This window comes from Mytilus californianus, unplaced genomic scaffold (assembly GCF_021869535.1).
Source record: "Mytilus californianus isolate M0D057914Y unplaced genomic scaffold, xbMytCali1.0.p SCAF_3, whole genome shotgun sequence".
Lineage (NCBI taxonomy): Eukaryota > Metazoa > Mollusca > Bivalvia > Mytilida > Mytilidae > Mytilus > Mytilus californianus.
This window is the reverse complement of record NW_026262679.1, coordinates 69,064,246-69,208,424: the sequence shown is the minus strand read 5'-3', so window position 1 is coordinate 69,208,424 and position 144,179 is coordinate 69,064,246. Positions and strand designations below refer to the sequence as shown.

The following is a 144,179-nucleotide window of genomic DNA, read 5'->3' as shown; positions in this document are numbered from 1 at the left end:
TCCTTCACCTGCCTTGGGTACACAAAAGACCAACCTAATGCTGGGAAAATGTAATAGTACCGTTTTCCCTATACTGTGACATAAAGATATAAAGAATTCTTTTGACACCATTAATGCAATACTGGGTTATTGTGAAAACCTTGGCTATAATAAATACTTGTATGTTCCCATTACTTAAAGAAACATGGATCATTTAATGTCCCCACCCCTACATGCTGGTTTACCTCTTTCTCTACTTCTTTCAGATAAGGCTTAATAAACAACCTGTATCCAATCATATCTTATCTTATTTAAAAAGAATAATAAACAGTTCCATTTAAACAGATAAAAATAACAGTTCCATTCAATTTGTATTCATTTCATCTAAAATTTACAACATAAGCACAAACTCAAGATTTTTCATACTAATCTCCATTCCATGCTTTAGTATATGCCATACTGTGGTTCAAAATTTCAGAGCTTGTTATAAAATCCATTATTCTGTCTTGAGATGATGAGAACAAAGATATTAGACACTTTCAACATTAAATATGCAAAATACTCAGCTGTAAAGTTGCCTTTGTTGCCTGTATTAATCTATGAAAAAGCTGAATTATGTCCCTTTGGAGTATTAATTTCCAACAAAAGTCCTTTCAAACAGTAGAAAATGAAAAATTATATATGCCTGATATAATAAAAGATAGAAACTACAAAATGAAGCACTATTGAAATATTTGCTGCATGAATTGCCAAGAATATGACCAATTCTTTACACAGGAGAGTATAAATTCTATCTAAATTTAGCCTCAAGTGGGCCTCTTTTTTTCTTAAATGGACAATTTTAACACTGAAAATGCTTCTAGTATGACCAAATGTTGCCTTACTCCATAAACAGTACAAACTTAACCAGACAATTTCCCATTTGAATAGATTATGTCTACAGAAATACCCAAGTGATACATTTAGGGAATTACACAGCAAAAAAGGCAAATATTTCAGTTAAAAATATTTGTCGCGACTTGAATTCTGGTGTTTCCAATTGAATTAATCATTGCAATAGGTGAAAACAAATACAAAAGAACTATAGTTTGGTGCATTTTATACAATATAGTTAATATTGAAATCCTAGAATAAAGTTTTATATCAGTACCCATCAATTTGACTTATTATGATGACTCAGCACTTCTCTCAACACAATATTGTTCTCAGTGAAAAAATTCTATTCTTTGTGATAAAAATCAAATATACTAACCAAAAGCTTCAAAATAGTTTACTTTAACTGAAGTCTGATTGATTTTGATTTCCCTTGCTATCTTCAGTATAGGGAAAACGGTACTATTTATTCTGCCATAGGCGACAATACTAACATTTTCTAAATTTACCACTTTTTATAATAAAAACCCCGATAAAACAGTTATGTGTGGTGTTAGTACTTTATTATTCTGTTTTGAAAATTGAAGCCAAATAGTATCATGACCAACTTCCAATGGAGCTTGTTAATGTTATCCATGCCCACCGTCATTTTACACCAAATTTATGAAATTTTTGAAGTCTTTTCGAATAATTCTCTAGAAAATATTTCAATAGGTTTCAAAATTTATATTGTAAATATACACACTGCAGTTATTCATAGATAAATAAAAAAATATATTGTACCCTAACATCCAATCACAGCGCTCCTAAGTTGACTTCCTTCACCTGCCTTGGGTACACAAAAGACCAACCTAATGCTGGGAAAATGTAATAGTACCGTTTTCCCTATACTGTGACATAAAGATATAAAGAATTCTTTTGACACCATTAATGCAATACTGGGTTATTGTGAAAACCTTGGCTATAATAAATACTTGTATGTTCCCATTACTTAAAGAAACATGGATCATTTAATGTCCCCACCCCTACATGCTGGTTTACCTCTTTCTCTACTTCTTTCAGATAAGGCTTAATAAACAACCTGTATCCAATCATATCTTATCTTATTTAAAAAGAATAATAAACAGTTCCATTTAAACAGATAAAAATAACAGTTCCATTCAATTTGTATTCATTTCATCTAAAATTTACAACATAAGCACAAACTCAAGATTTTTCATACTAATCTCCATTCCATGCTTTAGTATATGCCATACTGTGGTTCAAAATTTCAGAGCTTGTTATAAAATCCATTATTCTGTCTTGAGATGATGAGAACAAAGATATTAGACACTTTCAACATTAAATATGCAAAATACTCAGCTGTAAAGTTGCCTTTGTTGCCTGTATTAATCTATGAAAAAGCTGAATTATGTCCCTTTGGAGTATTAATTTCCAACAAAAGTCCTTTCAAACAGTAGAAAATGAAAAATTATATATGCCTGATATAATAAAAGATAGAAACTACAAAATGAAGCACTATTGAAATATTTGCTGCATGAATTGCCAAGAATATGACCAATTCTTTACACAGGAGAGTATAAATTCTATCTAAATTTAGCCTCAAGTGGGCCTCTTTTTTTCTTAAATGGACAATTTTAACACTGAAAATGCTTCTAGTATGACCAAATGTTGCCTTACTCCATAAACAGTACAAACTTAACCAGACAATTTCCCATTTGAATAGATTATGTCTACAGAAATACCCAAGTGATACATTTAGGGAATTACACAGCAAAAAAGGCAAATATTTCAGTTAAAAATATTTGTCGCGACTTGAATTCTGGTGTTTCCAATTGAATTAATCATTGCAATAGGTGAAAACAAATACAAAAGAACTATAGTTTGGTGCATTTTATACAATATAGTTAATATTGAAATCCTAGAATAAAGTTTTATATCAGTACCCATCAATTTGACTTATTATGATGACTCAGCACTTCTCTCAACACAATATTGTTCTCAGTGAAAAAATTCTATTCTTTGTGATAAAAATCAAATATACTAACCAAAAGCTTCAAAATAGTTTACTTTAACTGAAGTCTGATTGATTTTGATTTCCCTTGCTATCTTCAGTATAGGGAAAACGGTACTATTTATTCTGCCATAGGCGACAATACTAACATTTTCTAAATTTACCACTTTTTATAATAAAAACCCCGATAAAACAGTTATGTGTGGTGTTAGTACTTTATTATTCTGTTTTGAAAATTGAAGCCAAATAGTATCATGACCAACTTCCAATGGAGCTTGTTAATGTTATCCATGCCCACCGTCATTTTACACCAAATTTATGAAATTTTTGAAGTCTTTTCGAATAATTCTCTAGAAAATATTTCAATAGGTTTCAAAATTTATATTGTAAATATACACACTGCAGTTATTCATAGATAAATAAAAAAATATATTGTACCCTAACATCCAATCACAGCGCTCCTAAGTTGACTTCCTTCACCTGCCTTGGGTACACAAAAGACCAACCTAATGCTGGGAAAATGTAATAGTACCGTTTTCCCTATACTGTGACATAAAGATATAAAGAATTCTTTTGACACCATTAATGCAATACTGGGTTATTGTGAAAACCTTGGCTATAATAAATACTTGTATGTTCCCATTACTTAAAGAAACATGGATCATTTAATGTCCCCACCCCTACATGCTGGTTTACCTCTTTCTCTACTTCTTTCAGATAAGGCTTAATAAACAACCTGTATCCAATCATATCTTATCTTATTTAAAAAGAATAATAAACAGTTCCATTTAAACAGATAAAAATAACAGTTCCATTCAATTTGTATTCATTTCATCTAAAATTTACAACATAAGCACAAACTCAAGATTTTTCATACTAATCTCCATTCCATGCTTTAGTATATGCCATACTGTGGTTCAAAATTTCAGAGCTTGTTATAAAATCCATTATTCTGTCTTGAGATGATGAGAACAAAGATATTAGACACTTTCAACATTAAATATGCAAAATACTCAGCTGTAAAGTTGCCTTTGTTGCCTGTATTAATCTATGAAAAAGCTGAATTATGTCCCTTTGGAGTATTAATTTCCAACAAAAGTCCTTTCAAACAGTAGAAAATGAAAAATTATATATGCCTGATATAATAAAAGATAGAAACTACAAAATGAAGCACTATTGAAATATTTGCTGCATGAATTGCCAAGAATATGACCAATTCTTTACACAGGAGAGTATAAATTCTATCTAAATTTAGCCTCAAGTGGGCCTCTTTTTTTCTTAAATGGACAATTTTAACACTGAAAATGCTTCTAGTATGACCAAATGTTGCCTTACTCCATAAACAGTACAAACTTAACCAGACAATTTCCCATTTGAATAGATTATGTCTACAGAAATACCCAAGTGATACATTTAGGGAATTACACAGCAAAAAAGGCAAATATTTCAGTTAAAAATATTTGTCGCGACTTGAATTCTGGTGTTTCCAATTGAATTAATCATTGCAATAGGTGAAAACAAATACAAAAGAACTATAGTTTGGTGCATTTTATACAATATAGTTAATATTGAAATCCTAGAATAAAGTTTTATATCAGTACCCATCAATTTGACTTATTATGATGACTCAGCACTTCTCTCAACACAATATTGTTCTCAGTGAAAAAATTCTATTCTTTGTGATAAAAATCAAATATACTAACCAAAAGCTTCAAAATAGTTTACTTTAACTGAAGTCTGATTGATTTTGATTTCCCTTGCTATCTTCAGTATAGGGAAAACGGTACTATTTATTCTGCCATAGGCGACAATACTAACATTTTCTAAATTTACCACTTTTTATAATAAAAACCCCGATAAAACAGTTATGTGTGGTGTTAGTACTTTATTATTCTGTTTTGAAAATTGAAGCCAAATAGTATCATGACCAACTTCCAATGGAGCTTGTTAATGTTATCCATGCCCACCGTCATTTTACACCAAATTTATGAAATTTTTGAAGTCTTTTCGAATAATTCTCTAGAAAATATTTCAATAGGTTTCAAAATTTATATTGTAAATATACACACTGCAGTTATTCATAGATAAATAAAAAAATATATTGTACCCTAACATCCAATCACAGCGCTCCTAAGTTGACTTCCTTCACCTGCCTTGGGTACACAAAAGACCAACCTAATGCTGGGAAAATGTAATAGTACCGTTTTCCCTATACATGGTGTAGTTCTTGAGAAATTTAAACGACCACGTGCACAATTCCGAGGTATAAAAGAGGGACGAAAGATACCAGAGGGACAGTCAAACTCACAGATCGAAAACAAACTAATAACTGTAGATAATTATGGACATATATTAGTAGCGGACTCTCAGAATGACGATATCGATATTTTATCTGAGAGCGGTAGTTTTAAGAAATAATGGGGAAATGATAAAAAAATACTTACCATATCACTATTGACGAATGCGGCCTTTTGTGGGTGTCAAATGACGAAGAAAACATGAAAATATTTTCTTACCAATAAAATGATTTTATTCTTTTTAATGTCAATATATTTTTATAACTTAACGAGTACACAAACAACAGGAAAAGTGGAACACATTAAAACTCGAGGACATGAAATGATGAAGCAAAAAAAAAAATGCATTTGTGGTACAGTTTTAACTATAATGAAAGAGAGGCGAGAGTACCAAAGGGACATTCAAAACTCATAAGTCGAAAATAAGCTGACAACGCCATGAGAAATGAAAAAGACCAACAGACAAACAACAGTACACAAAACACAACAAAGAAAAAAAAATAAAGACTGAGCAACACGAGCCCACCAAAAACTGGGATAATGTCAGGTGTTCCGGAAGGGTAAGCAGATCCTGTTCAACGTGTGGCACCCGTCGTGTTGCTCGTGTTAGTACACACTCGGCGATAAGTCTAAATCGGTTGGTCACATTCGGGGAAAAGGGGATGGGATTGTAGTTACGACAATTGGAACATATCCGATGTCATCTGTGAAACAGATATTCCATAACGGTCAACCAACTCGTGATGGCGTCCATAAAATTTACGAAGTGGTGATTTCAACATCATCACTTGGAACTCTTGGTTTTAAAGCTTCCTTGTGAGCAGCAACTCTCGAGGAAATCATGAAATACTAGCCCTGGAACAACGAATCAACTTGGAGATATCTATTCCGTATGTAGGCTCTGCTGGAATGTTGCTTTACATAGAAATGGAAAGTTTAAAATTGGGAAGTTGAAATCATCTCAAGTTCGATGGAATTGATGCGTTCAACATAGTCACCAAAATTTGAATTATTTAGTGAGAGCACATCATCAATATACTAGTTATATAATCATGTGATAGTTCTCAAGTAAAATTAAAACTTGCTTGGGCAAAATTTGTACGGTTTAAGCTATCATGTTTAGGTTCATCCGCGTCATTGAATTCAGAATTGGTATATTTGTATTTAGACAAAAGGAGTTCATTCCTTAAATATTAACTGCTAAAAAGAAGTCCTGTATTAGGATCTTACAAGTTCAAAGTTTTATAACGGCACTAAGTCCATGGGTGTTTCTGTTGAAATCTTTATGTATATTTGTACAAACTTGAAAGCTTAATATTTATCAACACTTTCACAGTTAACTTATGTGAGAAGAGATAGACACTTACTGTGTCTTAAGGTCAGAAAGTGCATTTCAGCCGTCGGTGAAGGGTCCAGGTCAGAACTTCACATTAATTGATATCATGTACCCACTTATAGTCTTCTTCATATCACGAACAGAATAGCATTTGTGTGATTTTTCAATTTCAAATTCAATTTCAAATTCCTTTTGATGAACCTGAAAAGGGCAATAGTTGTCAAATTCGTGTTCGCCGGTTTGACTCAAATTCTCATATTTGATTTATAACCTACTAAAACGTATATCCAATTTACAAAAAGTCTAAAATGAACCATTAACAATGTATGGACTCGATAATATGTATCAACATTTCGTATGTATTTTAGTCTAGATGCCATCTAATTAACCATCGAGGTGACCTCCGAAGACTACCGACGGTTATATAACCCGATATAGACATAAATATAGATATAAATAGATAGAGAACACGTGCAGCTGGATTTTTCTAGGTCTGTTTGATTTCATATTATAGGTTAAACAAATATGTTAGTCATCGTTTTTACCTATATAAGACTAAGTTTTTGTGGATCGAATCAGTCAACCAAATGATTGACCCTTGTTTCACTTTCAATGCTGACATCCTTTTCCTTTTGATAGCTGAATACGCCTAGTTCATGCGTAACCCATCTCTAGCTAAGGGGCTAAAAAGAAGTTCACATGAATACGGATTCAATGAGGTCGAATTATTCACTTGAAGGTGAATAATTCATCAGCGATGTTTCTTAGCTTATTTTGACAAAATTGAACCAAACTGGCTGCTTTCGCGAAAAAGTAAAATAACAAAAATACCGAACTCCAAGGAAAATTCAAAACGTAAGTCCCTTATCAAATGGCAAAATCAAAAGCTAAAAAGCGAATAATTATTTCACTTTCATTAATGATTGAACAAAAAAATCATATTTTATTTTTTGTCTCGCCTGCGACGAGTCGCAGTATGCGAGACATAGGTATTACTATCCGGCGGTGGCGGCGGCGTAAACTATTTGTATAAAGCTTTATATTTCAGAAGGTACTAAATGTTTCATACCTTGTATGCAGATACCTTATGTTACGAAGTTTCCGTCTGTCATATGCCCATAGTCCTTGACCTCATTTTCATGGCTCAAAGACTGCTTGAAAAAAAATTACAGTTTTTTTGTCATGTGCATTTCTCACTTATTATGAGTAATAGGATAACTACAATTGGTATATGGGTTCCTTGCAACGTCTACATGTCTGTCAGACATGGTTAACCTGACCGCGACCTCAATTCATGGATCAGTGATCAAGGTTAAAGTTACTTGATTAGGTCCATTTATCAGATACTACAAGCATCAGGTCAACTATATGTGGTGTATGAAATGATTGTAAGGGGTACATGTCAGACAGGCAGCTAGGTTTCATCTGACCTTGACCTCATTTTCATGGTTCATTGGTCATTGTTAATTTTTTGTTTTTTGGTCTGTTTTTCAAGTACTATAAGCGATAGGTCAATAATATTTGGTGTATTGAATGATTGTAAGGTGTACATGTCTGTCTAGCTTGTGTCACCTGACCTTGACCTCATGATGATACCCACGGGGACTGTTTGTCTACAAGCAGAAGTATCGCACTCTCACCGTGTTGATTCACCTGTAACCTTCATAGATTTTAAGAAAAGGGACAATAAGTACATTAAATCATAAGTTGGAAATACGTATTTTATCAGTATCTATTGAATTAGGTTAAGACGAAACGTTTTTTTTTAACTTAAATGTAATTAACCTTGCTAATATCAACAGTAAACAGCCCATACTGGTAAATATTCTAGATAACTTGAAACATCTTCATCACGCCTGGTAAATCATTAAGTCTCAACCAAATGGTTAAGCGAGAAAAAACTTTACTGGCACTTCCTGTTGAGCTTTTCTGGTATAAAATATCAAAAGTATGTCAGATTGAGATTGTCTGGTATCGGTTGTGGTATTCTGGAACAATGTTGAGATCTTCTGTCGAATAACACTTTCAACTAGCTAAGTATCAATCAGATGCGACATTTAAAATCCATGAACCTTCTGTATAGTCTAATAGAGCTACTTAAGAGCTGTTGCATTCTAATTTTTAGAGAACGAGATGCAGAGTCTAGCGCTGAAGATTTAAAGTCTACCGCTGACGATGTGGTGTATATGTCATTGGGACAACAACCCAACAACAAAAATATTCTTAACACATCTATGTATGTTTAAGAATTCTTGTGAGGTTCAGAAGCACATTATGTATATTTATAAATCAGTGACTTGATACATGTATGTACCTATTGAAGTTGGATCGACATGATCGTAATCGAAATAACTTAAGCGTCTTGAATTGCTGCGCTAAAAACAAAGTTTCCTTGATTTCTTTCACCATGAATTCCCAAGAGTCGGAGAAACCCAAGTTAGTATACGGATTGATAGTTTTTCACAATGACACCTTTTTCAGTAAACAAATTCAAACTGTAAATCATGTTTCAGATCCAGTTCTTTCTCTCCATATTTTATGGTCACAACTTATGGTCAAGGGGCGACAAGTCATATCTATATATATATATTATAGATTGCCTAACAATGTAATTTTAACACACTATTTAGTATGTAAATATAAGAATGTTTAAAATATTTACAAAATGATGAAAATAAACGCAATATTTCGCTAGTCTAACTAGCTTTATCAAGCGTGCATCTATCCAGGTGAAATCGGATGTAGATGATAAGAAACTTTTGCAGCTCAATGTATATGTTGCACTTGAATTTAGCTGCCTTGAAAATGATACATAATTTTGATGAAGTTCAAGATTTTTACAAAATTGGTAGTTGAAGTTAGCAACGTCCATTGGCCAATATTACAGGATAAAAAGGACGATGCTGTGTACTAAATTATTCTTTATCTTTCCTGTATCTTTTCTCATCTTTTTCGTTAAGACCATCAGGTTCTAAAGTGTGGAGTTGGTGGATCCAAAACTTTTCTCTTCTCCTTCTCGCCGTGGTGTCCCACTCGGTGTTGACTTCTATGATTTGGAAAGTAACATTATCAAAAGAATGTTTCTTTGAACGAAGATGTCTTGTGAGAGGACAGTTTTTGTTGGTTTTGTACCATGAACGATGGTTATTGAGCCGAATATTAAATTTGTCCATTGTTTCTCCCACATACTGAATGCCACAAGTGTCACATGTTAATATAGAAATTGAGTTCTCCGTTTTACAGTTGGAATTTGAGTAGATGGTATAATTTTGTTAAGTAACGGAGCTGATGAAAGAACTGCTTGTATTGGCAGCTTTACAACACAAGCAGTTCCTTCGACCACATTGTTTGTAGCAACCGGGAGATGGAGTAGGCTGCTTTGCTAATACAGATGTCACTAATTTGTCACGGATGTTTTTATGTCTTCTGAAGGCCATGACTGGTGGTGAGGAAAATACTTTTTTAAGATTTGAATCATTTTTTATAATTTTCCAATGCTTCTGAACAATGGAAGACACATTTTTAAAATCAGGATGGTAAGTGAGTACAAGGGGTGTTCTGTTAGCTGCTTTTTTTTTGGGACACCACGGCGAGAAGGAGAAGAGAAAATTTTTGGATCCACCAACTCCACACTTTAGAACCTGATGGTCTTAACGAAAAAGATGAGAAAAGATACAGGAAAGATAAAGAATAATTTAGTACACAGCATCGTCCTTTTTATCCTGTAATATTGGCCAATGGACGTTGCTAACTTCAACTACCAATTTTGTAAAAATCTTGAACTTCATCCAAATTATGTATTATTTTCAAGGCAGCTAAATTCAAGTACAACATCATCTACATCCGATTTCACCTGGATAGATGCACGCTTGATAAAGCTAGTTAGTCTAGCGAAATATTGCGTTTATTTTCATCATTTTGTAAATATTTTAAACATTCTTATATTTACATACTAAATAGTGTGTTAAAATTACATTGTTAGGCAATCTATAATTTTATTTGTGTATATATATATATATATATATACAAGTCTAAATTGAAAACAACGTTCAAACCTATGATTGCGTTGGATAAAAATCGCAATTTTTATACGTGTGCATGTAAAACAAATTTCTTGGTAGAGGGGTCTAAATACAGCACAAACAACATTTTCCAAAAGACCAAAATAGTGAAAAGTATATTTTAACAAAACGCATTTGACTAACAGGTCGAAAATGGATGTTCTTAAACCCTGCTGACTGCCATTGGCGATTGCCAAAAAAATTGATCACCAGTACAAAATGGATCTTAATATTAGTTTAATACCAAACAGAAAACTATCCGGATTTCGACAATTAATGTCTCTTCAGTGATGTTAGGGATATATATATATATATATATATATATATATATATATATATATATATATATAATTCAATATGACTGATAGCTAAAAACAAAAACTGCTTGTTTGGAAGCATTGGAAATACATGAGGGAAAAGTGGCATACAAATTTAAAGATTACAGAAATGAATCCTAATATCTGAACCAATTTTCATGTGGTTGTGTAAACTTAACTCAACTTTTCGAGATTACCTATTTGAATATCAATAAATATAAAACATGAATTACCGGAGAAATTCGTTTATGCCAAACAAAATGCACCCTTTTACGCCTCAACTCATTTGCTCCAGAATGCGTTTGCGCCACTAGTTTGTAAAATACCTAGTATCATTTGGGCCAAAAAAAAAATAGTATAGCTTAGCTAAAATATTATTATAGTAATTTTACACATACAATTGAATGCTGTTTTTGAAGAAAAAGTTGATACCAATAATCGAAATGAAAGAAGTGACGAAAGCACTTGGATGTATCATCAGCAAATACATCTTATGTATCCCAAACAGTGTACTAGTAGTTTCAAATAAGCTTCAAAATCTATATTACAATCATTCTTTCAATATCAGTAATTCTAATATGACGATTTTCAAACGGTTTGTTTACACACCCGAATATTAAATTGCATATCAGCTGATCGGCAACCGTTCATGATTTGTTTTGGCTGTTTCAATCATACTTCCACGTCGTATGTTTTTTATAAATGAGGTTACCCAAGGTCAATCGGCTACCGGGCTGGTGACACCCTATGAGAGTGACATGAAAATACGGGGTTGGCTATATATCTATAGTTTGGACTTTTTGTTTTATTAGCTCTTCAAAGTTTGTAATTAGGTTTGGATTTTTAAATATTTTAGCTGCGAATTCGAGCATCATTGAATAGACCATGTCGAAATGCGCATTGGGTGCATTACAATTGGTACCGTTAAATTTATCACTATACCACTGGGTCGATACATCTGCCGGTGGGCTTTTGATCCCCGAGGGTATCACCAGCCCAATATCCAGTCCGTAGGTACTGACATGAACATACGGATTTTGTTTTACTGAAATTTGCGGTTATAAAATTTAGGAAATAATTTGATTGAAATTATTGCCACACTTTTGTATTTTGTTTTTTGTATTATCAGCTCTTTCAACGTTTGTATAAGGTTTTAGATTTTAAAACAAATTGGCTTAGAACATCACTGAAGAGACATTAATTGTCGAAATGCGCATCTGATGCAGTAATATTGGTACCGTTCATATTATATAAAAAGATAAGTACACGTATAAGCAAGTTATAACCCTAAATTCAACTTTTTTCAGCAGCCAGGGACTATAAAAGGCAAGAAAAGAGGGACGAAAGATACCAGAGGGACAGTCAAACTCATAGATCGAAAACAAACTGACAACAACATGGCCAAAAATACAAAGACAAACAGACAAATAATAGTACAGATGACACAACATAGAAAACTAAAGACTAAGCAACACGAACCCCACCAAAAACTGGGGATGATCTCAGGTGCTCCGGAAGGGTAAGCAGATCCTGCTCCACATGTGGCACCCGTCGTGTTGCTTATGTTATTACAAATCCGGTAAATAGTCTAATTCGGTAGGTCACATTCGTGAAAAGGGAAGGGTATTGTAGTTACGACATAAGGAACATATCCGATATCATCTGTGAAACGGTTATTCCATAACGGTCAACCAACTCGCGATGGCGTCCGTAAAATTCACGAAGGGATGATTTCAACTTCACCATTTGGAACTCTTGGTTTAATAGCTTCCTTGTGAGCAGCAATCCTCTATCAAGAAAATCATGATAGGAAATACAAGCCCGGGAATATCGTATCAATTGGGAGATATATACTCCGTATGTAGGCGCTACTGGAATGTTGCTACATCGAAATGGAAAGTTCACAATTGGGAAGCGAATCTTTATGAATTGCCCCGGAAAATAAGGGCCACTGTGACAGTATATCATGTTTAATGTTTTTTTTTTAATTCTTCATTCTGTGTTAAAAATCATAATTGGTAAGCAAATGAATCTAATACCGATTACTAGTAGGCCGATTTGTACTTTTATGTAATTTTCATCAAATTTTAGATTTTTCTGTATACATGTACAATAATGTTTTTGAATTTTGTATTTTGCCTTAAGGATCCAATAGGCCTAGCACATAGGTCTGTGGATATCATGTGGATAACATGTTATCTGTTAGGGAGATTATCAAAGAAGGTTATTTGCGATTTAGAATTCTCATGAATGGTAATACGTTATTGGTGATAAATAAATGTGTCTGAATCATCGTCACCTGTATTTCATTTCATATTCACATCATCTATTATACCAGGAATGCGGTTGATGAATCAAAGAGGTTTTTTCCCCAATTTGCCCATTACAATTTTAGCATAATCAAGATGAACCTTGTTGGTACCCGTGGCAGTTCCATTAATTTGTAAGTAGTGGTCACTATTTAAGACAGATGTTGTTCGTCAGTACCATCGTGAGCATATATAACATATCCAGTGATCAGTTGCACAAAAAATATTACGATCGACCGGAAGTCATGAACAATTTAATATACTTACAATCAATTTAAGTCGTAAGATTTTTGGTGGAAATTTTACTGGTCGAGAATCCAATACTTTTCTACCTGGATCAATGTCATCTGCATTTTTTTTATTTACGTATTTTTATAACTACATGTTTCACACTGTCATTAAAATAACCTGATAGAAAAAAAAGCTTGCAAAAGCTGTAGTGGTAAATTTATAGTTTAATATACTGGTAAAATTTGTATTTAATTTTTCTCGGCAACCTTTCTATAGTGGAAAGACATTAGACTGACGCATTGTAATGGTTGGTATACATTTTTAATCAATTTAAATGTAAAACTGATTCTTTTATTTCATTATCAAGTCTGACGAAAGAAAATCTTTTCCAGACATTTACACATCTGACATGAGATATTGTTTTTAGACTTAAATTGTATATTTATGGTACCATGTTTCTTTTTCGCAGTTCCAATGGAATAAAACCATTAATTTCTTCAAATAACGTAATTATCAACCACTGCACTTTTGCAGTTTTTTCTAGTCATTTGAAAGAAGACATGTACTATCTAATATTAACAGTATGATAGTGTAAGCTGTTTATTACATTCAATGCATATGTATCAGTATGTTGATGGTTATGTGATTGTAGAAGTTTACCGTGACAAAATTTAGAAAATGTATTTGTAGATTATAACGCATTTCGATCTTTAAGTGTCATGCACATCTCTGATTCCTTGTTCTACTTTTCTGTTCTCTCAGCGCATGCAACGTTAATTTTGAGTTTCGGATTGCCATACTATTTTGTGCTCGATCATGACTGAGGGAACATTATAAAGAATAGAGGGCACTACGAATAAAGTACTGTTATTGTAGAGCTAAACACATTAAGAAAATATTAAAGAAATTGCATTAAAAAAAAACAACATCAGAGAAAAAGAAAACAAGGGAGGAGTCTATTCCCCCAAGCGACTGTGGTCTAAATGCGCCTTTGGTGCATCCAAGTTGACATAATTACGTGTACTGAGTCGCAGTTTGTTACAGAAGCCTACGATTGCAAACTAAATGTAAATGAAAGTTAACTGATTAGTTCACACAATTTATATGCCTGTGTCATATATATAGTTCACTAAAATGCCTTATTTTAAAGAAATGTAAACTAAGTTGAAATTAGACGATTATCCGTACATGTTGCCATTTTTATCTATTATTTGTTTACTGCCAATTTAGAATGGGTAATCAACAGTTTTCTATTGACAGTTACGACCTGAGGGCAGTTAAGTTTGGCCCGACAGTTTTTGAGAGAAAGATTTTATTCCAGAACATTTTTGCATATACACAAAAAAATTAACCTTTTATTTAATTCAAACAATATCATTCCTTAACAGGCTTCCAAATAAAAGATTAATCATAGATAGGCATTCTTGCATAAATATATATGTTACTGTATAGTTAGCTAACTTCGCTGAAAGTATGACAAACTATAGTTTATGAGAAAAGAGTTCCTCCTAATAATTAAAGTGTATTGATACGTAATCTGTACATTTCACACTGAGTGTACAATTAAATGTTCTGATGTACAATTTGTAACAGAAACTGTACAAAGGGATGAAAAAATATCCCAATTCGAAGAATTATAGATCGCACACTAAGTAAGTGTACAGTTCTAAGGCACAATCTGTTGTAGAAACAGAAGATTACATAATAAGTGTACAATAAACATACACAATCTGGTATTAAGCATAATTTGTAGATTGTATTAACCTAAATGTACAATAAAACCGTACTGAAATACAATGTTTCAGAAGCTGCAGATTGCACCATTATATGCAAAGAATACATTGAAACACAATCTGTTACGGAATCTGCAGATTTCACACTATGTAAATACAATATGTATTGGAGAAAATTAAAATTTTGTAGTGTCTCACGTCTTGTTTGTAAACACCAAAGCCTTTTTCGTATTTATTTTTCCTCAGTCAACTTAATTTACCAGCGACAACAGAATAGTTTGATGTAAAGGATTTTCTTGGAATCGAACGTGACTGTGATTCACGCTACATTTATTCACCATCTTTTAAAAGTTTTTAGAGAACACTCCTATAGATCTATAAATGGTATTTTTATACCCCCGCTTTAAAAAAGTGGGGGTATACTGTTTTACTTCTGTCTGTCCTTCCGTCAGTCCATCCATCAATCCATCCATCCGTCAGTCCATCCGTCAGTCCGTCCGTCCCATGAATATTTTCGTCGCATTTTTCTCAGGAACTACTTGACAAGGATTTCTTAAATTTGGTTTCAGGGTTTATATAAGTAAGTTACACCGTGTGATGCGTTTTCAGATTCATCACTCAACAACTTCCTGTTTACCGAACACTTGTATTATTTTACACATGATAGCCAAGTTGAAAATTTTCGTCACGGTTTCAGGGTTTATATAAGTAAGCTACACCGTGTGATGCGTTTTCAGATTCATCACTCAACAACTTCCTGTTTACCGAACACTTGTATTATTTTACACATGATAGCCAAGTTGAAAATTTTCGTCACATTTTTCTCAGGAACTACTTGACAAGGATTTCTGAAATTTGGTTTCAGGGTTTATATAAGTAAGTTACACCGTGTGATGCGTTTTCAGATTCATCACTCAACAACTTCCTGTTTACCGAACACTTGTATTATTTTACACATGATAGCCAAGTTGAAAATTTTCGTCACATTTTTCTCAGGAACTACTTGACAAGGATTTCTTAAATTTATTTCAGGGTTTATATAAGTAAGTTACACCATGTGATGCGTTTTCAGATTCATCACTCAACAACTTCCTGTTTACCGAACACTTGTATTATTTTACACATGATAGCCAAGTTGAAAATTTTCGTCAAATTTTTCTCAGGAACTACTTGACAAGGATTTCTGAAATTTGGTTTCAGGGTTTATATAAGTAAGTTACACCGTGTGATGCGTTTTCAGATTCATCACTCAACAACTTCCTGTTTACCGAAATATTTCGGCGGGGGTATCACCAGTGAGCAGTAGCTCACAGTTTTACTTGTTTGTTTAGTTTTAAGTTGTTTTTAGTTTATTTTGTTTCGCATGTTTTTTTTTTTCTAACGAGAGTTATATATTATATTTTTTGTATATGTTATATTTCAAAGCCGACATCAATTTAGCAATGATACACAGAACGAATCCCCTATCCTCCTTATAAATAATATAAATAGTTCTGCATTAGATGACATGAACGTAAGCATAATCATATTAAACTGCATTTTTGGAATTTAATGAACATTCAAAAGAAGCAACATTTCCGATACAAATTTGTTAATTTTGCCCCAAACATCTAAATACATATTGATCGATCAGGAAATTTGTTTATCACCATAAAAATGATGGTAAACGGGTGTTCTATAATGTTCTAAAATGCACAGGACGTGAATTCTTTAATTTAGTTAGATGAATACTTAATGCGAGTTAACACAGTTTTTTTTGCTGTTGAAATTGATTATGTTATATGAACCCCATGTGCATAGATTTTTTTTAGAATAGCATATTGTTGCAGTCGCACCAGAAGAAAAAATATTACTTGTATATTGCAATTTATGGGCTTTTACAGACGTTCAATACACAATATGAAATCATTGCTTTTTTGCATGCATTATGAGCTTTGGCTTGCTTTAATAACAATTCGCTTTCTAATATGACATTTATACATATTTATATTATGATATATTATGATAGATCACTTTGAAGGTATATGTTGGTTTAACTAGGTCAGTTAATGGTCAACGAATGACCATGATTTTTTCCAACAAGTACAGTTACTCCAACGCTGATGATATGGATTACCAGCTTAAAAACATGTAACGTTACAATAATTTGTTTTCAAGTTGTTTTTTTTTTCAAATTTTTACGTTATCAGAACACAGTGAACGAATTAAGGATAATATATGGAGGTGAAAAAAATGCCATGTTTCTGCTTGAAAAGTGGATGTCCGAGATAATGAACGGGAACACTCAGAGCTAAAACTTGGTGAAGCTATCGTGGGAGATTATTCCATGGGGAGCTGTATAGTCAAATTGACTTCAATACAAGAATGGTTAAATTCACCTAGGCATGCTTTGCTTTAAGTACAAAACACATGTAGTTGTTTTGGAAAGAATCGAAATGATAAAAGAATTTACAATATGTTTACAAATAAAATTAATTTGAAATTAATAACAAAAAAAATTGTTATTCAACACAAAACAAAATATTATGTTAAAGATAGGTTTACAGATTTGCAAATGTAATTTGATTATGTAAAACAGTGGCTTGAAGAGAACATAATGGTAAACGTCCCAACGACAAAACAAACCAAAATATATCTAGACAATGCTAGAAGTCTTAAACAATAGACAGGTGCCTTTACAATATTTCAAGACCTTAATCATCGCTCCAAGTAAAAACAGTTGTATGACTTGATTTAACATAAACTATCTACCATTAACATCAAATTAAAAAATAAATAAAAACAAACAAAAACAAACAAACCAAAAAATCAACAATTACACAAGAGGTAACACAAACGTTATATATACTGGCTTGTAGCACTGTGTGGATGCCTTACAGTCCTTCTGTAGGGATTGTTGTCTTAGCGTGAACACCAGGACAACTACGATTATGATTTTATCTAAAAGCAAAAACAGATCTCTTATAGACAGAAATTGTTTTTATTTTGGTCCACAGCCATTAGAATCTGCTACAGAAAACAAGTACCTAGGTATTGTCTTCAACAATAAGGGTAAACTAAATATAGCAGCTGAAAATCTTGCTGATAAAGCACGCATTTAGCATATTTTGCCTTAAAATCAAAATTACCATTTTCTAATTGTATTGCAGTGGAAAAATAGGTGAGACTTTTCAACTCATTAATTTCACCTATAATGACTATAATGACTTATGGATCTGAAATTTGGATCTCATATTTTGATATAAACCTAGACACTGCAGATAAACTTTCAAAAGGTTCAGAATATGATTATGAAAAATATTCTTGGTGTCCATGGTAAGGCTTCCAAACTAATTTTACGCACAGAACTGGAGTTTTATCCATTATATTTTATATCATATAAATTAATGTTTGAAGTTGGTAACGACAAAAAAATTAATCTATTAAGATCTGCATTCATAGAAGATAAAAATTTGTATTCGCAGAAGAGCTCTTGCTGGCTGCAAATCATTATATGAACTAAAAAGGTTACTTAATTTGGATTCACTTCAAGTATTATATACTGCGTTTGAGGATTCATTAAAAAACTTTTATAAATGCAAGATATTAAATCTACTTGAGCATATTAAATCTAATAACACAGGTAAACTCAGATTTTATAGTAAAATTTGCTCATCATTTGACTTAAAAGCTTGCCTAAGCTTTGATATACCAAAATATGAGAGATTACTTCTCACAAAAGTTAGAATAAGTGCACATTCACTTGCCATTGAAACTTGGAGATACAGTAAACCAAAAACTTTAGCAACGGAAAGATTCTGCAAATCCGGCGGAGATAAAATAGAAGATGAAGTGCACGTCCTTCTATATTGTCCCCTATATAAAAACCTTTGAGAGAAGTTTAATATTTTCCAAAATTTGATTAAAGATGATGATATCAAATCAGTAATCTATTTGCTTAATAATTTGGCTTATGCCAAACAAATATGTAATTATTTGAGACAAGCTTTTGGAGTTCACAATAACGCTTAGTGTCAGTTGGTCTACCATAAGTTATGGAAGTACTATACAAAATAAAAAAAATAGACTTTTAGTTATATATGACATATCATTCATTGTCTTTAATTTTCTCATGCTATACATTATGCATTATGTTTTATTTACATTAATTGGCATGTTGTATATCATGTATATATCATGTATGTTGTACACTTGGATTACGCAATATCATATCTATGATATGTGCTTTATCCAATAAAATATTAGAATTTGAATAAAAGAGCATACAAAAATCAGTCCAGGAAAAATACCAGTACACCCAAACAGATATAGCTATACCTTGAGAATAAATGCTCGCATACTGGATCAAGCTTAAGTACTGAATCTGCTGAAAAGATAAGCCATGCCGTCGTATAAAAAGAAGATGTGGTATGATTGCCAAAGCGACAACTCTCCACAAGAGACCAATGACACAGAAATTAACAACTATAGGTCATCGTACGGCCTTCAAAAATTAGCAAAGTCCATACCGCATAGTCGGCTATTAAAGGCCCCGAAATGACAAATGTAAAACAATTCAAACGAGAAAACTAACGGCCTAATTTATGTAAAATATAATGAACGAAAAACAAATATGTTACACAGCAACAAACGACAACCACTGAATTACAGGCTCCTGACTTGGGACAGGCACATACATAATGTGGCGGGGTTAAACTCGTTTGAAGGCGCCAACCCTCCCCCTTCATATTGCTTATCTAGCTTGAGGGGTAAAATGCCCGAAGTTTTCTCTTATCGTTGTTGTAAAATATTTATTTCATTTAAAGAAATTTAAACAATTGAGTGCCGTGTGGTGGTCTATATGGTTACTTGAATCTACTTCATTTGGTCTCTATTTGGTATATAGTTGTTTCATTGACAATCAAACCACATCAGTCTTCTCTTAATTTTATATTATCCTGAATTAAATTGAACGAAACTTTCTCCGTTCTGCTTCAAATTTAATTCAAAAGTAGTTGGTTCCCTCCGAACATCATAAATTGTACATATGGTCACATCCATTTAATAAAAAAATGACCCCTTCCTATGCCTGAAATATCACCTTTTTTCAATACAGTGAAATTTATGGTCTAATTTACAACACATTACATTTTTATGTGCCATTTGTACATGAAATTGGAAGTAACCTTGTGGCGTCTGGTGACGGAACTATGAAATAACCCACAATCTTTAATATCCTTAAAGATTGCATTTGCTTTATATTCAAATGTTTAAGATAACAAAGTTTTGCTGAACGCTTTCAGATAAAAAACAAGTTGCTTTCTTTAAAAAAAGAAAAGCAATACGTGATCCCAAGACCGCTGACTGGTCACCAAAAATTTGTTGCTGAATTTTTGTTTGCTTTAGAATTGAAATAATTGACTGTGAATAAAATAAGATAATGATGATATTAAAACACCTTTATTTAAAGTATGTAATTGTATGTAGATTCTTGCACAAGTCAATTGAAAGCAATGTTGGATAGTTGTGAATAGAAAAGTGTATATATATACAGCTACTATTTGAATATACATTTTAAGGCTCGACTTTTTTATTTATTACTTTGGAGTGTACATCATTTTTTTCATAACCTTTTTGCAAATCCCAGTTTCTACAAACCGGATGTCTAATGCAAATTGCACAAACCAATCGCAATATAAATTTAAGCACTTAGTTTGCTTTAGATTCGGATGCATTTATTTTATCTATCATATCTTCATATTTTGTTTCCTGGATACCTTCAATTATTCTCAACTCGTTATTGAAGCTGTCTGTGCTCATGGTAGATATTGTATAGATATTTCCATGTGAAGTGAAACTCTGTGGCATGCAACTTATAAGAAGGTTTCGTATATTTTTCTTGAGAGTAACACACTAGCTTCATTGGGACCTCTTATATAGAGACTTATTTTAGTTTCATAAAACATCTCAAATGTTAAGGATTTCCTGATTTTACCTAAATCAATCCAAATATTCTACAGAAAAACTTGGTTTTGATATCTTATTTTCAGAAGTTTTATGAATACCTTAACATACTCTCAAAAGAACCAATTTATATAGAAAAAATATGTAGATATAAAAAGATATACCAGGATTAAAATGTTGTACGCCAGACGCGAGTTAAGTCTACAAAGAATCATCAGTGACGATCGAATAAAAAAGTTAAAAAGGCCAAATAAAGTACGAAGTTAAATAATCTATTGGGTAGAAAATCCTAAATATTTTTAAAAAGTCAAAGTTTATAATAGGACAGTGACTCAAAAAAGAAAACAAAAGAGAAACAGCTAGAGGTCAGAATACCGTAAGTTATGATGACCGTGCTTGAAAGTCACAAGCTCTTACTGCCGTGTCCTGAATTTAGATAAAAAAATCGAAAATTCGCATTCACGAGTGAAATTAATATTTATGCATGCGCATGGTATTTTTGCACAAGAAATAGTAAATAGAAAGCATACGCACTGATACTCTGGATAAGAATACGCATTTGCGTCATCACATATATTAATCTAATAGTTGAATTCGGCTGTCAAATTACCTACCTCAAGTGTTTTGACTCCGGATTCATTGACATTTCATCCTGAATTTTTGTGAACGCAAACCGATAGTGTGCATGCGTGTGAACAGGGTGATGTATAATGTGAATGAATCAAGACGTGTAGGATAGCTGGTCAACATAATGATTACAATTTTCAAAATCGTACAATAGGACCAAAATTTAGATGATATAAGGTTGAACTATTAAAACAAACAAACAAACAAAAATTTGAAATTTTATGATTAACATACATTCCTGTTTTTTCCGAAAATTTAGAATATAATATCAATAAACATAAACGTCAAGTATTTACGGATGGACACATATTTATCAAATCAATCACTTTTTAAAGTCTAACATCCACTATATGTATATATTGCTATACAAAATATAAGCAGAGACTTATAAATCCATACTAAAACAGTATAGAATAATTGACATTATGATAGTAATTAAATTTTGTTATGATTATTGTGAAATATTAATTACGTTTTTAGTGAGATGCAAGGATTTAGAATCCTTGTGAATTGAAACCATGCAAGTATTTTTTTCATTCACGACCGTTTGAAATTTAGATATTTAGCTAAATTTGGGTACGCATCCTGCTCATTGGTGCTCATACGTTGCATATAATATTCATTAATGCAATGACTATTCAAACCTGTGAGACATAATGCACGTTTATATGACAATTTTAATTTTATTTTATTAAGAATAAATTCAGTCTCAGTTAAAACTTAATAATGAATATTCTCTTGGTCTGGTAGTATCTATTAATGAAATTAGATATTTTTGACAGAAAATCCTTTTGTTTGATTATCTTTCTGTTTTCCGACCACTGTGTGTCCGACCTAAGATAAATATTTTTAACAGAATATCGTTTTCTTAATTTTCTTCATGCTTTCCGACATTTTCCCATGCTATGATTGAAATACAAAATATCAAAAGATAAACGTTCAGAAGTAATCAGTTTATTCTGGGACATTATATATCAATAATCTATTCCCAGGTTTATTGTCACAATGCACAACAACACAGCACGCTGTATTAAATACTTCACACACATCGCGTACAGGGACCGTCCTTTTCACGAATGTGACCTACCGAATTAGACTATATTTACCGGATTTGTAATAACATAAGCAACACGACGGGTGCCACATGTGGAGCAGGATCTGCTTACCCTTCCGGAGCACCTGAGATCACCCCCAGTTTTTGGTGGGGTTCGTGTTGCTTAGTCTTTAGTTTTCTATGTTGTGTCATCTGTACTATTATTTGTCTGTTTGTCTTTTTATTTTTGGCCATGGCGTTGTCAGTTTATTTTCGATCTATGAGTTTGACTGTCCCTCTGGTATCTTTCGTCCCTCTTTTCCAAACTGACTCACCAATATATAACCCTGAACCCCTCAGGGGGTTCACGCAATAAATAGATAATGTGATATATTAAAATGCACGTAACTGGTAATGCGGGAACCTCGAATCAAACGCGGATGGAAAATTTAGTGACCAACACTCTATCAACTCTCGAGAAACTGCGGTTTATTTATAATAAAGCGTACCGCTTTTACTGCACACGACGTGCATTTCAAAATTGATTTCAGTAATTGTTGCTCATGAAAACTAATAAGACCTGGAGAGTGGCCCACAACACTGAATTTCCGTTATGAGGTTACAAGAAATGGATCAAAAGTAAAGCTTGAGCGCATAATTACTGTCGGGTTTTGCAAGATCGTTTTTAACATCTGCAAGACATAACTATGCGTAATAATTGTTTTACCATTTATTACTCGTCAACAGCTTCTTGACAGAGTCCATTACTAAAATACACTAAAGTACCATGGGAGTTAAAGCAACAAATTTATAAGCCTGAATATAGTTGCCAATAATTAACTCCTTTCTTATTTATAACCCAGCATATTGTAGCACAGAAAATGTAACATTAAATGCTTTCTCGATGCTGACATAATACTAAATACTAAATAACTAATTCATAAGCTGCATATAAAGTGCAATTAAGTCTTTGGATTGAAGTGACTAAGTCTAACAGTCAGTATATGTGTTGGCACATCCAGAACTACAATTTCCGAGTCGATATGCATAATGGTACAACTTAGTTTTCTTATAAGGTAAGATTGTATATAGAACATTCAAATTTGTATAATTTTATTTCAAAACAATTGGCATTTAAAAGTTTGCTTGTTGGTTGTCTTGTATATATGAATATATATATATTAGAGTAATTATGATTATATTTAGAGTAGTTATGAATATATATACATGTAGAAGTGAGAAGTGAAAAGTACAGGTCCCAGCCCCGCTGGGGAGGAAGTAATGAATCAGATCTACTCTAACATTGTTAGTATAAAAAAGAAGATGTGGTATGATTGCCAATGAGACAACTCTCCACAAAATGACACAGAAATTAACAACTATAGGTCACCGTACGGCCTTCAACAATGAGCAAAGCCCATAGCGCACAGTCAGCTATAAAGGCCCCGAAATAACAATGTAAAACAATCCAAACGAGAAAACTAACGGCCTAATTCATGTACAGAAAATGAACGAAAAACAAATATGTAACACATAAACAAATGACAACCACTGAATTACAGGCTCCTGACTTGGGACAGGCACATACATAGGTTGATTTTCTAGACACTATATATATAAACAAGTCTAAATTGAAAACAACGTTCAAACCTATGATTGCGTTGGATAATAATAATATGTGTGCATGCAAAACAAATTTCTTGTTCGAGGGGTCTAAATACAGCACAAACAACATTTTCAAAAGACCAAAAAAGTGAAAAAGTATATTTTAACAAAACGCATTTGACTAGCAGGTCGAACAACTGATGTTCTTAAACCCTGCTAACTACCATTGGCGATTGCCAAATGAACGGATCACAAGATGTAACAAAATGGATCTTATTATTAATTTATTTCCAAACAGAAAAACAATAAACTTGCGGAAAAGATGGTATACCGCAAACATGAGGTGCAAAAATTGGTATTAATGTCTCTTCAGTGATGTTAGGAATCGAAACGGTATTTGGAAGGCCATATAATTTACCTCAATTTAGGATAGACTCTTGAATTTTGAAAGAGTCGAAATAGGATGAACGGATCATATAAACCCGAAGGCAAATATAATACAAGCCCAAACGAAAAAATATAAACAAGTCTAAATTGAAAACAACGTTCAAACCTATGATTGCGTTGGATAAAAACCGCAATTTTTATACGTGTGCATACAAAACAAATTTCTTGGTATAGGGGTCTAAATACAGCACAAACATCATTTTCCAAAAGACCAAAAAAGTGAAAAAGTATATTTTTAGCAGGTCGAACAACTGATGTTCTTAAACCCTGCTAACTGCCATTGGCGATTGCCAAATAAACGGATCACAAGATGTAACAAAATGATGTAACAAAAAGATGTAACAAAATTATAAGCAAATTTTTGTTCATCACTCGCCGGGATTCGAACTCATGCTATTGGGATTTATTACATTGGTTGCAATGAATTACATTGATTTCCCAGTGAAATAAAAACCGATAATTTCACATGTGAAATAAGTATAGATTATTACATGGCATTTTTCATATCAGACCCTTTATCGGCCCTTGGTCATGATATCAGCCCAAGAGCCGCAGGCTCGAGGGCTGATATCATGAACGAGGGCCGATAAAGGGTCTGATATGAAAAATGACATGTAATGATCTTTTTATCATATACTTCAGCAGAAGAAATACAGACAAGAACTATTAATTAAAATTTTGTCTTTCTATGAATTTTAGATAATAATTTACAGAAACCCAAATACAAATTTCTTAACTTTAATTGTTTTTATTGATATTACAAGCATTTTATTTATCATGTCACAACAATTATCATGTTCTTAGTTTGAAATTTGCTCCTCAACCATTTTGTGAAAAGTCTTTAATCACTTAATTGCGGTTTTCCGCACTGTGTTGTCGTTTTCGAACAAATTTCCGGAAATGCACGAAGTTGCATGTGATAAACGTCACGGAAATTAACGGAAAGGCATGTGATAACATTCCGGAAGCAGTCAATAAAGGTTCCTTTATCAGCCCGCTGAGGAAATTCTTAGGAATCTGGTCAATAAACCTAGTAATCATTTCCTAGCCTTTTAAAATATTTTTAAATGTTATTGAACAGTAAAATTTTAGTAATATTTTATACAAGTATATGATAAACGTGGTTATTTCACTCCTCTGACGTCATACAACAATAGGCGTTGTCAAGAAGTCGATAACGTCGGATCAAAACAAATTGTGAATGCGTAGAAAAAGATATAGTTCCTTACATTTTCTACTTTAATTTCATAAAAAAAGCATTTGCCAATGTAATAAAAAGAATAACTAATCAAAGAATTCAAATATCGAAAAATATTCAACTCGTGACCGAACAACACTGATAATTAACTCATGCGCTACGCGCATTCGTGAATTAATGTGTTGTTCGGTCACTCGTTAAATATTTTTCTCTATTTGAATTCTTCGATTAGTTATTCTATAAATCGTGACAACACCGCCTGCACTGTGTCCAGCGCTCTAGACCACTCGGTCACCTAGACTGAACAAAAATTCAGCTTTCGGTGGCATAGTGTTACCTTTACTCGTCAGTAGAATCTAGAGTTGTAACACAGTACATGATAATATTAGGCATGAAAGAATTGATTGTAGATTAACTAAATTATCTGTCGTAAAGGATCGTAAAATGCAGTCACAGAAATAATTATTTGTTAAGTACGTCTAAACAAGTGACAACTCTACGACAAATCCATCCATTGGATCACCAGTGAAGGTGATGCATGGCTGAAAACACATATCATATTCATAGTTACTCTAACTATCAGCACAACAATGTTAAATCTGCAAATTTGCGGAAGCAAAATTTTTGTTCTTCCCTCGCCGGTATTCGAACTCATGCTATTGGGATATCATGACAACACCGCCTGCACTGTGTCCAGTAAATTTGATGTCTGGATGATCTTTGGTATTATGTTATTAATTCATCCACACCTTGTCTCAAATTTGTCAGACACTTAGATGATTTGACTTGAGACCGTATACCAAACATATCCATTTATTCATATTTTTCTCAACACTTCTCTTTTTACATATGTTTTCCATTTTAAACAGGGACTATTATTTAAACAAAAGGTATCTTTTACGTTACACACAAATTAATAAAGGAGTTATGGATAAAGAGGTGGTAAATTCAACAGCGACTCGATAAAAAATCAAGATATGTTATGCAAAATTTTAAATATTTGATAATTCAGAAATATGTCATGGAATTAAGAATACATAAAATAAATAACTTATGTAATACCAAAGAAGTAAATTGGTGAAATGCAGAAAAAGAAATAAAACACAACTGAAAAATCGAGAAGGACTAGCTGTCAGTAACTGCGAGTACACTCAGGTCTGTCCTTTGTGTCTTTTGTGTTGTGATGGATTCATAAATACCCTGCCACGTCCGGTCTGTGTTTTTGTTAGATTTTTTTTCTACTTTGTATCGATCTGATGAGTTAAGCCCTTTTCAACTGATCTTTATAGTCTGTTTTTATTTTGTACTATTATACCACTGTCCAAGGTTTGGGGAAGGGTTGGCGCTATCAAACATGTTTAACTCCGTCACATTCTATATGTGCCTGTCCCAAGTTAGGAGCCTGTAGTTCAGTGGTTGTCGTTGGTTCATGTCTGTCATATTTGTTTTTCGTAAAAATTTTCGGTTATAATTTAGGCCGTTAGTTTTCTCAATTGAATTGTTCCATACTTTCATAGCCTTTTATAGCCGACTATACGGTATGGGTTTTTCTCATTGTTGAAGGCCCTATGGTTGCCTATAATTGTTTACATTCACTTCATTTGAACTTTGGTGGATAGTTGTCTCATTGACAATCATACCACATCTCCTTATTTTTATAGTGTACGACATTGACTGAATTTATTGTCATCGGTATACAATTTTATAACTGTTACATTGATGAAAAACAGAATATTTAGTTTTACAAGTCCACGATGTTATTACTGAATCATTAGTGCCAATGTATTGTTATTGGTATTATACGTATCCTCAGAAGAATTATAACTAAGGTTTTATTTACAATTTCTTTGATTTGTCGACTAGAGTATAGAAATATGGTAATCCCATGGACTTCGCTGGTCTGGCAGTGAAAGCCTCTGCACGATAAAAAAAAACTAAACTCTTCAAACAACTCAACTATTTGCCACTGGACGCTGAGCAAACAGCAATCCATCATTTTTTTTGAATTTGAAAGGAAAGCATATTTAATGTAATCGAGAATTTTAAATTACGAAATTGAAAAATATCAACGATAATTGTATAAGGCTATTAAGTAAAAATTTATGCAAACAATATAAAAAAGTAGTTGTGGTATGATTGCCAATGAGACAACTATCTACACGAGACCAAATGACAAATGAAATTAACAACTATAGGTCACCGTACGGCCTTCAACAATGAGCAACGCCCATACCGCATAGTCAGCTATAAATGACAAATGTCAACGTAACAATTCAAACGAGAAAACTAACGGCCTAATTTATGTACCAAATAATGAACGAAAAACAAATATGTAACACAGCAACAAACGACAACCACTGAATTACAGGCTCCAGACTTGACTCAATATCTGCAAGCAGAGTTGACGGCGGTTGTCACAGCATGCAAAGTCAAAATTAGGGTTGAAAATGTGATTCGTAATTACTTTTTATTTTGAACTCCCTAGAAAAAAAAACAGAGAATAAAATTCATACTCAAACTTCCTTTTGTCTGTGATATTGGTGAAGCTTCTTTTACAAATTGTCTAAACTCTCTTCCTGATATGGCAAAGTCCATGATTGTTTTGTTAATGGAAAGTTTCGAAATTATTTTTTACAAAAACATAAATCGGAAGGTGCATAAATAATGCTATAAGATCATCAAGAAGAGGAGGAAGATACCATACCTTGTAAAAATCGTAAGAATGCTGATCCATTTCCATCATCAGGTGGAGTCCTCCTTCCTTGGCTGTTTCGGCGCTATTCCACAACAACCTCCAGAGGTGCGCCGGCTCCGGTGATCAGTCTGAACTGGATGGCTTACATTGCTCCCGATATATCAGCTGGTGTAACTGCTGCACTGTCACTGATTGATGTTTTCATCAGAGCTGTTATAAAAGTCTCTTATAGTATTCTTTTATTTGTCTTTGTAAATTATTAACCTTTACTGTTTAGTCCACTTTTTGGTAATATCCTTTTGGCGTGGCTCGGTACTTATACATCCCGCCATTGTGTTATTGTGCTATGGTCATTTTTTGTGTTCCTGTCTTTCATTTTTGCTTATGTGCTTTGTCTATATGCCATTTTGTTTTTCTTTGTTGACATATTTGTATGTTTTTATACTGATTAAGATTATAACACAATGTTGACTGCTGTATCCCTATGATTGACATTTTTACCTATATTATTATGACTGTTTATTTTATTCACGCATTGTTGTCAATATAGTGGAATTTTATGCGACTGTCATACAAGTGAGGGGTTTAGCTAGCTATAAAACCAGGTTTAATCCAACATTATTTACATAAGGAAATGCCTGTACCAAGTCAGGAATATGACAGTTGTTTTCCATTCGTTTGATGTGTTTGAGCTTTTGATTTTGCTATTTGATAAGGGACTTTCCGTTTTGAATTTTCCTTGGAGTTCGGTATTTTTGTTATTTTACTTTTTATATCATCTTAGGTCCATTATATACACTAGATTCCTAAAATTAAATATCTCTTAATTGCCACTTTTCCAGATCTCATCTCTCTTCCTCCATATCCACTGTGATGACATGTCTGCTTATCTACACATTTCTGAAATAAGCTTCTTCCTCTCTGCTCCTATCACTCCTAAGGTACTGAGAGCTTGCCATACTGTCTGTCCAGCAAAAGCCATGCACCCTACTTCAATCGCAAAGCACCACGTCTTCCATCCCCGCTGCTGGCAATACTCTACAAGCTGCTGGTAATTTGCCATCTTCCTTCGTGTGCCTCATGAATCCTTTCTTCCCAAGGGACTGTCAGCTCCAGCAAGACTGTCTGCCTTGTTCCCTGTGACCATAACACCATATCTGGTCTTAGCGATGTTGCTGCTATTTCTGCTGGGAAGCTCATACGTTGTTGAATATCTGCAGTCATCTGACAGTCCGTTACTGTTGCGAGGATCTCAAGGCCTTCAGGTGAGTTGTCTTTCACAAAGTTTACGAAAGTGATGTTCTTCTTGATCTTTATCTTTTTTCTCATGATGTCCAACCTCGCTGCTATTGTTTTCAGTACACTATCATGTCTCCATGCGTACCTACCATCTTTCAGTGCCACTGGACATGATGACAACATATATTGTAGAGTTGCTGGTTTGTCTTTGCATAAGATGCACGTTGGATCTTCTATCAACCCCCATGTATAGAGATTTGATGGACTTGGTAGTACATCATACACTGATCTTAGTAGGAATCTCAAACGGTATCCCTCCATACTCCAAACCTCACTCCAGGCGGCCCTGCTTCTAGCACCTTGCCAATTAATACTGCCACCTTGATGCTTCATGCCTACTGCCTTGATATTCCTGCTCTCTTCTTCTATCTGTCGTACTTCCTGCTGTACCAAATCTCTCTTTCCCTTCTCATCTGCTGTATCCCATCTTGGTTTTGTTGTCATACCAAATCATTGTCTGCTCACTGCTGTGACACCAACAATGACACTGTGTCACTGATACTAAAGAGACAATACAAATTCATAAGTCGAAGAGAAACCGAAAACGGCATGGGAAAAAACGACACTCGACGAAAAGACAAACAACAGTCCTCAATAAACTACATTGAAAACTGAATACTGAGCAACACTAACTCGACAAAAAAAAAACCCAAAAAACCCCCCCCCCAAAAAAAAAAAAAAAAAAAATCTCGGTGGTGATCTCATGTACTCAGGAAGGGTAAACAGATACTGATTCACATGTAGTATACCATCGTGTTGCTAATGATTAAAACAAATTATGTGGTAAGCATTTGGTGATGTAACAATCGAGGAATAAGGGACGGAATTGTGGCAACGACAATTGGAACATATACGTGGTCATCTGTGATATATATATGCACATAATTTCTATAATGGTCAACGAAATTATGATGACGTTTTAAAATCGTTCAAAGAAATCACGTCAAATTTTCTGTCAGGAATCCTTGTTTCAATAGCTACCTAAAGTAAGCAGCAACCCTCTACCATGGAAATCATACGAAACGCAAGTCCCGGTATATCGCATCAACTGTTTGATAAATACTCTAGGTGCTGCTGGAATGTTGCTACACCAAAGTAGAAAGTTCACAATTGAAAAGCTGAAATCGTCCGTTTTGTTTCTTATCAACCGTCCCCCATTATCATTTTCTTGGTGCAAGTCAAGATATGATTCAGACAAGTAACTGTTTTTTTTGTGTGTGTCAGTTTTTTAAGTTCGATGGGATAGATGCGTTCAATATAGTCACCGACTTAAATAAAGCTTCTTAAAAACCCATTAAATCGAATCACTGAATTGGAGAATTTATGATACAAAATTGCAGATGATACAAATGACAACGATACATCCCCGCTTGACTACTAGTAATCGGCAAGAAACAGATCTTAAGTTCTCATTTTCATGATCCTTTCTGAGCCCAAGGACCTTATAAGATTAACTGCATGAAAAAAATTACATGCAATATAGAACTACGTATGGAACAAATACATACTAAATGTCAACGAAATAGGTCAACAAGCAAGACTTCAACAATAGACAGCTGTCTAAACAATATGACATGCAAGCTCTAAATCACACCGAATCTAAAATGGTACAGTACAACAGCAATGAATGATATCATATCAAAGAGTTCTGGCAGTTACTGAAAGCAAGCTCTTCTTTAAACGACACTGCATTCTTTATATGCCTGTCCCAAGTCAGGAGCCTGTAAATCAATCGTTGTCGTTAGTTGCTGTCTGTAATACTGTATCATTGATTATCTTATTGTTGTCCATTATAACTTTGTAGATTTAACTGTTTTTTTCTGAACTGAGTTTCTTTTTTTATTCTATTTTTCTTTGTGTTTTCTGAATTTAGTCTTGATGACAGATTTTTGATTATCTAAATCAATTGTTTACAATGGACACGATAACAGTTGGGCATATTGGTTAGACACGTACGTATCTATTGTTGAAGCGTTTACGTTCTTATTTCCCAATCCCCGTCAGGATGTGAACCAATTTTGTCAAACTCATTTAAAACAAAAATGATTATCCTTGAAACAACCAAGTAAATTAAAGAAATCTTGGTATAATAAGAGATGTTGGTGTTAAAAAATAATGGATATATATAAATATCACCAATACACCAGAAAAGCATTTTTTATGAAATAAATTGATTCTCTTTAAATTTCTTTTGATCTTTCAGATGTTATGTTGCATATAATGTTGCTTCTCAAATTAAGTTGCACAATTGTTTGTTAATCCAAATGATAATACATGTATATCCAATATAAAAAATAACCATTATTGGAGATTGAACCTGGCACGTAAAGTGACAAATTAGCACCACATCTTGCATATTTAAAATAAAACAATCAGAAAGGAACCTTATGATTTTACTATGACAAACATTAAAGATTTTAATTAATTTCCGAACAAAGGAATGAACGCTCCACTGTCAAAATAATTGGAATCAAATCACACACGTTTTGTAAATTGACTGAATAATTTATCTAGAAAAAGAGCTTTTTTATTGATTAAGGTGACCCAATGTAGCTTTGTCGCATTATATTAAGATTTACAGTTTCGTTAACCCTATTAATGGTTCCTTTCCTATCTGTTGCGTGACACTGTCAAGATTCTTGGTGAAATGGACTATTACCCGTGTTTAAGATGAATTGTTATTGACAAATAGCATCTTCGGCTAATGTAAACAAATGGAATGCTTATAGCAGATATTTAACGTAGAATTTTAACATTAAGAAATTTAATTTCAAAATTGCATGTATACTTAGATACTGTCACTTTTAGTGAATTTAATAGATTGGGTAGCTGAAGAAGTGTAAATGCCAGGAAGTTGTTTGTTTTTGCGTTGATAGCGTCACCTACAGTAATGTTGCATTATCAATTCCATGTTTGCATTTTTACAGTTATGTATTTGCGTGTGCTTCAACGCTTCGTTGATCGATTAATCCATGTCTCGTCTGAGGCCATTCAAACTTAATATCTTGTTTTCCGATCGTTTTTGTCTTTAAATCAAGTTGTTATTTGCAGGTAAATGAATGGTACGTTTTCTCAAATCTGTTCATTTCTAAACTATATTAACTGCTAACAGCTGGTTGCTTAATTTACACTAAATTTGCTACAATTAAAAGCATTAAAAGTTATAGTATATAAATAAATTAAAGAATAATAATCAAATTTCTAGGAAAATAACATTCGAACAGTTTTGCATTAGTGTGATTTTTTTTTTTGGTCTATGTATTCAATTTGTATATAAGATGTTAAACCAAAACTTTATATGAAATCTATCAAATATTGGGAACATGTTTGTAAAAAATCAAATTTAAAATGAACGTTGCTTTTTTCATTTGTGCATTTTAAATATATTTATGTTACCAACAAACGTATTCAGTTGAAAATTTCATTCAAATTTGTTTATTTTTATCACACACTCTCAGAATTGTGAATTTTATTTGTAAGTCATTACGTTTTTTTTAATCATCTGTTTTTGTATACCGAAGGACCTTTTGTCTGGTATTTTTATAAGCAATTTTTTGTCAAAACATTCAAATAAGCCCTCGTCGTGATGAAGCATTGCACTAAGGCAGCATTAGACAAGCATAAATCATTCCATCTACCATATTTGGAAAAAGATACAGATGAAAGACTTTTTATTCTTAATATGATTACAACAGTCAGTTTGAAGACTAAACAGACAATTTGTTCCTTTAGCGCAAACATATTTCTTTCGTAATCATATAAGTTTAGATCTCCTGACAGGTTAACATTGCTAATCGTCCTTCTATAGGAAGGCCAACAACTTCAAATCATTTTATACGATACATTTCATTATTGTTGCTTTGGAATAGATAATGATGCATTATAATTTTATATCAAAAACAGATTTCATTAAAAAAAAAAACGTATCATGTTAATAATGTTTTAGAGTCTAAAGGATTGTGGGTATTTTCGATTGTTCGTTCACCAAAATGGAATTCAAGTTTTATAACCAAAAGAATGCGTGCAATAATATCTGATTATTACATGACAGTTTCCATATTAGATGTATTTATATTCTATCATCAACCCAAGAGTCGAAGGCTTGATATGGACCGAGGGCTGAAAATACATCTGCTTTGAAAATTGTCATGTTTTGATATTATTATCATATACTTCAAATTTGAAAAATATAATTGCATAAAAATGTTTTATCTTAAAAATATATTGAAAACCGACCTAATTGTTGAAATAATTCAAGTTGAACTTGCAGCAATTTCATTTAGCATACCACCGTTTTCAAATAGGAAAATGATTTTTTTTTTGTATACTAATTGTTTTGCAATTTTCGTTATGTATTTTCCTGGTTCATAACATTTGTCTTTCATCCTACTTGGTTGCTTTTTTTCAACGTATGATTGATATATATTTAGCAAAACTTGCCGTGGCGGCGAATTACCTTAAACCGGAAGTAGCTAGAACATTTTTCATATCAGCCCGCTTACACAATTTTGGAAAATATGAAATTTACGCAAATAAGTATAGATTATTACATGGCATTTTTCATATCAGACCCTTTATCGGCCCTAGGTCATGATATCAGCCCAAGAGCCGCAGGCTCGAGGGCTGATATCATGAACGAGGGCCGATAAAGGGTCTGATATGATAAATGACATGTAATTATCTTTTTATCATATACTTCAACAGAAGAAATACAGACAAGAACTATTAATTAAAATTTTGTCTTTCCATGAATTTTTAGATAATAATTTACAGACAACCAAATACAAATGTCTTAACTTTTATTGTTTTTATTGATATTACAAGCATTTTATTTATCTTGTCACAACAATTAACATCTTCTTAGTTTGAAATTTGCTCCTCAACCATTTTGTGAAAAGTCTTAAATCACTTGCGGTTTTCCGCACTGAGTTGTCGTTTTCGAACAAATTTCCGGAAATGCACGAAGTTGCATGTGATAAACGTCACGGAAATTAACGGAAAGGCATGTGATAACATTCCGGAAGCAGTCAATAAAGGTTCCTTTATCAGCCCGCTGAGGAAATTCTTAGGAATCTGGTCAATAAACCTAGTAATCCTTTCATAGCCTTTTAATATTTTTAAATGTTATTGAACAGTAAAATTTTAGTAATATTTTATACAAGTATATGATAAATGCTGTTATCATACAGTAAAAATTATTTGTTATTTACTCTAATATAGCAATTGATAGTATATCAAATTTGACTAGCTACATATATTTCAAATTAAGCTTCGAATTAGTGACATCATCGCTAACAAAAATATGTTTTAAACAGTTTATCAAGCTTTACAATAAAAGGGTCATTTCACAAATTTTGGGGAATATTATCACTGGGATAATATGTATGTAACTCGCAAGCATTTCAAGAAATAACAACACCATAACAATTGTATAATCGTCTTATTCCTTTGTGCATGAATGATTTGGTTCACGGTTATATATTTTTAGTTACTATCAATGGTGTGAATGGAAGAATTAACACAATAATTCTCGGTTTTTATATAAATTATGCAGAAAAAACACAAGGACAAAAAATGAATATTCACACATCATGTGCATATATTTTTTGTTTGTCAGGTGGTGTATGTAGATTTTTTTATAGTTGTCTTGTGCGTTATAATAAAACACTTAATGACTGGTTATGAGGAGAATAGTTAGTTTTTTGTCCCTTTGAAACCAACTATTGTCCTGGGCTTCGCATCTCAGGGACAACAAACTTACTATTTCCAGCATATCCAGTCTATAAGTCATTGTAGTAAAATACCATTCGAGCTGTGTGGATGCAGAATAACTTGTCCCTGTGCTTCTGGTGTATGATTTTATTTTTGTCAGTCATGGGTTATGCGTTTGGCGTACACAATTTTAAGCCTGGTATCTATGATGAATTTAATTATGGCTGACTATATGGGTTATGCTCATCGTTGAAGGCCGTACGTTGACCTATCAAATTGCCTAAATCTGATTAATTTGGGCTCTGTTAGAAAGTTGTTGTCTTATTATACCGCATCTTCTTAATTTATATCATATCGTATGCATATATTGTCAAACATATACATGACATACAGATAACTCTACTGAAATTAAATAAACTTAGTATCAGTGATTTGTTTATTTATATCTACATGTATTTCAAGGTCGATTAACTGTATACCGCCATCTTGGATTGTAAAATAGCAGTTCCCAATCTGAAAATTTTAAGACAGATTGGCAAGTAATGGGTTAGACTGTTTATTTTTAAATAAAGAAAAATAAGTGATTAATTGCATTATTCAGACTGATTTATCAAATACCAAATATTTGTGTTTGTTTGAATCAAATATATTGTTTACTTCGGCATTAAAGGGGAGATAACAGTAAAAATTTTGAAAAGGAATGCTAGATAAATTTTCAATTTTTACTTGTAGCAAGAAAACAAGGTCGATGATCCCATTTTTCTTTTCATTTTCTTTTTTAAACCTATCTTCTCATATTTCATTTCAATAGTCTTTCTCATAGATTTCTTTATATTCACAAAAAAAAAAAAAAAATTTCATGAACAATCAATCAAATTTAGGTAATTTTGCACCACTTGTAGGTTGAAAAATAGTACGGTGACCCATACTTTTTATTGTATTTAAAAAAAAGCATGGACAAATCTACATTCTGGCAAAGTATACGAAAATTTTATCTGAGGAAATATAAAACAATCATTTAATTTTGGATTTAACATGTCTTTTGGTTGGCTGCAAGTTTTTTGTCCATCAGGTCATAGCCATAAATTTGTCATGTGACCGTGATGTCATCGACTTTTTTCATGATTTACTCCTTAAAAAATGAAATTTAGAATCAAATTATAAGGACTGACTGTGTAATATTTTTTCTGCCTATTCGAAATAACCTCAAAAATGTGGTGCACACTTTTAAATAACCCGCTACGCGGGTTATTCAGTGCGCACCACATTTTTAATGTTATTTCTTCATAGACAGATAAAACATTACAGTCATTCCTTAAATGATCCACCTTAATTGTGTAGATATAAGAAATGAACAGTCAGATTCTGCAGGATAAGAAAGTATAGGTGATACATGTAAGCTTATTTCAAATCGGGCATGCCCTGTGCTCGTCGAACAAAATGTTTTTGAGACTTTCTTTCTTACTAAAAAATAGAATCTTCATACGATTCATCGTCGCAATTGTATTTTCTAAAGTATTCAGAAATAACGGCGATGACGTAGAGCACGTCACGTGTTTTCAGCAAGGTTGAATCTCAATGATTTAAGCCATAATAAATCTTGAAAGGTAGTATTTAATAGCAATTAGAATTCTTCAAAGACTCTAATAAGACCATAAAACGTTCGCTGAATTTTATGGAAATTGTTGAAATTACTTTATAAAGAGTTGTAAAGAACAAATGTCGATTTTATTCTACCTTCAACTTCCGTAGAAAATTTTACTGTAATGGAACTACTAATATAATCCCATTTTAAATTTCTTTCTACATGTAACAAGGATAATTAATCAAGAAGATTTTACATGGGAAAAAATCAGCTCTCATTTAGGAATACATATATGAAGCAACAAAAGGAATTTTTACAAACAAAGTACATAGTGGTTTTAAGGGCATACGATACAGTTTTGATCCCATGGGGATTTTTTTACGAAAATTTGCATACAAGCTAGTTTTCACCTCCTTAATTCAAATGTGTAATAAAAAATATACCTTCATGCACTACTTTTAGAGATAAATGGAGTCGAAATTTTTGACCCCATTTATCATTTATTCAAAACTTGGGATTCTTAGAAATTTCAATCCTCCAGAATGACATACATAACTTTTTTGTTTCAGAAGATAAACACAGCGGATTTTTGTATAAACATTTTGGAATATCTTAAGTATGCTATAAATTTGTGTAACAATTATTTGGAAATAATTCAGTTTCTTTAAGAGTTCCGTGATTTAAAAAAAAAACGTCATTTCTTGCTGTTTACTTATCTTATTTAAAAAAACAATCGGTGATTTGATCAGGAAAATTGGTACAAATAATCTTCACTCATAACAAAGCCAAATACCATTTTCAAAAAGAGGGTCCAAGTACTCATTTTCAAGCCAATGATTAAAATCAGTCGAAAAATGCATCTTTTCCCGATATATCACATGTTGACGTCGCGAAAAATATTATTTTACGTTAGCAACATCATTATCTCCCCTGTAACTGTATCGTATGCCCTTAGAAATGTGCATAGCTAACGAAAGAAGACTTCAGATTTTTTCTCTGCGTATTAATGTGATCATAGGGGGTTTGAAGCTAAAAGTATATTCCCTTTTTTTGGTAAATAGAGATACAAATTTATTCAGAGATTCCTGTTGTATACAACACAGACTAAAATTATATGTATTCGCATTCATATATAATATATCATTTATTTTTGCATGATTAACCCAATTATTTTTTCTAAAGTAACGTTATCATTACGAAAGACATGTCCGGACATTTTTTCTGTTATTCCCCTTTAGCTCCTTAAGATTTCATGACTAATCTTGTTTGCCGTTTTAGTAATCTAACGCATTTTAAGTAATGTGTTCAAAAGCGTACACCAAAAACTTTATGATCGTAAATAATCTAACCAATTTCGCAACTTTTATTTCATTTAGGTGAACGAATAATGAAAAATACCATCAATTCTTTAGCATGTTTAGACTCTACAACATTATATACATTATACTTTTAAAAGACAGATTTCTAAGTAACACTAGTTTTCAGTTTATTTAAATATAATATATCATTATTACTTCCCATTAACTTTTATGTGCATATATACTCAATGATTGATGTGTTGAATTTTAACATATTTTTGACAGTATCTTATCTTTTCTTGAATTACAACAATCAAGTCATATCATTTCTAAAATAATAACTGGAATACTGGTATGTTGAAAAATAAAACACCAACAGAATAAAAGAGCAGTGATGACAAACAAAACAAATAGGCCGTTACGCGACAGTACCTGTTTATCATAATTGGGTGATGCAAAATTATTTTGATGCTCCACAACAGTATGATTATTGCTATTATTTTTAATCAATGAAGTTTCCTTTAACACTTATTTACGACTACTAGTATCAATTTCTCTTCCCTGATTAACCCTATAAATTGTGCTTCCTGCATAAATAAAGCATTCATGTATTTATACACAAATTTTGGTTTCAGCGTTCTCGACGTATGTAAAACAAGAAAAGGACTTTGGACGCACACAATGTATTTTTACTTTGAATTCCTTTATAGTGGCAGTAAGTGTGAACTGTAGAAGTCTGGGTAGAATTTTTAAGCACACTTTAATGGCTTACTTTTACTTTCGAATTTTACGTATCCCTAAATATATGGTAGTGGAATTGTTTTTATATTATTCCAAAATGTTCATGTTTACCAAATACGACAAATAATGCCTTGTCAAAAGACGAGAAATAAGCTTTCAGTTTTTCAAATTGACGCAAACGGCCTTAGCAAAAACAGTTCATGCAAAGTATGCATCCGACATAATAAGAGTGAATAGTATATTTATTTTAGTTTATACACCCCACCCCCCAAAAAACAAAACAAAAACAAAACAAATCAAAAAAAACAAAACAAAACACAAAACAAAATAAAAATATCAATGGAACGTTGAAACTAAAACCAAATATCGAGACGCACCTTTTAGTCAGCGAAACACTCATATTCTTGAATGTTGTTATAAATCTAAGAAGTTATAGTGATTGTTTGATCCTAAATACGTCTTTGATACGAAGCAGCTAGAGTAACTTTCATCTAAAATAAATGATTGATCGCTCTATTGATTCTGTAAAGTCTGGACGCATTGTTGTCACAGTTTATAAAGATTTACAGACTATTCCGTGTGTTGTTTAAATATTATGGCTTGTCTCTAACAATCTATACAAATGATAATGACTAATTTGTGCAATGTACAATGTAACTGGTGAAGAACAAATCTGTAAAAATGTAGTTCCTCAAACGCATGCTTCAATTACAACAAGGTTAAAAGTTTTCTTAATTTTGAAAAGATTGTTAGAAAGAAAAAGAGAAAAGAGAAGTTTTTTGTAGTAAGATCAGCCGAAAACCAAATAAGGAGATGAAGGCTTTCCGTTGTACTTTAATAATGTAAACGTTGTATAGCTGACAGAAACAAAACCTGTATCCTGTTCTTTGGTGTATCTATATAATCGTCCGTCCGTCTATCAGTGCATTCCATCTATGGAATAGATCCAAGTCTTATTATGATCAGAAGTTAAATCAGACATATGTCTTTAATATTGATTAGTCGTCTTATATAGCAAAAAAAAAATCCTTTTCATATTGTATCCGCGAATACAAGGGAAATTACTCACCTAAATCACCAAATTAAAGTTATATTATACTATGAAAGCTCTTGAAAAATTATATATAAAATCTTATGGTATATTTTGTATGTCTACGCTATTAAATTATGTTTTAGCCATATGTTCCTTAATGGATTAAGATGCCGTTTTTGCTGCTGTAATTGACCCTTTAAAGTCCCATGTTGACAAACCATTTATCATGCTACAATTGACTTAACAAAATATCCATTAGCGGATCACGAAACACTAGCACTATAGCTATCTATTATCACAGAATAGCAAAAGCTACTGATTAATTTCCAATATAAAAGCCGAGAGATGGTGTCAATATCAGGCAAAAGTAGCGTTGTCGATTTTATGGAAATTTACATTTTCTTGACAGCTCCCCAATATATGAAATAAGCGACTATTAAAACGTAAAGGTTAGACGGCATAAACATTAATAAAGAAAGCAAACTTGTTGATTCAGTATTAATGACTAACAAGTTGATATTTAAAATTGTCTACAGGAATTCACTAGAGAAGTGTAAACTATAAAAATAAATCAGATTTTCTTGCTTTATTATCACGATTTGTTCTTCTATATCGATAACTGTTTCTTTATTTCTTCCCCTCTTTCTATCGCATACAAAACTACAATTATAGTTTAGCTGTTACCCAGACGTAGTGGATTCGCTTTCCAAGAGACGCTTCTTCGTAAATGCATGTACTAGTAGTTCTTTTTCATTAGTATGCACAAATATGTGTTTGCTAAGTATAGTACTTTTGCATTAGTATGCACAAAAATGTGTTTCCTAAGTACTTAAATGGCTATTTATTTATAACACGTCTTTGTATAGTACTAAACAGAAATAGCAAACTTTTCATATAAAATTTAAGTTGAGTGAATACACAGTCTCGTCTATGTCTGCTATATATAACATGATTGAATATCAGAGAAGCAGTAAATATGATTGTTAAACTTTGGTTTCTTCTTGCCAAATTGATCAAATGCACTCCTGACAGGTCTTTCACGTACGCAATAACATTTTTAAGAACTAAGTTTATATTGTTGTAAGCTATTTATAAAAAATACCAGTCGCACAAAACTTTAAAATCCCTCTAAAAACTTCTGGTTGTGCATTTCACTAACAGTGCACATAGAAAGTTTTGCGGAATTCTTTTTCTTTAAAGCATGGGAGACCACACGTTTCCCTGTTCTTACAAAACAATTGAGGCCTTATAACAAAATAGTGAAAATGCAAAAGAAACTGCCATTTTTCAGTTTCTATCTACTAATGACTTGATCACTTATCGTTCATTTGGCTTGATTATTTTGTCATTTTTCTCCAAAGAAACTTCAGATATCAGAATTCAGAAGTTAATACATGTGTAAAGAGTAACATTTTATTGACCCCCTTCCCCCAAAAAATCAACGACTTCCTATCAGTGACCTATGTTTGTTAACTTCTTTGTCCTTTTGTCTCTGGTGGAGAGTTGTCTCATTGACAATCATATCACATCTTCTTATTTTTTAAGCATTAAATCAAAATTAAATGTTCAAGTTTAATTGATTGTCGTTTGTTGCTGTATTTCAGATTTGTTTTTCGTGTGTTGTTTTGTACATAAATCTTATCAGATCGTTTTTTTTTTCTCGATTGAATTGTTTTACGTTTTGTAATGTCGGGGCCATTTATAACATGCTAGGTGGTATGGGTTTGCTAATTGATGAAAACAGTTCGGTGACCAATAGTTGCTAATATTGCAAAGGTGTAGCGTTCTTCTTTTTCATGGATTATTACGATCACGTGATTCGGAGGGTATCTAAGTATATTGGCGATTTGTTTCTATTTATAGACATATATTGACGGTCAATATTAAAAATCTTGCAAAATACAATGTAAAATATATATTGACGGTCAATATTAAAAATCTTGCAAAATATAATGTAAATAGTTATCAAAGGTACCAGGATTTTAATTAAATACGCCAGACGCGCGTTTCGTCTACATAAGACTCATCAGTGACGCTCAGATCAAAATAGTTATAAAGCCAAACAAGTACAAAGTTGAAGAGCATTGAGGACTGTGGCACCGTTAAAGTCCACAATTCCTCTAAAGTCCACAACAATTTTCCGCTAAAGTCCACAACGCCGTTAAAGTCCACAAACTTTCCGCTAAAGTCCACAAAATGACCTCCGCTAAAGTCCACAAAAAAACACCGTTAAAGTCCACAATAACAAGTTCCGCTAAAGTCCACAAAAAAGCACCGTCAAAGTCCACACATTTTTTTTTATTATCAAATTTTAAAGATCAATTCGCTCTTTTTTACTCCCGATAGTATATATAGATCTAATAAAAAGCATGGACTTTTGTTCTTGGAAAGTATTTCTTATTAGCTTGAATTATATTTTTGATAAATGAAAAGATTATAGTATCTGCTTTTGATCCCCATAAATTTGATCTTTGTATTGCGATTTTCTATCAATCAAGCAGACAACATTTCTGAAAAGTTATCTAGCTATGGTGCTCTTTTTATTCTTTAGTAAACATTTGTTCATCCACAAGAAACTCCAACATAGCGTTCTCTTTATGTATATGCTGGAGACACTGACATAATTTGGAGCCTATATTTGACATTTAAATTTCCTTTGCAAATATCTATAAAACATAAGAATGATTTCAATTCAGTGTCTGTTAGGCTCCACAGCAGCCAAAACGGTCCGTAAATCTCAAAAATAGACTATAATGTTCTTGTTTGAAATCAAAATAATGATAAAGAATTCCACACAAGCATTTTGTGGTGCTAGGCAGATTTCCATCATTCATTGGTTTGCATGTTTGTTTGGTTTTCAAAAAGGAAAATGTATTTGTTTCAGAATGAAAGATGAATTGAATAAATTATACGCGGATGCGGTTCTGTATTGTGTATAACTATTGATCATCATGATGAGTACAAGTATAAAAGATTTTATTTCAACAGTGCTACATGTATATATGTTCCAGACAATATGAGTATTTGGACCGTACGGTCTGGACCGTATAAGTATACTCGAACGTATGCTCGCACCGTATGAGTATACTCGTATGGTCTAGTACGAGCTCGACCATACACGTGCATTTGCCAAATTTACCCCAAGAGTCAAAAAAAGAAATTAAAACTTTAACTAAATACAAAAGTGACGCTACATTGTAACTTTATGAGTTAATCTCCTGTATTAAGTATGAAATTGAGTTCAAATGCTCATTGAAATTGAAGTTATTGGAAGTACATACATGTATATTTTGGAAGATAAGTTTTAGAGCATTTAGGAACGTTACTTCAAAAACCGTCAAGCCAGTAAAATTTAATGGTCAGAAGGATTTGTGACCTACAATTTGTTATTATATATCATGAAAATTTACGTTTTTTTCATAAAAAATATTTAGGGACTATTTCATGTAAGATTTTAATCAAAATTGGTACCAATAGAAGCAGAACTCTCATATGTTTATTTGTTTATTTGGTAATATATTTATTTTGAAGCGTTAATTATCAATTTCTGATGATATAACACAAAGTTTACATTTTATCCAAAATTTTGATTTGCATCAGGAGAAAAACAAAAATAACCGAAAAAAATTATGACCAAATAAACAAATAAAATTATATATTCAGACAATTCTGCGTCTTTCAACAAATGGTTTGTGAAAATCCAACTGTAAATGCCGTCAAATGTTTTGGAATTTTTTTTTATTTGATTTTTACATTCACTTGCCGATTTATTTGTGTGTTAAGAAATCCAGAACTAATAAAAATATATGGATATGAGCATTGGAGGGCGTGGATCTAGGATAAAGGCAATAGGAACGTTCATCTTGCATTGAGCCCGAACACCAACAATTGTGGAACTATCCTATAGTCATAATGATTTATAAAATATACATCACATCAAAGTTCACGGTATCGCTTTCAGTCTGTGCATCCGTTCGTCCGTTGTTTTGTCCGTTTGTTCGTCCCTCTGTCCCGCTTCAGGTTAAAGTTTTTGGTCAAGGTAGTTTTTGATGAAGTTGAAGTCCAATCAACTTGAAACTTAGTACACATGTTCCCTATGATATGATCCTTCTAATTGTAATGCCAAATTAGAGTGTTTATCCCATTTTCACGGTCCACTGAACATAGAAATTGATAGTGCGGATGGGGCATCCGTGTACTATGGACACATTCTTGTTTTTTTGTTATAGTTATTCACCAAGCAAGTCGGTATATATGATTTATTCTGCACGGCTCGGGTGACCCTAATTAACCAGAACGACGTAGGAGTTCGGGTTAAAGGGTCATCCCGAGCCGTGCAGATTAAAGCATATACAACTATTTGATTGGCGAATAACTGTTTTAACACATTACGTCATCAATTAACGTGAACATTTTGGAAATATGCGGACGATATTCCGCAATCCACGGCTCCTAGGAAAGTTTCTTGTAGGGCAAAGAAAGGGGGGAAATACGCTGTAATGGAGTTAAAGGTTGGTAAGTATTAAATAATTAACATTTTTTTTATATTTAGGCTTTTTCTTAAATTGTTACATTTTTTGGAGAATTGCAGTTTGATGTAAGATTGTTTTTCATCGTTTCTGTTAAATTTATTCACAATTTTTATATAAATTAGTGACGATTTAAAAATTGACATATTGTGTAAACATCTTTCTTTTTTTTTTTTAAACTATACTACATGTTGCCCTTTGGTAGTCATTAGTTTGTTTTTGTCGTTTGATTACTGTCGTATTGACGTATGACCTACATCTCCTCAGTTTTAGTTCAGTTTGCTACATACCTTTTAAATCGGTGTATGAAAAATCATAACTGAACGGGTTATTGATTATAGATTAATTGCCTTTCTTTCCCTCGATAATATGCATAGAAGAAGATGAACCGAGGAGAAATGTATCTTAATTCAAAATATTAAGTAAACAGAAAAAAATGTTTCATTTTTCAATCTTTGACTTCCCCTCCCCCCTTTATTTTGTGTCTACTGAATTCATTTTTTAAGACATGTCGCATCTTAATAATTGATCTGCAGCTTATTCCCCCTCCCCCGCTGTTTTGGTACAAACTTCAAAATGATCCTCATTAAATTCGATCGCAAAATAGTCACTAAAAAGGTATACATATCTAAATAGTCGTAATACATTCATTCCATGGAATACAAAACTATCAGAGTTTATTTAATTTGATATTCTAAAATACACTTTTTTTTTGGCAGAAATTACAAAATATAATTATTAAGTAAACTGGTTTGACTGTGAAACACCCATTTAAGATTTACATTGTACACAAAATATTATAAAATAGATATTTTTTTTAATTTTATGGAATCAAGTTACATCCCTTTCAAAATCCAGGGTCCGCCTTAGCTGTGCATTATCCAGATTATAGCACAGTAAGAACAAAGAGATTTTACCCATGTCATGTGTTAACGAAAATAGTACACAGAACACAGTACGGAATAAGCAAACAGTCATTATGAAATATAAGGAGATGTGGTATGATTTCCAATGGGACAACTCTTCACCAAAGTTCAAATGAAGTGAGTGTAAGGAATTAGACAACAATATGTTGTTTTAGATAAAGGAGTGCAGAACAATAAAGTAGTAGTTAATAAGGATTGGAGTCGAACCCTCTTGTTTCGAGCGGGGTTCATCGAATTTACAACCTCGGTGTTGACATCCTAGTGATTACTGTAGATATAATACTTCTTAGATCGATCGGCATACCAGGCCTCGGAAATTATTTAACTGATAGAAAAATATGTGGTAAGATTGCCGATGAGATTATTCTCTACCAGAGAATTTAACAACTATTATAGATCACCGTACGGCCCTCAATAATGAGCACAATCGATACCTCACGGTAAGCTTTAAAAGGCCCGAAATAAACGAAAAAAAGTTTAAACAATTCAAACGAAAAAAGTAACGGCCTGATTTTTTCCATAACAATAAACGGGAAAATAATATGATATACAGCAACAAACGACAGCCAACGAGTTACAGGTCAATAACTTGGGACAGGCACATACAGAATGTGGCGAAGTTAAACACTTTGCTGGCGCCAAACCCTTCCCTAACCTGGAACAGTGATGAAACAGTTCAACACATACACTTTTGTGCGAAATTTTGTGTAAATTCATTTTAGGTAAAAAACTAATCAATATTCTATTAACTGATATTAATGTTATACAAGTATGATGCAAGTAATATTTAAATTTCCAATTTGGTTTCCGGAAGAGTGGTGTAAAAATGTATTACATTTATTGTTGAGTTGCTGTCTCATTGAAATGTACTCAAATCAGGTTTAATGTGACATTTTGGTAGACACCCATTCAACGCATCGATATCCTATACTAATCGATAAAAATATAATTTATAGCATAGAATATTTTTTTTTATTTAGAATTTATCATATTGGCTTCATTTTTCCGTTCTGAAAATCATAACACATTATTTTGCGTTGTTTTCTATAACCAACACCGAAATTAGTAACGTTTTAAACGTTGGTTAAAAGTTTTGTGACAGGAGACCTTTGCCTTTGGGGATTCATATACTTAGTATTTTTTTTGTTTATAATCATAATCAAGATTGTTGTCCGAATGAATGCCGTTCAAATGTTATAGATTAGGAGGCACGTTTGCTTTGTACATTAGTTACGTCAAAAAGTGATTATATGAAAAGAATAAGAAAAAAAAAACAGTACTTGAAGAATGCAGTAATAATGTAATAAGTTAATAACTAACGAATTTACGAACTTTTTAGAAATGATGTCCAAATTGGCCATCATCATCTGATCATAATACAAAGATCAAAATTAATGGAATAAAATCATCTGCAGATACTGTACTTTTCTCATTTATCAAACTGATAAACAAATAACTACCGAGAAGAAAGGCCCATGCTTTGTATTGTACTAACGGGATAAAAAAAAATGATGTTTTTAATAATAAAAAAAATGTGTGGACTTTAACGGTGCTTTTTTGTGGACTTTAGCGGAACTTGTTATTGTGGACTTTAACGGCGTTTTCTTGTGGACTTTAGCGGAGGTCATTTTGTGGACTTTAGCGGAAAGTTTGTGGACTTTAGCGGCGTTGTGGACTTTAGCGGAAATTTGTTGTGGACTTTAGCGGTGTTGTGGACTTAGAGGAATTATGGACTTTAACGGTGCCACAAGGACCCAAAATTCCAAAATACACAGAAAGAACATTGAAGACCATTTCCATAATACACTATTTACATATGTAATATACAAATTAAAGACTTTCACTCAGTCAGTACGTTATATATGGACCTGTTAGATTATATTGAACCTCGGACAATATAATCCGAACATATTGACCTCGTCAAAAGTCCATAATTGATAAACATCTACGTCATTTGATCTCTGGTGGATAGTTGTCTTATTGGCGATCATACTACATCTAATTATTTTATATCATTTGGTGTATTGAATACCATCAAAACAAAAAGTTCATTTTGAAACACTGATATTGAATATCAGCTAGTAATTAAACATAATCATTCATTCTTAGAATTAATCCTTGGAATTCCCGTCAAATGAAAAGTAAACCTTTAATTATGTTAGAAATTCACAACTTTATCATGAAATCAACGATGTTATTTTAAATGAATAACTCCAGAGGAATGACTCAGTAAGACATAATATATTGACCTCATAAAAAGCATTCCTGAAAATTAAAGAAATATGCTGCATTTTAGACCAACGATATTTTGTTTATCGTTGTAAATTGAACACCATAATCATAGCTAGTTTCAAATTTGATGCTATTTATTTACGATTTCATGAAATCATTGAAGTTGTTTTGAAAACCAAAGGAGCAATTGTTACTTCACAGAAAAACCAATGAAAAATATGACAGCAACCACACGCAACGGGTACGAAGAATGTTTCTTATAAAACACTCCTACATGTTCAAGTTTGCGAAATTAGGTATCTAGAAGTCAACCGGCATATTTCTTACAGAGAAGACCAGTACACCAAATATAGCGACTAGATAAAACCGGATAGGAACTCGTAAATTTCTTTTGAATTCAATTGTGATGAATATAAATCTGACAGCAGTAACAAAATCCAACAAAAATACCGATGAGATTTTTTACTTGAGACAAACAAATAACATGTAGCTGTGGTTACTTTTCTTTAGTGATTACTCAACTTTGCCCTATCATCTCGATTGATCGAAGAACAAGCTTTAATGACACAGTTAAAGGCACTATAAAATATATACCAAAAATCACTTTATTCAAGAGTATCAGTAGTATAGAAACAAAAACACTGTTGATGAAAAAAAAAAATTGGATTATACTACTACTGAAAGGAAACTGTTTATAATGAAATCATGCATTCTTATCGTCCTTATTGTCAATTGTGATCTACTCTTTTATAAATAAAGGAACGAAAATAACGTTAAGTCATAGTGCTGTAACATATATATCTGTGTTTTGCAATGATACAATGATTTTTTTCGTTTTCAAAATTTAAATTTAAAATGGTATTTTAATTTTCTCAAATTCACGCAGCCCAGTAATATCCTTTGTGAGTCATCCACTTTTGTTGACTTTTATTCAGACAATGTTATTGCAATAAGTAGCCATTATTTGTAATGATGTATATATTAGAGCGAATGGATAGCTGGAGCGATCATTAATTCCTATTCCTGAAAGCTCGGAAAATTTCATTAACACTTGTTTTTGGAAGATAAATAAAACTGTCGACCTTCGATGGAATGCTTTTATTTTCATTATTATTTATTTATGAATTAATCAGTATTTTATGGAATTTGTTAACTTGTGAGTGTCATTATGTACACATCTTTATTGAATTAATATTAGATGGTAACGTTACAAATTTGATTTCTTAATTTATCAGTATCTTTTATTACTCTTATAGAAATACAATGTTAATTAAAGGCATTTTGAGTGTACATGTCCGGTATTGCGGTATATCCTCTTGTCCATTGTTCACTTTTGTACGACCTGTAGATGAATTGCGTTTTCTTGTGTTATAACGTTGCTGTCTCATTGACATATGTTTATCTCTTTTATTCATTACTATACAAAACAAACACATCAAAGTTTCCTTCTTTTACTTTTGTCTATCCGTAAATATTGTAACTTTCAATACAATAGTAGCTGTATGCAACAGCTGTACTTGCTTATAACTCGATATTTTAATTCAACGTAGTAAGATATATTTCCTCTTTATTACATTTAAGCAATTATAAAGCACTACCCATTGAAAATTGCGACTTTAGTAAAACTTACGACGAATTTAGAATCCTAATTGTTGAATCTTTTTGTCCTGTTTTAAAGATTGACGGATTGTACAAGAAATCACGAAAGTTTAATCAAATTTATGTAAATTATTTATATTAAAATTTGCGTAAAAATTGATTTTGTTGCGTCAGTGGTCTTAACACACATTTATTGGGATTTAATGTTTGACTAAACTGATTAATGATTTCAATGGGTTTCTTCCCATGATTCAATTTCGTTGTTTATAGTTAAAACAGAAAACGACAGGGATGGAATAGAAAAGAAACGAATTCAAGCAAAAAAAAAATTGGTTATTGTTTAAAATAATGCACAATTTGAAAAAAAGATTTAAAAGCTTTTCCTTGTAAATGAATAAGAGAAGATGCTGGGTATAAACGAGACAGCAACCCCCCCCCCCCCCCAAAAAAAAAAACAAACCCAAAACAAAACAAAACAAAACAAACAAACAAACAAACAAACAAACAAACAGAAAACAAAAAAATAAAAACAACAAAACTTGGATGACTGGTTCATTCCAAGAATGAAAATATGTTTCATATTTCATATTGATACGTAACATTTATATATAGTTTAGGAAGAATTTACCACACACGCGTTGGGCATAAATATAAACGCTACTGTATGTGTGAAGGTGTGTGTGTGGGTATGTGCATGAGGACAGAAAATATTTCCACACATGCAATATATTAAAAGAGAGGAGAAAGATACCAAAGGAAATCAAACTCGAAAATTAACTGACAACGCCATGTCAAATAAACGAAGAAAGACAAAAGGACATCAACAGTATACAAAACATAAGTTAAATTTGCACAAACAGTGACAAAAATCATATACTCAAAAAGATTCAAACACATTAATTGTCTTATTAATTGCAAATCACATGCAGACAAACACTTAAATAGTTTGTTATTTAGAACTACATGTACCAACTTCTGGTCTGTTTCAGTTGACTTACATGTTTTGTATGTCTTTGCAGTTATATAATCACATCTACCCACTACAGACATTATTTAATGAATCAAATATAACAAACAATAATTCTTGTAATTCTTTATTTATATTCATCGTAAAATAAGAATAGTCCATAAAAGGTTATGTCCAATTATTGTTAGAAGTGCGTTCGATGCGATAAAATGTCAAACCAATTATCAAACTATGCTTCAACTCAACGAAAATTGTCTTTTATTTTTACTGGCTATTGCTTATTTTAGTACTTTTTCTCCGATTTTATTCATATCCATATGATAAATAAAAGTCACAAAAACAAACACGTTTATTTGGGTTTCAGTCTTTTCAAATTGAAGGCAAATATTTTTACAACTTTATTTGATTTATATGTAATAATTCAACATCACAATATCTTATTTAAACATACATGTTTTTTAGTTCTTCGAGATAATAATTACTATTTTTAATAAAATATATTTCTTAAAAGTTTATCCAATACCTCCAAGTCAAATAGGTATTAACTAGAATACCGAATTCCAAGGTAAATTCAAAAAGGGAAAAGAGTCCATAAAAACCTAACAAAATCAAACGCTCGACTATATCAACCAACAGAACGAATGGAAAACAACTGTCATCTTCCTGACTTGGTACAGGCATTTTCCGAAGAAAATGACGGACTGAGCCTGGTTTTATAGCTAGCCAAACCTCCCACTTGTATGATAGTTGTTTATAGTTCCGTAATATATTGACAAAATTGTGTGGGTAACCCAAACAGACATAATTGTTTAACGTGACACTAATTGGGACCCAGCAGCTAAGACTGTGTAAACATACATCCCAGACATACAATACAACTTAAAAAATCCAAACAAACAAATATCTGACAAAGATGCCAACATTTTTTTTTGTAGTTGATAGTACATACAGTATAGTAAAACATACATGTTATGACATTATATACTTTCCCGATAAAATACAAATTAAGTAAAACATAAATACAAGGGTATACAAAATGAAAACAACACTATAAAAACCTCATGCGTCCGAATAACACATCTGCATGGACCCACCCGCATCAGGAACGCCCAAAGCCACAAACCCGAAAGCTGGATGAATAAATACCGAGCCACGTCAAGAGTATTGCGACCAAAAGGAACATAATAGTACAAACGTATCTATAAATTTGACAATTTAAAATATACATACAATGTAATATAAGTGTTTTCTTTTGATATCAAAACTTTTGTCCATGATCTCATTGTTGAAGGTTAATTCAAATCAAATCAAATTAATGAATAAATCTATTAGTTAGTGGGTTTTTTCTTTCTTTTTTTGCATTGAACAACGGAACTTTTGAGTTACTAATAAGTAAAAAAATATTTTAGGAAGTAAATCTTTACTTAAAATATATTTTTATGTACATGAACTTACTTTTCTCTTTTTTATTTTAAGCTATCGGAATTGAATATCTCAGTTTTAAAATACTCTAATTTCCCGTTTTACAGAGATTAGTTTAAATCCCGATAGATGCATTAAACTCTTAATTTCATTCGTTTTTATAAAGGTTTTATGCGTTCAGATGAGAGATAAACATTCTTTAATATCAGGAGAGAATATTTAATTGCAAAAGGAAAATTCATGTGGTTGTAAAAATCTACAAGCATGTTTTTATTGTCGTTATAACGAATAACGGTCACAGTGTCCTCAAGCGGGGGCCGTTTTTTCCAATAAATCATTCGACAAAAACGTGAACGGTTATACAAGAAAATGAAGCAAATGTATATTTCAGATTTGCAGCAAAATAATGGACCTCGTTTGACTTCATTATCTGATATTGAACTACGATCAAATGTTATTTAGGGTCTACACTGTATATTTTGAATTGTTGATACTCTAATTGCTGTTTGTTTAACGTCCACTGAGTAACAAATATGTGATGCATATTCGGTAAAAGTTAACAATAAATCCAATATGTACGTTCTAGTTGGTCCAACGGGACGAATGGTTGGATTTAGACTACCACTGGAAAAGCAGGGTATTTTAGATATAGACGTATTTAAATATCCTGTACAACCAAATGGACAGTCCTCTTTAGAATAGGGTTTACTGCGATGTCCAGGTGATTATATTAATATACCCGTATCTACCCTTTAGGTCTGTATTTCTTGAAGACGAATATTAAAACGCTGGGCAATGGAAATCTTGTAGTCAATGCAAAGCTTCAAACACCAAGCTGCCGCTCTGGTCCTGATTCGTTCGAAATCGAAATCTAAGTAAAATTAGGAAGATGAATGCATCAATGAAAAATAATATTTCGACATTAAATTAGGTGACGTTAACTGTGACAACGTTTCACGATACGTTGTAGCGATTACGGTTTCGTGTGTTGTGTGTTTGTAAAGCTTCTGTAATCAGGCAATAAACATTAGAAATCATTTGCATCGATTCTAAATTAGTAAGTAAATTTTCGAAAGTAGACTACACAATGTTTGAAATTTACTATTGTGTACCTTTAGTGTATATATTGTTTGTATTTTATTTGGTTAAAACGCAAGATACATGTAACAGTCTTTCTCATTAAATGTTCCAGTTTTTTTCTTCTTCAGAATTTATATATATATCTATTATATGTAATAATTTGAACATCAGTCTATAGAAACAAGGATAGCTTAATTAATTGATCTTTGCTTAAGTTCCATTTAAAATATTCCATGCAGTATCAAAGCTAGAATGAGTTAAAACTTATCCATTGAAAGGTTTGAAAAGTGGTTGGCCCAATAGAAGAGACGGGTTATGGTAACTATCACAAACAAATCTTACAGTAGTTCACCTGCGTATCCCACGATGACTTGTTTCAATGATTTTAGACATTTAAAAGAGCAAAACATGTGTCATCTGTATTTAACGTATCCGATAGCATTACTTTGTATTTATACCCATCATCAAGTGGACGTCTCCTAATCAGTACCATTCAAGTTATAATTAGTTACCGTTGAGGTTCAAGAAAACGTCGATCATGTACTTTGAATTATGTTTTGATACAGTATTATATTTGTTTTATATGGATCCCCGTTAGGGACCTATCGATCTGATGAGTTAAGCCTTTTCAACTGATTTTTACATCGGATATGACCTTGAGAGGTCATACCGGTGTTATGTTGCCGCAGAAATTTCTTGCACTTTTGACTGATAACCGAACGTATTTCGTATAAATACGCGGATATTATGGAGTGCAAAATAACATTCCTTATCGCTTGTTATAAATTCATTTCTTCAATGAATACTCATGAAAATATTTTTTTAAGAACATAGATAAATGATATGAAAAGGTTTTGTCGTGAGAAATATATATATCAGTAACAAATCATGAATACCGAAAATTTGTGTTAACCCATGCGGAAGAATATCTCGAGAGATGATCTGCTATATATAATTGTTATACAAATATTAATATACATGTAATATATAACAACAAATCAGATTATACTGATAACAAATGATTATACCACTACAATATAATAATTATTACGGTGAGGTTGAATCCCCTGTCATTGAATCCCCTATTCATCATCCACACAGGATCTTGTCTCAGAAAAAAATATATCTATGTACCTTAACGTAACTTTCAGGTATAGAGATATGATTTTTTTCTGAGACCATCCATCAGAACTTGCGGTCATCCGATGTTCAGTTCTTCAGTACTTTGATTATAGTTTGTTCTCATGTTATGCTGGACACCCTCAGTTACACCACTGTCCCAGGTTAGGGAAAGGGTTGAGCGCTCACAAACATGTTTAACCCCGCCACATTCTTTTTGTGCCTGTCCCAAGTCAGGAGTCTGTAGTTTAGTGGTTGTCGTTGGTTCATGTCTGTCATATTTGTTTATCGTAAATTGTTTTGTTATGAATTAGGCCGTTAGTTTTCTCATTTGGATTGTTTCATATTTTTCATGTCGGGCCTTTTATAGCCGACTGTACGGTATGGGTTTTTCTCATTGTTGAAGGCCTTACGGTTGCCTATAATTGCTTACATCCACTTCATGTTAACTTTGGTGGATAGTTGTCGCATTGGCAATCATGCCACATCTCCTTATTTTTATATACAAAAAATAATGTATTGTGCGCTCAATACAACTATATTGTGCACACAAAATATTAATTTGTGCGCACAATATAAATTTTCTGTACAGGTACCTAACGGGGCTCCGTACAATGGACATTAAGCATTTGAAATATCAATAAACAGGATGGAAGTACAATTGGTATATCAATGAGAACCTCTTTCAATTGATCAATTGTCATTTTAATCTGACGAAAGTTATAATAGATAGATATAGGGAAACTTCAAAAAAGACAAATACCACAAACAATTATGTTTACATAATACGAAATCAATTACTTAAATTAGAAATATAGATATACGAGGAAGACCTTCGTCTGAGTAAATAAAATGAAAAATAAACAATGTTGATTACATCGCTGTTCGTCTCACTATCCAAATTAAATATTGCAATAGGAAGAAAACAGAGATGTTCCAAACGAATAACCGATTGTTAGTAATACTCATTCATAAAACAGCAAGAAAGTGATAACGTTCAAGTTTTCTTAAGCCACCATTAAACAGTGATTGCAATTTGATGTGAAGTATTTTTCATGTGTGAAGGGTCTGTCACCTTTAACTGCCGGTTTTTCAGACCAATCTGCAGGAAAAAAAGCCAGTTTAGAACACTTATTACATCAGAATGACTACGAGTCGCATACAAATAACTATGTAATTTGGAGAACTAGTCATTTTGGTGGTAATGCTTCGTGAATTTTTAATGTTTTATCTGCATTTAGTGTTTCATTGGCGGATTTTTTATAAGTTGATTTTTCTACAGATAGATGTACTCTTTACTTGTTTAGTTTGTCATGACATAAAAAAGACCTGTAATTTTTGGTTCCAGGAATTAAGACTTTCAAGAATGACTCAACGTTCAACAGAAGAATCTAACTAAGTTCTTGCAATTTTTGTTTGTTACATCTGTACTGTTCCTTTTTTTAATCGTTTTTATTATTTTGTCTTCCACTGTTTATTTTTCTCGAGATTTCTTGTTTATTTCATCAAGTACCCAACAGATTAATGACATGTGACATCGAGCAACCCGTAAATATATTGGCATATTTATTTGAATTAAAATTAAGTTGCATGCTCATGATCTCCCAATCGATTTTTAATGCAAATAACATTTTAAAATTTCGTGCGCTCTAAGCGCTTTTCTGGATTTACCTTCATCATGAACGCTTAAAACCAAACGTTTGAAAGCAGGGGTTGCATAAATAGATAGACACGTTAGAAGCTATATGACTAAAAGGAACATTTAAAGAATAGCCAAACTCAGCTTCAGCTATGGTCAACTTTGCACGAAGGAGTTGGAAACTTCGTTTCCCCGTTATTGGCGTCTTTTTCGTACACGGTATCTTTCTTTCTGTATTCTTGATTTAAGTCTTCTAGATTCTACTCACAAACCATTGAGATATCGAAAAAAGGCTTTTACTTTGTTTGTTTGAGCGACATATCTTTCCTTTAATACATCATGGCCAAAATTGTTTTGAATTTATCATAACGGTCAAACATAAATGTTTGGAGCGCACTGGAGAGGTAGAGAGAAAGAAAATTAAGAAGCGAGAAATGATTTTCCTTGACTGCGACCAATTTTGTTTTTAGTTTCTGTAGGATATTAATTATAAATTATCTTAACAATCATTTTTTCAAATTAAAATGTTGTGAAAAAGGGAATTTGAAGAGAGCTAATGGAATTTAGAATGTAAGTGCATAATTATATATATGTAAAAATCAGGAGGTGTTGCATGATTGCCAATGAGACAACTATCCACCAGAGTATAAATGACGTAGAGGTAAGCAATGAAAGGTCAGAGTACTGCGGTCTTCAACAAAAAATAAAAACCATACCGTATAGCAAGCTATAAAAGGGACCAACATGACAAAATATTGAACAGTTCAAATGAGAGAAAAAATCCGGCCTGACCTCCAATAAAGACAAACGAAAAAACAAATATGACGGACAGCACTGAACCAACGATAACCATTAAAATACAGACAAGCACACACTGAATGAGGAGGGTTAAACATTTTTGTGCGTGCTTAAAACCCTCCACCTTACATGGGACAGTGGTGTAACAACAAAGAATAAGAACTGTAAAAATCAGTTCAAAGTCAGTTTGGAAAGAAGCAAAAATAAAAACAAAAAACAAAAAAAAAAAAAAAAAAAAAAAACCAACCAACATAAAAACAAATGACACGAAGTACCGATCTAAGAGTACTTATTATTCGTTCTCTGTCTTTTTCTAACTTTTGGCTATGATTGTCCCTAATTGGGGGCAATTCAAAAGATGTTTTGAATGCAGCAAGTTCATGCAATGATGTACACTATGATATATCCTCTAATCAATGTTTTAAGTATGAAAGTCATTAATATCTAAATGTAAAAACTATACGATTCAGTCGTGTATACCATTAGAAACGAATGCAAAAAATCTAACACATTGTTGCAAGAAATCCGTGATTGTTTAACTAAGAGTTCAGCTTTAAGTATTAAAACTGCATCTTAAAAATTATCTGTCGATTTCAATTAAGATTCGCTTTAGGCTATCCTTAGTATATAGCTTTTATTATCATTTTACGATGTCTTAATCTTCATGTGCGATTGCAAGGGATACAGATAAAACACTTATGTTTGTCTTTTTCGTAGTTTTCAAATTTACTGTCAGATAACATTAATTATTCTTAAGAATAGAATTTGAATGAAATCAGGATAGGAACCATGCAACCAAAATAATAACATTATTTTAAAAGGTAAGTTCTACATGTTCACTTGTCAAATTACTTAAGATATGGCATATGACATTGCTATTAATCATTGTGCACAATTATAAATAAATATATATATATAACTTATAAAGCTACAAATGGAAAACTTATTTCTACAAATCTAATGTTTTAATAGCTGATATATATATTTTTGTGACTTAGGTATAAGGTTTTGTTTTAATAAAAGGAACTCAAAACACTTTTTAAATAGTGATTTAACCAATGTTCAATCCTGTCACAGAGTTGTTTTGTTAGTACAAATCTTCTTGAAGGGTGAATGCTTTTTGCAAGACCGTTTATAACAATCTCTTTTCAAGACTATATATCGCAAGCGATGTAATGAGCATGGTCGAAATGGCGATGCATATACCAAATAAATAATTTATGCGCGAAGTTGTTATCTTGAAAATTTTGCCTTTTCTCCTTAATTATTTTTTCTAACAATGCATTTTTACCAATCTATTTACGAAATTGATCCTTTATCATATTGTTTCCTGTGTTTCAATAAGTTTTTTTTATTAAAAATTATTAGGTATATTTTTTTTTCGTGGTTTTACCAAATGACTTTACAAATTGTGTTTTCATTTAGGGTCTTTTATCCCTATCACCACTTCCCTACAATTGTTTTGTTATTTATGTATTTCTTACTAACCAGAAGAACAATTTTCTTTTATTACATTACCCTTACAAATGTCCTAAGAGATTAGGACCAGATTCAAATATTTAACATGAACATGTACATCTTCATTACAAATCACAAAGGACAGGACAGTAACAATTCAATAATTTGATTATTATATAAAATATCATTGACAGAATATTAATTCATACCAGAAAGGTTCATTAGCATATATTTACATGACGCATACAGCTTATTAAAGAATGTTAACATGTTCTGTATCAGGACATTCTTAACAGATGTCTCTGATATCTTCCACTTCCGCCTACAATTATGGGATCTTCAGATACATCACATTTGAATTAATTTTTTTTTATATTTTCGACTTTTAATCAAATTCAATTTACTATCAATTGCTAATTTACTATCCACAGCGACCACTGACCCTTAAATGTCTTAAAGTAGCCTTTTCCATCTTTTGGTTGACTCAGCTTAGCTATAAATATCTTTCACTGGTAAGGAAGCTCACAAGCATGCAGATGCAATTTTGGGACCAATGGGAATGTAAAAAAAAACTGTTCACTCTAGCTCAGCAAAATGTAATTTATTAGTCTTACCTTGTCATATGTGGTATAGTTATTCAGTTTTCCGTTGGATGATATAATTTTCTGTTTTTTTTTCAACTGTAAAGTCAGAGGTCAACTTAACAAAATAATTAGAAGATGAGAGAGAGAGAGAGTATATGCACCTTTTGTTTGCGGTATACCATCTTTTCCGCAAGTTTATTGTTTTCTGTTTAGTATTAAATTTGTCATTAAGATCCATTTATTACATCGGTGATCCGTTTATTTGGCAATCGCCAATGGCAGTCAGCAGGGTTTAAGAACATTTGTTGTTCGACCTGTTAGTCAAATGCGTTTTGTTAAAATATACTTTTTCACTTTTTTGGTCTTTTGGAAAATGTTGTTTGTGCTGTATTTAGACCCCTCGAACACGAAATTTGTTTTGCATGCACACGTATTATTATTATCCAACGCAATCATAGGTTTGAACGTTGTTTTCAATTTAGACTTGTTTATATTGTTTTATATCTATATGGTTACGACAAGATATTGAAAACATAAAGCTCCAGCATTGCACCAAAACTTGTATTAATCGTATTTCAATAGTTGACATTTAAAAGAGCAAAAACTTTTTTTTTTAACTTTAATGTTATATATCAAAGATCAAGGTCTTCTAATATCATCAGACCAATAGCAAGTGGGATTATGTCGGATTTTAAGTAGATAATACACATTGCAGTTCATTCTTTTTAACATTTGTTGAATTAAATCAAGCAACAACAAAAACATTTTGTTCCTATCAAAATATCAACATGTACGTAATTCTTGTTTTCAATGTCTTCGGTTTTAGATAATTTACATTTACATTAAAAAATGCACTACTAAAGCCTGTTAAGCTTTTCAATATTCGCCGAATTAACGAAAATATGAATTGCAATTATGCATATGAAAGAAACATTTTTGTCGATGAATATATATATGAAATTGCATTTCCTAATCAGCAATGACCTCATTTAACCCGTTTTCTTGGTTGATAATAGAAACTGAATGTTCATGACTGTTGAAAACTTTGGCACTACAGCAGACGTGAAATTCATAAGGGTCATTTAATGTGAGATTAGGCGGAATCCTTCCCGCGAAAAACTGATCCCAGGAGTCATTTATATTGAAACTAACATCAAAATAATACGCAATTTAGTAATAAGAGTTAAATGCTTAAATTTGACATGACATCATTGTCAGAGAGGTGGAATTTCAATGGATCTGGAAGTATTTACGACAAAAACAGACTTTTCAAATCAATAACAGGAATACTCAGTTGACAATGTTTTGCATTTTTTTTTGGTGCATGTTCCTACACGTTCATTATCTTAGCAAAAATTTGATTTATAGATTATGATTATGTTGAATTTAACTGTAATTTTACAACAGCAGTCTCCTACGCTGAGCTATTATGCCATTAAAAACTTTGGATTTTTCAAGTAGTGTTTCGTTTTTCGTTTTGTATATCTGTCATGAACTATGTCAAAAATCATGCATTCAAAATTGACATCAATATAGTTTTCCTTATCCTGACCACCGTTTAGAGAACCTACTAACAATTACAAAAGAAGAAACATTTTGGTTATTTAAAGAGTATAGGATTCCCAAAAATATCACAAAATACGCAAATATGTAGTTTTCACATAATTATCTATCTTAGACCCGTCTCGCGGTGTTGACTTTGACGAATGAAAGTTATATATCTGTCACGCTCTTTCTAACTCAAAAGCGTTTCAGTGCTTTACCCTTTAACGAAGTGATACTTCCAGTAAGAGAACCGTCAGTGGGAAGGGGAGATCTGCAGGTTATCAAACTACATGCAATTTGCATGTTTGTGTAAGATATATCAAATAAGAATAATGATTTTCTTCGAAATACTTTATAAGAAACTTAGAACGTGTCTCTTGATTCACAATCAAACTATAATCGAGAAAAAAAAATAACATTTGCAGCATTGAAATTCCATAGATTACTGTTTTAAATGGACACAAGGCTGGCTTTCATTTAAACATAAAAAAAAAGAAGAGAATAAAAAAAAAACTGATTAATTATTGTTGCACAAATTACTGCAAAATCCATCTGTGGCTTTCTAATAAATGTTTTTTTGAGTTTCTTCACTTAAATAGTTTTCCCGTTTTCATGTTCTAATGTAGAATCACTAAGTGTTTAAAAGAAAATGGCTTTTACCTTTTAGCAACATGTTTACGAACAGATATTCTAATAGTTTTAAGAGCATTTAATGGAGGACCAATTTACTTAACTATTTTGCTGTCGATAATCCATTCAGAAGGGAATGCAATTTCGTATTTAAAATTGCAGTTGCTTGAAATTCTTCTTCATTTAACTATAATTTAATTAAATATAAATAAATAAAATCCCTGTAATATTTTAAATGTGATAAAAAGAAAATGTCATTAAATATATATGATATATATATTTGCCAGAATGACTTTTTGGTATACACATTTTCTATACACCTCTATTGTATTTTCACTTTTCAATTCAAGCTCCTGCAATTACCATTAATACTTAATGTCTTTTAATACTATCGATCCGAACGTAGATGTCTAATAGAAATACGTTGTTCGTGTTTTTTTATCTGTAGAATCATTCTTTTTCAAAGTTTTTGTTTTAGAGAATGCACCGATTCTATTGGATTGATGAAGTCGAATTCACAAGATCCGTAGTACTCGTTCATTTTCTCTGTGTTATTCACTTTTCATGACATAAGAGTTGATCTTGTTTTGTTTGTCTCTGCTATTGTTAACTTCATTTCTTAAGCAATCTAAGATCTCTAAACTTATCAACAATAGTATCACCTTAATTTTACTCTATGTACAATATTCCATATTGAGTTCAGATTGCTAAACTTTTTGATTTAACAGTTATTGAGTAAAGCTCAGAAACAACGTTTTCTGAATTAAAAATTTTGAAATATTCATAAAAAAGTTATATATGTATACTTTCTTTCATATTTATTCATATTTGGTCACTGGTATGTAGACTAAGTACTAGGCGTGTTTCATTGCAATAAACATCTTTTTTATTTAAACCTTACAGAATCAGTATATCGGGGTTAAATGTCGTATCATCTATATTTGATTGTTTCTGTATTCTTAGCATTTAGCGAAAATCAATTTGCAGGTAGTCTAAGAATCCTATATAAAAACTTTATCCCTCTTTTAAATAGCATCATCATTTAAGACGTTTTGTCATTATAGTTACAGAAAATTCTAGTAAGTTAATGAATGGTCTGTTTATGACTTTTTCTCTAAGAAATACTATAAAAGGTGTTACCTGGCTGGTTGTGAAGACGAATTTTCGAGAGATAAAATAAACCACTCTCAAAATTTCTACTTTATGAATAATTATCATTCGAGTACATCGTTTTAAATTATGTTTTCTCGAATATCTTATTTATCTTATAATCACAAACATTAAGAAAAAGGTGTTTTTTTTTATTTTCACAATATAAAAATGTAATAGATGACTATAACTATAACAGCCAATGTAAGGTGTGTAACTATGCGCAATGTGTTAAAGAAAAAAAACTGGATATTGTCTGAAGCTGGAAAAGAAGGTGTTTTATGAAAAATCTTGCTTTACCACCATGGTTCTTCTCATGAATTTTCTGTAAAAGAAAAAATAAATGTTATGATACCAATTTTTATATGAATGGGAAATTATTCTTGAATAACCTTCACAAGGTACGCTCAGACCATTGATTTGGGAAGCATAAGACTGACAAAACATCAAACAAATAAAAAAAGGCCTAAATTGACTTTAGATCAGCTTTCAGAGAGATAGTTGCAAACTGAGTTATAGTTAAAAATACCTTTTATCAATTGAAAATTTAAAAGAAGAATACATCTTTAAAGCATGCCAGTAACGAAACCACTTCCCACTGGGAGAATGATAGAATGGTACTGTGTACCATCAATTATTATATTTTTTTTATCAATCGAGGTTATTAAGCCAATAAAAAAAGAAATATTTAAAAATTAAAACCATGAATAACTGTATGATTTTTAAAAGCGTTTAATGCGATAACGTTACAAGAAGTCAAATATATTGAAAAACATTTTATGAGATATACCAGTTTTTATATACACATAAAAGTAAAATTCTTGTGGAAACAATAACCAAACACATTTATATTCATCTTTTATGATAGAAGTTCATACAAGGTTACGTCTTACTGGATTGGAAAACAGATATTTAGTCATAAAATGACTACACAATTAACGAAAAATAAATCAAACTCTCCATTCCAGTGTGTATCATCACATATGATGCATCCGCTTTGCAATAAAGTTCCTCTCATCAACATATCGAAACCGACGTGATAATCTGACCAAGCGGAAGGACATTACGGAAAAAGGATAAATATGCACTTTTTTACGTTTAGTTGCATCTTGAAGATTTCTTGAATAATAATCCGGCTAATATAAATTGCGCAAGGTCAAAGATTAACAAATATTAAACAGTGTTACAAAAAAAGGGGGTATGTAAGGAAAAATTTAAACTGTCGAATACATAAGTATATGTAAAAAGGGTTACTCCAAAGTTAAACAAATATGAATGAAATCGAATTTCTTGCTCTCGACACATATTTCTAGTATAATCTTCAACAGTAAGCCCAAGACCAAAAGAAAGCCAAATAAAGAGAAAACTGTTCAGAACCAATAAAACCTATATACAAAAACTCACTATAGCCAATATTTCCCTGAAAACTGGATGAGATACGAGACGAGAAGAAGTAACATATGTTTCCGTTATTGATGAGGTAGGTTTTAGTTAAGGATATTTTTCTTATATAATTTTAAGATAAATACTTAAGATATGCCAACAATCTGTCTTCAGGCGTTTATAATTTAGATATGCCAACAATCTGTCTTCAGGCGTTTATAATTTAGCAATCTTTTTAGAAATACGTCATCATATTATTGGAACCTCAAAGTACATACATGGCGTTTTGATACTATGTTTTTAATAACAGATTTTTTAAAATGGCCCTGGTGTGAAATAAATTCCGGGGAAATTGACCCTAACTCTAAGAGATGAACTTTGAAGCAACGTTTATACTGTTGGTAAAGTCTATACGTCGTCTTATGGTGCTTGGTATTTCCTAACCTAAAAACCACAAGGACAAATCAAACTTCTGGTAGTCAACGTTTTGTACCGCTATCCGTCAGCCATTGAGTATCTTTTAAAGTTACGCAATTTATATTTCATTAAACGGATAATGTTATTAGATCCACACTATTGAAAGTGCGCTTGCTAACTGTTTTATATTTGAAGCTCTATTTTTGTTTATAAGAACAATAAGATTAGCAAAAAATAAATCAAAGTCTCCATCTAAGAGTATGTCATCGAATTTAGTAGTTAAATCAAGTGGAAAAAATAATTCCCATACTTTAAAAACGTATATGTATTGGTCTATTTTTGCAACGGAAGAATTTAATTTAGCTAAAATTAACAACAACATATTTTTTAATGCAATGTTATGTCTAATATTGATCAATTGTTAATTTAAAACCTAGATGCCCCATCATACAGGTATGCATCCATTTTCACATCCTGGTATATTCTGTTAATTAAAAGTCATTAATGCTAAAAGGTTTCCATACATACGTTTCTTTACTTATCGTCATTTTTTTATGTTTTCTAAGAAAAGGCATATAATTGCTATTTACAAATGTTTCTTCCTTCGCCATTAATATATATTAACTATTGATGAAGCCAAATAGCAGGTTCACAAAAATCGATTTAATGTATTAAAATAAATGTTGCATATCTATAGATATGAGGCAGGTGTTCCTTCCAGTACTTTAAGCAAGACCGTATACACACTGGTCATTCGGTTTTATACGAGTCCCTGCGTGTATTACTTAATAACCTAAAATAAAATAGTAAATTTTGTCAATTTTCCGTTACCAAAAATGTCTTCTTATAAACTTTATTTTGATAGTAAAACTTAAAGTTATAGTATACAACAATATATTTTATAGTGCGTCTTTCTATGTTGTGATGTTACACTATTGTTTCAGATAAGGGTGAAGGTTTGGTACCATCAAAACGTTTAAACCCGCTGCAATTGTTTGCACCTGTCCTAAGTCATGAATCTGATGTTCAGTAGTTGTCGTTTATTGATGTGGTTCATAAGTGTTTCTCGTTTCTCGTTTTTTATATAGATTAGACCGTTAATTTTCCCGTTTGAATGGATTTACACTATTAATTTTTGGGGCCCTTTATAGTTTGCTGTTCGGTGTGAGCCAAGGCTCCGTGTTGAAGACCGTACTTTGACCTATAATGGTTTACTATTATAAATTTTGACTTGGATGGAGAGTTGTCTCATTGGCACTCATACCACATCTTCTTATATCTAAAAACAACATTGAAAACTGAAGACTGAGCAACACGAACCCCTAAAAATACCGGGAATCATCTAATGTGCTCCGGAAGGGGAAAGGGTAGGCAGACCCTGCACAAGATGCGACATTCGTCTTGTTACTCCTATAAATACGTTGATAAGTTATATCAAGTGATTAGGCTTCACACAATAGCGGATTGATAATTGACCCTTATCTAACGCTTAAGACATTACCAACTTAATAAACCATCGGTCTTGTAAATTTTCCATACCTGAAACCTGACCGTATGCGAAAATTGAAAAAAAGAAACACATTTTTCATGACAAAGGATGGACACGACTGCTAACCGTTATAAACAACACAGACATTAAGAATTAAAAAGCTTAAAGAACAACAGTTATAACAATAACAAAAGCAACACGAACCCCTTTTAAACAAAACTAGTGGTGATATGAGGTACTCCGGAGGGATTAGCAAATCCTGCTGCATATGTGACACCCGTCGTTTAGCTCATGTAAGTACAAACTTTGTAATAAGTGATGATGTGACATATGAGGAAAAATAATTGCTAATTTTAAAGGTGTTGATAGCAGTGCATGGAATAAGTCTACATAAGGCAAGACCCAAGACTGTGTTTGCAAAACACCTTATTTCTCAATGAAAATATTGGATTTACTAAGTAAAAAAATTAATTATGGTAGAATACTATCATGCAGAGTTTTGTTGATTTTAAACACTTTCAAAGACCCGAGTGATCGATTTTATAATTCAATTTTCAACGAAATCAATGAATTTATTTAATTTGTTATTGACAGGAAAAGAGTTAAAAAATGTTTAACCAATTATAAAAGAAATAAATGTTACAATTGTTAACATTTATTTTTCAATTACGAATAAGTCGCATTTTTCAACCATTAGTTCAGACCTTAAAGGCACCATTTATGAAGTACAAGTAAGTTTTATTTATTTTGTTTTACTTAAGAGTTAACTTGAGCTACTTTATCAACCACATTAACAAATGTAAGGTAGGTGACAATATTCTAATCTCTGAGGACGCGATATGTTATGAATTGTTCCCTTCTTACATGTGTCCGAATTGAATACTGTAGTACTCTTCTCTTTTTAACCAGTAATCTGATAAGTTAGCAATTTTGATCTTGCCGAAATCTGGGACATGGGGTGGCAAGTGCATGGTCTAAGTAGTTCATCTGCGAAAGCTCGGTGGTTCCCCTGTTTATCCGGCTTCCTCCACCAATAAAAACTGACCACCATGATATAGTTATATAGCCAAGAGTACTAAGAGTGTCATTTAACACCAACAATCAAAATATTTTACAGAAATGTCGCCAGTTATGTACCGTGTTTTGCACTGCAATTAGAAATACGGACGTTATTATTTAATATTTTAACCGACGTTAAATCATGCAATGGTTAGAGTTACAAGTCTAAAATTGTCTTTATTTTATTCTCGGTCAGTGCAAACAGCTTGTAATATAAATGATAGATGTTACTTAAACATGGTAATGTTAAAAGTATTAAAGAATAGTATGACGAAGAAAGCTTCCTTGGTGTCTTACTCCTACCCGTACATAGATTAAATGAGATTTTGGGTAAACCTCGAGATAAACACAAAAAACACTAACCGAAAAATACTTGACATTTGAATTTAAGAAAACATTAGCGACGTGACGTCGACAATTTCATATGTGTCGAAATTTGTATAACACTTTTTTTTTTCAAAAAGTAATGTTTAATAAATAAGCAATTCTTAAACTAGGAGTGTTTTCTCTCTTTTTGCTAATTTGAAATAAATAAAATAAAGATCGATATTGATTTTGCTGAAAATTCCTTTCTTTTTGTCACATATTATTGAGATTTACAACATACATAATCGTGTTAATGGCTTCTGTTGCTCTCTAATGTACGTTGTTCGCAAGATTTCTGTGGAAATGTACAATATAAACTTTCCTAATAGAATTCTAAGAATCTTTATTGACTGTTAATAACGTAAAATATAACTTTTTTTTTATTCCGTCACACCCGACGACCTTATTTATTTTGAAGATATTTTCTTATTAAATAAAGATTGTTTTCTCTGTTGCTTGGGCATGTTTATGTACATTTATTTGTCTTGCGATGGATTTTTGAATAAGCGATAGGGAAAGTAGTTTCTTCGATACAACCCATTGTTAGTGAATATATAACCGATGAATATATTCATATTTCGTTTCTTTTAAATTATGTCCTTAATCAACTGTTACCAAACTTTTTTTTTTACATTACTGGTGATTAAAAAAAAAACAGATGGCAGTGCAAAAAAACATTTTAAAGAATCTGATATTCGAAGTAAAATAGTGCAAGACAGAGAAATCTGAGACAACAACAAATCTCCAATTAACCGATTTTTCGGAATCTATATGACGGCTCTTAACTTTATTTGAAATGATCATGTACATTCTATACCAAATGTTGAAGTTTTGGATTCTCAATATAGTACATTTTTAGACGCGTAAGAGAATACAAATCAATCGTACGGAACCACCAAAACTGTCTAAGGTCAACATAGGACGGGGGGTGGGGGGGGGGGGACCTTCGTTAAAGCACAGTTAAATTGTTAGCAAAGAAAAAATATATATCCTGCATGCGCGGAGCACTGGGTTTTTATATTATACATTTCATATATGTTGTCGTGTATGTTTTTTGTAGTACTCACAATAAGTACAGGGAAGGTAGAAAATTAAAAATGCAGTTATAATGATAATAGTTAGCTAGAGATTTCAGTCAACATTCTATGAACTATTACCAATTTCTTTATATGAATAATGGTATATTCAAAATTCACCCAAGAGGCACGCTATGAATGATTTAATTAAACCGGATTCCCATAGATACATATATATATATATATATATATATATATATATATATATATATTATATATATATATAATTGTACGTATTTCCCCCAAGTATGACAAGAATACATTTGTATAAGAAGTTTATTCTTTTATATATAATAGTTAAAATAGCGATGTATATACTGAAATTACCGCTCGAAAGCAGCGTGATCTTTGTTATTACCTTTAGACATACCATTCAATCGGCCGAGTCATCATTAAATATACCTTGTAATAACAAATACTTGAAGATCTACGACAATAAATATGTTAATAAATAAGTGATTATAATGTCTGAAAATCTAATTTCTACGTACATAGTAGATCTAAATTAACCTTGCATTAAAATTTCATATTCTTAAAATACGTAATAATTGTGGTGATGCAACATTTAGCATCATGTAAAGGAAATGAATGTATATTTTAATTGGGACTGGAAGTCCTGAATCTTAAACAGCTAGATAAGGTAATATATATAATAGAAATGCGGATATACTAAGAAAATAAAAGTAAAAGTGCATTAGGAAAGTCATTTTACGGTATAAAGGATCATCTTTTTAAATGTATTTAAGATACCCTGACAACATTCATTTACCCTAAAAGTAGAATCAATAATAAACATCCATCAGATCATATCTTGGGAGCTATTAGTGACGGTGCTTGTATTCCAAACATTTGGTGCGTACCTGATAGTTCCAGATGCAACTAGAATAATATTTTTTTTACCATTTGGTCGGTAAACCGTTTGTGATCGAGGGTACCATTTGTCTTACAGTCAGGGCTTCGGTTCATGCAAGTTTCAATTATACATTTTAATTGTTCTATTTTATTTTCAGTTTATATTTTTTAATTGTTTTTATTGAGGACGCAACTCCCAAAGAGGAAGAGCATTCGAATAATTAGGTTGTTCCGATTAGTTTTTTTTATTTTGGTTTTGATTTTCAAAGACGTTATAATTATTGAGCTTCACTACTAAGTTGTGGACCTGCACATATTTGAAGCGTACTTAATCAGAAGTGTTTGAGGAACATGTATTGTCCGACCTTATTAAAACATGGCATCATGGTTTACGTCTAGAGTTATATTTTTTATAACGCTTGTATAACAAACGAAACAAAAGCTAGTTTGGTATGGATATAATTATATAGCTTATCTTTTTTGTAACACCCCAAATTTTAAATACTTCTTCTTTTTTATTGTTGTTTTTAAATTTTTATAATGTTCACTTTTCACTCTGATCCTTGACAAATGCTTTTATAATTTCGTGTAGGTAGTAATCTGGTCCGTATGTTTACAGCATCGATTTCACATAATACAAATTGACAAGATTACATGATGATTGCTATCGGAGCAATCGGAGTTTTTCAATATCTCCCAATGTCATCCGAAATGAACACATTGAGATGTTTGATGCGCAATGTGATCAGCACAGAAAGACGACAGGTAGATCGTTATCAAAGATTTGCCTGATAAAATCACATTGAGAAAAAACTATCAAAGAATTGCACAATGCAGTATGGATAATTACTGAAGTTTTAAACGCTTTTTATCTTAAGAGCTTTAATCTTTAAGACAACTGAAAGGAAAAAAATCAATTAGCGGTCGACGATTTTTTAGTAGCAGTTGGACTTATAAGATTTTATCATCGTCAGTTGCACCTAATTTGATATACTCTTGGGAAGTTAAAGTCCTCTTTGGAAGTTATAATCTTGCTCTAGGGCATTAAAGGTAGGTCGCAATTATTTTAGTATTTTGTTTCAGATATAAAAATGTAGTTTTAAAATATAAAACTTACCTAAATTACTCTCCTATTATATGGCTGTTAAAGTAAACAATTTTCGTAAATGATTTCTTATCTTTCACTTTGAACTTGAACTTTTAAACCTATTGTTTTTCTGTATTTCTGGTTGCAGTTTCAATGTTGTACAACCTACTTTTATTCATACGAAGTTCTGAACCTCTGATTTGGTATAGTTACAGTCAAGCACCTGTTATCTGATTTAAAGATTCATTAATCATACATATCCTTTCAAGTTAATAAAATGCAACCGAATGGACAAACTCTATGCTAACAGACAGTAGTTTCACAGAACAATTAGGAAATAAATTTAAGTTGTGTTCCGGGGATTGAATTATACTGATGTTATGGATATTAATTTGAACACAAATAGATGTTTTAATTTGCAAAGACAGGAGTAAAAATATACAGACACAATTACATGCAAACCATGGAGAAAGTTTAACAGACTAAAGACTTTATTGGGAATTCCCAAAAGTATACGAAAGATATTTTCAATAAAAAATGTCAACTGAGGTAAATTTAATAGTTCTAAACAAGCAAAACAATCTAGACTAATTTGACAAGTTTAATCCGTTGTAAATACATTTTCCCAAATGGCGACTTAAAGAGTTAATTAAAAAAATGTTTATATCAAATCGAGTCAGAAGAATTAGATGTAAATATATTTTTGTTTAACAATTCACTGTCTCGAAAGTATGACAAATCTGCTATTTTTTAAGTCCCTGAACTTTTATTCATTTGTTTTTTCCCTATTTAAACAGAATTGACATATACTCGTCATACATACATTAATCTGAAATTGAAGAGATAGAATTATACATATAAAATTAAAAATTAAGGTTGTACTTGATTAATTTGGTCCCTTTTGGTCATATAGGTCTTTATCAGTTTCTGTTCCTATACATGCTTGGCTTTCAAATATTCGACTTTGAATATATCTGATGAGGGTAAATCCAGAAAAACGCTTCGGACGCATAATACCTCTAAAGTGTTATTTTTAATTTGTTTGGGGGCAAGAAACAGGTAAGTTTGAACTTGTTTTACAGATTTCAGACATGTCAATTTCATAATCATCAAAATATATTTTGATAAAGGAAGCAATTTGTAAAATCATATCGCATTCTTTATTGTCAATCGAAATATTTATATTGTTGTGTGCAAAGTTGTACGAGTTGTGCAAAATTAATTTCAAACATGGTGAATTTGAAGGGTAGACACTTTTTACAACGCTTGTCTGTAGCTTTATAACTTTACCATTCAAAGTGCTTCACGTACACTATTTAATGGACAAATGAAAAAATAAACTCTCCGACAGTGTCGTGGTCCCTTAGAGGGGAGGGGTAATAGCATTTCTGTCGACTCGGAGTCAAAATTTTGTGCCTGAATGGGTTTATATGTCTTCAAGCCTTACGGTCTGGTACAAAGTAGCGTGTATTCATATTGCATTAACCGTTCAAAATATGAATGTCATTTTTATCGAAGGACGTTATTTAAACAGCCACCAATCAATCAGCAAATTAACACACTTCTGTTAATGTCAACTAATGCAGGATTCTTAAGTTCTATTTAACAGCACAAAAAGCATTCAAAAAATTATCAATAGTATGTTGTTTTTTTAAATCGTTTCAATTATTAATATATCATTTACTGGTATTTACTTTTTAAATCTACCTTGCTATTATTTAGCACCAAAAAGGTACTCATTAAATGTAACGTTTTTACATGATACTGCAAAATGTTTACCTTTTAAACGTATTTATATATTTTAACAGTATTTAAAAAAAAAATATATTACATGATCATATAAATGCAAAGTTACAGAATATTGGACTCCACCTAACGCACCATCTAACGCATTTTGACAATTATTCGAGATTGGTGGTCGAAACCAAATGTTGAAAATCCAAAATATCATAGAATGTAGAACAACAAAACAAAACAATTGTATATATAAAGACATATGTAACTTGATTGTACACTTCCTGTTAAAGGTCGCTAGTTATCCCCGGGCAGAGCTTACACAACCAATAGAAACTTACTTATTCGCCGTTTCTGCTTAATATACACAATTTTATTGTATGAAATGTTAGAAACAAATAAACCATTGTAGTGAAAAAACAAGTATTTGATGCGTTAAATAGCATGCAGCGATGTTTAGATTAACAGTGTAATTTGTAGATAACTATTATGTCTATGATAGTTCATTAAAGTATATATTGATACCATATAAGCTCTCTATATCTAAACTTATCAATTGAAAGGTTTGTGATCTACTCTAACACTCTATAAGGCATAACTTATGGAATTCTTAAAAGAGAGGAAAACAATAGAAATAAGTCATAACTCTTTTTAATTATGAACATGTAATTCCATTGTTTTGGTTACAGACTCAAAGAAAAAGAATTATCTTTTAACAACTGGGGCGCATATTAGTACCAATTAAATGAATGATTACGTCTGATAGTCTAACCACTCGCCCGACATCACCAAACTATAAGAAGTGCAACACGGCTAAAATGGCTAGATTGTACAAAAATGTCGTGGATGTCTTGAGTCCAACTTAGTCAATTTCTATGCCAATAGAAACATAAAATTGCCACTTAAAGTACATTTCTACATCTTATGATCTTACATCTCAAATTATAACAAGTGTACTACAGAAAGAACTTATTTCATGTTATATTAATACGTTGCTCATAAATTTATTGTTATTCTTATAAATGAGAAATAATGATTATTTTTAACGCCAGCTTTTTACGACCATTTTCTTTGACAAGAATCGTAAAATCAACTTCATCATTTCCTGTAGTGTATTATAAGTCAGGAAGAAAAACTGGCTGTTCTTTTGTTAACCACTACGAAATGGATCTCCATCGTAAATTAAAATAACATTTAATAATATCTTGATACAGAAACATCTGTTTGGAGTCGGTAAGAAAATTCAAGCACAGTGAGATTTAAGTTGCAGTGCTTCGGTATTGACATAATTTATAACAAACTTATTTAAATTTCCGCGTTTATGAGTAAAGAAATAATTAGGAAACTAAGTTTAATTCCACCTAGCAAAAGCTTTACCATAGACGAATTTAGCTATTTGTTTAATGTCCCTATTTGTCATAAAGCTGCTAGTGGTTTTACATTTTTGAACACCCCAGCTTTGTACTGTTTATTAGGTTGGAGAGTTCTTGATGGACGATAATCATAGAAAGGCGCTTTGAACGTACGAAGTTTTCTATGTTGTGTTTTGTGTACTGTTGTTTGTCTTTTTGTCTTTTTGTCGTTTTTCGTTAATTTTGTAATGGTATATTTCGCTTCTCTTTCAAAGTTTCATACCTAATTATAATCAAGACAGTCACGACAAGTGTTTATTTACCCTGTTATTTGATATTTCATCATAGCTCTCTCCCCTCAACCTGTCCAAAATTCCATTTTGTCGTCATTTTCAGCATAAGTATGAACCGAAATAAAATTTGCATGGTAATGTATCTAACTTCATTTCATTTTTAGTCTTTAAGCGTACCTCTCTCCCCTCAACCTGTCCAAAATTCCATTTTTTCGTCATTTTCAGCATCAGTATGAACCGAAATAAAATTTGCATGGTAATGTATATAACGTAATTTCATTTTTAGTCTTTAAGCGTAACCTCATCATCAGCAAGTTATAAGTTATTATAAAAAAAGAAGATGTGGTATGATTGCCAATAAGACAACTCTCCACAAGAGGCCAAATGATACCGAAATTAACAACTATAGGTCACCGTACGGCCTTCAACAATGAGCAAAGCCCACACCGCACAGTCAGCTATAAAAGGCCCCGAAATGACAAAGTAAAACAATTCATGCATGTTTTGAAAAAGTATGACCGTTTAAAATTTTGGAATAAACTTTGTCTGAAGTATAAACTAGTAAAACGAAATTCAATATTGGTTTACTGTCTATCGATACAGAATGGCATATTTTGCAATCTTTCTGATTTGTAATGGTATTCACTTTACGTGAAGTATAATTTAAGCGAACTTTACCATGATTGTGGAGAAATTATCAACTTTGGAACCGAAATTTTCGAAATTATCTAGAAATTCTGCTTACTCCTAAATAAAAAAATCGAATGCATGCTAGATTTTAAAAAATGACAAAACTACTGCAAGACTATATTGAAGAAAAAGTTGAGAAGATTGGTGATTGTTTTAGTTTGGATATTTGCTTTTTAATACCAAGGCTTTGAAATAGAACCTAACCATTGCTGTGTCTGGAATTAATCAGGCGCCACGTAGCATATATCTAGATAAACACTGCGATTTTATACGGACTCATTGCATACAGTTGCACATGCTTTAGTAATTAAAAAGCAATTTAATTAGGAGTTTCTGTCTTGTAAACTTGATTGAGGGGTATCATATAATAAATTATGCATATGCATCTGCAGATTTCAATTTGTTTTAATGTTTGCTGTTATGTGCAAGAAAATGAAGAAGAAACGTAACAGTGCAAATGAATTCAATGAACAGTCTTTTATCAATTTACTTTTTATTAAACGTGAAATTAATATTTTAAGTTGTTGGGCTAAGATGCGAAATCCATTTCAGGTAGGCGGTAGTAGTAAAATTTTGTTCATTTGGTCAGTCCTTATTGTTAACTTGGACATGCATGATGGCGCATATAGAAGCTCGGACATTTACAAATGTACACATGTTAGGTTCAATTCTGGTTCAATTTCGGGTTGGCAAGTTCTATTCATTCATCTAATCATTTATTTAAGGAAAAATCTATAGATTTCTTTTCTCATCACAGCAGCTTTAAACGTTAAGGCGACAGTAGTTTGCCGATGTTCAAATCTCGTAAACCGATTAGGAAGAGACAGATCAAGGTAACAAACATTAACTGAGGGAATTGCATGAACTCCAAAAGGAGCGAGAGCGGGTGCGTCGACAAAGTAAACATTTCCTACTATTTATACATCACCCGCCATGCGAATTCACACTCAGTTAAAAAGTCACAATCGAGAATAGGACATTATCGGTAAAATTAAAGAACAGACGACTTAACTGGTATCTAAAGATCTAAGATCGCGAAAACATGTCGCTAGTGAGTTGAGACACCAACACATCGTATCGGTCAACCAATTGGTGATGGCGACCGTAAAACTCATGTAGTATCGATTTCAATTGTTCTTCATAACTCTGTTAGAGCAGTTTTTATGTAAGGAGCACACCCCTGATAATGAAGTCCGTATAGTCTTAACATGCACGAACGTAACGTATTTAGAAATGGGAAGTTGACATTGGAAAGTTGAAATCATTACGTTTGTCATAGATTCTAGATTGAAGTCGTCCATCTGTGTAAATATCGAGAAAAATATCAAGATATGAAGATGACCTTCTTCTTTCGGTAGTATGGCTATTTCAAGTTCACTGGGATATATGAGATATGAACACTTATAGAAATGTGGGTAATGAGCAAGAGAACATCATTAATATATATGAAAGTGAAATTAAAGATGCTTTTATTGATATGAATTCTGCTTCATATGAGTGCAAAATTAAATCGGCTAGTAACGGTGCACATAATACCCATTGGAATACCAATTGCCTGCTGAAATACTAGTAGCATGCAACCAAATTCAACAAATATGTTGTCGATAAAAAAGTCCAGCATTTTGATGATTTTATCTTCGTTGTATTTGTTGTGGAAATCAGGAATCTTCACAAAGTATGATATTTCATGACCTAAAACAAGGATTTTGTATATAAGTTTCCCGTTTTTGTAGAAAAAGCTCTAGCATGGGGAATTGTAGTGTAAGCGTAGATAAATCAAAAGTTTTGACATTACTGCAAAATTGTAAAAATCATGATTAAAGATTTCTAATTTTTTTAAGAATCCACATCTAATTGACACCGCAGGTTGAATATACCATATCTCGATATTTTACTCTGGAAAGAATGGTGGTCAGAACTTTAGAAAGATGTTTAGTCGAACATCTTGACGACCCGGCGTTCTTTATAAGGATTTTTGCGAAAAGAGGGAGATTTTCATTATCTTTTTATCGTGGATTCATGGGAGGTGTCCGTTGTTATTCTGTGGTTTACATGTTGTAATGTACTATTATATTATTCATTTACGTGTTTCTCTGTCCTGAGTGTTCTTGTGTTTATTTGTAATGTATTCCTGTCACGTAATGTTGTCATTTTAGCGGTATTTTTAACATTGCCACATAAGCGGGAGGTTTGGCTATCCATAAAACCAGGTTCAACCCACCATTTTTTCTAAAAATGTCCTGTACCAAGTCAGGAATATGGCAGTTGTTATCAAATAGTCCGTTTCTATGTATGTTGGCGTTTGTTTTTGTTGCAGTTCAGTCTTTCTGTTGTTCCGATGTTTTCCTCTTATAGTTGATGTGTTTCCCTCGGTTTTGGTTTGTGACCCGGATTTGTTTTCGCTTAATCGATTGTGACTATTAAACAGCGGTATACTACTGTTGCCTTTATTTATATTAATACCCATTGGCAAGTAGAGAATGACGGATATGTGATATTCTAAAACAGCTTTCTAATTTAATTATGTATATTTTTAAATCACACCATCCACAATTGTATGACGAACTAATAGTTTTCCTTCAGCGTTTCATAATTTGAGTTTCTCATTTCAAAGTCAATTAATGATATTCACCACGTTATCCATTTTTCAATTTATGTTTTTTCTTCATGTCACATGATTTTGTTTATATTGAGGAAAGAATAATTTAACCATGTAGCAAAGCTAATACACATTTCTAGTACTGTTGTTTACATCACTACTATAAACATACTATGGACCAATTATCATATTTTATTTAGTTTAGTGTATCACATACGTGTTGTTTAGCACTATGTTTCTGTTCGATGAATTAACAAAGCTGTGATCATTGAATTACAGCATAATGATCGGTTATACTGATTTTGTAACATAAGAATACAGATTATACATCCTTGGCTTTCAAATATTCGGCTTTGAGTGTTTCGGAAGAAGGTAAATTCAACGCTTCGAACGTATGAAATTTATTTCATGTTGTTTTCCTTTTTATTCTAATTGATCCCCTGAAAAGTTTAAAAGGAATCGGCAAAGATGGAAGGAAATATGTGATTTTAAAATTAAATCCAAGTTTAAATTGAAAAGAGACAAAATCATCAAACTAATTCCTTTTTTTTCGAATTTTAACTTGACATGTAAAATGAATTGAAATTCTGCAATAATTTAATAAATCACAACGTTTCCTTGTTAGAATTTGAAAGATTTGCGTGATAAATAAATATTAAAAGTGTCAGCATTTTCATTCTATAGCACATGGCATTCAGGGTTCTGTTACAATAGTGATCAGAATTATTTTAACTGTACAAAGTCATCTTGTGGAAATTTCAAATATAATCAATCATAAGGGGCAAATATAACAGCAATAACTGCATCCAGGGGAAGAAAAAATATGCTCAATAGCTTATCAAGTGATAAAATAATATAAAATTTGTTAAACAAGAAGTTGTCGACATGGGAATGCTCTCCTTAAGCAAGTATTTCATTTTTGTTTACAATAATAGCGAATTTGAGTAATTTGACATGTATGTTAAATTCGTATTGGCTTAGAGTTTGTGCTGAGACTTCGTAATGATATATTCTTTTTACTTGCACAAAAGAAAGATATTATATTTCTTAAATGTAGTATATATCTGTTTTTTATCTTGTAATGGTTGTCGACTGATTTTCAAATATTGACAGAACAACTGTGAAGGAACGGATCTATAATTTAGCTGATTAATTGATTCTAAGATTATGTTAGTACCTCATGCAAATATTCATTTTAATTTCTATATTTTTTTTCAATTTCATTGTAGAAAATGCAAATGTGTAATGTATAAAAAGTAAAATAACAAAAATACCGAACTCCGAGGAAAATTCTAACGGAAACAATCAGACGAATGGATAACAACTGTCATATTCCTGACTTGGTACAGGCATTTTCTTATGTAGCAAATGGTGGATTAAACCTGGTTTTATAGCTAGCTAAACCTCTCACTTGTATGATGATTTAAAATTAAATACGGAAATAGAAACACATCAAAATAATGGACGTCATGATACTATTATATAAACCTATTTAAACCAGTTTATGGTTATTTGGTTGTTTCTAAAACACGTGCTGTGTTAAATCATACATGTTTTATTGTTACTTGTAGAGCATAGATTTGGTCAATGCAACTTGCAAAAATAATACTTGTTTATCCTTACAAAATTATGTTATACATAACAAGAAGTAACACATTGTCGTAGTCGGCATCCGTTCCTCCTTTTATGTTGTTATCAACTTTTTTCTTTTTCTAAAGAACTCTTTGTTGCTTTACTTCGAACCATCACAACTGACATCTTACCATTGGGTATATGGAAAATTGACGTCTAAATTAATTTTTTTAATCTGTATAGTGTTTTAGTAGCCCAAATCTGAAACTTCTTGTCTGTAGTAAATATAAAGTTTGATTGCCAATGAGACAACTTTCCACCAAAGTTCAAATGAAGTTGATGCAAGCAATTACAAATGTAAAGGCAGCCGTACGGCCTTTAACAATGAGAAAAAAAACCCCATACCGTATAGTAGGCCATAAAAGGCCCCGACATGAAAAATATGAAACATTTCAATTAAGAAATTTAATGCCATAACAAAACAATTTACTAAAAACAATATTTGAGAGACATGAGCCAACGACATCCACTGATATTACTACAAGCTCTTGACTTGGGACAGCACATAAAGAATGTGGCGGGATTAAACATGTTTGAAGGCGCCAACCCTCCCGTAATCTCACACAGAGGTGTAACGGCACAACATAAGAACAAACTATAAAAATCAGTTGAAATGGGCTCAATTCATCAGGTCGATACAAAGCAAAAAAACAAAAAACAAAATACACCCAACAAAAACACACACCGGACGTGACAGGGCATTCACACATCCCTCATAACAAAAAAGACACAAAGTACATTTCTCAGATAACTCGCAGTTACAGACAACTAGTTCAAAGCTAACAACAATTAACAAAAAAATCATGTATATAAGACTAAAATATCAACCAGTACACATCCAACATACAATGGATTTAGTGTGAGGACGTCATATATAGTCAGAGAAAAACAGTTTATTTAGTTGAGTGTGCGGCGAAAATATTTGTTTATGTAAGATATTGTAAATATGTTAAGAGTAATCACAGGCAGTCTGATGTGTGTAATTTTTCATGAAAATGTACAGCTATTCTTTAACTCTATATTTATTTTTGAAGCGTTTAAACATAACTTTCCTTTTTCCTTTCCTCTGACCCCCCCCCCCCCTTTTTTTATATAAGTGTAAAATTTGATAACAGTGGAAATGAACTTCCTGATACTACTGATATTTTTATCCGCCTGTTACGGAGATGATACGACATACGTGTATAATGAAAAGCAGACTGTAACAAACCCCAACAAAATTTGAGATTTTTATGCGATAGATATCAGACACCCTGGAGAATACAAATTATTGCAGAAAGTTTATTTACATAATTGTGCTTTATTTGAAACACGACGATATTGTTTACAAGAAATCATACTAAATTATCAAGGGATGGAATAATATCTTTTGAAATCGCCGACTTATATATATAGTGTATTGCTGTTATTTTTAAATAAAGTATTAGTCATGTCAAGGAAGAAAACATTCACTAAGAAACAACAGACCATCCCTATTTACCAATCATATAGAAGATGAAGATAGAAAAACATATTATCTTTTAAACATTTTTTGGGGAAATGGAAAAAAAGAAAACAGCTACATTTCTTCACATAAAATGCACATAAACTTAAAATATGAAATTCAAAGTAAGGTTCTATGCAAGTTTCGAAGTTGTCAGTTTGTTCATATTTGTTGCTAACTGCAGTCAGTATCATACATTATTTTCATATCATTTACTGTTGGAGGGCTATTGCCTATTTGTAAGTTGTGTTTGTGCTTCGGGTCTGTCTAATGAGTAAAGCCCTTTCCAGCTGATTTTATTGACCACAATGTTCTTATGTTGTGCTGTTACACCAGGTTTCCATTAGACAGGGTTGAGCTCTCAAAAACATGTTAAACCACGCTACATTTTTTGTGTCATGTCACATGACAGGAACCTGTAATTCAGTGGTTGTCGCCTATATTTTTGTTTTTGTACGCATTAAGTCATATCGGGACCATTCATAGCTTACGAGGGGTTTCTGTTGAAGGCCGGACAGGTGTTTACATTCGTATCCTTTGGTCTATGGTGGGTAGCTGTCTCATTGCCAATCATATCACATTTATTTATTTTTATACATTAGTACTGCTTAATGTTTTCTGCTATTTGTCAGGAGTTTTCCTGCCTTGATGTTCTTTGTCCCAATTCGACTAACGAATTTTATTTGCTCTCTTGGTATAGCCTTGCTTTTCTTTCTTAATTTTCCGCAGAAAACATTTACATGCTATAAATCTGAAATAAAAATTACAATCATAAACCAGTTTAACCTTGTTAATACGTTTTGTTTTATAATAGTGATTGAAGCTGTATAAGACCGAGTTCACATTGAGCTAAACTCAGTGTATTGTAAGTGTACTCAACACTTAAACTAAACAATATTATGTTCCCATTGATAAACATCAATGTTTACATGTAGTTTAAAACAGGTTTTGACTACACGCAGTCGATAGTCAATGTAGGCCTTGTGTTGGTTAAGTGTTCATTACACTCGATATTAAGAACGTCGATTTTATTATGAATATTTAAAGAAATTACATATATTGAATAAAAATTATTATAATACTACAATGAATTCAGTTATTTACCTATTTATATGACAAAAACTAAAAAAAAAGGCTCAGTTAAAAATATGATTGAATTTAATAGCTTTAGTGGACCCTTTGATTTTCAGTGGGAGGGAGATTTTTTGCTGATAGAATATTCATTTTACACCAGTTGATAGTACGGCTTATTTATTAAGGGCGAAAATTATTTTCACTTTTTGTACACAACTATTTCTTGCAAAGTCCTGCATTTTGTAGGGCAGAATATTCATTTTAATCATGTCTTGGACAAGGTTGCTTTTTACAGTTAGTACCAGTCCAGACTATTCATTTCCAAAATAGCTCATGGGTGACTGGGGAATAGAAAAACGGTCACTTAGGTATTCTTCTGATTGGTCGTAAAACCATTGCCGGAGTGGGGCATCATTTTGGATGTGCGGGATGTACAAGTACGCAGCCACGTCCGGTCATAAAAGGACATTACAGCCGATGTCTCGTGTAGAGAGAGTGCCACGCACTCTGCAAGTTGAAAAAATCCTTTGCAACAGCTCTTTGAGGGGCCCGTAAGTGGTCTGTTACAAGGCAAAATTTCTGTCCCTATCCAATATACTCTCATATTCCAATGGCAGTCCAAAATTGCCCCGATCGTTATCTCGGCCTTCATTACAGGATCTACTTGTATTTATTGTGAACTTTTCTCGTCCTGAACATGCATGAAATATATTCCACTGTACGTTAAGCAACCAAAAAACAATCAAACAATCAATCAATAATTTTTTTTAATTCTTTTTTTGCCTATTGTTACGCTGTTTAGCGTGCGTAATCGTGACATCTTTAGAACTCTCAAAGTTCTCCAAATCAGTAGAACGATCTTCTTAAGAGTACCGACTGGGACAAACCATTTTTTTCATTACTAAAATAAAAAAAAAACATTTTTTTTTCAAGAACATACAGGAACATTTTTAAACTCAATGTTGAATCCGTCCTATATTTTCAATGGGGTCAAATTTTTTTTCGCTTCTCTCCTGAAACAATTTTTTTTTTCTTTAAAAAAATTGGATTTAGACAATTTATTTACTCCACCTTCAAACAAAATAGAAAAAAAGCATTGGTCTGCGCCTAATTGATACAAAAGTTTACAGAGAACTTTTTAATTCAATTCTAATAGTATGTAATGTAATGAACAAATTTAATGTGAAACCAGTGTTAATTTCACGAAACTAATTGTAAACAATGCAAGTTTACAGTACGCGAGGTTTGGTGTGAACACGGCCTAAGACATAGTAATCTCAGATTGAAGAAAAAACATATTCATAACAACATAAACGGTACCAATTTTTCTGCACCAGATGCGCATTTTGACAATCAATGTCTCTTCAGTGATGCTCAGGGCCAAAATATTTGAAAATCCAAAGCTTATTAAAACATGAAGAGCTATAACCCAATCAGGACAAAAAAGTATAGCCAAAGTTGAGCAAGGAATCAGAGCTTTGCATGAGGGAGATACATTCCTTAATTTTAAATAATTTCCAAAACTTTGTAACAGCAAATTTTAATAACACAAAATCCGTATTTTCATGCGAGTACCGAAGTACTGGCTACTGGGCTGGTGATGCCCTCGGGGACTATCAGTCCACCATACTGTTTTATGGTCTTAACACGTAAAACTTATTGTTATATACCAGTTTTAGACTTTTGACAACTTAATATAATATTGAATAGAAACAATAAAACCTATTTGAGTCGTGCAGTATATACGCACGATGCATGCTTCATTGCGCACGATACCAACACGATCACAAAACAAGGTGCTTAATTAGAACATCCAAAATCACCTTATTAAGTTGTTATTATGTCTGTGGGAAATTTGATTTTTGTACAATTTCAAAGTTCAAAAAATATAAATTTTGGCTAACATGCATCATCTAAATCATGGTAATACTAATGTATTGGCTACTTGACCAATGGTACTCTTGATGACAACTACTAGAACAAGCGCCGTTTTAGTTTTAGTAATGAAAACAAACAAAGCAGAAACACAGTTACCGATGTCCTAAAATCCTATACCAAACGAGAGATATAAATTGTATGATGCCGATTTCAAGGCGCACACAAGTTTGGAAAGCTAAATGCATGAAACGTATTGAGAATCTACCATCGCCAGCTGTTGTTGTACAACAATTTGTAAGTTTAATTATTTTGACAATGGTTTTCTTGAAATTTTCTAAAATAGTCTAGTCTCAAGAGTAGAATGTGATAATAGCTATTCAGACTCTTAGACCTAACAAGCAGTTGAACTCTTATTTGTACATTGTACTTACACATCTAAAATAATGACAAGTTTTTCTTTCATACAATGTAATGCCACTCGCGCCTCCGTAGTCTGGAATGTGTGATAAAACTTAAAAATGGAGTCATAGATTTAACCGATAACTTAATAGTTTTAACGGATAAAACCTCCAATAAAAGACAGATTATAATATTAAGTTATTTTTGGAAATTACTGATACATGTTATGCATATAATCTGAAATCACCAAAACACTTTATGAAGTCGGTATTGTCATAAAAAAAGGGGGAGGGGGTAAAAATTCATAGTTGAGTTAACTTCTAAATGTACTGAATCGTGTATTAAATCAACTGTATCCACACAATGTTATTTTGGTTCACAGCCGAACATATCAGAAGTGAATGGGATATATAAAGAAAATAAATACAGGATAAACGTCAACAAGAACATAATATTAAACAAATATAAGTAATATTTATTTGAAGAAAATGTCTATAAAATAATCGTAGAAAAATAAGATAAAATGTAGCAAATTCGTTTGGATCAATCTTAGATATTTTAATGATTATCCTTTCATTCAACACTTCTTTCTTGAAATTTGATATAATTGCTAAAAGGTCAAATTTAGGATGGTAAGTCAGCACAAGCGTGACTTTTGTTGACTTTATACTTTTTCACTTTATACTGGAAAAGTTCACCTCGGGTTGTGTTGTTTTATCTTCTGTAACCCCGGTTTCTTCGGTGTCTTCGAAGTTCTTGCAATCGCTTTGTAAATTTTGTAAACGGGGTAGGTAATGCTTTTGGTGCAGTGTTTTGGATGTACTAATGTTTGTTTGTGGGCTTACAATACAGATATGTTATTATAATTCCATTCCTCTCTTGTATAGCAGTGTCAAGGAATGTGATCTTAGATGCAGAGATTTCATAAGTGAATTTAATTGAGGGACGGGTGTTATTGGCATGCTGAATGAACACATTAAGGTCCATGTTCAGTATTATCCCACTTCATGCCCTTGTCGTCAATGAATCTTTTTAACTTTTTTTATTCGAGCGTCACTGATGAGTCTTTTGTAAACAAAACCCTCGTCTGGCGTACACAATTTCAATCCTTGTATCTATGATAAGTTTATTTACAACCACTTGGTCGATGCTACTGCTGATGGAGTTTTTCTTCCCGATGGTATCACCAGCCTAGCAGTCAACATTTCTGTGTCGACATGAATTATCATTGATATGGTCATAATTAAATTAACTGTTTACAAAACTACTGTTTACAAAACTTTGAATTTCGATTTACTAAGGCTTTTCTACCTCAGGAATAGATTACCTTAGCTGTATTGGGCAAACATTTTAGGAATTTTGGGTCCTCAATGCTCTGCAACTTCGTACTTTATTTGGCCATTTTAACTTTTTTAGAATCGAGTGTCACTGATGATAGGTACCAGGCTTATAATTTGATACGCCATATGCGCATTTCGTCTACATAAGACTCATCAGTGACGCTCAGATCAAAATAAAGCCAAACAAGTATAAAGTTGAAGAGCATTGAGGAGTCTTTTGAAGACGAAACGCGCGTCTGGCGTACAAAGATCATTCCTGGTATCTATGATGAGTTTATTCGGAACCAAGAGAGAGAAAAAGGCGTTACAACCCTAGATAAAGCCGACGAGGAAAGGCATTACTCGACTGAAGAAATCTATATTTTATATAGCTTAGTTGGCCGAGTGGTCTAGGGCGCTGGACACAGTGAAGGCGGTGTTTCCATGATATCACAGAAGCAAGGGTTCCAATCCCGCTGAGGGAAGAACAAACATTTGCAAATTTGCAGATCTAACAATGTTGTGCTAAATTTAAGACGAATTCATTATTTAGATAGTACTATAATAACATATGCTTTAGCGAGGGGAAAATGCTAAGGTGAGCCCGCTCCCAATAGAAACTCGATTTTTCTTCGTAAAATGTTATTCTATTCGAGTAAAATAGTTAAACTACAGTTCATTTTTGTCAGGTTGAAATTAAAAGTCGTAGATATTGCAATTTAACCTTAATTTGTTAAAATTCAAAACAATGTTACGATTCTGAACAACACTTACAGATTATGAGTTGAGAACTAAATTAATGTTTTCCAATATTTTTCACTTGTTCAAATAACATGTCAAAACCACACGACGCTTTTATTATATTTTTCCGAAAGAAACCATTTAATGAATATAATAGATATCGTGAGTGTAAGATTTTTTTTCCAAGAAAAACATATCAATATTTATTTGAAAGAAAAAATACTTTTATTTCTTTTTACAATATCGTTAGTCTGTAATAATCCAAACCATTGTTGTTTTTCATTCAATGTGTTGCCTTCATTACATTTTGAGAATGGATAAATTGTTTGGTTTTTGTATTTATAAGGAGGAAGTCGTCACATGATGGGCATCTATTTGCAACTTGTGCAAAATTGCTTGTTTCTTTATAATGATAAATACACCACTTTTTACATGTTTATTTACTATCTAAATTTATTTATTTCAGAAAGATTTTGACAAAAGTCATCAAAAAGTATTATTAAAATTCTATCTTTATTTCCAACGTTTCCATTTCGTAGAAACCTTTTAAAACATAAGCGATTACTATTCATGAGCACAATTGAATAAAATGTAAATGAAACAAATACAAATATTTATAATTTTATAGATATACATGACCATCATTTGTCAAATGGATATAGGCTTGAATACAACTGCACTGCATATTCTCTAGAGAATTTAAATGACGGGAGTACATAAATTTATTATTGATCATTGTAAACATGCCCAATTTGACCTTATCAGAATGTTTGCATGTGAACAAAGCAGGACGATTAGTATCATGAATATTCCAAAGCGGGAATGTTAATGCAATTTAGAAAATATGTTAAATAATTCATTTATAGGAACAGATGTTTGCTCAGTGAGAGCAAGGCGTACGACATGCCGTTTTTATATTTCTTCAATTTCACAATATCTAATAAAGTAATGTAATATATTTTGTATTCTTTAAGAGATATCTTATTCAATTTGAAGTTTATAATAACTCAATAAATTTATAAAATATCTTATTTGTTTTTATAAGATATCTGATTTAATATAAAAGATATCTTATTTAGTTTATAAGATATCTCAATTAGATTATAAGATATCGAATTTGGTTATTAAATTTTCATTAAGAACTAAAATATCTTTAAAAAATATATAAGATATCTTATATAGTTTAAAAGATATCTTTTAAGATAAACAGACTTCTTTTTAACAAAATAAAATATCTTTATTTAAGATATTTAAGATATTTTATTTACTTGATAAGACATCTTGAAAACGGAATAATATAAAAACGACTTGGCATAAAGGCACGATACTCGATACTAAATGAGTATAAACTTATAAAAATAAAAAGAAGTAGTATGATTGCAAATGAGACTGACAACTCTCCACTAGAGACCAACTTACGTAGAAGTTAATGAGCTACTGTTTTGTTTAGGGGTCATTAAGTGGTAACATGAAATTTAAATAAAAAATGAAAACAACACGTTATAAATTTCATGTGTCTGAAAAGGACGGTTCTCTTAAAGATTTTGTATACGAGGTCACGTCAATGGAAGAGGTTAGATAAGAGTAACAATGTGTTTAATTTGCAAATAAAGGGAAGCAATCTTAAAAGTAATATCTCCATTCATAAAAAGTTATAAATAGAAACAAACCATAGGTTGCGATCCTTTTCCTTGTTTTGTTTTGTTATTTTATTTATTTTTTAGTGACCAAACGGTTAATCTCTCCATTTAAAACGGTTATCCACACTGCTACCACTGTTGGCTATCGAGTAGAACCAACGATAATTAGAGCATACCTTTTGTATGATTCATTTTTGCTAGTATCAGATATACCCCTGACGACATTAGACCGGTGAGATTTATCTAATTTGCAACATTATATTATGGTTTATGCAAAATGATAGCATGCAATAATTGATTTTTTTGTTCGGGAATTTTTCATTGTTTTAGACTAAAACTTATCAAAGATAACAGAATTTTAATTGAGTACACCAGACGGACTTTTCGTTTAATAAAATTCACCAGCAACGCTCGAATCAAATCATGTGACAGGCCAAATCAAGTGCATAGCTTGAGAGCATTTAACTAAAAAATCCCCAAAACGTTATGCCAAACCTTGCCAAGGCCATCTATTCTGGGAAGGGGGGGAGGGGGTAGAAAAATCGAAGTGTTTCGATTAATTCAACATTAATTTGTGTAAACAGTAAATTTCCAGAAAATTACAGAATTAATGATATTTCATCTCAACACAGGAGTACTGACTGCAGGGCTGGTGATTCTTCGAACAGTAGTTTCACCGACCAGCTGGTTGTAAAAACTCAATAATGATATCAATAATCAGGTTTAATTTGAAACGAAAAATGCGTTTTTCGTCAATATAAAGCTCACTAATGGCACTCGAATTTAAACAGCTGGAAGTCCAAGTCAGTTACGAAGTTTAAGAGCATTTAAAATTGATATCTCATGTCCACACATGAGTTAATGAACATGATATTCAATTACATTTAATGGTAACATGATATATCATTTCATAATAGCATGTGTATGCCTACAATCAGGCACCATCTAACAGAAAGTTTAGTGCAAAACCAATCATGATACATGTTATATCTTAAAAATCAATGTCCATCAAATTGCATCACACTAAAAACATACAACCGTTGGATAAAAAGTAAAATAACAAATATACCGAACTCCGAGGAAAATTTTAAACGGAAAGTCCCTAAGCAAAAAGTAAAAGCACAAAAATACTGAACTCCGAGGAAAATTCAAAAAGGAAAATCCCTAATCAAATTGCAAAATCAAAAGCTCAAACACTTGGATAATTGAGCAAGTTTGAAAACCTCCATTGATGAACTGTTAGTCCCCGGGGTATCAGTAGCCTTTACTTCGGTACTGGCATGATATTACGGATATTGCTTTATTGAAATTTAATCTGAACTGATTTTTTAGGCGATCCACAAGATGTGTTTCATTCATATTTAGTTTATCTGTAAATCAAGCACTGTTAATAAACTTCACTTGTTGCAGTCAATCGAGACGTTCCATATTGATTGAACCTTTCCCCTTATTTGAGTGTGCTAAACAGTATACATTTAAATATCTGGAAATGAACTGAACATATTTTATTTGATAGCAACAACATAAAGGTACATGCACCATATCGATGTTCACCCAACAGCTCATACGTCAAGATAATAAAACAAAACCAATGTGAAATTAACAGGAATTGTACGAATACCAAACAGAGAGAGTTTACCTGCGTGAACATGGTAAGAAACTCTGCTATGCGTAGATTTTTATTAGAAAACTGAAAATTTTTGGCAAAGACGATTTCGGAAAATCATTTCAATTCTAACAAGACTTTGCGTTTTTTTATAGTTAAGACAGGTCAAACTATGTTCATATAAAAAAAAATCATATCATTCAGCCAACAAGTCATTAACTAGCTCGTGATTTCTAAAAAAGAATTTATCATAAAAAAAACCTAAAAAATTAAACATTTAGTTTAAAAAAAAATAGAACTTAGATGTAAGATGCGAATACTGATTTATCATCACTACCGAACAAACACAGAAAACAGTACAGCATTTTATTTTTTCTCTAGTAAAACATCACGCCAAAATCTAGTCCAAATAATAATGACGTCTTGAAAGGCTATTTTATTTTTTTGCTTTGACGGATTCCTGCGACGTCATAACTCTGAAGCCATTTTTTTGGTTGGATTTTGAGAGGGAATTTCTCTCTCTACTTTGAGACCCAATTTAGTCATAAAATTTTCATTGACGGCTAGAAATTTCTGCAAATATACAGACTCTTACCTTTTATGTGTTTGTTTGTGCAAACTATTTCCAATAATTTCCCGAAGTAATGATAAAATAAGTTACAATTCCATCCGAAGCGGACGATAACCTACTGCTTTTTTTAAAACGTTTAGCTGATTTCCCAAGATACTTCACTTTTGGAGAGTATAAAATTATTTGTTGCACCAAACACGGTAAAATTTGACAGACCCGAATTTCCGGAACGTTTGTTTTTATATTATCCGGAAATTCAGGTCCGTCAAATTTTACCGAGCTTGGTTCAAAAATATATTTTATACTCACCTAAAGTGAAGCGTCTATCCTATAGGGAAAAAAGTTGTATTACATTTTCCCAGCTTTAGGTTGGCCTTTTGTGTTCCCAAGGCAGGTGAAGGAAGTCAACTTAGGAGCGCTGTGATTGGATGTAAGGGTACAATATATATATTTTTTTATTTATCTATGAATAACTGCAGTGTGTATATTTACAATATAAATTTTGAAACCTATTGAATATTTTCTTGAGAATTATTCGAAAAGACTTCCAAAATTTCATAAAGTTGATGTGAAATGACGGTGGGCATGGATAACATAAACAAGCTCCGTTAAAAGTTGGTCATGATCCTATTTGACTTCAATTTCTAAAACAAAATAATAAAGTACTAATACCACTAAACTGTTTTGACAAGGTTTTTATTATAAAAAGTGGTAAATTTAGAAAATGTTAGTATTGTCGCCTATGGCAGAATAAATACTACCATTTTCCCTTCAGAAATCAGCTAAACTTCGGCGTTATGACGTCGCAGGAAGGCGTCAATGCAAAAAAAATAAAATAGCCTTCCAAGACGTCATAATTATTTGAACTAGCCAAAACCAAGCGCCACTCTGTATAAAAAAGGAGATATGGTATGATTGACAATAAGAAAACTATTTACCAAAGTTCAAATGAAGTGCAATTATTGGCAACCGTACTATCTTCTACAATGAGAAAAACCCATACCACATAGTCGGCTATAGAATGGCCCGACATGAAAATATAAAAACAATTCAATTGAGAAAACTAACGGCCTAATTTATAATAACAAAATAATTTACAAAAACAAAAATTTGACAGACATGAATCAACTGCGTTGTTGTTTCTTTTATCCCTGTAAGTACAACCTTTTAATGATAGGGAAGAATCTTACTGCAATATCCGTCAATCTTTGTGGTATTTTAGAGTCATTCACATATCCATGTCGTGCAGTTAATGACACGAAAATAAATTTAAATCAAATCAATATCAATTTGTTATTTTAAAAGTTACTTTATCAAATATAAAAAGTTTAAAATCAATCGTAGTTCATCAAGGTCTACGAAATTAAAATCATATGTATCATAAATGTTAATGATCAAAGCATCATTTGATAATTATGGAAGGAAATGTCTCATAAACTGTTATTTTGCAATAATGATGTGGTTTTCTGCCAGTTTTAATATTAAGAGAAAAACATCTAAAATACTACACAGTGGGCTGCAATAATTATATGAATGAAAATATGCAGCCTTTAACTACATCTGAATTAAAGTTTTCGAGAGCGTTGGTATCTCACTTTCTCTCATATGAACGAATGTATTATAGATAGTAACGACCCTTTAAAATACAATAATGTATATTCAAACAACAAAGATTGAAACCAGTCAAGAATATCGTTTTTGATTTTATTTTCTCGTGCGACAGTATCCAATCAACAGTGTGGCTACCTGAAGTAGCATAGTTTGTGACTACCTAACGTAGTACATTTATACTTTGTTTTCAAAGGTATGTACCGTCTTTTGCATTCTCGTTCATGTTAGTAGTCATACTGTTGGTAACTGGAGTGTGCATGATGATTCTTTTTTGACAAAAGGTCTAGAAAGGCAAATGGCTGCGTTTTTTTTGCGTATGCAAACTTTATTTACCACCAAATTTAGTGCGTATACCAAATCAGGGTACCTGTGCCATTTGTTTTTTTGTTGTTGTTTTTTTGTTTATATGTCTATTTTTTTGGGAGAGTCAGTCGTTTGCCGGTTGTTGGCGTGGTCTGTTGTACTTTCAAATATTTTAACTAGTTCCTTAGTTATTTATTATAAGTGTTAATCAAATTTTTTTCTAGGACCGTAACTGCTTTTGCCTACATAAGCAACCAGAAAAAAAATGGCGATGACCTAGCAGGCTAATAATGTTGGCAAACCCAGTGTCGTTCCTTTTGCATTCTTTGTTTTTCTCTCACTTCCGTTGTAAGTTAAAAACAGTCAATTTTAATAACAAGTAACTGATTTTTTCATACATGTAGACGAACTAATAAAGTTCTGGAAAAAAAATCAAATCATGTACTACTATCATACAATAAGAAAAGATTTATTAATAAAAACCATTAACAATGAATTTGATATTGTTGACGTCCGTTTTCATGTTCATATTCGATCATATTTTGTTTTTTCAAAATCATCATTGTACATGAAAAAGTGAACAAAAATTAACTCTAAAAGCTTTTAAGTGACTTCCTTCTGACGTACAAATTATGAGATTATGTCAATGTATGGAATATTAAGGAAAACATACACTTTCTGTCTTCATATAGCATAGTCATGGAATGTCTTGGAATATCAATCTTGATTTGAAAATGCATAACCGTTGAATAAAATGAATAGTGTCAATAGGTGAATTGATGTAAATAAACAGGCGATTTTTGGCAAACATCAATGAACCAGCAACACAACAAATAGTTTACAAATAGAAATAACTATATAACCCTCAAACACTGAAAATCGCAAAAAGGCACCAAAATTATAAAACAGCCAAAACCGTCTAAGGTTGTTTCTGCTTTAGGGATTTGTAACCATAGTTTGAAGAAAGATTTTATGAGAAAAATATTTGAGGCCATGATGCATAAATACGCAACGACATCGGTCGGAATGGGGAAATTAAATCCAGTAACTTGTGTAGGGAGAGTGTCACGCTTGATGTGGCCTGTTGTATGAATCGCTGTGTTGCTATTCATATTGGACATGTTTTAAGGTTAAAGAGTAAAATACACATTGCGAAAAATCTAAGTTAAAAATGCATAATTACTAGTACTTCGCTTTTACGTTTGAATATGGAAAACTTATTACTTATATTACTTTATAACCCACAAAAAATAAAACATGCGTGATAGTGCAAAACCCAAAAGGACATGAAATAGCAGCTTGAATCGTCTTGGATCATCTTTGGCCGAGGGAGGTGCAATCTAAGCTTTAATACAAATACCTTATTTTATGAAATAGATTTATAGACAAAATGTATCATTTTAATCATGCATGTCAATACAAAAGATAGAAAATGTTTACACAAGCAGCGGAACCAAACTAGTGGTAGTAACACATGCACATGTATGATATGATTTTGTACGCACAAGACGTGTTTCTGGAATAATCTTCATCCGGTTCTTTCGAGACAAAAAGTTAAGAAAGTCAAAAACTAAACAAAGTATGTTTGATATCACACAAGTCTTAAGGGCCAGAAAATCCAACATCGTGAATGGTCATCTTTGCCAAATGGAGTCGCAACCTTAGCTTTAAGATTTTTACCTATTTTTTGAATTAGTAGATATAACGTACGTTATGAATCAAGCCTCCACCTCAATGACTACTGGTCGCATAGTACCCATATAAGCAAAATTAAAACATATACATTCAGTTTCTGTGATTTTATCATCTCTGTAAAACTGGGGGTAATCAATTTGGTTGAAAAAATTCTATGTAGTACTGATGACATATTTCCCACTTTTCTTTAAATATTACAAAAGTTGGATACCAGCAGATGTCTTGTAACATTCAGATTATTATAAATAAAGTACGAAGGAAAAGAAAATGGACAAAACTAAATAGCGGACATGGGACGGATAGATAGTGAAAATTAATGGCGATAATACAGGTACATGTAACGACTGACACGCTCCGTAATTTTAAAAAAGAAGAGTTGAACAATAATTACTATACAGTTTTATTATACATCAAATAATACTATAATTGTGCTCTTTCTGTTTTTATGTGTCCATCGTAAAATACCGTTAACACCAAATATAAGTAGAGTCTTATAAATGTTTTATGATCATCCGTGCTCTGTTGGGATTTCTAAATGCACAAGTCTGCATTGTGTGACCTTTGTATGTTTCATTTAATTCGGATGATCACATTTGATATTTAAAGCTATCATATAAAACAGAAAATGTCAGCAGCAATACGAAACACATTATTGTATGGTAGTGGTCTGTAAACACTTAGGGAAAACATATGATAACTGTGAAATGGATAATCAATTCAACTTATTTTTAATTTGAAGGGATATACGTTAAGCCATTATGGTGAGTGCAGTGCTAAGTTTTCATTAAAGTTTCATTGTAGAATGTTCGAGAGATAAATTTTAGGTTTTGATTATGTCAAATCCAAACAATACTTTTGTTATTTTTTGTTGGTTATTTATTTTTTCAATACATTTGTATTTTCTTTAATATTTTATGAAAATTGGTTGCCGTTTAATTGATTTACATATCTTAAACAACTACATGTATACCAATTTTTTTTAGTTTTAAAATAACACAACTTTGCCCGTTTTGGGGTAGTCTGGTGGTATTTTGTATAACAAAAAGATGCGTTGATTGAATGTGTAAATACTTAGACATTAACAATTCACCAAAGAGTTAGTTTTGTAACGACTGTTTTTAATGATTAAATAATATATATATTAAAAGCCTTTGTCTGACTTGCCTATTCCTATCATACTACTGTGACATGCTGTATTTCACTTATAAAGATTTTGAAGAACAATATGTTTAATTTGTTATTAGTTTGATAGATTTGGTTAATAAATGTCCAAAAAAAAACAGGCTTCAGCTTTCCAAGGCAAAATTTAATTTACACTTGTCATATGGTTTTTTTATTTGGCCGTTTTAAATTTTTTTTAATTGAGCGTCACTGATGAGTCGTATGTAGACGAAACGTGCGTCGGGCGTACAAAGTTTCGGTCCTGGTATCTATGATGAGTTTATTTATTATGAAACAATAATAACATTGTTCATTACATATTTAAAATTTTCAATTTCATTATGTAAATTATAAAAGCCCTTTTTTGCCTCTAAAAAATCAGAACGAACAAATTAAGCGCTAAGCGTTCCTGGTGAAGGTTAATCAAAAAAAGTGTTCTGAACGTTTCGAAGTCGAAATATTTTATAGATATAACGTACGTTATAACAAAATATACAATAACAACAAAGACATGGCTTGATTTGTATACTTACACCAATTCAGTCAAGTTTATTGTAACAACTTTGGAGTAGATAAATATAGAATTAATAAATGATCAAAATATATTAAACATCATCGTTCATAACGGTAGACAGTTTAGCTGATTCTGTTAGGGATATTTTCGGTATATTAACACAGTTCAGTGTAATTTTGTGTAATTTTTGCTATATTAAAATGAACGTCAGTCTATTATTTTAAATCCTTACTATTAGATATGATTAACGTGACATTTTTATTTCATTTGGTTATCTATTTGTGCTTTAGCTGTTTTAACTTGTTTAAAATAAAGCGTCTCTTAAAAACTCCTTTTTATCCATCACTCAGGTTTTCTTGTATTTATAATTTCCCCAAGATGACAGTAAAATGTTGATACACTTTTTGTACAAAAATATATATTTCTGATTTTTGTGTAAGAAGGTATGATTTCTATATCTCAGCAGATAACATAAACAGAGTTTGCTTCAGTTACTGCAAGCAGTCTTTGATTATTTATTAATGTTTTAATTATACCCGTATTTTTGTCGTCTTCAATACGGATTGATGTGATTTGTCTGAATTAATTTGAATGCCTTCTTATGTGCAAGAATGATCAGTACTAATACAAAAATATTCTAATAAAAAGATACTGAAGCTATGTTAATAGATATGAAAATGGCTTTGAACTAGTTTTAATTTTACTGCGAGTGCTCTTATGATTCTACGATCTTGAACCTTCAGTTTATTGTCTTTTTTTTTCGTGTTTAGTGCCGATCTGATGTGTCAAAATTATTTCGACTGATTTTTATAGTTTGATCTTATGCTGTGTCGTTACAACCATGTTAGGGAGGGTTAAGCGCCCACAACATGTTTAATCCCGCCACATACTTTTTATGCCTGTCTCAAGTAAGGAGTCTGTAAATCTGTTATTGTCATTGGTTGCTGTGTGTTATTTGTTTTTTGCTTGTGGTTTAAGCATAAATCAGGCCCTTGGTTTTCTCTTTTGAATTGTTTCCCAGTTTGTTATGCCCGGACACTATATAACTTACTATACGATATGGGTTTTGTTCATCGTTGAAAGATGTGCAGTGCTCTATAGCTCTTCAATTTTTTAATAAGTTTGGGATTTTCAAATATTTTGGCCTCAAGCATCACAGAAGAGGCATTTATTTTCGAAATACGCATCTGGAGCAGTAAAATTGGTACATTTAATGTTGTAATACATTTTGTATATATAGTGATTTACATTCCCGTCCTTTATTTCTATAAGTATGGTGTAATGGGTTAAATCATCGTTAAGAATTTGCTAGAAGTTTCAGATACGAAAATGGTAAATTGTGTGTGCTATATAAGTCAGGGAGTATTTGCAGTTCTGTAGTTGTTAAGTTCAATTTTATTTTTGATGCCCACTCTTTTACCATTAGGATTTAATCTTATGAACTGTTTTTTCCTAGATTTGCTGAAACGAATAGGTTTCAACAGTATTTTCAAAATTTAGCGTTAACTCTGTAAAGGGAGCAAGTGACTTTAACAGAATTGATAGAATCATTTTCAATAAGATGAGGCTGTAAAAGTGTCTGAAAACAAAAGTCTGCAAATGTGGAAACTACATGTTAAGGGTTTCTTGAAAGTATGAATTGGAGTAATAAATCAGTTTTTATTTTTATTTACCAGAAATATAAAATAAGAAAAAATAGACGAAAAGGTTTTATCCAAGGATGTTTTGTGTACTGATTACACCAAGGGTTGATTTGGGTATAGACATATTGTCATCTCTTGACTTATCATATATTTTAAGGCTAAATATCTGCCACTATCCATAATACCCTGATTTTCCAGCGGCTGTCTCCATTTCCGCTCTTTAATCCAACCAAACCACTTTCCAGAACCTGTCTGATGGATTTACGTTAACGTGTTCTCTTCATGAATGTGTTTGAAAAAGTTTCTCCTGGACGTTAAGACTTAATTATCAACCAGTCAGTCAATTAAAGATGTTGAATTTGAAAATCTATTAAATAGATAAACCGCGAATATGGTTCCGTTTTAGAGTTGTATGCTTTTTGTTTGCATATCCAATAAGGTAACAGTTTGGTGGGTGTTTAAAATTGTAGGTTACATATGTTTTACAAAAATAAGATCAAGATCTGAGAAACTTTGCGCGTAAGCAAATTGTGCGCTTTTATTTTGAATAAGAATTTAGTATAAAATATATTTGCAGGATATAACTTGAATGCTGTTACACCTCTGTCTCAGGTTAGGGGATGGTTTAGCGCCCATAAACATGTATATTCCCACCACATTCTTTATATGCCTGTCCCAAACCACGAGCCTGTCATATGTGATTGTCGTTTGGTTTCCGACCGTCATAAATGTTTTGCGTTAAGGTATATGGGGTGTCTAAATTATAATCCATAGAATTTTTTAATAATTTGCCAAAATGTAGTTTATATCATGCTGTTTAAAAAATAATAATAAAAAGAATGGGTCACGGGGCTTATTTTCACGCTTCAGGTTGTGCAAAATTGACAGATTTTGTATAAATTATGCATGGAAAACCCTATTTTCTGCCATAAAACGAAAACTACACCATAGAATTTTGAGATAAAATATGAGAAGATAGCTCTAATAGTATGCTTTCAGATAAGAAAAAGAAAAAATGGGGTCACGGGACCCGTTTTCTTGCTACATAATAAAATAGGTAAATTCTTAACACATTCTATTGTAAAAGTAACTTTATCTGAATTATCTGCCCTTACTTTTGAGTTGCCTCCCCTTATGTGGCAAAGTTGGAAAAAATAGAATCAAACAAAAGTATTCTGTTTTTCTGTAAAATACAAACATAAATATGATAAAATATGTCATTTTCTCGATTGAAATGAAAATTCTTACACATGAATTACCTACTACTCTCAAAATTTGCACCTTTTATTAAAGATCTAGACCGATTGTTTTCTTGTATTTCAAAATCCAATATGAAGGAAGACACCCTATCTACCTTAATTGGTATTTTTTTCATAAATCAGGTCGATGAGTTCTTCGTGACAGATGTAGTGTTCATTTATGTTTATATTTATGGATGTTTTTGGGAAGATGTTACTAACTTTCAAATATATATATTAAAAGGTACCGATTACTATTGCCTTAATTTTATTGTTAAAACACAACGAGACCAAATATATCTTGAACCACAACATTGGCTTAACATGTAAAATGATGTAGAGAACAGTATTATATCTAGAAATAATACTTTGCAGATTTATGTTGGAAATACCTCCTGAGAAATAACAAATCCAATGTAACATTCGTTTGTACTAGATGTATAAACTAAGACCACCAGACAATTATTATCAAACACAAATCAGGAATTAAGTTACCTTAAGCAAATAATATGTTTCGTGGCAGACATTCTTTGTTATGAATGAGCAATTAGATCCTTAAAAGGCATTATTATTGCAAACATATTAAAAAAAAAGAATGAAAATTCTTACAGACAAAGAGCAAGATCTAATAACAGATGCTTATCATTTTGTAGATTTTGTCAATATTCTTTAAAAACTTCGATGGCATTTTGTATTAAATTTGTTGAGCATAAATAGCAAATATAAAGATTTTATTAACTAATAAAATTTATAATCAATATCGTGCAAAATTAAAAAAAAAATAAATGTACGTCAATGCAGTATTTGAAAGAAAAGGAAAAAAACACAACAAAAAATACGAGCACACAAATAGATTCATTCAAAACAAATGAAAAACAACTGTAATATCATTGACTTACTATTGTCAAATTTAACACCAATATCATCCATCATTCGGATGTTATACATGTTACAATGACACAACAGCTATTTTTGTATCAGTTCTTGTGTCTATGTATGAGGAAGTATTTTTGCGTATTTTCGCATATTTTAAACATCGAAACACTCAAAGCACTATACTTTTGTGAGTTTGGTTTCCTTAGCTTTATTTTTACAGTGTTATTTGTTGTATTAAGATGAGAATGTCTTGTTTTTGGCCATTGTTTATAGAATATAAAATTATCGAACAAGAAGCCATGAAATTGTTTAGGAAAAAAAGTTACAAATTCACGAGGGCAATACACTATATTACAAAATTAAGTTGGCATAGATAATCAAAGTACTGAAGTACTGAACATCGGATGACCGCAAGTTCTTGTGGATGGTCACAAGCACTTGTCACAGAAAAAAATCACATCTCTATACCTGAAACTGAGGTTAATGTACAGAGATATATTTTTTTCTGAGACAAGTTCGTGCGTGGATGATGAATAAATGACAAGAAATTCAACCTCACTGTAATAACTACTATATTGTAGTGATACAAATCAGTATCATGACACTGGTTTGTTGTTATATATTATATTGATATAACAGTTACATATATATATATAATTTTCATCCATTTGTATATCATTCTATTATACTATTCTAATAATAGTGCAGTGCAAGTGCATGGTGGACACTCTTCTGTAAAAAAATCGATTTTTCTAAAAGATTGGATATGAGTAGGCATTCATATTTTCCCGCAAAAACAATTACAGAGTTACCGGTCCTTGCCGGGATTCTTGAGATATTCTTCCGCATGTTTTGACACAATTTTTCGGTACGTGTGCATAGATATTATCAATGATTTTTTACTTATATATATATATCTAACGACAAAACATTTTCATATTATCAATTTATGTTCTAAACAAAAATATTTTTATCAGTATTCATTGAAGAGATTTATTTATAACAAACGATAAGGAATGTTAGTTTGCACTCGTTAATATCCGCGTATTTATCATGTTAATAGATCGGTTACAAACCCAAAACGAAAGTTACGTAATGGAAATATAGGCGATAGCAATACATCGAAATGCCCTCACGGTCATCGCGATGTAAAAATCACATAAAGCATAATTGATCCAACTTGTGTGTAATTGAGATCTTAGTTAAGATCAGTTCATCTAAAATAATTGTTAATTGTTAATTCTAGTTCTTAAGAGGCGAATATTTTGTTTGACGTATAAAAATACAACGGTGAAAGAATTGACTGAATGATTGATTTTGGCAATGACACAATATAAAAGAAAGCTTTAAGTTGTTGGGTAATGTTTTTGCATTAAAGGTTAGACGATTTATTTTAGGTTGCACCTTCCATACGTCTACAATTTCATTTTATTTGCAAAAGTAAAATATTTACAATTCTTAGTTTGATGAGAATATTAATAATGTGTTATTTCATCACCAATTCTCTGTTACATGTAGCAGGAAGAATTTTTTCTGAGGTGGGAAGAAGATCTAATAAAAAACATGAATACAGAATAAGTCGAAACTGTTGACCTTCAAAAATGTTTAGTAACACGCAAATTGAATGTGTTGCCTTAATTGAGTGTGCACTCGAGACTCAAGAGCCTCGATGTATACAGTGTTGTAAACTAGTGTAAGTAGTCTTGTATTGTAATATTTTTCTCCAACAAGTATGATTTTTCTCCCTTGCCATGATTATTTACATTTAGTCAGACAAAGATTGTATTTATTCCGTTTTACAGTTACTTCGGAACACCTTCTTGACTTTACATATTACTTTGAATGTAAAAGTCTGTCCCCTAAATGTCTTTATAAGACGTCGTTTATCCATTTTCCCTTATGTTTCTGACGTGTAAATGACATTTAATTAATCAAGCAATAAACATGTTTTATTTATTTTCAGATTAAATGTTTCTTCGGGATATAATACGTAAGATTTTTCGAATTAATTGCACAATTGGGAATCTGATATCTTCCAACAAACTTATGCTTGCTTCCTTAACAATAGATTTGTTTTCCAATTTCTTGTTTTATATTTATTACAAAGCGGTCACGGTATTTGGTTGATAGCCATTGCTTTTTATACGGAGCGGAGTTCCTCTATTTTGTTAACTCGATCAGATACTAGCATTAAGTTCTGCTTCTATCATGTAACCAGTCGCATGGGAAATATTAATGTTTGTAATGATCATTGAGCTCTTAATACGAGACCTTAAGTAATAGCAATTCAACAGATTTTATATGATTAAACAGTTGCTAAATATTCCGTAATGTGTTTTAGATATTGTTTCAAATTAAAAACCATTGTGCCTTTAATTGGTTCTTTATTCGAAAATAAATATATTTTAATAGTTAAGTATGACAGATATATGAAGGTATATTGTACATTACTATCAACTGATTTGTATCTTTGATATTTCTGTTCAAAACAATATGATATATATGCTATTGTGGTATAAAGAAAACAAAAGAGTTTTATTTTGGAATAGGATTCCCTTTAATACGTGCTTTGAAGCAAACTAAACATGTGATATTTGTAGTTAACATCAAAGTAGCTTTGTTGATTTCTAACATTTTCACAAAGTATTTTGAAGATATTGAAGCAATCTTTGAACTTAGCATAAAGCTTTTGAATCCGATGTTTCTCGTTAAGTGATAGCTACAGACAAAATAAATATAACATAAATAAATCAAAATATGATCCTCGTTAATCCAGTGAAGTCTAAGTAATCATCAATTAAAGTTTATTTTTACCGCCACCTACTTTCAGATAGATTTCAGCTTATCGGAAATGCATCGTGTTTTATGCAAATTCAACCATCGCACATTGAATTTTTTACTTTATTTTTGTAACTGCCAATTGTGCATAGTGACCAGGTGACGTGCAACTGTAAATGTGACTTATAACTATATATAGTAAGTTACATTTCAAAGATAAAAAAAATTAAATAGAATACAAACTAAAATAAAGACTTGATTCACACGGATATTTCACGTCTTCATTTACGCCATGAGAAAAAAAAATACTGGCAGACAAATAATTGCTGAGACTAACGTTTCCTCTGACAAAATATTTTTTTGCTTACATGTATTCTAGACATTTTGTTCAGAGATTGTTTCAACAACTGTTCCATTGTGATAATGCCGAAACTACGTGAAATATCATAAAAAAAATATGATACAAATGGCGAAATACATTCAGCATGATATAACTACATGCATGTTGGAAAAAAACCCAACAATTAACATTACAGGTAAAAGTTTTGCTCACATCATTTGGTCTCTGGAGATTTATAATAAACTTATCTCATTGGCAATCATATCGCATCTTCTTATTTTCATATATACGACAAACGTATAGCGTCGAAAAAATGTAAAGTTTATTTGTATGTGCTTACGAAACAGAGAGACAAAGATCCTCGCCGAGCTTTTCTTGTTTCTTGAACTTTCAGATTTAGTTGATTAAATAAATAACAGCGAAGACAATATTGCTTGCCTCTGACGACTATTGGGTGATGATAGAAGTTTCTCTTGCATCAATTTTGAGTCCATTTTAATTCGTTTTACAGCTCATATGCATTTGTTCTCGTGGAAATGAATAAATCTTCCAAAAAGGGGGTTATCAGTTTTACAGTTCAGATGAGTGGTTTATGTTTTTTATGTATTATTTCTGGACACAGATTATCTGTAATTAGGGGAGTTATCACTAGTTGATGTTTTTATTTTGTACAAATTGTTCATTACATGGCTAAGAGGGTTTCCCCTTTCAATGTGTGTTTTTATTGTTATCACAGTAGTTTGCTATAAAGAAAGTGCCTTTGAACACACACCCAATCTGCATCTTGTAAAGGAAAGATGTTTTCCTGATAGTAATTTGCAAATAGGACATTTTGCCAGAGTTTAAGGCAAAGAAAGTATCTTTATTTTTTGGAAACCTCTTGCATGAAAATTGTGGGGGAAAATTGGCTCCTCTCCCTGTTCCGCCTCTTAGTGAACATATAAAACGCGTGTCATACTTATGAGTAACTTGCGTCAAATACTGAAATGGCATCTAACTTTGAATATGGTATATAAAGGCAACAATAGTTAACCGATGTTCCAATCTCATAATTCGATTTAGAAGACAAATCAAGGTAACAAACTAATTAAAACTGAGGGAATCGAATGAAATAAAAAAGAAAGGAGACCGGATGCGGCGAAAGGGTACACGTCTCCTGCTATGTATGCATTACCCACCATTCGAACCCATCCTCCGTCAAAATATCACAATCGGGAATAGGACACAATCGGTAAAATTACAGACTACAAATTATTCTGGTATCTAAAGATCTAAGACTGCGAAAAAATTTCAGAAGTAGTTTCGAATGATCTATTATATATAACACTTATTTGACCTCAACAATGTTCTCTGCAGAGGACTATAGTTATCATTGCACGAATCTAACAGGGTTTTTATACCGTGCTTTTAAAAGTGGGCAATGTATAGCTTCGTTTCCGCATTTGTATCTGCAACTGCTCCTGAATCGCTAGACATAATTTTGTGGAAATTTCACAAATTTAACTTATTTTATGTACCTTTTCATCTTTATTCGAATTATATTTGGGGTTAACATTTGGCATACCATTGACTTTGTCATATCCGCTTATCCGCGTTAATTTCTTGTCATAATTTCAAGAAACTTTCTCAGAATCTTTACCATATTATGATATTGTGCACCTCCTATTTCGGTTTCTGGTCCAAACTATTTTTGGGGCTTCGCTCTACATCCCTCAGTAGAATTATTGGAACTCAGAATCTTTTAACATTTAATGTCATTGTGCACCTTCTGTTTTGCTTTTATCTGATTTGTTTGGGGTGGGTGGGTCCTAGGCAAATGATAGCTTTCCTTTAGCTGTATGTTGGGGCGGGGTATCAAGTTGTGATCGTTGCTCACAATTCCTTTAGTTTTTACTTTTTGGCTGTGGCAATACTTGTACCAAGCCAAATACAAGGCAATAATTCTTTCACTAGCGACAGTTTTTCTGCAATTTCGATTTCTTATAGTTTGCTTGATTTGTCATGTTTCGATTTTAATATATATATGCGAAATAGTTTCTGAATCGCAGACCATGCACATAATTGTTGTATAACATTATGAACACACAATTTTAAAAAAAATCAAGTAAGTTTATGAATGAAAGTCGTATAATTTGCATAATATTAACTAAACAACAAACCACATTAGATGTTACCAGACCGCAGCACATGTTTAACATGTTGTGAAAATTTTGAATGCATTTGATATAACTGCTTTTAAATACTAACAGACTTTTGCACTTTCTTTTTTCTTTGAAAACTTTGGAACTCTGTTCATCTGGTGTACTTATTACAAGAAGAAGAATTTACTAAACAATTTTGAGTAAAATATGAAGAGTGTATTTACTGGCTATCCAATTTAATGGTTGCAAAATATATTTTTGATGGGATAAATGACTTATCACACCAGAGAGTGCCCTTAAAATGAATTTTAAATCAGACAAATAGTGAATACGCTCTTAATGAGTTATTCGTGAATAAAAAGAGATGTAGGGTATCTTCAATATATATGTAGGACTCTAAAGTGCGATGGTCTACGAAAAGTGCTATGGTTTGATACACTAAAGCGCGATGGTCTGTGCTATTAAATGGAACACGATAAAGTCCGATGCCTCAATACGCTAAAATGTGTTTTCCCGATAACAATGGAAATCAACAAAAATGAACAGCCTTGTTACCGTAAAAGTGACGCTGGGTATGAGACACTTTGAAAATCACATTTTCCAGTAGTTCGGTAAAATAAATTAATAAAGTAATGTAAACTAATATTTGCTTGTTGAACGTACAGTGGCAAATATCACATGCATATACAGGACGATCATACGCATGACCATTTGATCATTTATACTGAAATAATTCTAGTATTTCTACTATGTATGTTAAGGTTGCAAAATGTATTTTAACTAAAGAGGAAAAAAAGATTCTGGAGATGGCTCACTTGGACGTTGAGGAATTTAATTCGTCCAAATTTAATTTAGCAGCTCCTTCTATGTTTGTAATCCCTACTTTTTTACTTTCTGATGGAATCATTCTATAAACATTTTTTTTTACAATATGGTTCGTCATTTCTGTTAAAGATATGGATATATGTCAACTGTAACCTAACGACCAGAGGTGTAGTATCATAATATAATTGCTAATGAGACAACTCTCTATCCTAGACCAAATGTCATTATTGTAAGCAACTATATGTTACCGCATGCCTTTAGTATTGGCTAACACCGCATAGTATTCTATAAAGACCAAAGGGCCACAAAACGACCAGCGTAAAACATGATTTATATACGAAACAATAAACGGAAAACAAATATGAAATACAGCAACAAACGACTACCACTGAATTAGTTTCCTGGCGCAAGACAGGTTCTTAAAGTATATACTAGCTAAATGCAATGTAACCATTACACTTTTTTGACAACTATTGTACTTTAAGTAAAAAAAAAATGAGACAAATATCCACCCAAGACCAAATGTCGTTGATATATCCAACTAATAACTGTACGGCCTTTAACGTGGAGCCTTGGCCCACGCCGCATAGCAAGCTATACAGGGCCACACAATGACCAGTGTAAAACAAATCAAAAGAGAAAGACAACGTCTTGATTAATAAACATAATAATAAACTAATAGCAACACAGCAACAAACGCAAAACATTGCTTTGGCCCCATTCCCGTTACACCATCGCACTTTAGCGTGCTATACTATCGCACTTTATCGTGCTATACTATCGCACTTTAGTGTATTGTATTGTCGCACTTTTGCGTGTCATATAATTGCACTTAAAAAACCCATCACACTTTAGCGCTTGACACCATCGCACTTTAGCGTATACCATCGCACTTTAGCGTGACCATCGCACTTTAGAGTATCATCGCACTTTAGCGTCCTACATATAGTCCATGTATTGTTAATATATACATGGACATCTTAAAAGATATGGCTTATGGCTTCATTTAAAGAATTTAGCAAAGGAAAATGTGACGACTTCTAGACTTCAAGAGGGAAAGGCGAATACTCCTTTTCTCTCTTAGTCAAAGTGGATTCTATTGATTGATTGATTGTTGGTTGTCCAGTGGCAAATATTTCATGCATGTTCAAATTCTATTGAATAATGATATATCAATTAAACAAACTTCTACTTCTACTGCTATTACTTATACTACAGCCTAAATAATTATAAGAAAATACGTCTATTAAATAGTTTCTGCAATATTGTACAGAAAATTAATCGTGTAATACTTGTTATAAGTACATAAAATCAAAGTACTGAAGTACTGAACATCGGATGACCGCAAGTTCTTGTGGATGGCCACAAGCACTTGTTTCAGAAAGTAAATCACATCTCTATACCTGAAAGTGAGGTTAATGTACAGAGATATATTTTTTCTGAGACAAGTTCGTGCGTCGGTGATGACTAAATGACAGGGAATTCAACCTCACCGTAATAACTATAATATTGTATTAATATTATATTAATATTTGTATATAACAGTTACATGTATATATAATTTTCATCCATTTGTATATCATTCTATTATACTATTCTAATAATAGTGCAGTGCAAATGCATGGTGGACACTCTTCTGTAATAATTCGATTTTTCTAATAGATTGGATTTGAGCAGGCATTCATATTTTCCCGCAAAACGTTCTTGAGATATTCTTCCGCATGCGTTAACACAATTTTTCTGTACGTGTGCATAGATGTTAATGATTTTTTACTTATATATATATATTTCTAACGACAAAACATTTTCATATTATTAATTTATGTTCTAAAAACAATATTTTTATGAGTATTCATTAAAGAAATGAATCTATAACAAGCTTTAAGGAATGTTCTTTTGCACTCGATAATGTCCGCGTATTTATAGATCGGTTACCAATCAAAAACGAAAGTTACGTAAGTAGAAATCTCTGTGGCAACAATACATCGGAATGCCCTCACGGTCATCGCGATGTAATTATGTTACTATATTACCTGGGTATATAAATTACAAAATAATTGACAGAGATTAATGATGAAAATCACATTTTTTACTTTCAGAATGAAGAAACACGTGCATTCGACGCATATCAGATTTAAAAAGTACATATCACTCATGATTTTGTGAATCGAAACCAAAGGCCGTGATATTATAAAATTTTACTAGCATGAATTGGATTTAAGTCTAAAGATATTAAAAACCTGATTTAGATATGAAACAACAGTATTCTTTGTTGGATATTTATGTTCTATGTACAGGTATGTATTTTTATGACAATAGTTTAAAATTCATTTTGAACTTATTATAAGTTGGTAAGTGTTTCCTTTTATTCATATTAAGTATGTGACTTGCGTCCAGCTTCAACTGTTGTAACCCTTCTGCTTTTTGCCCAGGCTTTGTATTATACACATTTATCCAGCACCCCTATATATGTTATTAATATTATAAACCTACATTTCATGTAAGTCTCAGGTATTTTGAAATTGTGTTTTTTTTTTCGATATATCATGTAGTTTAATATTTTTTGTTTACGTGTATTCTATATACAAAGCCCTTTCAAGCCAAAAATTAGAAATTAATGTATCACATGGAACAATTTAACCTTCCATAATTTTTTATATACTTTATTATAAAACATTGTCTTTTAGAAAATTCATCAGATGTTGATATTTTGTTTCGATAAGGAACATTTGTATAAACCAAAACATCATTAATCTCGGATATCTGGTCTTCTACATAAGGAAATGCCTGTACAAAGTCAGGAATATGATAGTTGTTTTCTATTCGTTTGATGTGTTTGAGCTTTTATTTTTGCCATTTGATAAAGGTCTTTCCGTTTTAAATTTGCCTTGGAGTTCGGTATTTTTGTTATCTTACTTTTTCTTCCACACTAATCAGGACAGAAAGATGTCTTAATGTGGAGGTACAGTAAATGGGCTATGTCACAGAGTTTGGTAAAATTTTGAATACAACTTTACTTCGTTGCACTATAACTGAAAATCGAAATATTATTGAACTAATTCTTTCAAACAGATGCACATTTGTATAGAAAGCAGACAAAACGGCGAAAAAGTTCTTAAATTTGTCTGAAAATTAACAAACCTCCAATTACCAATCTATAGATTTTTCTTAAAAAAATGAAATGATGCTGATGATTAAATTTCCGTTTGATTGATATAAAATAATGAACTTCTTCCTGAACATATCTGTTATATATGATCTTACTTAGCTTAGCTGACTTTAATTTGCATAATGGGCTTCACCTTGCATTCAAACGAAAGCTACATGTACGTTAAACGGTTTCAGATACCACATTCAAACATTTACAATCATAATCAGCATGTTATCTGTAAATATAATGTTCTCGAAAAAAATAAATATGACGGTACATTCTATTGTTATGTCATCAATAGAACGTAAATGTTTTAGGATCCACCAAATTAATAATTAAAAGTGTTAAACTATCAAACTAGGGATAGTTCTAGCACCCTTCAACAGCAGCGGTTTTCAGTGTGATATGGGCGCAGTATATTTTAGCGAAATATTTTGAACTACTAGGGGACATTTGAGCGCAGACATATAGTCCATTATAGCGAAAACTTACCTGCTTGAATAATACTAACCATACTAAAATTATGAACAGTAAAAGTATTTTGCATTTACACTTCATTCGACATAGCATTTCTAGATGATACAGATGTATCTGATTGTTTTGTAGAAGAACTCATGTCCGTTGCGCCAGAATGTAAGATATGTGTCGAATTCGCAGATTATCTGACCGAATACTATATGTAACGAAAGATTCTAATGTTTCCACCTTAGCTTTTGGCAGAAATTAGTTGGTCTAACAATATAAAGTTCTTTTTCATTTGAATTTATGAAGAAACTTCATGAAAAATTCATTAAAACCTGCTCTCCCATTAACGTTTACCTAACATCACTTACAACAATCTTACCAGACCTTATCAGAAGGGTTATTTAGCCAAACAGAAAGACCCAAAACACAAAGCTTACATTTGTTTGACATGTCAGTCTTCTATAATTATCAAAGCTCATACCTTATAGTAAGCTATAAGAAGTCTCGGGATTACAAAATGTGAAACAGTTCAAAAGATAAAATCACCTGCATGATTCATGCTAAAGCAATAGACGAAACAATTATGGATGACAACAACCAACAAAATCCAGTTACATACAGGATCATGGCTTGGGAAAGGCACATAAAGAATGAGGAGGGTTAACACATGTTTGTGAGCGTTCTACCCCCTACACATGATATAGTAGTGTAACAACACACTTTAGAATAAACTGTGAAAATCAATTAGAAAAGGCTTGACTCGGCAATTGGACTAAAATTTAAACAAATACATTTGCTAACAAACATTTGACATAATTTAGGTCTTCATAACGAAAACAAAACTAAAACAGAACAAATAAAAAAACAAAAAACAAAAAAAAACAGAACCCAAACAAAAGCAAATCAACCATATTCCCCCTCATTATAAAAGTATTCAGAATAACTTCCATTACAATGTGAGTGTTGGTTAAGAATGTAATTCTTATACATTTTTGGAAAAAAATGAAATTCATGTACTTAATATTTTCAAGAATCTATCAGGATTGAAGATTTAAGATTGATTGATTGATTTATAATTTGGCCATATGTTTAGAAATAATATTGTCTTAACCTCAAGTAAAATACATGAAAATGTGATACTAACAGTGAATATTAGGAAAAATTGAAAGAATGTGTGAAATAAATTTAGGAAATATTAAATCCGAACCCTTTTGCTAGTATACTTAGAAAAAAGGATTTAAAGTTATTATCAATAAGGATTTATGAAATTCATTAATGAACCCTGGTTCTCTGATTAAAGAAACCGACCTAGGTACTATAAAAGGGATGCACTTTTGTCATTTGATTTACAACTACGATTCACGAGGTTCACAATACATGGGAGTGCATCTAAATATGGAAATAACATTTACATATCCATCATGGACTGAGAATCATAAAAGTTTAAAACAAAAAACAAAGGAGAAAAGATAGGAATTATTTTATCATTTAAATTTATAGTGCATAAAATTTAGGAAGTCTAGAGTGGGATTTCACAATTGCTAGCGTTTATATTTTTTGGGTGGGATTTACAAAGGTTACATTTTTTTGGATCAAAATTTACAAACTAAATGCTATTTGAAATAATTACTTTAAACGGCCGATATTTCAAATATATAGATTTTATTGTGCGTCGGTGTAGAACTAAAGACAAAGACTGATACGAATGTTAATCTATATCACAAAAATGCCAACAAGTTTAAATCACATAAGTTGACAGAGTTCAGACATATAAAACAACAGACTAACACACATAAAAGTGTACATATGTCATAATATTAAAATAGTTTCTGAAACGTTGTGAGATTAATAAACCCGACTGAGCTATGAGCATGAAGTCCTTACATTTGCCAATACTACAAAAATTATATCAAACAAGCCCACCCACCGATTAGTTAGTACAGAAATTCCTAAAACGCCCAAGAATCAATCTAGCTTCTTTCAAAATAGTAGTTGCTTAGGAGAAAATCTCCCTACAAAGAATACGAATATTATCCACACTGAAAATATGTTTTCTTAGAATAAAAGATTTAAATCCGACATCTTTATATAGTTCACCAACATGTCAGCAATAAGAGCTTAAGATATCAAAAGAAACTTATCACGGTCATTTGAGTGAGAATGTGTAATATTTGATTTACAAACTGTTTTCTCTGTAAACGAAGAGATCCTCTTGTAATCTCTTTGCTTAAAACGTATTCAAGTTACAGTTTTAGATGTTGCACCTAATGGATTTCGTAGTTTTCTGGAGCTGACATTGTTAGCAATGTGTGGTTTGTTTTCTTTTCAATTATTTAATGAAGGTATCTCTTACATAATTTTACAAACGTTTTCGTCGTTTAATACCAGGGCTCAGCAATCATTAACTGGATAATTACATCTGAAATGTTTCAAACATGCAAAGAGTTTTAGATAACTCGCAAGACAGCAGATGGCAAGTGCTTAATTCAATATTCTAAATACGCTTTAATTAAAGTGAGAATCTTTCTTCAGTCAAACTTAAAATCGACTGTTTTCCTAAAATATTTTTCGCACATATACGCAAAGGCTTATCGTTATTGGTCAGACCAAACTTTGATGGCTTTGTAGATAATTTAAGTAATTTTTAACTAATCTACCGCAATTTTTCACCAATACACGAATAATAACATAGGTTGCATTATACATCTTTCATTTCATAATTCATACTTACGGGTAAAGTAACGATGTTAGGGTCATGTAACGTTTGTTAATCATAATACATACAAGTTTGGACCGTACAAGCATAATAGTTGCATTACTTCAATCACCAACTATTGGTACATGCAATATAAATAATACCTGTAAAATAGAATCGAATAGCATAGTATTCTTTTTTGGCCGATTGGAGATATTTTCGGGTAAACAATTCTATACCTGGTCATACTATAAATACAATAAATGCAAGATACTTGTCCTTAAGTATTATTTTATAACATTTATAAGAACTGTGTTAATATACATAATATTATTTAACTCGTATACGAACTAAATAAAGCAAGGACATGTGGTATGATTGTCAATGAGACAACTATCTATCAAAGGCAAAAGAACAAAGGAACATTTACACGTCACCAATGGCGCATAATACGCTATAAAAGACCCTGGGTGACAAAATGTTAAAGAATTCATAAGAGGGAAAAACGGCCTGATTTATAAAGCAATGAACGGAACCCAATTACCGCAGATAGGAACCATTCACAACCATTGCATTACAACCTTCTGTCTTAGGACAGGCGCATAAAGAAATAGGGGGATCAAACATGCTCAACCTATGGCCTAACCTGGGACAGTGGTGTAACAGCAAAATGTTAGATCGACATGAACTTGATAACATTTAATCTGTGAATAGTACATCAGTTGTATGGTAATTTTTTTCATGCGCCATTAAATCTAGTAAACACTACTTACTTTTGGAGCTAAATGGGGCTCGTTCAGTAAAGAAAGGCAAAGACGGTATATATATATTTAATACAATGGTAACAGTCTTTATGGAGTTAGGAAAGTGGAAAGACAGGACATATGGTTAATTTACCAGTTAACAGACTTAAAAAATCGTGGTCGTAAACGATGATGAACGAGTAGATGTTAAATCAGTAGACATTTTGTTCTGAGCCAAAACAATGTGACTGTTTGATCGTAGCAAATATTTTACCTTTGAGGAACATTGGAATTTGGTTGCCAAATAGAAGAACTTTAACCGTTAGGTGCATTGTAAAGGTTATACCAAAGATTGCTTACTTGATATTCACTTCCAATATCCTCCCTAGTTAATGTAATGCTAGTAGCTTAATAAGTATATTGAAATTACTATATAAAGATAACATACTTACGTGTATTGGATATTTTAGAACTTTACGTGCTAAACTTTTGATCAAAGTTTCTAGTAGTATTCTGGTGTTCAATTCCCTTGAGGGACTTCATAATCCTATGTGCACAGCTGATAACAAGTCTATTGTTTCATATAATGCATCAAACAATAAACTCCAAACAGTTATAGATCAATATTCTAGTAGATCATACATATAGATATGAAATAAAAATAAACAATATAATTGATAAAATAGGATTTTCCATGTCTCCTTGTATTATTAATGGGATAGTATTTGGGGTAAAACAATAATCTATCAACCTTTTCTAAGTCATATTAATACACCATATATTATAAAAAGAAATGGCTTTGTTCTGCATTGTATTATCAAATATCCGATCAGCTAATTGCTGGTTGGTTGCGCAAAGACCAGTTGCAAATATTTCATACATATTTTGGACTGAATTAAGTTCATCAGTATAACAAAATATTGTCCACAAAAGGACACATACAGGTAACGACTTTTCGATGCTTGCAGAAATGAGGGATTAGTTTTGTGGAATGGCCCGAGCTTGTAAAATTGGGATACTCCTTTTCTTAAATCTACAAAGAGGTCTTTATTTGGCAACAGGTGTGGTATTCACTTTCACTGAAATTCGGGGTAAAGCTTTTGGTACAATTAATTGGCAATATCTAAGAAGAGGAAGTGACATATCATCCACAAGCCGAAGTGATGGGTAGGGCTACGGGTTTTAAATTGCAATCAGCATAAGCCAACTGTTGGCTTTTTTTATTATGTTTTTCGATGATCAATTTTTTTCATACATATAAACTGTGTGTTTTATAAATACGTGTAGTGTACACTTAGTCAAAAAATATAAAAAAAAGAACAAATTCACATCTCATTGGATATTAGACGCACTATTTTCTTTCCTTGCTACATTGCATTTTCCGAATATCATTATACATACATATATATGTATATGCAAGATTGTTTTTCGTTGATAAACATTCAGATGTTAAAATGAGTATGTACATGAACAAAACAAGATGATCTATAAGTGTTTGATTTATAATTAGAGCTCAAGGACGAAGTTAGGAGTTGGGCGCACCCAATGTGTCTCTACTTGGCAGACATAGTCCTAACCTATTCTGGATCTCCACCTTGGTCTATAATCAGCACATCTAAGCCAAAGACAGAGACGACTAAACCTTCCACAACATCTAAGTTTTCCGTTTTTTTGCAATATAACTTGTTGCTGGTGAAAATAGACAATAAAATCAGGAATACTAGGGCAAAGACCAGTTAACTGTCATGTGGTCGGGGTAGTATCCGTTTCATATTTGTTTGATGCGGTTGCAATTGTCGCATTATTTTTTGCTCACATTTAAAGGCTTTCAAATATTCGGCTTTGAGCGTTCCTGATGAAGGTAAATCCAGAAAAGCACTTCGAACGCATGAAAATTATAACGTGTTGTTTTCATTTTTAATCTTTAAGTAATTGAAAAAAAGTTCATCAAAATATCTATTTTGCTTTCTTCCAGATTTTTTTCCGTAATTTTTTTAATTATAATCTGGCAAATCTTGATAATCCATGCTGGCAATTTGATGATGGCATACCTATTAATTTATAAAACTAATTGTGAATTTCGTAGTTTGATTTAGAGTATCATACTTCAAGATAATCAGTAATTAAAAACGCTATAATGGTGTAAACATTTAAGAGAAAAGCATCATCGGCTTGAACAATTCCCGCAGAAATGTGTGTAATCGTTGTTAACATGATAAGCAACGTAGCGAACGTAAGTAAGTGTACTGTAAACTATTTGTCTTTATTTTCTGATATGAGATGCGTAATTTATGTGCGATCTGCTTAGATTTTCAAAGATTCATTTATTTATGAAAAAATGCCCGTTTTACCGGATTAAAAATAGACTCTCAGTGTTGTCGTGGGAATGAAATACACGCTCCCATTACGTTCGTTCGTACCTTTCGTTAAAATGTAAGAAAGCTCTAATAAAACTGTACAATTCCATATGCGAATAATTAAAAATCATATTTACGATAAAATTATGTCATATTTTCCTTCTTTATTTCAATCAAATCGTTATTTATATGCTTTGTTGATATCAAAAAAGTGATTTATTGCATAAAGCGAATCAACGTTTCAGCTAATTAAGAAATTTACTTGAGCTAATAAGATTTTCGAACGCAAGTGTTTCAACATTGCTCGAAGGAATTCTTTTAACAAGAGAAAATATTATTGTTAACTCTAAGAATAATTGATTCTTAACAAATAGTTATTGAATGCGATTTTGACAGGATAATTGTTTTGTTAGAGATTTTCTCACATATCGATTGAAACGTACACGCGAACAAGTGTTCTTGATGTCTCTTTTATAGCAGCGGGAAGAGGCAAATAAATACATCAACTACCGATTATCATGCAATCTTTATTTCATTCCCCAGCATCGAATTCACCTCCCAGTAGTCTTGTCGAAATTGAAAGCTCAGTTTAATAAACCATTCGGAATAGCTTTTATAAATATATCCTCATCCCTAAAGTTTGACGGAGGAGGGTTCCTTGAAAATTCATCAAAGAAGCGCTCTTATACCAAAAATATCTTGGTTTTAAGATAAGTTGACAGACAGATAAAGTGAAAGAAACATTATATTTGTTGCTTTTAATGGAAGGTCTCATCACAGCGAAACTCTCAATGCTGAGAAGTATTTATAACTTAGGAACTATTTAATCGTTTTTATTCGTTTTGTTTTGATCTTTTCGTAGACCATGTACATATGACAAAATAGAGGATAGTTTGCTAATTTACATAGCGGTCATTTTGGATTGTTTTTTAGTTCGCCATTCCTAACTACACTTCATAGTTATTTTTTAAACTAAAATGTGTCTTTGTTAAGAGCTATATGGCAAAAGCTATCGACGTAAACTCTTATCAGATAAAAGATCGCACGTAAGCTTTGAAATAGCAAGAATCTGATTTTAAAGACCGCAAAAATAGTAGAATCGCAAAGAAAGTAAGAAATAAGAAACGAAACGAACGAACAAAACATGCAAAACTCCCTTGAAATCATGGATACATTTATATTTCTAACATTTGGTCGATGCCGTTGATATACTTAAAATTCAGCTGCCAAACAGTGTTCAAAACGCTTTGACGAAATCTTTTAAAATTTAGATTTGTTGTTTCCTGTGACTAAATGAAGGTCAAGTTCAATTTTCACGATTTTAGCTGTTCTCGTTGTTGATTTGTAGACCTTTCAGTAGCAAAAGTGATACTTATTATATGATTTATTTATTTTGAGTTATTTCCCTTTGAACAGAAATGGTGTAATTAATAAGTATATGGATAGATAGTATATCAAGGATTGAATCCTGTTTTATTCATGCATTAAATTCCACCTTTTATCAAAATAACAAACATGTGGTAATTATCAACTAACAAAATCATAATTGGAGTGACAGATTTATTTGAAAATTTTGTGTTTCCTAAGTGTTGTTGATGATAAGCTCAGTAGGACAGTATAAATATAGTTTGAAATTTACTGCTAATTATTATATATTTTGAAATTAATTACAGATAAGTTTTATAGATTAATATTAATTATTATTATAGTATTAATGATAAATGATACTTTGGAAAAAAAAATTCTTTTTTTTTAGTAAATGTTTTGAAGAATTTTGTGGTAGGCTTGTTTGTTATTCTGTATAAACTAATTTTCTGAATGCTATATATTTATATTTTTTTTATGCAGCAAACTCCATTAAAAACTGAAACTTATATTGTTTATTAATGAACATGTATTTAGATTTTTGATTTTGAGCCCAGTTTCCAAGTTGGTCCTAATTGGGGGTCCAAAATTAAACTGTTTGATTTCAACAAAAATTGAATATATGGGGTTCTTTGAAATGCTGAATCTAAACTTTTTTTTTTACTTGATCATATTTGGGGGTCCAGATTTGCAAAATATCATTTTCTTGCAGGAAAATCCGGTTTGCTGTCACTCTGACAGCCTCTTGTTAAATATTATTTGGTTTTATAACAAAAGGCAAAAAAATACTATTGTATGTGTCCAATTCATGAATAAGATAATTGCATACACTAAATTAAAATTACCATTCCAAGCAATAGCGTACCTTTGACGGGTTTGGATTTTTAATTGGGACTCTTTAGGTTTTTATGTTCCCTAGCGTTTTATACTTTTCAAATTTTTAATTCCAAACCCTTTTGTCCGCAAATTCCAAACAAACTGGTCATGTGGACACATTGAAATCTTCATCATACGTTAGTAATTTATTGAAAATAATAGGTTATAAAAGTAAAACCTTTCGTAAAAAGGGCTTCGCAGTATCATGAATTACGTCAGCATGATGCAATAATTATTGATATGGTCTCAATAACCATACTGTATAATTGTAACACCTTCTCCTGTCTGGTTCAATGTTTTCAATTGCATAGCTCGTTCTAGCCAATAAACCGTAGCCAAATCTTAAAGCAACCAATCAGAACCGATATTTTTAAAGTGTAATAATTTCTAGATGGCGTGAAAACAGAATGAAACTAATAGCTCCACAACGAGCTGCAAAGCACAAGTTTAACAGAAATATGTCTTGTCTCACATAGCTCATGTCCTGTCTTCATGTTTAATGCATGTCCCTTTTTGAAAGCTGTTAAATAAAAAAAATAAAACATTTATATGAAAAAATCAGATAATTCTATTGGTTTGTATAAAACAGGTTTTCAGAGTTTGTTAAAGTTAGGTTCCATTTATTGCTACTCCGGTTGAATGTTTTTGAAATAGCGTCCAAACTTTACGGTCTGTTCGATGCCAGGCAATAGGATGATGTACCTTGACATACTGTAATGAAATATCAAAATATGGATATTTATTGCTATGAATCAGTATATTTTACATTATAACCATAAAAATGACATTAAATAAATTCAAATGTCATATAACCAGAAAAATAAAATGAACAATAGGCGCCATATTTCCTTATTTACTTTTGTTTTCAGTCAATCAGCTGGACTGTGATGAACTAAAAAGTGCATTAACTGAATAGTATCGGCAGATGGTTGAAAAATTGGAGAGGAATTATAGCTAATGAATACTTTAATAGCAACCTCAAGCAGTTTATATCATTGTCCTTCGTGATAAAATAAATCATCGTTGCTAAAACTGCGAAAGCAACATTCCTAACTACTAATTTTCAGGTTTTTAATCATAAGCTTTTGCAGTTTAAAATGGCTTTAACGGACAAATCAATACAGCATTTCAAACAATATAGAGGCTTTAATGTTGTTCTAAAACCAGTCTAACAGATTTCCCATTTTCAAAATGTAAATCATAATGGATTTTTTTTTAAATTTGTTAATGTAAATGTTTTTGGAACATAACCATTTTCAGGCTGTTCAGTGAAAAATGTGGTTGATTTAAAACTATTTCAAAAATAGAAAAAAAATCAATTTTCTTCAACTGTTTATAATGACATTCATATTTAACATACAAGTCAAAACAGAAAAGTGGAATTTGTCTTCGAGTGCCTTATTGTTCAGAGTTAAATTGCTTCTAAGATATTTAAGAAGAGTATACACAATGTTGCACGCGAAAACATGTTGACCTTGCATAACAACTTCTTCTTTGCGAAGTCTAAGAATATTTGCCTTGGGTGACTTAATTTTCAACAACATTCACTTTGTCTTCTCTTAGTTACAGATGTTTGTCCATATGGTTAGTACATATCTCGTTTCTTGCGACGACTATTTCTCTAAAAGCTTAAAAGGTTATGAGAAAGTATCCTGATTTTCACTGGTAATATTCGTATGTTACATAACATAAAAAAAACTTTAATTGATATTCATGGCAACTATTTCTTTGATTTTCAGTATTGGTAGTTATGGTTGGATATAACTGTAACGGGTATACATATCCAAGATTTGATACTCGACCACTAAACGTTACAGCTGTAGCCGGCCAGATGAAAATTTTACCTTGTGCTGTTGAAAACCAACAGAATTATACGGTAATAATTTTTTTATGATGATATTGCGAGGTTTTTGAATTCGAAATTATAATTAAATTGGTATGAAGAAGAGAAGGTACGAATTTATCAGTGAAATAACAGCAAATAGCATAATAGTAATCATTATATTTAATCGGGGACTTCAACAATGATTATGAAGTTAAATCAATTTTTGAGCTCGAATAACCATCACATGCTACAGTTTATTTTGGTGAAATGTTCCGCCATCTAATATATCAAATATATGCCCTGCAAACTTTTTACATGCTCATAAAAAAGCTAGCTTCTGGTTTAAATCCATAATTATGCTTATCTTATGCGGTTGCGCAGTAATTTTTAACCTTACAATTTAATTAATAAAGGTAAAAAAAGTAGTATATCGAAATTATATTCTGTCGTATTTTAGGTCGCTTGGATGAATCCCAAGAAAATTTTAATATCTCAAGGTGATAGAAGATTAATGGATGATATACGGATGGATATAGATCGATCTACTATCCCTGACTGGAATCTCCTTATACGCCAAGTACGATACAGCGATCATGGAATGTATACATGTACCCTCAATACCAAACCAGTTTTGGTAAAACGTATTTATTTAACAGTGTTAGGTATGTTTACATGTACATAATGTCGCAAATATAATAGGCTTCAAGAATACTAAAGGAGAAAAAATTATTTACGTTACAATTCGAACTTGCACTAGTATGATACAACCACTATTTTGATAAGAGGAATATAATAACTGCTATAATCTGACGTCTCAATCTTTAATTAAATTCTTCATACCCCTCCAAATTATATATAATGATTCGTTCATTGTTGAAGACCCTACATCAACTGTCAAGATGAAGAACAGGAATAAAAGCCCTGTTCATTGATAATTTTCTATGTTTTCTATGTAATGTCTGCGATTTTGTCCCATGTACATTTACTCCATATACTTTCATTTTCTATTGTATTGATAAATAAATATGATTGAATGATATGGACTTTTAGTACAGACATATCAGTTGGTATGTCACTATGATGTAATAAACATGTCGAAGTTGACATATTTGACCCACAATGAGCATTTGTGACTCTTTTCTCTCGCAAATTTGGATATGAGTCACAGATTCATCTAAAGGATTTTAACTCCACTAACATCTTTGTGCAAGACATCATGTAGCAAAATACCATGTATGAAAGGAGCTTGAATCTCTAAAGCAAATATGTAAGGCAAATTTCAAAAATATAACACTTGAAAGATGTTATTTGATAGATTTATGATACTTTTGGTTTTTCGAATGCAAGACTGAAGGTGCAACAGAAGTAGTGCCTTACCATACATATACTTTCTTCCTCCTTTATATACTCATAAGTTGAAGATAACAAATTCAATGGAATTAAAATAAGGGAGACATTCTTGATCAAAATAATAAATTATGTTTTGATGAGTTGTTAATTTATTGATTTTAAGATTAATTTTGGATACAAAATGACACCACGGGGAAATAGGGGGAAAATGAAATAAAATACTTAAATTCAAAGCAGATATTTGAAAAAGTCTTTATACACTGACTTGTTTTGCGAAAAGTCCTTCAAACATCCTCATTAGATATTCGCTTCCTACTGCTACCTTGGGATGAAAATGTTGGATAATAGAATTTAATTGCTCGCTTAACCTCCGTAAGGATTTATGTTTCTTGGAGACAATGTCCCCAGGAAGGAATATGCATTCGAACAGCCATACGGATGCATCCTTTTTGGGGAAAACTTCTTCAAATGATCAAAGGAACAATTATATCGACACATCCTTATATTCATATTATTATACTACAGTATATATTAAAACATTGTCATTTAAGTAATTGCAGTTGCTTTACTGTGAATTTACGATACTTAATTGTTGAACAGTTATAATGGTCTAATTTATTTATAATATCCAACGTCTTTGGCAACATGATGACACATTAGTATGAAATAAATTCATTTTTTTAATAATATTTTTTTTTCTCTGATAGTACCTCCAGACATCAACGAATACTGGTCGAGCCCAAATCAAGTTGTCCGAGAGGGCTCAACAATTCAACTGACTTGTAATGCGACTGGAAAACCACAGCCAGAAATTTTGTGGTTTAGAAAAACAGTGTATAGTAAAATCGAGAAAAAAGAAGGTATATATTGTATAAAACGAAGAAACAGGAGGAAATTAAAGACTAAAATAGAGATAAAGGAGTTGAATTTAGAGTAAAGCTGAGAAAAATTGAGCTAAGATAATTATTGTTTAGTTTTACAGATTTAGTAGGTTCTAGGGGAAGTACATCCACACTGAAAATATAGAACGAACGGAAGATATACAGGACTGAAGTGACTAGCGAATATATAAATCTATAATTAGTAACAGTTATTATTTTAAATCTAAAATATTGTCTCGCGAGAAAGCAGGTATTTTTGAATGGAAGGCTGAAAGGGCCAAAGAAGTATCATAGATTGGAAATGAAATTTTACACAATAGATGATATGAAAAAATCTGCAACTTGTTGTTTCATCAAATATTTAAACAAGTATATTAATTATTGTATTCGTATTCGGAACATAAAACTCAAAGACAGATAAAGTAAATACATAAATGATATGTTATGATCCAGATTCTTGCAGTTTACGGTTATTTGTATGTGTAAAACTTTAAGTAAAAAAAAATCTATCACTAGAAGATAATCGGCATCGGAATTATAAACAAAGTGTTTCATTGTATTTTTCCTTCAAGCTTTAAAAGGAAAAAACTTTCGTGAGAAGAACAGTATTAATTAACCAAGATATTGTTTGTTTCAGCCTTAGGTAACCCAGGAGAAATATTAGTGATACACAATATATCAAGAAACTGTGACGGAACATATGAATGTGTAGCGTCTAATGGCATCGGGAACGATGTTTCCAAAGAAATATATGTTGATGTGCAGTGTATGTATAAAATATTTAATAGTATTGCTCAATGACAAAATCAGCATGACAGACCTGACCATGATGTTTTCATTTAGAACGACAATGATAGTTTTTAAGAAGTTAACTTGGTCCAGAATACGCGGACGATGACCAATTTAACATTATGAAGTGTCATCTTCGGAGCATCCGCTATCCAACTATCCAAAATATGTATGTAATAAATAAAACTATATATATATCTTTTACAAAAGAACACCTAATTTCAATTTTCCTTTTTTAGAGGATAATATAGACGCAAAAACTAGAATCAAGTCGAATTGATCTTATCACACTTCTGTTTCAAGCAAATCATGAACATTATTTTACTTTTTATTTTATCACACCAATCTATAAAATTTGCAATTGAATATTTATATTTCAATAAAAATGTTGTCATAATTCACATTTTTTTTCTGTAGTTCCACCTGAGGTGCATCTTTTAAATAAAAAGATAAGTCAGCGTGTAGGGAAAGAAACGATTTTATCATGTATCATTTCTGCGTCACCGCAAGCAGTTGGAATATGGTACAAAGGAAAGACACCTGTTGAACAACGCTGGGATATACGGACAGAAATTTATGAAGACGACCCACATACTCTTACACTTAATTTAAGAATAATGAGCCTTGAAGAAAAAGACTTTGGTCATTATACATGTGAAGCATCAAATGAATTAGGAGGAGACAGTGAAACCATGTTTTTATATGGTATGTTGTTCTAACAAAAACTGATATGACATTCCGAATTTCAATGAACTCAATATTTTCATGACTGAAAAACTATTACAATATAGATATTTAAAATATCTCAAATTGCTCATACTTTTACTGCATTTCATCACATATATAGAGTTTGATGAAAAGAGGAAAAAAGGGAATCAAGCTTTTAACGAATAATACTATTTAAAAAGAAAGCAAATTAAAGAACTGTCCTTCAAATCTTTCTTTTAAATTAATAGACATATTGATAAATTGATAAATTGATAATTTACGTTTTCTTTTTTTCTTGTAAACAGAAGAAAAAGCCCGAACAACGACACCTTTTGCTCATTTTACAGAAGAGATCGTATCTTTACCTGCAGTACCAGAACATTCTATAAATAATGGTAGAAATAAATACCCATACAAAAAAGATAACACAGACTACCTGCAAGACATTCCAAAAGGTACACCTACTTTACTTTCAATTGAAATAGTATTGTTTATCTTTTCTTCTGCTGTCACTTGCTACAAATGTACATATATCAGGAACCTGATGTTCAGTGGTTGTCGTTTGTTGATGTGGTTCATAAGTGTTTCTCGTTTTTTATATAGATTAGACTGTTGGTTTTCCTGTATGAATGGTTTTACATTAGTCATTTTGGGGCCCTTTATAGTTTGCTGTTCGGTGTGAGCCAAGGCTCCGTGTTGAAGGCCGTACTTTGACCTTTAATGGTGTACTTTTACAAATTGTGACTTGGATGGAGAGTTGTCTCATTGGCACTCATACCACATCTTCTTATATCTATATACGTTTTTTTTGAAGATTTACTGCTGAGATTTGTACAATTATCTTATTCTTGGTTAATCATACCCCGACACCTCTCTGAAAGTTTTATTTATGTTTTGATCAAAACTGTGTTATCAGCTCTTCATGTTTTGATATTCAATTATTATGTAAACTTTCTTTGGTATGTTGCCTGGTATAGCGTTTTTCTTACATTTGACTCTATTGTCGGTTTTAACTGGTGAATTATCACTTGTAAGGAATGAATAAGTTAAATGTAAAAACAATGTAAAGTTCCTGTTGGGTAGTGTAGGATTTGATAATGAAACAAAATATTTAATAGATAACACATATTTGAGAGGGTTATAGAGCAGATTGTTACCCCTAGAAAACATTGTCAATCGAGGCGAAGCCAAGATTGATAATGTTTTTTCGAGGGGTACCAATCTGCTCTATCACCCTCTCAATTATGTGTTATTTAATTTATTATACTGAATGTTCTATGATTATTGTCTTTTAAATTGAAAGTACTTAACTATGACGTCATGTAGTACATAACAATGTTACGATTATTAGTAAAACAACAAAAGGGAAGCAAGATGTATTCTTTATTTTGACAGTCTATGAAAAAGTTCTGAGGCCGAAACGTAGAACTTGAGCATTGTCTTTAAAATTATTGATGTAGATTCAAATTTTTGTCCTTTGAATTATCGATTTTTGATTGGTCTGCACGAGAGGGTGACATTCAAATAATTGTCTCCCGCTGAGCCATGGGATAGAGTAAACTATATCCCTCGTATTAGTCAATCAAAATACTACATTAAGTAAAATAAAAGTAATTTTCATGTTTTTCTGCTGTATTTTATTTTGTGTTCTGAGTCTTCTTCTGTAAAAACTGTATTAAGCAACTCTTGATCGGTAGAGCTGGTATCGATTTAAATATATGACAGTAATTTTACGCATAGCCAGCATCAAGTTTTGAGTGTGACTGTAACTTTTCATCAAGCCTGTACCAAGTTTCAAAGCCTAATCCAAGATTGGAATGTGACAGTAATGTTCCAATACAGATACTTCAAGTCTAGAATGGGACAGTAATTTTCCATAGAGCCTGTACCAAGCTCGTAATTGGACATTTATTAACAAAAGTTTGTACCAAGTCCATTCATACTTCAACTAATAGGTTTACAGTAGGTAACGTGTCTTAATATTGCTAGTTATTTTACTCGAATTGTAAAAAAATAAGCATGATATATGTACCATTAGAAGACCTTTGTGTCATTGAATAAAAAGTTAAGAGAAAAAAAAAACACTTACTGTAATACAGTGAGTAACATTAGATAAGAAATCGGATTTTTTTTTGGATGCATACGTCCGAAGTGAAACGTACCGATTTTTTTATAAAGAAATTTAAAAAATATAGTTTTGCTTGATCTATATGTGGAGTTCAGTTGTTTTTTTTTTTGTATCTCTGATTTCTGCTTTATACGGAAGCCGATAAGGGTCATTCAAAAAAAAAAAAATATGTCGTAATTACGACATAGCATGTCGTAATAACAACATAACTATGTCATAATTTCGACATAGCATGTCGTAATAACGACATCACTATGTCGTAATTACGACATCGCTATGTCGTTATAACGACATCGCTATATATATATATATATATATATAAAATAGTATGTATTATGATGCACATAAGGATGTCGTTATAACGACATTGCTATGTCGTTATTACGACATAGTTATGTCGTTATTACGACATAGTTATGTCGTTATTACGACATGCTATGTCGTAATTACGACATAAATTATTTTTTTCGAATGACCCTTATCGGCTTCCGTATAAGAGACTATATGACACAGAAATTAACAACTATAGGTCATCATAATGCCTTCAAAAATGAGAAAAGCCCCCACATAGTCAGCTATAAAAGGCCCCGAAATGACAAATGTTAAACAATTTAATTCAAACGAGAAAACTAACGGCTTTATTAATGTACAAAAAATGCAAAAAAAAACCAAATATGTTACACAGCAACAAACGACAACCACTGAATTACAGGCTTCTGATCGCTATGTCATAATTACGACAATCTTAGCGTTGTCACATTTTGAGGCGATAGAAAATTCAAAATGGTCGTCAGTGAGGGCAAAGTTTGAAGCGTAAACATATTCATATTTTTTTGGAGAATAATGAACACTAAATGCAATCAAGCTTAATTAAAGTTATTTACTTGTACATACTAGAACTTTATTTTATAATCAAGTCAAATGAGACCCAGTTGCTCAGGGGAGCGATTCGGGCTTCTTGGAGCCTCTAGTTATGTTTGGCATGTACAGATTCGTGTAAAATATGACTGCATTTCCATTGCAGATTCTGAAGAAGATGAATTTTAAGCTTTTCCAAATAAAGACTGTTAAACTTTGGACTCCTAGTCCTCAGACCCATGGACCTCTGCACCTTCATTTGTACACAATGGCCTACTGATGCTTGATGCAAATTATAACTGCATTGCTACTGTTGGTTCTTTATGAGATTCTTACAGCGTCCTCCCCATTGAAGCCTGTATTAAACGTTGGACCCCAAGTTCTTTAAACCAATGTTCCCCAGGACAACTATTCCTACAAACTTAGGGGAGGGTTAGGTTCCCGCTAACATGTTTAACCCCGCCACATTCTGTATGTATGTGCCTGTCCCAAGTCAGGAGCCTGTAATTCAGTAGTTGTTGCTTGTTGACTTGTTACATATTTGTTTTTCGTTTATTTTTTGTACATAAATTAGGCCGTTAGTTTTCTCGTTTGAACTGTTTTACATTTCTTATTTCGGAGCCTTTTATAGCTGACTATGTGGCATGGGCTTTGCTCATTGTTGAAGGATGTACGGTGACCTATAGTTGTTAATTTCTGTGGCATTTGGTTTCTTGTGGCAATCATACCACATCTCCTTTTTTTATATTTAATCCTCATCATATAAGGATCATCCATTCTGTAAGATTGATCCAATATGGCCTGTAGTTCTTAAATAGTGTTTCGATGCTCACAAAGTAGCAATGTTAAGGTTGTTGTTATAGATGATATAGATGATATGTCGTAATTACGATATAGCGATGTCGTTATTTCCACATAATATGTCGTTATTACGACATAGCATCGTTATTACGACATACTATGTCGTAATTACGACATTTTTTTTTTGAATGGCCCTTATCGGCTTCCGTAGCTTTACCTGTTGAACTGGTAATTTAATGTTTTCCCTTGTTTTATATATGACAATTTTCCTTTGTAGACCCCGTGTATCAGTATGCTGGTGGGAACGGATCTTCTAGAAGCCATTTACAATTTCTCTGCTTACTTTTGAGTTTATCGTCGGTATTAACTGCTGGATTATAAAATTAAATGTTGCTTAATGACGAATCAATCATACAATCAACAGAATGAAATCAAAATAACATAATTAATTGTTTCTACATAGATAGAAATGTGCCTATTACGGAAAGATAACTCAAACTGAAAAAGTTGAATCTCGAGATGAAATGAAAGTGTTATTTTGAAGATACATGTAATATTAAATAATCATGTCATAACATATGTCATAGGAGTTACTTTCTCGTTTTTTGCTGTATGTTTGTCAAGTTGAAATGCCAAATAGTCGCTCTATACAACAACATAAAAATGCAGTTTTTAGACAATGATCATATTATTTAGTACAATGCTAGATTGAAAATGTGAAAAATATTTGACGCATGTTATGTTTCCAAGGATCAATTCCGCATTATTTCCAGTTTGAATACTGTAAAAGCGAAAATGTTTAAATACACAAACAGTATTATTATGTAGTGCAGAATTTGATCAAGACAAACACATATTTGGATGTTTTTAATAGAAATACTAACGACTAGTCGATGCAATCATACGCTTCTTAATATCTTGGTGAATTTGAATGTTTTGTAATATACGAAAAATGAATGTTTAATTCATTACCGAAAAAGACAAGTCTGAAAGTAAAATGATTATTTATATACCATTATGAATGAAAATTTTAAAGTGTGAATTTATTAAGTATTTTGTTATTTTGATGAGAGTATGTCTTGTTGTGTTGATTACCTAATGCTGTTATTTATACCTTATTTTTTTCATCATGTGTCATATGATTGATATATTGTTAATATTCATTTATTGTTAGAATTTAAGCATTTCAAAGACTCCATCTTTATGTGAAGTATTGCATTCATTTCATGTGTATCTTTGAATCAATTGAAAATGTCGTGGTGAATATGTTTCATCCGTGTTTTATCATTGTAAGTACTATAAACGAGTTATTTTCACAATATTTTTTCAAGGATAATTTAATCAATGAACAACTTAAACATATCTGTAATTATGCATGTAATATTTGCCGTTGAACGATAAGCAAAACTCAAACAACATTTCAAAGAGCGCTGAAAATAGAACCAAAAGTCTACATTACAAGCCTAGTCGAATCAACTAAAAAAAGAGTCTCAATCTCTTATTCAAACGAACATCATAAAATAAAACATCTATGATACATATATATATATCTTAGAAGAGTTTACCTTACACGGTTTTTGGTTGTTCTATTTAGGTCCTTTTGGCTTTTATGCTCTCAAATGTTTTACGCTTTTAGTTTTTCAAACTTTCGGTCTCGAGAGTACAACATTGTTGAATTATAAGTTTAGAAACAATTGTCGTAAGCACGGAAAACGGAACCATATGTGTTTCCCTACTGTTCTATTAATAAAGGAAAATATGCTTGTATTTACTAGCTTCTACGTCATTTTGGTCTTTAGCGGAGAGTTGTCTCTTTGCAATCATGCCACTTCTTCTTATTTTAATATTTTACAATTCAGATATAATACTCTTAAAAAGATACAAAATCTGCTCTATGTAATAAACGTTCTTAAATGAAACACCAACAAAAGATGATACAGGGTCAAAACATTAAACATCTTGAATTTTTAAATCTGTTGTTACTTCAAAACTTTTGATACCAGGCGATGCATAACTTGTAGCAGGATCCAAATATAAGTGATGTATAAAATAAGGCGGGACAGAGTATTACGATAAAAAAAAACAAAGAACAAATGAAAAAAGTAAAATAACAAAAATACCGAACTCCAAGGAAAATTCAAAACGGAAAGTCCCTTAACAAATGGCAAAATCAAAAGCTCAAACACACCAAACGAATGGAAAACAACTGTCATATTCCTGAGTTGGATCAGGCATTCCCTTATGTAGAAAATGGTGGATTAAACCTGGTTTAATAGCTAGCGAAACCTCTCACTTGACAGTCGCATAAAATTCCATCATATTGACAACAATGTGTGAGCAAAACAAACAGACATAACAGGTAAAATTGTCAAAAATTGGTGAAAAAATTAAGTGAAATCCGGAAAGACACAGAAGCAGCATAACAACATTCGAAACTCGACAGTTTCGATAAAATAATACCAATAGTTATTGCGAACCAAATGAAACTTTTCCACAGATTCATCCCCTATTGGTCAATCTATTTAAACTTTTGTCAGTTCTGTTGTTCCATTGAATAAATACAATAGCTATTGTTCTCTGTGTCAAAAATTTAAGAATAACAAGTATAGCAAACTTCAACCTTACTAAAAAAAAAGTTGTAGTTAAAAGTAACAAATGATGCTTAATGGGATTGATTGATTAAAAAATGTCTTTATCATTCAAAGATGGTTTTATTCTTTTATCCTTGTAAGTTATTAGAAATGAAGTTATCTACTCTTTGAAAATCTGATAAAATTAAAGAGATGAAGCATTATTTAAAGTTTAAAATTAATCTGCTTGATTCAGCTTATAGAATAGAGAATGGAAACGGGGAATGTGTCAAAGAGACAACAACCCGAACAAAGAGCAGACAACAGTCCAAGGCCACCAAAGTACGTTACTTCACGGTCTTTAATAATAAGGCAAACTCTTGTCATGCCATGAATTCCAAAAACACGATCTTGTTCAATGCCCGAAATAAGAAAATACAAGAAAGACCAATTGAAGAAATGTAATATAATTATGTTTAAAACTTTATATTAGCGAATCTACGTTTTTATTAGAAACACAAGAAGCAATAGCAATAACTACTAAGAGGGAAATGATACCAAGCATTGGTTCAAGGAAATAAAAAACACAATTCGAAGAAAACAGATATACACATGGCCAAAAAGAAATAACGCGGAAAAGACAAGCAGAAGTCTACAATATACACCACAATGAAAACAGATGGTTGAGCAACACAACCCCGCCTAAAACTGGGGGTAAACCAAGGTTTTTTGTCAGGCAGCCTTTTCAGGTAAATCAAACAAGGCGTCAACTTGCATACTTTTGTTAACAGTTTGATGTAAAAAAGACTGGGCCTGGATAAAGTCCTACAAGTAAATCATGCGTCGAATATTTTTTTTATATCAAATACTGATAACAAATTCTATGTTTGTATGCCACCATTAAAGAAGTAGGTAAAAAAATAACTATTTTCCAGAAAACTTAAATTGGCTTTAATGGGTATAATAAATACACAATTTTTGGTTCTATAAGGACAGTCTTTTCGTTGACTTTTTAGAATTTTATCATTCCAGACTAATGAGTTTTCAATTGTAAAAAAAACAATGGACAATTTGAAGCATATCTCGTTGTAACTCGGGTTTGCTTTATCTCTTATTAGAAAGATTATTTAAAATGGCCTGAATAGAATGAGTTAAACCCATACGGTAGTATACGATATAAAAGGCATCGGGATAACACAATGTAGAACAAAATTTGTAATACTTTAGTAGTACAGAAAGAGAAAACCAACGGACGGATAACAACGTTAAGCGAAAAAAATAATCAATGACATCCAAAGGACAACTAGTTCTTATAAAAAAAACTAGTTTAAAGATATATGTGAGAACTTAACTCTCCCTCTTAACCCATACCTGTGGTTTATCACAACATTAGAACCAACTGGAAAACTCGCAAATGACAGAATGACAGAACACAAAGTACTCTGATCTAAGTGTTCTTGCAATTACTGAGAGCTTGTGTAAAGTCAACTAATAATCAGACCTCGTTTTCCCAGACCATCAATAAAGACAGCTTTTAAAAACAATACAAATAAAAGCGAGACTATATGCCTCTTTCCTAATTGGTTACATCTGTTACAAAACCAAAATAGTAATGAAAATGGTTCATAATCAAAACAAAATAAATATAAAAATAAGGAGATGTGGTATGATTGCCAATGAGACAACTATCCACCAAAGTTCAAATAAAGTGGATGAAAGCAATAATAGGCAACCGTACAGCTTTCAACAGTGAGAAAAATCCATACCGTATAGTCAGCCATAAAAGGTCCCGACATGAAAAATATGATGAGAAAACTAAAATGATTTATAACAAAACAATTTACGAAAAACAAATATGACAGACATGAACCAACGACAACCACTGACCTATAGGCTCCTGACTTGGGATAGGCACACAAAGAATGTGGCGGGGTTAATATGTTTGTGAGCGTTCAACCCTCCCCCTTATCGAAAAAACCTTAACAAAAATATAATGTACACAAACGAACATGTCAAAATGATAAAAATCAAAAGAAGAATAAAAAGACAGATATTTGTGTTGGTCCGAATAAGCGATATGTTTGTTTGAATAAAAGAAGAGGCCGATGTACGCCAGTTGGCCACAACAAGACAACTCAATAACAACAGAACAGCTAGATGTCTTTATGTTTCCCTGCTAAAACCTTCTTTAAGTACACTCGGGGCAGTATTTTTAGAATGCACATTAGTACTCAAAAAAATGAATAACAAAAAAAAAAAACCCAATCTGTTTCCCACATATACCTGAAGGGATTGGTAAAATAGCCTTACATTTACTAAATTTTATCATCGGTACAAGGACATCATTCGTAAATATAAATCAACATGCAGACATCTTATACGTTCAGGTATTTCACATCCAATATTTTGTGGTAATATTCTTTACAAAGCACAAAAATGTCGGCATTCACCTCAAAAGCTAACCAAACTTTTAAACAGACTTATTCGGAAAGGATATAGTTACGATACTGTTGTCAAGTCATTAAGGATTGCATATTTTAGTATTAACATTGATTCACTCATAGGGTCTTTGCATCGGAAATAAACAAATTTATTCTAAAACCAGTTGTTGGCATGATACGAGTTATGTTCTTCTCATATATTTTATGATGGTATGATACTAATCCCCTAACGGGAGGGATTGTACTTGATTTTCATATGATGAAGACATAATCTTTCAATCAGTTTAATTGAGGTCTGGAGCTGACATGTCAGTAACTGCTAGTAGTCCTTTGTTCATTTATGTATCATTGTCATTTTGCTTAGTTTCTTTTGTTACCTATTCTGACATCGGACTCGGACTTCTTTTAAACTGAGTTTTACTGTGCGTATTGCTATGTGTTTCTTTATTCTACATTGGCTAGAGGTATAGGGGGGAGGATTGAGATCTCACAAAACATGTTTAACCCCGCCGCATTTTTGCGCCTGTCCCAAGTCAGGAGCCTCTGTCCTTTGTTAGTCTAGTATGTTTTTTAATTTTAGTTCATTTATATGTTTTGGAGTTTAGTATGACGTCCATTTTCACTGAACTAGCACACAATTTTAGTTAGGGGCCAGCTGAGGACCACCTCCTGGTGCGGGATTTTCTCGCTGCATTGAAGACCCATTGGTGGCCTTCGGCTGTTGTCTGCTCTTTGGTCGGGTTGTTGTCTCTTTGACATATTCCCCATTTCCATTGTCAATTTTATTATTTTTAGTAATTAGACAAAATTTTATCTATTTCTTCAGAGGATGATAACTTCGAACACTGGCATTACATCAGATCGCCGTGAGAATATTGCACCAGTTGTAAATATAAATAAAGGCAACAGTAGTATACCGCTGTTCAATAGTCAAAATTCGATTAAGTAAAAACAAATCCTGGTAACAATCTAAAACCGAAAAAAACACATCAACTATAAGAGGAAAACATCGGAACAACAGAAACACTGAACTACAACAAGAGCAAACGCCAACATACATAGAAACGGACTGTCTGATAACAAATGTCATACTCCTGACTACAGGAAAACAAATCCTGGTAACAAACTAAAACCGAAAAAAACACATCAACTATAAGAGGAAAACATCGGAACAACAGAAACACTGAACTACAACAAGAGCAAACGCCAACATACATAGAAACGGACTGTCTGATAACAAATGTCATACTCCTGACTACAGGACATTTTTAGAAAAATGGTGGGTTGAACCTGGTTTTATGGCTAGCCAAACCTCCCGCTTATATGGCAGTCGGTTCAAAATACCGCTAAAATGACAACACTGCGTGACAGGAATACAGTACAAACAAACGCAAGAACACTCAGCACAGAGAATAAATAAATAATATAATAGTACATTACAACATGTAAACCGCAGAATAACAACAGACACCTCCCATGAATTTACGACAGCACACCAGGCCACCACAAACGAAATATAAACTGTGCGTCACATGAATAGATCAACGTCACAAAAAGTGACGTATCAAACATAAAACCTTTACAACTTAAAATGATATTCCGATATTTCTATGAGGGAAATATTATTTCAGTACCTTAAAGACATTTCAATTCCTAAATTTTGCATTAGAATAAATGTAACCAATGAGAAACAGGCACACTGTCTCGTTTGATGATTATTCTTCTTTACACGCTGTTTCTATTATCACACATTATGCCATAAGTTATGACAGTTACGATACTGTTGTCAAGTCATTAAGGATTGCATATTTTAGTATTAACATTGATTCACTCATAGGGTCTTTGCATCGGAAATAAACAAATTTATTCTAAAACCAGTTGTTGGCATGATACGAGTTATGTTCTTCTCATATATTTTATGATGGTATGATACTAATCCCCTAACGGGAGGGATTGTACTTGATTTTCATATGATGAAGACATAATCTTTCAATCAGTTTAATTGAGGTCTGGAGCTGACATGTCAGTAACTGCTAGTAGTCCTTTGTTCATTTATGTATCATTGTCATTTTGCTTAGTTTCTTTTGTTACCTATTCTGACATCGGACTCGGACTTCTTTTAAACTGAGTTTTACTGTGCGTATTGCTATGTGTTTCTTTATTCTACATTGGCTAGAGGTATAGGGGGGAGGATTGAGATCTCACAAAACATGTTTAACCCCGCCGCATTTTTGCGCCTGTCCCAAGTCAGGAGCCTCTGTCCTTTGTTAGTCTAGTATGTTTTTTAATTTTAGTTCATTTATATGTTTTGGAGTTTAGTATGACGTCCATTTTCACTGAACTAGCACACAATTTTAGTTAGGGGCCAGCTGAGGACCACCTCCTGGTGCGGGATTTTCTCGCTGCATTGAAGACCCATTGGTGGCCTTCGGCTGTTGTCTGCTCTTTGGTCGGGTTGTTGTCTCTTTGACATATTCCCCATTTCCATTGTCAATTTTATTATTTTTAGTAATTAGACAAAATTTTATCTATTTCTTCAGAGGATGATAACTTCGAACACTGGCATTACATCAGATCGCCGTGAGAATATTGCACCAGTTGTAAATATAAATAAAGGCAACAGTAGTATACCGCTGTTCAATAGTCAAAATTCGATTAAGTAAAAACAAATCCTGGTAACAAACTAAAACCGAAAAAAACACATCAACTATAAGAGGAAAACATCGGAACAACAGAAACACTGAACTACAACAAGAGCAAACGCCAACATACATAGAAACGGACTGTCTGATAACAAATGTCATACTCCTGACTACAGGAAAACAAATCCTGGTAACAAACTAAAACCGAAAAAAACACATCAACTATAAGAGGAAAACATCGGAACAACAGAAACACTGAACTACAACAAGAGCAAACGCCAACATACATAGAAACGGACTGTCTGATAACAAATGTCATACTCCTGACTACAGGACATTTTTAGAAAAATGGTGGGTTGAACCTGGTTTTATGGCTAGCCAAACCTCCCGCTTATATGGCAGTCGGTTCAAAATACCGCTAAAATGACAACACTGCGTGACAGGAATACAGTACAAACAAACGCAAGAACACTCAGCACAGAGAATAAATAAATAATATAATAGTACATTACAACATGTAAACCGCAGAATAACAACAGACACCTCCCATGAATTTACGACAGCACACCAGGCCACCACAAACGAAATATAAACTGTGCGTCACATGAATAGATCAACGTCACAAAAAGTGACGTATCAAACATAAAACCTTTACAACTTAAAATGATATTCCGATATTTCTATGAGGGAAATATTATTTCAGTACCTTAAAGACATTTCAATTCCTAAATTTTGCATTAGAATAAATGTAACCAATGAGAAACAGGCACACTGTCTCGTTTGATGATTATTCTTCTTTACACGCTGTTTCTATTATCACACATTATGCCATAAGTTATGACAGTTTAAAATCAATATAAAATATATTCTATATTGTTATTATTTTGGTAGATTTTGGTAAATTAATTGGATTTTGGATAAAACAACAAAATTCACCTAAAGAAAAGTGATATTCACCGCGCCAAACGTCGCGTGCTTTTACAAAGTATAGTTATGGTATAATGTTTGATTCACAATTGTTTTATGGTAAATAAGTTTAGTATCGTAGAAATGTACCGAACCCTAATTATTTCATACATGTGTAATTATTGAAAAAATATTTAATGTTTAATGAAGAATAACTATACATTGTCTCCAAATATAAAAAAAAGTCTTTACGAATTCGAAGCTTTGCCAAACATTTCTAATCTGTTTCGAACTGATTAAATTGAAATTGTTTTTGAGATAATGTATCGCGTACAATATGTTCTCTTTATACTGCAACTCTTACCAATCATCCAAATTATGTAAAAATCAACAACAATAAATATATGAATCTGAGGCGGTCTGGTAAACGCCAACACGCATTCTAAAACTCTACGAAAACGTAATATCATCCTTAACAAGGTTTTATACCTGACTGTTTAATATCAAAGTGTACTTGATCATTCAGATTGATATGTAAGCATTCCTCTTTCATCAAGACACAAACGTTTACTTGGTAAATGCATTTTAACCTTGCAGATTGATATGTAACATTCAATAGCAGCCTACATTTTTTAAGTTTTTGGTGATTTTTTTTGCGGATTAGTGCCCCCATTTATCCAATTTTGTATATTAATTATCATTTTAAAATGTAGGTTTGGTTGATAGTTCAGGGATAACGATTATAGCAACAACTGAAACACGACAGTATGACGCAGGGTGTTTGATGACAGGAATGAATTCAAACAAGCTTATTGTTGTTCCAACATACGAGAAAAGTTTTACTCATAGTGGTCACTGCTCACAAGAGTGTTTGAATTTGGTATGAAATTGTTGTATTTACAAAGAACTTTCTTGTTTCAAAAATAAAGACTGCTTTACTCATAGAAAGGTATCTAGATGAAACCTATGTTATATTGTATTGGTTTTTATAAGGTTTTTAAACGAAAATCCTTTGATCTAAAATACACTAGTTCCTATTCAATGTAACTTACATTTTTTCTCGTAAAATAATTTCAACAGATAAGATAATGGATATAATAAGACTCTCAACATACGCATTGATTCTTATTGCAGGGTTTGCAAAATCAAACATCTGGCATTAGAGTATTTAGTGTATTACAACATGCTCATCTAATAGGTGTTGGTATTAAAACACGTCACATACGAGGTGATACAGAGTTAAAACCAATTGCTGATGACCAACATTATGATTTTGACTATCAAGACTTCAGAAGTTTTACTCGCGAAAGAGAAATAATATCTGTGAGTATATCATTGCACATTTTAAACCATTTGCGCAGCTCGTTAATACTCTATGATTTGTATTTTACAAGTCCTTATTTAGTAAAAAAAAAATAAGTACAAATGAAGTGTCAATGTACAAAATAAACATAAGATATAGCCTCACTGTGACATTGAAATGAAGAACAGCAATAAAGTTCTGTTCCTTTGTTTTTTGTGTGTATTTTGCTGTGCATGTACTGATTTTATGTCATGGATGGATACCTCATTCAAAGTCAGAATTTTCGTTAGAAATGATGTGATTTGAAGTAATTTCTGATCTATTTATAGACAATTTATAGCAGTTTCGTGATTGTTTTCCACTTCCATTCATCTTATTGATTATTGTTGTTGACCTTGATTTTTATTTTACATGTGCTATTTTTGTTTCATCTTCTTCTTAATTTTCATGGTTTTAGGGTGATCGTATTATTGTTGAATGTACTTATGACTCTCAAATCAGATCAAAGCCCACGTATGTGAGTACTTCAATTATTACTTGTGTCGGTAATATATAAGTCATCAGTCATTTGAAGAAATAGTTTTTTTCTTGGAAAAATATATGTTGCAAAATTTTACTAAGATTTTTTTGCCTAACGATTTTCCAAATTTTTCACGTCATAATGAGATAAAAAAAATGTATTTTCGTTGCACTGACTAAATAAACTTAACAATTAATAAAGCGCTCCCACGAGAAAAAAATGTTTTGCGCCTAAGGTTTTGAAAATGAATTGTCGCATGTAACTGTAACAATGCTAATCATTTGTTAGTTATAATGTATGCGATTCAGTCGGAGAAATTTCTCATGAAGAAAAACAAGGGAATTTCTCTATTATCTAGATTATTTTGTTTCAGCAATTACGATCTATAATTTTTATTTAGTCTACTGAATAACTTTCCTCTTTAAGGAAGACACACAATAAGCTTGTAGTGACCATGAATCAGTCCCCGAGTGTATCATCAGCTCAGTAGTCAGGACTTCGGTACTGACATGGTCTATACCATAGCAACCTTTGTTAAATCTCCGTTGATGAATTTAGAAACTATTAAGAATTGTTGCAACTCCCTCGGGCAAAGTTGATCATAGATAGATTTTATCTTATGACAATCCAGCTAATCAAAATTTGCTTTTCATTATAACTTTTGAAACCCTTGAGCCGAATCATCAATTCCTCAATGAAAATGCATTTCTTTTAGTAAATTATTTGAAGAGTGGTTTGATTAACTTGTTTTGTTTACCTGCAGTGACCTTTAATCCACATCTCAATTTATCTATATGCAAATTGCTTTGTATTATGTGACTTTTGTGCAAACTCATAAATACAGACTGTCCCGAAATAATTTAGAAAATGCTCCACAGGGAGCAGCTTAATATGACCACAGAGGTCGAACCCTGAACAGTTGGGGCAAGTATGGATACAGAATTCAAGCTTGATACAGCTCCTCAGTATTTGAATTGTGATTAAATATTTGACACAGAATGAATGTGGTCTAAGAACTTAAAAAATTGAATTTGGGCATTACCTATTATGGTCCAATATCCAAAATCTAACTACATGGTTAGATATCAAAGTACCCCAAAAATTCAATTTTTTAAGAAATCAAACAATAACAGGGCCCAAAATCCAAAATCTAAATACACGGTCAGATTTAGCATATCAAAGAACCCCATATATTCAATTTTCTGTTGAAATCAAACAAAATTTAAGTTTTGACCCCGATTTGGACCAACTTGAAAACTGGGTCCAAAATCAAAAATCTAAATACGTGTTTAGATTCAGCATATCAAAGAACCTTAAGAATTAAGTATTTGTTAAAATATGTTTAGTTTTGTACCCTTTGGACCTTAATGAGGACCAATTTGAAAACCGGGTCCAAAAGAAAATATCTAAATACACGGTTAGATTCAGCATATCAAAGAACCCCAAGATTTTTTTTTTAAATCAAACAAACTTTAATTTTGGACCCTTTTTTCATTGTCTGGAAATCAAATGTCTTCGGACGTCGACGACATCGCCGACATCGCCATAGCATTTAAACGACCACAATTTTGTTTGCGGTCGTATTAAAACTTAGTCTTTATTCGACCAATTTGTGAATATACCATGGAAGTTAAGGACAATTGCGGGATATGTTTATTCAAATAAATTAGAAAGCTGTAAGAGTTGAAGGTCTACAGGCTTAAACTGAAACAACAGTGTCGATCTAAAGTATGTCGAAGAGATTTAAAACCGTTTAAACAGTTAAAACAGTTAATTTGAAACATTTTCCATCGCAAACATTTTTTAGAAGTGCCACAAAAAACAAAATCTCAAATATTATAAAGATATATTTTTACATTCTAGGGTGGACTATCAACATCTAATGAAATGTGTCTTTCGATAATGTATTACTATCCACGTATAAACATAACGAATTGCTTGAGTGTTCCTTTGTACAATACTATTGCTCCTAACCATAAGGAAGCAATCAGGAAATTAAAAACATGGAATTGGACTGACCCCAAAGTAAGAAATAAGTTCTCGGACGCTTTACATAACTCTACAATGTATAACTCTTGTACTGGTAGTCCCTTTAAGGTAAGTTTGAAGTAATCGTTATGTGAACGTTTAAGGTTTAATACATATACAACGGAAAGCATAACATGTGCATGTGTGAGCATAAGAAACAAGACCCGCCAATCTTTCTGTTTCCTAGCGACAATTTAACATTTATTTCCAATTTGCATGTCATTGAATTTGTATGAAAACAACCCAAATTATTATAGCTCCGTCCACCTAACAATATTGTTTTTCTTTTCATTGTTCGTGTACTTATTTGCAAACGGTTATGTTTAAAAAAAGATGTCAAATTTTATTTATTTGAAAAAGTAGTCTACAACATATATAGTGGTTATGGATAATTGGTATCGATAAATTATTATTCTATGATATACATGCTTCTGGTCTTCGTGCAAAATTAGAAGTGCACTTGCTTTCATTTCGCATAAACTTTCAAAAACAACATTCAATTCCTATAGAAATTCACCGATTTTTATTTGGATACAGTTTCCATTTATTAATGATCAATGGACTGTCCAATTGCAAAATTATCTACGTACAGGTACACTACACATAATTATAGTATAAGTAATATAAGCAGATTCGGTCATAAAAATAACTAATAAAACATTTTACAATGAATTTGTTTTTTAAGTCTCACACTGACGTCTACAAGCTTGAGGAACCTGTATTATCATACAAGAAACCACGAAATGACAACTGTAAATCAAACTAAAATAAAGATGGATATTGCTGACAAACTGTATTCTGACAATTTTCCCCTCATGATTCAGTTTTTACATATTTTTAATTTTGTGTATAAATATGTCGGTATTGTTATTTTTATTTTTTATTTTTGTAATAATGTAGTAAAGGTCCGGAAAGATGATATCCTAACCGCATTTGATACCTGGACTTAACCAGTTATTTACTGCGCAACCGTGCAGATTATTTCCGGAGCTCAGCTGATCCCGTTGTGTTGGATTCCAGTCCTGAGATTCCTGCCATTACATCGTATTGTATACGAAAACTGTAACTGCTATTAGGAAAGGTATATCTAATTATTGCACCATTACAACATTGGTGTCAGAAGTCGGTTCGAATCTACTTTAAATCGACTCGAGACATTCAGCGTTTACTGACATTGTGGCGGCAAAATTGAAAAAGGAAAATTGATCACAACAAAGAAAACCAAATGAATATAGTACCTATAGAAAAAGAAACATTACACATTTCATGAGTATAATAATCATGGAAATTTAATGTCAGGATTTCTGACAACCGATTGAAATTACTTTGATAATTTTCAATTTCTAAAACGACAAAATTGCTTGTGTCAGTTTTACTGACAATCCGCAATACGGTTAATTATTGAAAAATAAACCGCATATTTATAAACTTGTGTCAGTTTTACTGACAATCCGCAATACGGTTAATCATTGAAAAATAAACCGCATATTTATAAACATTGCGTCAAGATAAATTAAAATGGCAAAACCTATAAATATAAACAAAGCTAACTTTACACAGTTAAAAGCGATTAAAAAGATTGGTGAAACTAGAGCCTTAGCAATAATTGCAAAGAGAGAAGAAGAAGGTTTACTTAATTTAGATAATTTAAAAGAGATATCAGAAATACCACAATCATTGTGGACTGCACTGTTAAGTGAGAACATTATTTGTTTAGAAGACCCAGAAGATGCAGATGAAGGTCAAGAGGTCTTGCAAAATATTATTGAGTCACTACGTCGTAAAATATTGTCGGTAGAAAAGTCAAGAGATGATATGGCAGAGACATTACAAACAAAAATAGAGAAAATTTCTGAACAGAGTAAAGCACATCTAGAAGAACAAAGGCTTATTTTTGAACAACAAAGAGACGTCTACACAAAACAGAAAGAAGAACAAATTGAGCAAATGAAGGAAATGATTAAATCACAAAATGAAGAAATAAAAGATATACATGAATATTCAAAAAAAATTCAGGCTCAACTACAACAAAAAGAAACTTTGATTAAAGTAGAAAAAGTCATAGCAGATAAAGAGGAAAAGAGTGGTCCGGTTCAATTATTGAAAGAAAAATATAATGCTAATGATCATAAAAACTCTGATTATGTTGGTCCCACAGCACCAAAGATGTCAACATATGATGGCAAAAATGACTGGCGTCCTTATTATTTACAATTTAGCACTATAGCTGATAGATATAAGTGGCAAAGTGAGCAAAGACTATACAAATTGATAGAATGTTTGCGAGATAAAGCCTTAAAATCTTATAGCTCGAGACCGAATTTAGTACAAACTAATTATGAAAGCTTATGTAAGAAGATGGAAGAGCGTTTTGGCAGAAAGGAACCACCACACATTGTGAGAAGACTTTTGCAGGATTTAAAACAAGACCAAGAAGAGTCTTTGGAGGAATTTGCAGAAAGAGCACAAGAGCTGGCTACAGATGGCTATCCAGACACACCAGATAGGTTTGTACAGACTTTGGCAACAGATGCTTTTCTTAAAGGTTGTGTAGATAAGCGTGCAGCTTTGACTGCTATGGACAAAAATCCAGATTCTCTAGATCAAGCGGTACAACATGTACGAAGTGCAGTAGCAAATCAAAAAGTTATAATGGGTACAAGAAGAACAGAAATTAAAAGGGTTTCTTTTATGGAACAAAATGATGAAAATGAAGATATACAGGAAACATCAGTACGTGCACTCATGAAGTCTGAAGAAGGAACAAATAAGATGAATATTTTCGAGAAAAGATTACAGAAGACAGAAGAAGATTTATTAGAAACAAAGATTATGGTGAAAAAAGTATTAAGCATAGTTAGCCAGAATATGAGGTCAAGGTCACCACAGAGATCAGATCGAGCTTTTTCGTCACAAAGAAGATACAATAGCCCTGCAAGAGGTAATTGCTACAATTGCGAAGAGGAAGGTCATTTTAGTAGGGATTGCAAAAAACCAAGAAACAGTTCTCCTTATCGTAATAGGTCTCCATCACCAAAAGCTTTAAACGACTCAGGGCCAAGGATGTAGGCCAATCCTTGACCTTTTCAGATGATACAGGCCAACCACCAACAGAAATGTCTGACAAAGAACAGAAGTTTTCGATTCAAGAATTTTTTTCATACGATAAAAACAAAAAATCTAAAACCTTGTTCATTGAGATGAAAGTTTTAGGGAAAACATTTAAGGCTGTAGTAGATAGTGCTGCTCAAATATCTGTTTTGAGTACTTCAATTTTACCACTTTTGCAGTCAACAATTAAACTAAATGAACATTTAGTTTTACGAGGAGCCGGAAAGAACTCTAAGATTGATGCTAGATATACAGAAGAGATACCTATCGAAATAGGAAAGTTAAAATCAAAATGGAGATTTGTAACTGCTAACATAAATGATAATATCATTCTGGTTATTGATTTCTTGGAGAAATTTGGTGCAGTTATTGATATGGCAAACTACACAGTCCGCATAAACAATGAGGCAATACCAGCTGTCTGTCTGGTTGGGAACGAGGGAGAAGAAATAAATTTATACAGAATTAGTATAAAGAAAAAAACAGTTGTTCCACCTCATAGCTTAAAAATAGTTGATATGGAAATTGATCACACCCCAACAGATGATATAATCATTCAACCGAAAACTAATTTGAAAGGTCTATTGTCCCCCAACGCTTTAATTCCTAAAGATGAAACACTGAAAGCTGTATTTCGAAATGACACAGACACTTTTATTACATTGAAAGGAGGTCATAATTTTTGGTATTGGTATGGAGATATACAATATTGCAACTGATCATGATGATTTGGCTGAGGATTCCAAAGTACATAGTGACAGAGTTTCTGTCAATGTCGAAAATCCGTATAGGTACGAAACGTCAAAAAACATTAGTGACAGATTTTCTGTCAATTCGCCATCTTGTAATTTCGAGACATTGGAAAAGGTAGGTGACAGATTTTCTGTCAGTCCGCCCCTAGGTGACAGATTTTCTGTCAGTCCGCCCCTAGGTGACAGATTTTCTGTCAGTCCGCCCCTAGGTGACAGATTCTCTGTCAGTCCATCCACAAATTATAATGTACAAAGTATACCGGAAGATCAAAGTTTCACTAAAGAAAATGACTTATGTACTTTAAAATCGAAAACGTGCATTCGTACTTTACAAAATGATGAAAATTCTGTAAATAAAGTTAGCAAATTGAAGGAACTCAATTCTGAGATTCCAGAACACCTGCAAGATTTGTATGCTCGAACAGTAAAAGATTTTGACATAGATCGTAGCATAAAGATTGCGGAAGTACTTATTGAATTTCAAAATATTTTTGCTAAAGGAGACATGGATTTAGGATTGTTTAATGGAGACATTAAACATCAAATACACACAGGAGAAGCAGCAGCAATTAAACAACAAATGCGTAGAACTCCACTGAAATTTGAAAATGAAGAAGAAAAACATCTTAGTCAAATGCTGGATAAGGGGGTTATTAAACCTTCTATTTCAGATTGGTGTTCCTGTCCTGTTCTAGTAAGAAAGAAAGATGGCAGTCTGCGATACTGTATTGATTTTCGTCCGTTAAATAAAGTAACGACTAAGGACGTTTTTCCTTTGCCAAAGATTGAGTCTTGCATGGATACATTGAGAGGGAGTACCTATATGAGTACTTTAGATATGGCTGCGGGATACTGTCAAATAGAGATCGATGAGAAAGACCGACATAAAACAGCTTTCGTAACGAAATATGGACTTTTCGAACATGTCCGACTGCCTTTTGGACTATGCAACTCGCCAGCAACTTTCAGCCGAGTCATTCAGTTGGTTTTGAAAGGTCTTACATGGAAAGAATGCCTTGCATATCTGGATGATGTCATCGTTCTAGGTCACAGCTTTGACGATCATTTGATTAAGCTTGTAAACATCTTAAAAAGATTTCAATGCTTCCTATTTCAAAAAGAAGTCAAGTTTTTAGGAAAAATTGTAAACAAAGATGGTATTTCGGTAAATCCAGAGAATATGCAGACTGTAAAAAGTTGGCCAAGACCAAAGAAAAAGAAAGAGCTTGAATCTTTTCTCGGTTTTACAAACTACCACAGAGAGCACATAAAGAATTATGCTGAAATTGCTGTGTCTTTGCATCGATTAACAGGAGAAAAATCAGAGTTTGTATGGACTGAAGAACAAGAAAATGCTTTTTAACAATTAAAAATGGCGTTGATACATTCTTCAGTTTTAGCCTATCCCGATCCAGAAGCTACCTTCATTCTCGACACTGATGCCTCCGACAAGACCATTGGTGCTGAACTTAGCCAACTACAAGAGGGAAAAGAGAGAACAATAAGCTTTTCAAGTAAGGTTCTTACACCAGCTCAAAAAAAGTACTGCACAACTCGAAAGGAGTTATTAGCTATTGTCACTTTCACAAGGCAGTATAGGCATTATCTTCTAGGTAATCAGTTTGTTGTCCGTACAGATCATAATAGCCTTACTTGGCTATTAATTTTCAGGAATATCGAAGGTCAACTTGCTCGGTGGATTGAGGAATTATCACAATACAACATGATAGTTCAACATTGACCAGGTAAAAAACATACAAACGCAGACGCACTTTCACGAATCCCAGATACACTTAATGAATGCAACTCGTACTTGCCAAGTATTCCACTTAATAATCTTCCATGCGGAGGGTGTAAATACTGTACAAGAGCCCGTAATCAGTGGTCCACATTTGAAGAAGAAGTAGACTTTGTTAAACCACTAACAGTTCGTTCTGTAAGTATTAGAGATGTCACATACTCAAAACAGAAGATGTTACAGCCTTATACTGAAACTGAATTGAGAGACGCGCAAAAGAATGACATAGATCTGAGTACCCTTATTGCCTGGTTATCTACCGATTTCTCTCCTTCAAAACAAGATCTACAGATGAGTAGTCCATGTGTAAGACATTTGTGGCAGTCAAAATCTCAACTTGAATTCAGAAACGGTATACTTTACTATTTTTGGGACGATGCTGTTACACCAAGACTATTGTTTATAACACCAAGGAAACTAAGACAGGAAATGCTTCATCTCTGTCATGATTTACGATCAGCAGGACATTTAGGACAAGATAAAACCTTAGCAAAATTAAGACAAACAGTTTATTGGTATGGAATGACAATGGACTGTAAACTCTATGTTTCAACATGCCAGGTATGCAATAGATATAAAAAACCTCTGAAGAGAGCCAAAGCAGAATTGGGTAAGTACCACTCGGGCGTTCCTTTTGAACGCATTCATTTGGATATCCTTGGACCGTTGCCAGTCACGAAACAAAATAATAAGTATGTTCTAGTTATCATAGATCAATTTACCAAGTGGTTGGAATGTTGTCCCTTGTCAAATCAGAATGCTGAAATGATAGCCAAAGCTTTAATGGATAGCACTATATCCAAATTCGGTTGTCCCATGGAGTTGCATACAGATCAAGGCAAAAATGTAGATGGGAGAGTAATCAGACAACTATGTGATCTTCTTGAAGTTTCCAAGACAAGAACATCGGCATATCATCCTGAGATATAACAGAATTATCACTCAAATAATCCGTTGTTTCTTGAAGAAGACTCACTCACAACAGATGGGATATACACCTACAACAGTTAGCAGGTGCTATCAGAGCAACAGAGAATCGACAAACTGGTTTTACACCAAATTTCATGGTTTTCGGACGAGAGGTAAATCAGCCTATTGATCTGGTATTAGGACAAATTAAAGAACGTTTTCCGGATCAAGATATTTGTAAGTATGTTCAAAATTTAAGAAATTCTTTAAAGGACGCTCATGATATCGCCAGGGAAAAT

The 144,179-nt window shown here is 32.1% G+C and overlaps 1 protein-coding gene across 2 annotated transcripts; it reads left to right on the top strand.

Moving 5' to 3' along the window:
- Positions 1-69,398: 69,398 nt before the first annotated feature.
- Positions 69,399-126,667, top strand: LOC127734975 (limbic system-associated membrane protein-like). 2 transcript variants are annotated; one of them, XM_052245029.1, is made up of 9 exons: positions 69,399-69,735; positions 106,008-106,205; positions 117,300-117,436; positions 117,843-118,047; positions 119,443-119,595; positions 120,254-120,382; positions 120,823-121,110; positions 121,419-121,568; positions 125,178-126,667. In XM_052245029.1, exons 2-9 carry the CDS (start codon positions 106,160-106,162, stop codon positions 125,279-125,281), a joined length of 1,212 nt encoding a protein of 403 aa, XP_052100989.1. In that variant the 5' UTR covers positions 69,399-69,735; positions 106,008-106,159; the 3' UTR covers positions 125,282-126,667. The 2 variants fall into 2 exon arrangements, with proteins under 2 accessions (XP_052100989.1, XP_052100988.1); XM_052245028.1 differs by lacking the exon at positions 69,399-69,735 and adding an exon at positions 93,011-93,153.
- The last annotated feature ends 17,512 nt before the right edge of the window (positions 126,668-144,179 follow it).

What these genes read in the sequence shown, in the direction of transcription:
- LOC127734975 (XM_052245029.1), top strand. Translation starts at nt 106,160, where the DNA reads ATGAAACAACAGTATTCTTTGTTGGATATTTATGTTCTATGTACAG. An exon ending in AAAACCAACAGAATTATACG is followed by an intron (nt 117,437 to 117,842) that starts GTAATAATTTTT and finishes GTCGTATTTTAG; the next exon opens with GTCGCTTGGATGAATCCCAA. An exon ending in TAAAATCGAGAAAAAAGAAG is followed by an intron (nt 119,596 to 120,253) that starts GTATATATTGTA and finishes TGTTTGTTTCAG; the next exon opens with CCTTAGGTAACCCAGGAGAA.